General features: G+C 41.3%; 3 protein-coding genes across 7 annotated transcripts in view; 2 read left to right on the top strand and 1 right to left on the bottom strand.

Moving 5' to 3' along the window:
• Window positions 1–44,807: 44,807 nt before the first annotated feature.
• Window positions 44,808–110,567, bottom strand: LNX2 (ligand of numb-protein X 2). 5 transcript variants are annotated; one of them, XM_074330059.2, is made up of 12 exons: window positions 110,289–110,567; window positions 99,270–99,332; window positions 93,878–94,016; window positions 77,313–77,825; window positions 66,131–66,378; window positions 64,821–65,020; window positions 61,368–61,736; window positions 58,461–58,601; window positions 55,094–55,271; window positions 52,231–52,462; window positions 48,932–49,090; window positions 44,808–47,104 (listed from the first exon to the last, which is right to left on the bottom strand). In XM_074330059.2, the coding sequence occupies exons 4-12, from the start codon at window positions 77,717–77,719 to the stop codon at window positions 46,969–46,971; spliced, it is 2,070 nt and encodes a 689-aa protein (XP_074186160.2). In that variant the 5' UTR covers window positions 77,720–77,825; window positions 93,878–94,016; window positions 99,270–99,332; window positions 110,289–110,567; the 3' UTR covers window positions 44,808–46,968. The 5 variants fall into 5 exon arrangements, with proteins under 5 accessions (XP_074186160.2, XP_074186158.2, XP_019592032.3 ...); XM_074330057.2 differs by having other exon boundaries at window positions 110,355–110,567; XM_019736473.3 differs by lacking the exon at window positions 93,878–94,016.
• A 524-nt stretch (window positions 110,568–111,091) lies between these two features.
• On the top strand, window positions 111,092–113,465 carry LOC109449835 (RNA polymerase I and III subunit D). Its single transcript, XM_019736476.3, has 2 exons — window positions 111,092–111,941; window positions 112,891–113,465. The coding sequence occupies exons 1-2, from the start codon at window positions 111,916–111,918 to the stop codon at window positions 113,264–113,266; spliced, it is 402 nt and encodes a 133-aa protein (XP_019592035.2). The 5' UTR covers window positions 111,092–111,915; the 3' UTR covers window positions 113,267–113,465.
• Window positions 113,466–135,956: 22,491 nt separating this feature from the next.
• Window positions 135,957–144,179, top strand: part of LOC141571075 (protein POLR1D) — a 15,887-nt gene continuing 7,664 nt past the window's right edge. Inside the window, exon 1 of the mRNA XM_074330060.2 lies at window positions 135,957–136,028. Coding sequence (XP_074186161.2) covers window positions 136,012–136,028 — 17 coding nt within the window. The 5' untranslated portion in view covers window positions 135,957–136,011. The remainder of the gene's footprint in view (window positions 136,029–144,179) is intronic.

The following is a 144,179-nucleotide window of genomic DNA, read 5'->3' as shown; positions in this document are numbered from 1 at the left end:
GTGAGATAGACAGGTGGAAGCTATAAAGCGGAAGGAAAGCCAAGCCACGCTCAGCTTTCTGTTTCACACAGAGAAAGACGAGGAGGGCTCACCCAGCCAAGCCCAAGCTTAGGCTGGTCATGGGACAGTGGGGAGGTTGGGGTGAGGGGTTGAAGGGCCAGTGTGCCAGGGCCACTACCAGGGGCCTCTCACCAAGCACAGCAGACTTCTGATGTGGGTAGTGCACTCAGAGGCGGGGCCAGGTGGCTGTGGCTGACCCCACAAAAATGGATTTCAGCTCCAAAAACCCCCAAGGGTTCAGCCTCCCCAGAGCTCCTTCTGGGGGACCTGATGGGAGAAGGGGATACAGACCCCTCCCCTTCCAGTCAGTCCACAGTCCAGCAGGGCAAAGGCTGGACAGGGGAGCTGGTTGGCAAGTGCCGGCTTGTGTTGTCTGCTCGGGCTCTCACTGGGGGACTTCCCACTCCACCCCCCATCAGCCCCCTGCATCTACTGCCACACCATTTTCCTTGCCCAAGCCAGGGAGGCTCCTTTTCCTGAACCAGGATTTTCTTTTCTCCCAGTGAGCTATGGGGTGAACATTTCGGGGCTCCATAGACCAGTCTGAGGCTCTTTGTGATCTTGTTTTCACTGCCTCTTTATTTTCAGTCCAGAGCAATACTAAACACCAGCCAGCCATATCCATGGTGGCTCAGCCACCTGCTGGCTTCCTTTACCCGCAGATCCCAGGCGCCCCACCTGCCTTGTAAGGCTGGACCCAAAGGTTTGCTGGTATCAACGATTGCTTCAAAGTGCGTAGGTGTTTTTACCCTTTTCATAACCTGTCCTGGGGCATAAAAGATTGACAGTGGGGATGACCAGTCATAACTGCAGTGCCTGGTTAGGGCAGCTGTAGTGGACAGATCCCTTCCTGTTCTAAAGCAGGGACCGTGTGCAGCTGGCTGGTGACACTTCTGAGCAGGAACTTTATAGTCATCACATGTGCAGTCTGTTTGCAGACAGGCATGCGTAAACCCTGGCCTAATATAGTTGCTAGTTATTGTTTCTTTGTTTTATCTCCACCATGCAACAGAGGGAAAATTCACATTTCGATGATGGGTGGAGGGATATCAGGCTTATGAACAGGAACTTCCCAGGCATATTAAGAACCATACCAGGGAAAAGGGGCACCGTGCCATGGCTACACGATATGAGCTGTTGGGGGGAGGTGTCCACAGGGGAAATTGATACAGTTACTCAGGGAGCTCCTGACACTTGCATACTGTGGGATGGGATACATGCACGCTCACAAAATCAACAAACGCTCACCGGGGAGAATCAGCATTTTAAACAAAGAAAAGCACTCCAATCAAAACAAATGCCTGCCCCCACATAGAAAGATCTGGAAAACAGTGTTTTATGTCTTCAGGAGAGTTAGCATCTCTCCTGTCTTTTAACACCTGCATATAGAAAGCGTTCGATAAACAGAATCATGCTGTCTACTATTATCTACTAAATTATGTTATGTACGTGGGCTTTCTATTCTCTTTTATTCTTTTATCATATTACTTTGATGGAGTTAATCTTTTATCTTCTGAGAAAAATCAGTGTCAATGTTCAAAAATGACTTCGATATAAGTGCTGAGTGGTGGTGAGTAATTTAAATGAGGTTGCGTATAGCATGGTTCTTTCAGTGTATGTCAAGACAGAAAAAATTGGTTCACATAGAAACCACCCCCACTTCCTTCTGTGCTGCAAACACATACCAGTGATAGCCAAAACATCTTTTAAAAACGGCTGAAATACATAACCATCTCAAAAACAAGGTAAGCATGTCTTCCAACCAGAGCCGGGATACAACATGAAGGTATTATCATAAAGCCATGGGTCTCCGGCCTCTGGGTCCAGGAACAGGCAAGGCTGGCCCGCAGGACTGCCCTGGGGAATCCCAACTTCATGGCAGTCACATTGTTTTCTATGTAAATGGCTTCTCCTGGGGTACAGCTCCCACAGGGCCAGGAAGCCAGAGGTGCCCCAGAAAAGGTCAGGGTCTGGAGCCAGGTTTGTTAATAAACCAGCCTGTAGAAAAAGTGTGAAAAGGCTTAGAACACGCTCAGGACTGTGGTTGGCACTGAGCTGCAGGTCTGCTCGAGTAAACATTTCTCATCTGTGGCTGCTTAAGATTTTGACTACCTTCCTCACATGGTGACAATTCTCTCTGTGCAGTCTTTCCTTCCCAAAGTGGAAGCCAGAAAATCTGCATTCCTGGAATTCCTTGAAGCTGGGTTCTAGGCATGTCTTGGTGTCCTCATGTCTGCCAATTAGATGACTCCTTATGAGGGCTTGGACTTGCAATTTGGGAAATGTAATCAATAATGTTGTAAAGATTTTATAGGGTATCCGATGGACACCTGTCTCATTAGGGAGACCACCTCAGGGATGATGTAGACGCCTGATCACTGCACTGTACACCTGAAGCTGAAGCTGAACAATAATGAATGTCAACTACAATTTTATATATATATATATAAATCATTACAAGAAGCGGAGTACAGCATTAGGAATAGAGACAGTGGAAATGTAATGGCTGTGTGCGATGTCAGAGGGGTAGTGGATGGGTGGAGGGGGGTTGTCACTGTGTGAGGGATATAAATGATAAATGTCTAACTTACATTGTTTTGTGCACCTAAAACTAATATAAAAAATGTTAAAAAAAAAAAAAAAGGACTTGGGCTTGGTGGTGAGCAAGGTGTTATGAACTTGTGTCCCCCAAATTCCTAGCTTGGAGCCCTACCCCCAGTGTGACTTGTTTGGATACTGGGCCTTTAGGGAGGTAATTAAGGTTAAATGAGGTCCTACGGTGGGACTCTAATCCAATAGGACTGGTGTCCTCCCAAGAAAAGAAGAGACAAGAGGGAGGTCTGAGCACAGGGAACAGGCCACGTGAGGACCCAGGGAGAAGGTGCCATCTGCAAGAGAATGGGAGCGGTCTCGGGAGAAACCAATCCTGCCGACAGCTGGATCTTAGATGTACAGCCTCCAGAAGTGTTGTGGGGACAGAGCCAGGAGTGCAGTTTCCAGGCTCTCGCCCTCACGTGGAAAGGTGCTGGCTCAGGTAGTAAATGGCCATCAACTGTGATTGGATGGCCATCAGCTGTGGCTAGTTGACCGTCAGCTGTCACCAGTGAGCCATTGGCCACTAATATAAGTGCCATGGCTACGGTAGCAGCAAATGGGGGCTAGCAAGAAGATGGTGGCTGAGCTAGCAAGAGCAGATTGCAGTTAGCACAGCGGATTGCAGCTAGCAAGTGAGGTTGGTTGGCTGCGGCAGGTTGCGGATTGTGTGGCTCCTGCTTCCTGTGTCTCCAATGCAGCCGCCAGCGAGACTATAGTGGTATGAATCCCCCATCTATGGCTCTGTGGGTGTGTTTTTCGGCCTCACCGTGTCCTGCGTTCTTATGTGGGGAGCGGGAGCTGAGACCCTGCATGACACCATGTATGATAGTGAGAAATAAGTTTCTGTTGTTTAAGCCCCCAGTCTGTGGTGGTGATTTTTTCTGGCAGCCTGAGCTGACCAGTGTGCAAGGTGTGGCAGCTTCCCGCAGGCTGGCGGGGACATCTATTTGGGAGGCGGCAGTGGAGGAGGTTCTAGCACCTAGTTCTGAAATCATCAGGGAAGTGGAGGTGGTGGTAAAATAGTGCCTGTGATGTCATCGGGTATTGTCCTTCGTTGTGCAGTTCTAGCCCTGCCAGACACCCTTGAGTTACACAACATCCTTTAATAAATGCCTTTTCTGTTTAAACACCAGTGTTATTTACAACTAATAACCCCGATCAATATAGTGCTTTTTCTGGAGAGGTAGAATTGGAGAAAACCTGACTGTAGTGACTTAAACATGAAGAACATTTGTCATGGGCCAGGTCGGGTTGAGGTGAGCAGTCCGAGGTGTGTGGGGGCGTTTGAACAACTCACCCTGCTCTGCTGTCCTCTGTGTGCAGCCTTTGTTCTCATAGCCATAAGGTGCCTTCTGCGTCTTCTACACCCGGGGTCAGCAAGCCTTTTTGGAGGGGACAGGGTGGCATGCGGGCCATGTGAGAACCCAGGAGTGGCATGCAGGCCACGTGAGGACCCAGGAGTGGCGTGCAGTCCACGTGAGGACCCAAAGGCCACAAGTCTTTGTCACAGCTGCTCTGCTCTTCCGTCTTCACACAGAAGCAGACACAAACACACATAAGCAAGTGAGTAGAGTTGTGTTTCAATAAAACTTGATTTACAGCAACAGGCAGCAGGTGGGGTTTGGCCCACGGCCGCAGTTTGTACATCACGGGTTCTGCACCCACACTCCACGCAGGAGAAGGGAAGGCAGAAGTCAGCACTGGGCCGTGTGTGGGCCAGGCTGTGTCTTGGGACTGCCCCTCCCTGCAAAGGCAGTTGGATGACCGAGTATTTATTAGCATTGACCGCCTTCAGAGTAGGGCCTCCCGAACGTTTTCATGCCGTGTTACTTAGAGACAATGATACTACTTGTGTAGCATGTAGGGTACACAGTTGGTGCTCCTTACAGCCAGAGCCATGGGCCCAGGGGCAGTGGCCGCCACGAGACCCACCTGGCTGCCTCAGGGCTGGTGAGAGCGACTTGTTAGGCACACCTGCAGCCCGTTTGCAGTGGCTGGGAAACGGCTCTGGAGGAACACGTCATGGAGGAAGCCGGCAGGACTCAGCACGCCCCACGCTCAGAGGCTGCAGCTTCACTAAATTTGCAGAAATGAAACTCTGTGCCACAATAGGAAACCTGGTTTTAATCAAATATCAATTCCAAATTTTGATTGTAAAAGTCTTCACAAATAGGGCAGTCTTAAAATGTTTTTGTAACATGCTGTGACACTTATTCTGGTGCTTAGCAGGAAGTGGAATTGACACTTCGAATTGTAGTTTATGCAGCAGAAATAAGGACTCCCTTTTGCATCCTGCGAGCAGCTGTGACGTGGTGACAAGACACCCAGCACTGGTCCAAATCACTAAGCTCCACAGTTTGGGACCTTAGTGTGGATGTTTTTAAAATAATTCCAAGCCTAAAAAGCCTTTGCACTGTCCGGGCCCAGCTCCTGTTTTCTCTGGTCCTTCTTGGTCCTCTTAGCTCTTTTGTGCTCAAGTCCCCGGCTCTGTTTCTCCTTTGGGTTTCAGCTGAGACACAGGATGGCGAGAGGAAACAAATGCTCCCAGAGCTGCCTTTGCCGTGACTAGAGGGATGATTCCTGACACATCTTGGAGCTATCTAGGTTCCTCGCCTGTATTTGCCTTTGGCCACAGATAGTACAGTATTTGTTACATGGTCCTTAAACTAGAAAGAGGAGTATTGTTTATGCAATAAGAAGTCGAAAGGTGGGCAGTGTGGGAGGTTGGTTTGACACGTCAATGACATCATCAAGGACCACAGTCTTTTCTGCTGTCCTCGGTAGGTTGGGTGTGTTTTTCTTTGTGGACATAGCATCGGCCTCTCGTTATAACATCCAAAGCATGGAGGAAGCAGGGGTGTAGGGGGCAGCAGAGGTTTTCTCTTCCTCTCTCTTATTTAAAGAAGAAACTCCCCCTGTAGTTCCCCATACGTCTCACTGCCACATGCACAGCCTTAGATTAAACAGTGGCCAAGAGGAGAGAACACTGGTGAGAGTGGCGCTAGACTAGTGACAAGTCAATCCCCATGACTGAGCACACTGATGGGACAAATGGTGTTCCATGAGCAAGAAAAGGAGGAATGGCGACTGCGTAGATAAGCTATGTCACCTGCAATCACCCCTTCAGTGCTGTGAGTCCCCTTCCTTAATGCCTTTTCTTTACAGGTGGACCAGGATTCCTGAGGGCAGCAGACGGCCTGCCATCCGTGTCTCTATTGGCCCCTCTCGGAGTCCACAAGCGTGACGTGTCCAAAGGGAGACTAAGTAGATGTTTTTAAAAATATGTGTTTTTTATGGGATATTAGCCAGCAACAAAAAAGACACATTATGGATATATGGAACAACATGGATGAATGCCGCAAGTGATGTTGTGCTAAATGAAACAAGCAAGACACCAAAGAACACATACTGCATGATTCCACTTCTGTGAAGATCTGGCACAAGCAAAAAGATTTCAAGGTGTAAAACGAACAACGGTTGCCACTGAGGAATGGGGATTTCCTGGCAGGGGACACAGGAGGCTTTCTGGGAAAAGGGAAACGTTTGTTTTATGGTAAGGTGTGCGTTCGGAGGGCGTAGCATTGGTCAGAATGACACCGCGAAGCTGTGTTCACCCCAGAGGACGTACACCTGACCTCAGGGATGAGTAGGGGAGAGTGAGGGACAGATACCGACGAAACAATAAGAGCAGAACGAGTCTGATTGTTGGAGCTGGTTGGCAGGGACATGAGGTTCATTATTGTCTATTCTGTTTATTTTATATGTTGAGTTTCTCAAAGTTAAAAACAAATTCCATATTTTCTTTTATCTCTTTCATTCCAATCTTCTTTTTTGGGGTGAAGAGTAATTTTTATTCATTTATTTATTTAATAATTTTATTTTTCAATTACAGTTGACATTCAATATTATTTTATGCTAGTTTCAGGTGTACAGCATAATGGTTAGACATTTATATAATTTATGAAGTGAACCCCCTGACTAGTCTAGTACCCACCTGGCACTATACATAGTTATTTCCATATTATTGACTATATTCCCCATGCTGTACTTTAAATCCCTATGACTATTTTGTAACTGCCAATATGTACTTCTTAACCTCTTCCCTTTTTCCACGCTGTTCCCCAACTCCCCTCTCATCTGGCAACCATCAGTTTGTTGTCTGTATGTATGGGTCTGTTTCTGTTGTGTTTGTTTATTTTGTTTTTTAGATTCCACATATCGGTGAGATCACATGGCATTTGTCTTTCTCAGTCTGACTTATTTCACTTAGCGTAATATCCTCTAGGTCCATCCAAATAGTAAGATTTGTTGCAAATGGTTAAGATCTCATTTTTCATGGCCGAGTAATATTCCATTTCCAGCTGGATCTTTAGTCTGCATCTCTGCTCTCTGAGGCTCTTCTCCAGAAAAGGGCCTGGCCAGCAGCCTATTGGTGCCTCTGGCATCAAGGAAAGGAGCTGGTGTTCTGACTGGGAGCGTCTGTGTGACTGGCAGACGGCCAAGTGAGGCTCCACCTCCAACACACTTGGACTCTGCCTTTGCAAGTTGCAGTCTTTGGGCTCCTGGAAGCTGCGATGGTCCCTCCCCTGTGTGCCCAGCCCCTAGCACAAAGCCCTGCTGAGAGTGGTTGTTCACCAAATGTTCGCTGAATGAATAAATTAATAGAGAGGTAAGCCAGTAAATTATCATCATAACAGTCTGTAAACTTTCCAGAAAATAAGTGTATTGTATGCAGAACTCAATTTATGATAGATTCTACTCCAGGCGTTTATTTGTCAACTGGATTTCTTTTTTTATATTGAGGTGTAGTTAACATTATATTCGTTTCAGGTTTACAACCTAATGATTCAATATTTGTATACACTGCGAAATGACCACCATCATAAGTCCAGTTACCATCCGTCACCATACAAAGTTACAACATTTTAGGGGTTTCTTGATGAATTTCTCCTGAGTGGCGAAGTTTCCAGATCAGCGACAACAGATGGTGACCTACTTCTACTTACAGCATGTGACGTCGCATGAGAAAATGCTTCCTTGGTGCCCCTACTTCTCATCACTAAGGGTGGTTCCAGAATTTCTATCCAGAAAAGGGTTCGGAGGCTTTGCCTAAAGGTAGGATTTGTTTTTACTTAGATTGCAACCTATGTAGCTCACGTTGAGTGTTGAATGAACGCTTTGATGTCTGAGAGCAAGGCGACCGAGTGTGGTGTGCTTGGGGGGCCTGTGGGTGCTTCTAGACCCAGCAAAACACCCCCAGCCACTGGGCTGGGACTCACGCAGGGGCTGCTCCTGGGCGTATTTAAGGAAAGCTCTCTGGCAGGTGGATGCAGGACACATTGCCTGCCGATTGGGCACCAAGTGCTACGTGCTAGACGTTTGGTGTCCATTATTTCATGTTACTCTCACAAATCATATTAGTAAGAATGATACAGATATTTCCATTTACAGAAGGGGAAACAGAGGCTTGGAGTATGCTTGTGCTTGGAGGTAATAAAATGCACTAACTCACTTAAGACACCTAATATCCAGTGACTCAGGGCCAAAGCCCTCAGAATTGTTGAGATGACAAAATCCTTCCCTGTGCCCAAGCACTGTTACCTTTACATTGCAGTTACTGCTGTGGATGCCAAAAATCCTATCCCACAGCCCGCGGGAGGCCAGAAAGTCGAGCTCTGAGAGTGTCTTCCATGCACGCTGACAAGTCAGGGGTGTCTCTCTTACTGTCCACTCAGGGAGACCCAGTGGGTTCATGGCCTATGGCTGCTGTAACAACGAACACAAACCGAATGCATTAGGACCATACACATTTTCTCTGTTACAGTTCTAGAGGCCAGAATCCAAAAGTCAGTTTCCCTGGGCTAAAACCTAGCTGTGGGCAGGGCTGGTTCCTTCTGGAGGCTCTAGGGGAGAATCTGTTTCCTGGCCTTTCCAGCGTCTGGAGGCCCCTTCCTCCCATCACTCCAACCCCTGCTTCTGCTGTAGTGTCGCTCACTGCTGACCATGACCTTCTTGCCTCCTTCATAGGATACTTGTGATTATATTTAGCGTCCACATGAGTACTCTTTCCATCGCAAAATTTTCACCATAGGTCCATCTGCCACGTTCCTTTTGCCATGTAAGGCCACCTTTGCAGGATTCAGTGGACACCTTGTGGGGGGGGAGGGCATTATTCAGCAGACCCCACCCAGCATCCACTCAGGGATCCAGCATGAGTGGGCCGAGGATCAGGCTCACTGTGGAATAACTCACTTGGAATTGTAACTTCATAACATTATTTGTAAAAGTGTAGAAGAGACAAGCCACTCACTGCCACTGGAACACATCAACGCCTCTGATTCTTCCCGCTTTCCCTCCTGTCCTGGGCTCAGCGGAGACAGACTGTTATGTAATTGTAGCCAGAGGATAAATACAGTTTTCTGTTCTGCTTATTTCACTTAATATAACATATATTTTAAAGTATTCATCACTGTAACCAAGAACCTATTTTAAATTATTCTTTAATGTAACAAGGGTAAGAGACTGCTTTAAAACACCAGGTACCACTGAAATTAACAGGGCCCTGAAGGACTGCACACTCGTGTCCTGGGCAGGACCTCTGTCACCATTCCTCCCCCAAAGTCACCATTAGGGCCCCAGCACCCCAATGCCACGCCCCCAGGACAGTGTAAGTTGCTTTCTATTGAAAGCTTTAGAAATATATCTAATTTCTTCAAAGAAGACATACAGATGGCCAATAGACATATGAAAAATGCTCACTAACCATCAGAGAAAAGCAAATTAAAACCACAATGAGATACCACCTCACTCCTGTCAGAAAGGCCATCATCAATAAATCAACAAATAACAAGTGTTGGCGAGGATGTGGAGAAAAGGGAACCCTCGTGCACTGCTGGTGGGATTGCAAATCGGTGCAGCCACTATGGAAATCAGTATGGAGGTTCCTCAAAAAGTTGAAAATAGCGCTGCCATCAGACTCAGCAATTACACTCCTGGGTATTTATCCAAAGAAATTCAAACACTAACTCAAAAAGATATATGCACCCCTGTTCATTGCAGCATTATTTAAAACAGCCAAGATATGGAAGCAACCTAAGTGTCCATCAATAGACGGTTGGATAAAGAAGATGTGGTACATTTATACAATGGAATATTACTCAGCTATAAAAAAGAATGAAATCTTGCCATTTGTGACAACGTGGCTAGGCCTAGAGAGTATCTATCATCTTAAGTGAAATAAGTCAGAGGAAGACAAATGCCATATGATTTCACTCATATGTGGCATCTAAGAAACTCCTAGATACAGAGAACAAACTGATGGTTGCCAGATAGGAGGGGGGTTGGGGGAATGAGTGAAAAAGAGGAAAAGATTAAGAAGTACAAATTGCCAGTTATGAAAACAGTTGCGGAGATGTAAAATATAGCATTGGGATTATAGCAAAAAATATCATACTCACTATGGCTGGTGTCAGATGGGTACTAGGTTCATCAGGGGGACCACTTCGTAAATTACATAAATGTCTAACCGCTATGTTGTACCCCTGAAATTAATATAATATGGTATGTCAACTGTAATTGAAAAATGAAAAAATGGAAAAAAAATAGAAACAAACACTCGTACAAGTTATGTCTAACCCTTTGCTATCATTTGCAGTCCCTTCGCTTTCTGCTGGATGAAGAGGACATGTGGCTGCTGGGGCAGAGGAGAAAAGGAAACAAATGCACTAGAGGAGACACTGAGCAGACGCTGGCCTGTCTATCATTCTAAATTTATTTCCGACTCACCCCAGCCCAGCAGCTGAGCTATGAGAAAGAACACTACAGCGCTGGCTAGACGTTTGGGCCTCTCTTACACTGCAAGTATTTCTTGCTGAAAGAGCAGCTGCATATACCTCCCACAGAGAAGGAAAGGACAGCCAGCATGAATAACGGTCTGAAAGTTTATTCAGTTCCTGCACGCAAAGGTTATTCTGAATCTGCCATTTTCTCGTTTTAAATCCTATAAAGGTAAAGCGGGAGCAAATTTTACTGTAATAGGGGGGGAAAAACCCCAACCCTTCGGCCTGTGGTTTCAGTAATTAGCTCAATGTGCTAATGAGAGTCTTCAGGGAGAACAGCATTAATTAATGGGTGAATTTCACTTTAATAAATGTGTAGGCAATTTTCTAAATGCAGATGGCCGAGTCCGCCCCGATGGCTCTACCTAGAGCCACTCAATATGGTAAGTGTCTGAGGAAAGTGGTTAATTTGTAAAATGCTTCATGATCCTGATTAGAAGAGAAATAATGCTTATGTTTGCTTTCCAATATATTATTCATCTCACAGTCTGAGAACTCCATCCTCTCCCCTTTCCCGCAGTGCCCTAAGGCTTTTTGTTGCTCCTCTTGTCCTAAATGGGAAGACACCTCTGTCCTTCTGGGGGCCTGGGTTCCCCCATCTGTGGGCTTTCTCTCCCAATTTCTAATCTCAAGGCCAGCCTAGGGTCTCTTCTCTTGCTGGAAACCGTGCAGGGCCAGGAGGTGGTCCAGGTGAGGTCACTGGCACTGCTTTAGAGAAGGTGCTTCGGCAAAATGTGACACTCTGAAATCATTGTTTCTTTAAGCAAGAATTTGCCAGCAGTTGGTTATAGACATTTAACACCGGTGATGACAAGGAGCTAAGAGAAGTGAGCTCCCCTCTTCTTTTCACGAGCCCTCGGGGCCAGGTTTGTCTTCCTATGTCATAGTCAGACCCGCGCTCTGATGTGAAGTGGAGTTTCCAGGCTTTCGGGGCTGCGGTCTCCTCATGGCCATCAAGCACAACAAGCACTTTCTTGTGCATGCCTGTTGGAAAGTCACAACTACAGCACAATTAAACCGCCCTGGACCAATGAATGTGAAAATTATGGTAAGTCAACATCCATTCCAACCCTTATCTGGACAACAAAACCTGAGTTTAACAACTGCTCTGTGCTAGACTCACACCAACTAGAACCTCCAGTGAAATGGAAATGACTTGCTGTTTTAAGAGTCACGACGGGGCAGGGCTCCATGGTGATGGCTATTGCCTGGGGAGGAGAGATGAATGACAGGACTACCTGTTTACACCTGCAGCAAACTCTTACTTCCTTGGGCCTTTCCCACACTTGCTGGACACCCCAGTCACACGTGTACCCCGTGCATCTGCACCGCTGTTCAGGAGGTGACCGAGGGTCTGCAGAGCCTTGGGACAGAGGCCGCCCACTGGTCTCGATACATCCTGAAGGGGAGATAGGAATGCGTTCTAGGGACAGTTTTATGTACATGAGGTGGATTATTTTACCCTCAATCCACAATGAGTAGCAAACGAAGTTAATCAGACATTACATTCTGATAAACACATTTTGAATCCAGCACAAGGGTTCAGTACAATCACAGAATCTGTGTGGTCCTGGAATCACAGGGTTTTTCTAAGAACCAGAATGGAATCTGGGCTATGGAGTGTCATAGCCCAGGTAAGCAATGTGAGGCCTGGAGGGGTTGGGGTACTTGCTCAAAGCCCGTGGAGACCCAGCTCCCAACCTACAGACGAGAGCTCTGGTCTCCATGACCCAAGGGGAAGCTGAGATCTGCCCGCTGGCTTTTTTCTTGCCAACCCCCTAGTGTGCACATGTTCTGGGACCAGGCCATCATTGCTGTGGGCTTGGCTGGATTCTAGTCTTGGGAATAAATAGGCTGCTAAATTTAGACAAGTGTAGCAGATTTAGCAAAGTGAAGAAACCAGCATGGTTCCATCAGCATACACGGCAGCTCTACCAGATGTACTTATGTGTCTGCTGGAGACCACCTCCCGACTCACAGATCCTTGGAGGGCAGCGATCCATGTCTCATTTATAAGCGAGCTGAGAGGAGGAATGCAGGCCTGATTCCCTCCCACGATATTGATTATTGGGAATTAGATGATAAAAAAAACTAGTGCTTAGAAAATGCCTGCTGAGAGTTAGAAGAAAGAGTGTGTGAAGGGCCAGTTGCACATCAACCCCCCTGGACTCTGGTCCAACGGAAGCCAGGTGAGCCCATCTTCTCTGTTAAGAGGAAGCACGGAGGACAGACAGTCGGCCTCCATGGCTGGGGCTGTATCATGCGCTGTATCATAGTCTAGTCTGAAAAGCCCACTGGCCCACATGGCACTGAGATGGAGACCATTTATGGAGCCACTCCTGGGGCAGTGCTCAAAAGTAGCAGAGGAATTGGGTAAACCCTGTACACCCTCCATGGGTATGCCCAATCGGAGACGTTCATCTCTTAAGTGATTCAGTCATGTGTTCAATGTCTTTCGCTGACCACCTTCTTTCTGCCAGGCACTAATGCTGGAGAAAAGATAGCGAGCAGAGTGGATGCAGGTCCTATCCTCACAGAGCACGTCAAACGATAATCTCCACAGTAAATCGATTAAGTAGCTAAGGTCCCCTTTGCCTTGTCTAGTTAATACAGCCAGCACTTTGTTATGAGGGTACTTGTGTGCTAATGGGACCGGTCAGTCTAGCTGAGGCCAGGACCAGGTCTCCAGCTAGGCTGCAGGCTCTAGATAGCTGGGATATCAAGAGTGCAACTCGCAGAGCCAGACTGCCCAGATTTCTGTCTTGTCCCTGCCACTCACCAGCTGTGTGACCTTGAGCAAGTATATGAAGCATGCCTGAGCCTGCTGCAGAACTGGGTACAGTGTCTGCCTCACTGAGCTGCTGAGGGCTTGCAAGGGAATGACGCATGCAAGGTGCCCAGTGCCCATGCACAAAGCCTGGTACATAGAAAGTGTTAACTGTTGGCTGGCCAAGAGTTCGTAGCCACAAATTCAGTCTGTTGAGGGAAAATTTTACTTATTTGATTAACCAAACACCAATCTAAGCAGCAGAGATGGCCTGGGTAGCTGCTGGGCAGCTGTCACCAGAGTATGGTAGCCAAGTTCAAAAAGTAAGTCTGGTCTCAGGCACAAAGGCCACGCAGGTCAATGAGAGAGAGTCCTGTGTTGGAAGCTTGTATACGTTCTGACATCAGAAATCTTTCCTAACTTTTCCGTCTCGTGCACCTTTAAGCAGGAGAAGTTCCATCTAGGTCACAGTCACTCCTGTTTCTGAGCCTGGCTATTCAGAGGGAGACAAGACCAAATGTTTTTCTCTGTCTTCATTCTCACTGGAAGCATAAGAAGTGAGGACGCCTGTCCTGTGCATGTCTGTAGGATAGTTTAAGTTCATAGTTTAGGTTTTAAAAGTGCAATTTGAACCCATTAGAGAGACTGGGCTCCTGACATACGAGGAAATCAGTGCATTAGCCTATTTCCTTCCCGTAAAGACCTGTAAAAGCCAGTGTGATTTGTGCAGAATGAGGTTGGTGCAGGCATCCAGCGTCTCGGGCTGCCCCAGAGGCCCTGAAATAACCAGCCAGCATCAAAGAAAGACGGGGGGCGGGTGGTGGGCACGAGTGGGAGCAAAGCTCTGTGCCTGGTATGGAATGTGAACTACTTTATCAACAGTCACAGTCGTCAGATGGGGTCACCATGAACCCTGTTTTATGGATGGGGAAACTGAGGTTCAGGCCATTTGTCTGAAGTCAAAGGGGAAGGAGGTGGTGGAGCCCGGACTCTGCTGAACCCCACTAAGAATGGGGAAGCCTGGAGAGGAAAAGCCTCGGGGAGAGCACAGAGCCTCTCAAACAGACGTACCTGGGTCTGAATCCCATCTCTGCACCCACTAGCCACGCGGTCTTGGGCATGGTTCTTGGACATTGTTCTGACTTGTGTGACCTCAGTTTCCTCATGTGAGTAACCTTGTTTCGCAGGGCAGTGGTGAAGATTAAAACGGAAAATGCAGCAATGTGCTTCACCCAGCACCTATGCCTTGGCCTAATTAAGGGAGAAAGAACAAGTGCCCAGAGCCTTCTCCAGCTGCCCCTGACGACCTGGCCGTGGAGCTTCGGTCGGCTGAGCGCAGGTCCAGGCAGGCGGTGGACGTCTCATGGACCAACAGCTTCCAGCCCGTCCCCTGGCTCGCAGCCTTAGAATCACCCGCTTCCTCGGCTGGGAGCAGAGGTAATGAGGCGGCCTGCCCTTTGGGGGAGCTTTGAGAATCATTCCTAGAATTATTTGAACTCTCACGCTGAACTCTCAGGGTTAAGCTCAATCGTGATCATCAGCACTGGGACACCGGGTATAATGAAGTCACCGGATAGTTTGCTTAGGAACCATGTCTTTGAAAACCATTATTTGTAAAGTTACAAACGGAATGGCCCAGCCTGGTCCGCTGCCAGCCAGGAGACTTTTGAAGGAAGGCTGGGAGGGCCCTGAACTGGAGTCTCTGAGTATCCCACGGGCACAGTGGGGTCAAACCACCCCCTCGGGGTCCTTTGCTCCCGAGTCAGTAAATACCACAGTAATACAGACTCCAGAATTGAAATAGCTCTTCCTAAGCTGTCAAGAGTCAGATGGCACCACCTTCTCAGGAAGCCCACTTCTCTCCTCCTTCCGGGTCCATGGTCCACCTACATGTTCCTCTCCCCACGTGACTGCAGTCAGAAAGCCCTCAGGGATGATCTTCAAAAGAGCTTTTACCTATCAGAGGCTAGCTCTGCCCGAGGTGTTGTGCAAGACAGAAAGGAAACCAGGCGTTCTCTCTGCCGTTCAGAGTTGATTCCAGCTGTGGTTGCAGAGGTGGAAGAAGCAGGCCATCTGGTGTGGGAGCTGGGAAGGGAGGGGAGCTGTGGTGACCATGGTGTGGATTTGAGGGGGATTCTGAGGGCCACTTGCCTTCTTTCAGAGTCTCGGTGGCCCCCTGAGGCCGGAGCCATGGCTTTTCTTAAAGGATACCCAATTTTCTAGTCCCAACGCCCAGTAGGTCTACCCATGACTTCGGTTTGTGGTTGGTGGATGTAGACGGGCCGGAGATGCTCTTAGGGAGAAGCGTGGGGACCACACACACGCATGCACACACTGTGTGGGTACCTGCCCCGGTTTGGAGGGGCAAGGTGGTCCTGTGGGAAGGACACAGGTGAGGACCCAAGACACCAGCCATGGGCTGTCCCCTCTGCCACTTAGCCTCTGCTTCTCAGCTGACCATGAGAAGAGGTCACCACAGAGGTCCCTTCTGGCTGATCCCATACTTTACGTGCCTTGTAGATATCATGTTATGAAGCTGGTGCAAATCAAAGGTCTTGTGTGCTGTGGTTTGCGAGGTGCCTCCACATCACGGGGCAGGCTGCACCAGGTCCCCTTTGGGTCCTCTTTTTTTTGCCTCTTCTTAGTAGTTCTGTTGTTGCCTGAACTCCTTAGGGGCTCTGAGTCCCTGGAGATCTCACAGACATGCTGTGTGTCATCTACTAAGGCCCCTCAGGGGGCTCCCTGAGGCAGTGCTGAAACCAGCACTTACGGGAGATGGTGGAACTGGCCTCTGGGAAGCCTCTGAGTGGGATCCACAGAGCAGTCTGCTCACATGCCCTGTGCTGGAAGGGAACAGGGCCTCGGGAGCCCCGTGTGCTACCCTGAGAGGCCTCATGAGTCACCCCCCTCGTTATTAACTGAGCGGACACAGCTCCCAGCGAGGCTGCTGCCTGATGCAAAATTTTTAACTTACCTCATGTAATGAGGATCTCAAGAGAGCATAATGTGCCACTGTTTCTTCTCAATAAGCCACTCACTGCATTGTCAGAGACAAGGCCTCCACCCATGTCTGATTTAGGAAAAGTTGACTGTGCTACCGACAGTCTGACTAATTTTGTCCTGAAACAATGACCCAGAAGGTGTCAGTGGCACAGCCCTTAAGGAGACGCCTTCCCTGGGGTGGCTTTGAGCAACTCAGAAATCATGGATCCACGCGCATGAGAGAATAATTCCCCCCCCAGGTTCAGACCCACAGGGCACTCCGACACCTCTGGATGGCACTGCTCCAAGCCCAGAGATGCTGAGAGGACTTCCCCAGCATGGCATTCCCCCAGGAGGCACCGGGCACACTCCAGCACTGTCCAGTTGGTGATCGTCCAGCAAGTTCAGGGGTGTTCTCTGCAGAAGGTTTTCATTCGTGGGGTTTATTATCCTGTTTGGAGCTCCTTTAAATGTAGACAATCCATGCCAGCATGGTACTCATTGTTACCTCTGGTCTGTTTACCCCCAGCTCTCCTTAGGGAGGAAAAGGCTGGAAACTGCGTCCTAATGGCCCAATTAGTCCTAATGCTGCGTGGTGTTGACTGTTTAGTTACCACCATATTGTGTACAGAACTAATTGTGGTGAAAGCAAATGAATGGTCAGGAAACAAACAGACTACTAGAAAATAATTACCTGGAGTGTTTCTCTTTAGTACCTGTGCAGCGGATTTCATTATAGTCAACAGCCTCTAAGCTGCTCGAAATAGTGGTATTTGTCATTTTCATAGAAACTTGATAATGACATTAATTTATCTTAATGGCCTGTTCTATTGTTATAAATAGTAAAATTAGCTTAAATTGTCTTGCTTTTGCTGGTTTTGGATGGCTGCAGAGGGCCCTGCAGCAGCCCACGAGTAGATAATTTGGTGTGCTTGACAGATTTCCAATAATTTGTTATGTGGAGGATGAGTAATGCTAGTACCATTAATGTTCATTTTCCTCTAAATTCATTACTGCCCTTTTCCCTTTTATCTTTTTTAATGTCTGGGCCATTTTTCTGTATTTCAAGTGGAGCCACAGAGTCTATTCATATTCAGCCAGCTATTAACATTCTGCACATAGCGAGCCTCCCGGAGAAACGACTCCTTAGGAAATGATGAGCCCGGCCGCTGTGTAGGACAGGAAAACAGGCAAAATGGGGAGCTGGCTGGTATCAGGGCCTGGGTACAATTAAGTCAAATGTAATTTTAAAGAAATTTAAATGTTTTCATTTTATGGCAAAGGTAAAACATACTCAAGGGAGAGTCGAAGACGGTATAAACGCATTAATAGCCCTTTCTCCTCCCTTTGCGTGTCACTCCTGTTTCCATGTCACGTGGGGTTTCATCAAAGGTGAGTACGCACCGTTCCATGTCAATGCATTTCTAATGAGTTCCTAGTTGCTAATTAATTGACTAGTTTCATTTGTGTAAACAGGTATGTTGACATAATATTTGGAACAAATGTGAAGGCTGTTTGTTTATCACCAGAAAAACTCCTAGAACTGAGTTTATGCACTCTCAGTTCCAAATCTATGTCTGTATCAGTCTGGGAAAGACCACAGACGCAGTTGCGTTGGTCTTCTAGCATTTTCCCGGTACATCTCCTCGTCATTCATCTTGTGACATGAAGTTTACCGAATAACAAAGAGGCTGATGAGAGCTTTTATATCATTTTAATAATGTTCACATTTTGGCTACTGAACATGAAAAAAATGTGTGCAGCCATTATTCTGGACAATGGAAAGACATTGGAACACAAAGCTGGTTTCTTTGTACAACTTGGGCAGAATGGATGTTGAAAGGTCAGCGCTTACACATACGAATTCTTAGCCTGAGCCCCACAAGCTGCCCCGCTATCACCATTACCCCAGGTTAAAATACCCGCGAGGGGTCCAGTGAAAACATAAACATAATTGAGTCTTTTGAAAATGTAAACTTAACAAAAAAAATATTGACTTTCTTATGATGCTTTGTGTCAAGATGAGTGAGATTCTCCTTTCTGTAAGGGCAAATCTCATCCAGTCGTCCCATTGGGCGGTGTCGAGGAAGGAAGAGACACCAAAGTTTTCTAATGAGACTCTGGACCTTTCTGTCAACCCAAAAGTCCCCCAAATGACGACTTCCACACTGAAATAGCAAATCATCATTTAAAGAACTTTTTCTGTGCATGAGACAGAATGATTTCTGTTTTCCACTGATACAAACAGATTTTAAAAGCAGCCTGTTCAATAAGATCACCCAAATGTGCTCTCGAGTGTATGCCCAGGCCCTTAAAACCTTGGGGAGGGATGAAAGATAATGTACTAATAATGTGATGTATCAGAGGGGCAATTCATAAAATATTTATCCTAAAGCAGAAAATGTGGCTGTCTGCCTTGTTCATTTATAAAATAATAGTTTAGGGGAATTAGGTACCAACTAAATCCCTTAGTCAGTGTGCTTGGTTTCACCCAGAGTCCATTAGACTAGGTTATGTATCTGCGGAGGAAGACCAGCCTGTCAGTGGCGCATAATGGATCATGAAAGACAAATGGAATTAGGCAATTGAATAATTAGAGTACTGCCCACCAGTGTGGCTCTAAGTACAGGGTGCGGGGGCTTCCATTAGAAACCTCCATCTCAATGGTTAGAAATCCATCTGGGAAAATGTGGCTGGTGCTGGAAGTTAGTGCCCGGTGGGGCAGGAAGGGGGTGGAATCTCCCCAGGGGCATCCTTATACCCAAAGCCAGTGTGGGGTGACTTAGGAGCCATGCTAGAGGGACTAGAGCCCTGTCCCCTTCCCCCACCTAAGTAAGTCTCCCAGGCAGATTTGATGGAATTAAACATGTCCCTGGAGAGGGGGCAGTCTGATCTGTGCCTCTGTCCTCAGGCTTGGAGCACTCAGAGATGCCTTAGGGAAAGCCTGTCCTGAGAATGATGTACCCTGGGATTGTGCAGTATACAACCTATACAACTGTGCTCAGCCACCCTTAGAGGGCCACATGTCCAACACTGTGCTTGGCACACAAAGGCTGCTCAACACTATCTGATTAATGAACAAACCAATTATTATGACCTTACCAAATTCAATGAAAAATAGGAGAAGACAGATCGCAAATAAAGGTGGCACCACCTTTGACAAGGTTAGACCACACAACCTTGACAACCTTTGACAAGACAAGAAGACAGAAGAATAGGTGCAGCTTTCTACAGATCCATTATGAGAAGGGAATGACGTCTCTGGGTCATTGCTAAGAAACCCAGAATATGCACTTTTTTACTCAATAAGTATTTATCGAGCAGCTGTGTCAGGCTGTGCTAAGTGACAGGAATGCAAAGATGAAATGTAGGCTCCTGTTTCGAGGAACTCTGTGAGTACTGGGTGACATCATGCTGGCAGAGAGGGCTGTTGGCAGCACAGGGCTCTGTGGTGGCGCCCTCAGTGTGCCTGGAGGGTCTCTGGAATTTGTGCACCGTAAAGCCTGCATGAACATTCAAGTGTTTTAATTCAACAGCACCTAGATCTATTCTGAAAACCCCTGTTGGAAGGAGAGAAGGTTTTTATTAAAGATGTGACTATGTACAGAGGGAAAAGCAAAATCACCTGGTGTGGGGCTTGGCCTCTTGTTAGCTGGGTGACCTTGGGTGAGTCACTGAATGTCTTTAAGCCCCAGTTTTCTCAGTGTTCGTGCAGTTGATAACCACCACTGCATGGGGTTCTGGGGATTAAGTGAGAGACAGAACGTGTGAGTGCACTGTGGACTCTAAATACACACATTCTCATTATGGCCCTCACTAGTTCCTGGAAGTTCAAACAATTTCGTGTAGCTTGCATTCATTGAACACATATAAATCTGATCATATACCACACACATTTGAATGAGGTCACATTGGTCCTATTTTATTTAGAGAAGAGAGTGAGACTTTAGAAGGCTCAGGTATCTGCTCTAAATTGATGGCTGGTAACTACTGATATGGCAGAACTCAGGCTCAGGTCTGTCCCCACAGAGCCCCGGGGTGACAGGTTTTCTTGGCCTGCACAGAATGAGGTCCTGGCACAACAGGACGTGCTGATCATGTGTGTACAGTCTCCAGGAGGAAATCCCTGCCCCGGCAGACACACACCGGGGGACAAAGGCTCCCAAGGAGATGCCGCTGAGGGCTGGGCTGTGACAACCTGTGGCACCGGAGAGCAAGTCCTGCTCACAGCTTGCTGAGAGACCCAGGTGGCTTCATTGTTGTCCAAGCATTTGCTTTATTCATAACTTTGCCCAGAGTCTCCCCCAGATGAGTCAATAACTCTCAAGGTCCATTCAGTATAGAGACACGCCGACATCTCAAGTTACCTGCACCTTTTCTGCTTTTTTCCTGAGCCTTCCCTCACCTGGCACTGGGGCTCGGTCTCTCCTGCTGCCTCCAAACCTGTGTACTGTCACCATTTCTGACTTCTCTGTCTCCAGGCATATCTTCCCCAACTCCTTCATGTCACTTTCCAGATATGCTCAGTCTACCTAATCCTAAAACAAAATTCCTCAAAAAGCAGTTTTTAACCATTCTGTCAGTCCTTCAGGTACTGCTGTAACTTTCTTATCTCCCACCTCCTGTTGCCTTTTCTGAGAGAATCCAGTATTGTCCTGCTCCGACCCCCTCCCTTTCTGTCACCCTTCAACCCTCGGCTAGGCAGGGTCTGCTTTTTCTGGGGTCGCCGACTATTGCCTCCTCCAGGTCCACTGTCTTCAGCCCGTCTTCACAGCAGCAGATGCTGCTGCCCTTGTCCCCCTCTGTCTCCTCCTTCAGCCGCTCCACAGCGCTCCTTGCTTCCTCTCCGCGAGCCTGTGCACACCTACACTGCTTCCTCGTCCTCCCCCTCCAGCTCTTGAGAACATGGTTTCCCCCAGGACTTTGTCCTGTGGCCTCAACGCTACATGTCCATCCAGGGCCATCTCGTCCACTTCAACTGCCACCTGTCTGCTGATGACTTCCAGGTCTGTGAACAGATCCCATTTCTCTCACTCTCTCCCTTCCAGCATTTTCTTCCTTCCCTTCTTCCCCCTTCCAACATTTTCCCATGCCTGCCATGTGTCTGGTCCCATGCTTAGCCCTGGATGCAAAGAAGGGTCTTCTCTAGTTCCAGACCTGAGCGACGTGGCAGCTATTTGCTGCCACCTCCTCAGGATGTCCCTCCCACAAGTGCCTCAAAAGCAATGTGACGTCACCCAGGCACCCCAGCGTGAAACGTTAGAGATCATCTCACTTTCTACCTCTCTCTCACACTCCACATCTAATCCATCACCCAAGCCCATTCAACCTTATCTCATAAATATGCATTCTTCCCACTGCCACTGTCTTCTACCTTCCCACTGTCATTGCCATGGATGAATGGCTAAACAAAATGTGGCGTACACATATGGTGGAATTTTATTTAGCCTTAAAAAGGAAGGAAAGTCTGACACATGCTTCAACATGGATGAACCTTGAAGATATTACGCGGAGTGAAATAAGCCAGTCACAAAAGGACAAATACTGTATGATTTCACTTACATGAGGTACCTAAAGTAGTCAGATTCATAGAGACAGAAAGTGGAATCATGATTGTCAGGGGCTGGGGGAGGGAGATGGGGAGTTGTTGTTTAATGTGTTCAGAATTTCAGTGTTGCAAGATGAAAAGAGTTCTGAGATGGATGGTGGTGATGGTTACACAATAAGAAGGTACTTAATGCCACTGAAATGTGCACTGAAAAATGCTCAAGAGAGTAAATTTTATGTGTATTTTACTACAATTAAAAAATAATATGTGTTTTTAAATCATACATGCTAGAGCTGGCATTCTGGAAACACATCCTTAGCAGATGGGAGTTCATGCAGCAAAACATATGCTATGCATTTAAAAAAAACGGAGTGCTCAAAGCCACTAACAAATGTTTAATTATACACATTTTACACTTCCTGATATGTAATAAAGGGAACCATATTTTCTCCTTTCTTAAGTTAGCAAGTTGGAGGGAAAGTCAGTCCTTCCATGATCTACAGTGGGGTGGGCTGAGGGTGGGGGTGAATGAAAGAAGGGCGCAAAGCTGCATGTGTAGTGTAGTCTTGTTTACAACAGTAACAACAAAATTAACCGGTGGTATTTAGTGAGTCTTTGTGCTAACCACTCCATAATCATTATTTTTTAAATATCCATAGCACTCCATGAGGTAAAAATTATTCTAATTTTCCCAGCAAGAAAACTGAGGATTAGGGAGGAGAGAGAGAGGGAGGAAGAGAGGGGAAAATAAATTAGGATAGGTAGATGATAGATAGATAGATAGATAGATAGATAGATAGATAGATAGATAGATAGATAGATAGATAAAGAAGCAGCAGTACATTTTGCTGTTCCTGCAAATAGGCTCTTCATTCTGCAGGGAACATGGGGTGTTATTATTACTTGTTGAATTCTACAGTTTTCCAATTAAAGAGGAGAGAATGGGTTGTTCTCTCCCATATTCAGTTTTGACAGATCTCACTGAAGAAGACTGATGGGCCTGGCTTGGGTCACACCGTTTCCTGAAGCAACCAAGAGAGGTGGGCTAATAGAACTGGCCCAGGGAAAGATGGGGTCTTGAAATCAAACAAACACCCTTGTCTTGTTCCGGATTTTAGGGGAGATGCATCTGATCCATCACCATTAAAAAGCACAAATGACGAAAGGAAAAAAGTAGATAAATTGAACTTTTTCACAGTTAAAACTTTTGTGCTTCACTAACAAGAAAGTAAAAAGACAACCCATAGAAAAAGGGACAAATATTTGCAAATCATACATCTGACAAGGGACTTCTGTCCAGAATATATAAAGAACTCTTACAACTCAACAAGAAAAAGACAGATAACCCAAAGGATTTGAGAAAGTGTTTCTCTGAAAAAGATATACAAATGGCCAATAAGCACATGAAAAGACGCGCAACATCAGTAGTAACTAAAAACAATCCAAATCGAAACCATAATGAAATCCACATCAAACCCATCAGGATGGCTGTAATAAAAGACAGACAATAACAAAAGTTTACAAAAATGTGGAAAATTGGAACCCTCATAACTTGATGGTGGGAATGAAAAATAGTACAGCTGTTTTGGAAAACAGTTTGGCAGTTCCTCAAAAAAGTTTAACATGGAATTACATATGCCCCAGCAATTCCACTCCTAGGTGAATACCCAAGAGAATTGAAAACATATATCCATATAAGAAAGTGTACATGAATTTCATTGTAGCATTATTCGTAATAGCCAAAAAGTGGAAACAACCCAAATGGGCATCAACTGATGAATGGATATAAACAAAATGTGGGCTAGCCATACAATTGGAATATTATCGCATTTTGCCATGTATAATGCACACTTTTTCGTTCAAATCCGTAAAGGAAAAATAAGGGTAAACATTATACATGGGTAGTACTAATTCCGTATCTATATAAATGTTTTAAATTGTTTTATTTATGCTTATGAGTTAAAAGTGTAGCTCTAGAAATCAATAACGAGATCCGTGTGCAAAATAATACCCTGGAATACGATCATCGGTTTTGTTGAACTTAAGACAGACTTGCAATGCGGAGAGTTCTTGGCCTTCTATGATGCGTAAATATTGTAAATTTGTTACCAGTACATAAAATTTCTTGTACCTTGTATCTGTTCTTGTGTTTTGCAATTATTTGTTACATAAAATTTCTTGTACCATAATATGTTAAAAAATAAACGCTAAAATTCCTTTATAATACAAAAAAAGAGTACCAAAATGTAAACAAGTAAAAATTTGAATTAAAAAATTAAAACAAAAGATTTTTTTCCCTGAGAGTTTGGGCCAAAAATGTGGGTGCCATTTTACATGGCAAAATATGGTATTTGGTCATAAAAAGGAATGAAGTACTGATACATGCCACAACATACCGGTAGAGGAACCTTAACAGTATAATGCTAAGTACAAGAAGCCAGTCATAAGAGACCACACATTGTATGATTCTATTTATATGACGTGTCCAGAATAGGTGAACCCATAGAGATAGAGAGTAAATTAGTTATTGCAAGGGGAAGGAGGATAGGAGAGTGATGGCTACGGGCTTCTTTTTGGGGGGTGATGAAAAAGTTCTGTAATTAGATAGTGGTGATGGTTACACAACTTTGTGAATACACTAAACCGAACACCTTAAAAGGGCTACTTTATGATTTGTGAATTTTCTCAGTTTAAATAATTAAAAAGCAATTGAATTTCTATGCATCAGCAATAAACGTAGGAAATATAATTTAAAAACATATTGGTTATACTATCAGCAAAACAATAGCATATGTAGGAATAAATCTAACAAAAACAATTTTTTAGAGAAAAAATTAAAAGGCATTGCAAGTTTTTAGTTTTCCATTGTAGCAGCTTTTAATGAAAGTTGTATATAAGATTACTTTACTCCTGCATTTTCTCAATTGTTTCTTCCTTATATTTACCCTTTTCCTTTCCTCTTGACAATTTTGGCTTTGTGTTCAAGGTTTTTTTTTGTTTTTGTTTTTGTTTTTTCAGTCTTTGTCCAGTGTTAATCTAGTGATAACCACCTTCCTGGGGTGAATGCCAAAGGGACACTTATGTCATTAGCCTCCACCGGCTTGTTCGGTGTAAATGACACAGTTGTTCTTGTAAACTTGGAGTGCCGTGCCAGCCTGCCGACCTCTGCAGTGTCCTCATACAACCTGAACGTCATCATCCTTTCGGATGGGCAGGGATGGAACCTCGTCCTTACGTCTCAGGTCTTCGGAGAGAGGGGACACGATCTCCCTGTGAATGTGGCAAAGGGCACTGAAAGGCCGTTTACATACAAAGGGATTGAACTTCGTTTTGGCGGCTGACACATCAGCGATGACCACAAAAGGGGAGACTTGCAACAAAGACCAAAACAAAGATCAAAGCTTGCAAAAGACCAAAAGAAGTGTTGGAAAAATGAAGTTCAGGGATAGAAGACATTGATATTGTCAATGTGAGGTTGTAATGATGTCAGGGCTCTCTGAATGATTTCAATGCCATTCCAATCAAAATGCCAACAGGCTTTTTCAAGGAACTTAGCAAATGGAACCTAGTATTTATGTGAGAGTAAAGAACCAAGAGTAGACAAAGAATCCCTGAAGAAGAAAAAGGCAGAGGGACTCTAATACCAAACAGAAAGTCCCACTATACAGCAATTACCATCGGGAAAAAAGTAAAATTGGACTTGTGTGTGACACCAGGCACAAAGATCAATTCTGACAGAAGAAAGACTTAAATGTGAGAGGTAAAACCTAAATATAGGCGAGTGTCATAATGACATAGGCATAGGAAGAAATTCTTAAACCAGTTCCCCAAAGTAATAATTATGAATGAAAAGATTGGTAAATGCAACTACATTAAAACTGAGAACTTCATTTATCGAAAGACAATATAGAGGGAATTAAAAGACAATTCACGTGAAATGCACAGTGATATCCTGGGTTGAAACAGCAAAAGGATATTGCTGGAAAAGGTGGTGAAATCCAAATGAAGTCTATAGTTTAGTGATTAAGTTGGTACAAAAGTAATTGCAGTAAGGTTAAAAATAATTGCAAAACTGCAATTACTTTTGCACCAACTTAATAATACCATTTCCCCAAAAATAAGACCTAGCCAGACAATCAGCTCTAATGCGTCTTTTGGAGCAAAAATTAATATAAGGCCCAGTCTTATTTTACTATAAGACTGGATCTTATCTAACATAATATAAAGCCGGGTCTTGTATTAATTTTTGCTCCAAAAGACGTATTAGAGCTGATTGTCTGGCTAGGTCTTATTTTCGGGGAAACATGGTAGTAGCATATTTCAGTGTTGGTTTCTTCGTTGTGGCAAATACACCGTAGTAATTTAAGGGAAACTTGGGTGAGGAGCAGATGGCAATTCTCTGTACTATCTGTGCAACTCTTCTGTAAACCTAAAATTATTCAAAAATAAAAAGTTTATTCACAATCTGAGAATCGATTTTTATAAAATCCTTAATCGATAAACAAATACAAAATAATCAGTAAGAAAAAGTTAGGCCGTCCAACAATAAAATGGGCGAAAGTCACGTACAGATGTATTTCAGAAAAGAAAAAGAAAATGGCAAATAAATTCAAGGCAAGATGACAAATCTCATCTTAATAGGCAGACCACTGTAAATTAATGCAACTGTGCCATCCCATCTCAATCAATCCTCTTATAAACTGCAGATAGGATTGTAAAACGGTACAGCCACTCAGGAAACAATTGGGATGCCCGACAATTCCTTTTCTAGGAACATGTTCTAGAGTCACTCTTGCTATTGCATCTGGGTGCCAAGACGGGTCTGGAAAAATGTTCACAGCAGCATTGCCCATAATAGACAAATACTAGAAACGACTGAAAATCAGTCCACACAACGGAAAGTTATACTGTAGTGAAAAAGGATGAGTATTAGCAACACGCAAAAGTAAGGAGGAATTTTCGAAACAATGTCGAAATCAAAAAGAGTCTCAGAAGAGCCAATATATAGTATAATATTTCATGAAGTTCAAAATCAAGCACAGTTAAACTTCACATTATAAAACTGCAAATAAATAGCAAGGACTTGATAAACAGAACATTTAGGATAGTGAGTACCACAAGGTTAAGGATGAGGGAGGGGATAGTTTCAGGGAGGGACACTCAACTACGTTTGGTGACTTTGGTGACATTCTTGTTTTCAGGTCAGGTGGTGGGGTCATGGTATTCGTTTTATTATTATGCCTATCTTATACAGATTATTTTATATCTATTAAGTGTTGCAGAATTTTAAAAATTTAAAGATAGATTTAAAAAAACAAGCAACGGGAAGAGCAAGTATGTTTCCAAGTTTATGAGAGGGTTGTTGTTTTTTTTAAAAAAAACCTCTAGTGTTTCTAGAGGAAAATGGAATCTTTTAAAAGTCTGCAGGACACAATGAAAGCATCCACATGTCTTCTCGGCTGGAATTTATGCCAAGAATGTAGAAAAGACTGCAGATCTTAGCCAATTTATCGAGAGGACATGGTGGGTGTATTAATATGAAAGTGTTGTTCAGCCTCTTAACAAACCTTCACTAAGAATGGTGGGTGCTGTAGCCACTGGTGCTCTGGGAATGCCCAGATGTGGGGGACACAACTCCACCCGCAAGGGTCTCTCCCTGAACCTTTCAGCATGCTGACACGTCTGGAATTGTCAAGAAGTGTCTCCTTGCTCTGAACCCGATCTGCCTCCCTACAATTCCCGACTCAGCACCAGCTCAACCTTCTGTGGAGATGTCCACTCTCTTCCACACGACAGCTGCAAACTTATGGTGACAGCAGGTGTGTGACCTGGGTTATTCCAAGGTAAACATCCGCTGTTTCCTCAATCATACCTAACACATGACAAAGTTTCCAGAGTTCCCTTCTGGACACGATCCAGATTCCCATGTCCACCTGTAGGCCTGCCCACAAGAACTGGATGTGATATGCTCAGAACAAAGGACGATGGAGATCACTCCCTCCCTTCCTGTAGGCGCTATTCTCCAACTGTGTTAATACAACTGAAAACTGCACTAGCAGCCAGGTTACATATTAATTTATACTGAATTGGGGCTGTCTAGAATTTCTAACTTCCCTCCCATCTCGTAGTTATGCAATTAATTATTTGAACCTAAATGAGGCATTTTACCTTTTAAAAGCTCATCCTTTCAGTTTCAGTGTATTAAGATCTTTTTGAGTCTGGATATTTGGTCATCTAACCCTTTCACACTCCCACCTAGCTTTATGTCATTTTGTAGTAAAAGGGTACCTAGGCGAACCCCCAAGGACAGAACTCTGACCCGTGATACTACAGTCTCTTCTCAGTTGACTCTGAAACATTGAAAATTAGTTAATATCCTTTTCAACCTATCTTAATAGCTCTGAGTATAATAACATCCATTTCACATCTCAGAAACCTTTTTTTTTTTTTTAAATCACTTTCACCATGGAGACGGTGTTTTCAGGTCATTTCATCCCCAGTTCAGACAGGCCAGAGTGTTATTCATTATTACTTTTTTTGAGGTATAATTGACATATAACATTATATTAGTTTCAGGTGTACAATGTAATGATTTGGTATTTGTATGTACTGCAAAGTGATCACCATAATAAGTCTAGTTAACGTCTGTCCCCTACATAGTTACACATTTTTTTCTTGTGATGAGGGTGAAGACCTCATCCATTAGCAACTTTCCAATATGCAACAGAATACTATTATTAACTATAGTCACCATGCTGTACATTACATCCCCCAGGACTTATTTACTTATTATTTACTTATTTACTTTAAGTTTGTACATTTTCACCCCCATCACCCATTTCTCCCACCCCCACCCCCTGCTTTTGGCAACCACCAATCTGTTCTCTGTATCTATGGGCTTTCTTTTTTTTCTGATTCCATATGCATATGGTGTTTATATTTCTTTGTCTGACTTATTTCAGCTAGTATAATTAGCATAACACCATCAAGGTTCATCCATGTTGTCGCAAATGGCAAGATTTTATTCTTTCTTATGGCTGAGTAACATTCCATTGTATATATGTGCCACATTTTCTTTATCCCTTCATCCATCAAAGGACACTTAGGTTGTTTCCATGTCCTGGCTATTGTCAAATAATGCTGCAATGAACATGGGGGTGCAGATATCTTTTCAAGTTGGTGTTTTCAAGGAACCTCTATACTGTTTTCCATAGTGGCTGTACCAATTTACATTCCCAAGAAGAGTGCACAAGGGTTCCCTTTTCTCCCCATCCTCACCAACACTTGTTTTCTCTTGTCTTTTTGATAAGAGCCACTCTGACAGGTGTGTGGTGATATCTCACCGTGGTATTGATTTGCATTTCCTTAATAGAGATGTTGAGCATATTTTCACGTACCTGTTGGCCTTCCATAAGGAGTGTTAGTCTTACTAAAGTATGCACTGAGACAAACCTTTGAGAAATCCATAACAACTTCTCAGTAATTTCTCCTGAATCTCCTATGTCTGGGTATAATGTTTCTGTCACTCACCCTCTTCTTAGTGTTACACGGGTGGGCGAACACCTGTGAAAAGATGCAGCCTCAAATGTCACCAGGACGCAATTGAGCTTCTAAGTGAGAAACGGCTGGGGAGATTTCTCCTCTTATGCCATCATCTTCACATTACTTAAACTCTTTAATCTTCATCCTTCTTAGGTTTCTTTACACCATCAGCAAGTGTCTAACCCAATTTGAAATTTCTCCCTTATGCCTAGACCCTATAAAGATGAAATCCCCCCCAAAAGCAGACGATTTGCATTTGGTGGGGGAAGGAGTCAAAATGGGATGTCCTGAGCCAAAGCACTCCTAAAGTCCCCACCTCCACCCCCAGCCTGCCCCAGCTATGGGACCGGACAGTGGGACCTGGGAGCAGGGGTGAGTGGTGCCAGCTGATGGGACAAGGGTGGAGACCCCCACCCTGAGCCTGCCAGTAGGTTTCACTCCAGGTGTCTCTAACTGGGAGGGGCTGTTTGGCCACCGGCCACCGAGGAGCTACATGGTGCAAATTACTTTACTTAATTTCTACATGTATACAATGGGAATGACAATACTTGACAGGGTTTGCTTTGCTCTGGGTCAGTAGACTGGAATCCACTTGTATCTCTGTCTCTTCCCAGCTTAGTGTCTGTAGAAAATGCTCCACCTCGCTGAACTTGCGTTTCTTCATTGTCAGTAAGGAGGCCCACCTATATGGCCTCTAAGGTCTCTTGCAGGACTAAATACCAGGTGCAAGACCCTTTACCTGAGTTCAGGTTTCATCAGAGTAACATGAAGACTGAGGGATGGTTAATCATTTGTTAAACAGTTCAGTTTTTATTTTGGAGAAACACCTACTGCACAGAGTGTGTATGAGAAAGGTTTGCATTGCATGAATTATTTTCCCATTTGAAACCCAGAACCTTGCTCAAATGGCTTTCCAACCCGTATTGTACTGAAGTATCTTGTTTGTTCCATTAACTATTCACAGAGTCAACTGGGGAACCGTTGTTATTAATTTCAATGGAAAGCTAAAATGCAGTTCATTTTCTGTAATTGCAGGCCCACGGTCTAAAGAGCCAGCAAAAGCTTTTAATCTGAGGCATTTTTAGAGGAGTATGATCAGAATTACATTGAACATCTTTTGAAGGTCCATAATTATGAAAACCTCAATAACATTGACATTCAAAGAGCTCTCTATACCATAGATGCAAAACTCACATGCTGTGGACAAGCCAAATTGCGGTCTTAGTTAGTCAAGATGGAGAAATGCCCACGGAGAAAGTGGGCAATGTTTGCACACCTTGCTTTTCCATTTTATGCCGACGACGTGAGCTCTTCGTATACATGGAGGGAGTATCTCCCCTCCCCTCGTACATGTAAGATTTTTGTAGTCTCAGAGAACCCTCTCTTCCGGCTTGGGCCTCGCTCACACCTGCTTCCCGGGTCCAGGGCAAAGGGCAGCTAACACTGGGGAGCGCGTAAGGGTGGGTACGCCCTCCGGCCACCAGAGGGCGCAAGAACGCGTCCAGTTCCCACGTCTCTCCCGGAGCTAGCTCCTGGGGTTCTGATGCCCAGAACCCCAGGGAAAACCGAACAAGTTCCTCCGTCGCTACCTTCTTCCAGGCTACAGAAGAGCCTCAAGCGTTTGGTCAGGGCTGTTCTCCGAATTGGTCACAATTCCATGAGGATGGAGCCTCCAAAGGAGGAAGGGCAGGAATAGAGGAAAGGGGAGTGACCCTGAACAGCCACAGTGAGCCACCTGGGCCCCAGGTGTCAGCACCACGACTCTGACAGGTGGCCCGAAGATGGTGAGAAACGACGCACAGTTTCATTCAAAAGTGCAATCTATTTCACAAGCACAGCAGACAGACAACTACTCAGAAAGGGGACGCAGAGACAGTGGGGGCGTGGCCCCCACAGGACAGGTGTGTCAGCCCTGCCCCGATCTAGCATTGACACCTTTACGGAGGGACACGATTGCCATGCTATGGAAGCAGAGATGAGGGAACCATTCATTCTGACTTGAGCAGGTAGAGAAGGGGCAGGGAGGCAGTGAGCAGTGAACTAGCCTTGGCAGGTAAGAGGTCCAGGGTGGAGGGAGACAGAGGAACAGCGGGAGCAAATGTGTGAGGCACAGGGACAAGTCCCCGGAGGAGCTGGAGGTTGGGGTGAAGCATCTAAGGCAGGTTGGGCCCAGTGGGTGATGGACTCTCTGTAAATGTACAAGTAAGTCTTGTACATTTGGAAGGAATCCAGACTTTACTCAGCTAAGGAATCTAGACTTTACTCAGCGGCTGTGAGGAACCAGCAGTGGTTTAAGTGCTGGAGAGCCACACGGTCAGATGTGCAATTTACCAGGTCCACCTGGGCCTTTGCTTTCACCATAGCTGGATGGGTAGGAGGGGACAGTTTTACCACTGGTGGGGCTGGGAAAATAGTGAAGCAAACACATACCCACCTGCCCGACTTTCTCCCATATGGTCCCTCCCTATACCATCCTCAGCGGTGGAAAGAAAATATTAGCGTTCTATTTTCCTTTTTTTCCTAAAAACTAAAAAAAAAAATTTACACAGAGTTAAAATACAGACCAATGCTAACTCCCTCATTCACTCTGAATGTCAAAGTCACACGTTATACGGTAGGTGAGATAAGCTATTACAAAGAGAGGGTGGTGTCCAAGAGGGGTGTTAGAGGGAACCTTCACATCGCCATTCGTTTTCAACATGTGTGACTTATTGTAGTTTGTATGCATCCGATTAAGTGAATTTAAGGATTTTATTATTTTGTGACAACTAAATTGAACCTTGAAAAAATCCGTAGGGGGGCTTTAAAAAGGATCACCGAAAAGAAAAGGCAGATTGACAATATTAGTAAAAAGCACAAGTGAACACAGAGAAAATGACTGAGTTGATACCTCTGCTACTCTTGGATCTTAGAACCCTTCATCAACCACACTACGAGGAAGAACAGTGAGCATCTAATGAGACCTGACTTAGGTCACCAGCATTTATTTTACAAAAGCCAACAAGCCCAGCATTTCAAGAAAAGAGGCTTTAACAAATGAGAATGTATTCCCCCCCCCCCCCCCGAGGAAATGTATGCTATTGGGAGAGCATTTTGGAAATGGAATGTTTGGAAGTGTCTTATTTGTTATGCCATTTTTGTTGTCAAAAAGTTTATAGTTGCAACCTATAAAAACTCTCATATAAGCACACAAATTTGAAACAGAATTCTCTAATTATATGAAAGTCTGCCAAATCTCCTTACAATGTTTTGAAACCATTTATCCAAAATGTGATACTGCAAGAACTTTTGATGTGCATGCAAAAATGACTGACATCAGAGAAGCTGAAAATTTGCTAGCTCAGTTTTAACAACAAGTTGTGTAATTGGTGGATGGGCACAGAAGCAAGCGTGTAAGCCTCACCAATGGGGATCGGCCGGTTTCAGAGAGGTTTCTTATTGGTCTGTGACAGCCAAATATGAGTGTAAACTAAATTCTAGAACCAGTCCTTTCAGATACTTTATCACAAAATGCAAAATTAAGGTTTAAAAAAAATGTATATCCAATCAGATTGCTCTAACTAAAGGTTATTAATACTTCAGTGAGAGAAAATATTTTTATACTTTTACTAAACTAAAACCATTTAAAATATTGTTTATTTCATATTTTTCTTATTTTTACTTTCATATTTTGTTTTATAATAAGTATATATTAGTAGAGTCATATATAATTAATAATTAATATTCATATATCGAGGGGGTGAGTGCTCATAATTCTTTATTGAGGGGTTACACAATCTCAAAAGTCTGAAGAAACCTACTTGGATGAACAGCGCAGTTTGTGTCATTTCTGAGCTCCACTATGGGCAAACCTCCCTGACCCTCCCTGCTTTTTAGAATGAAGAGGGTTGTTCTGGGAACAGAGATGGGTTGGGAAGAGGCAGGAAGCCTAGTGGACACACATGACAATGAGGGATGAGACCTTTGTCACCATCCCCTCGACTCAGCACAAGACAGAAAGACAGGGGGCTGATGGGAGGGGAGGTGGGCAGGGCAGGGAGGCTGAGGCTGGCTGTGAGGACCAGGAGCAGAAGCCGTTTTCAGCTGGCACAGCTCCTGCAAAGGGTGGGCGTTGATTGGGTACTTTGTGGCAGCACTTTGGGGACTGAAAGAAAGAGCAAAGCCCTCGTGCTGGTCTGCAGGGAGCTTAGAGTACTTTCGCCAACGTACGGCTTCCCCACGAACAAGGGAGTACAAAAAAATAAAATGGAAACTGCACTTGGGAGAGGCCCACACACACCAGAGCCGTGTGGGCTGGGGCCTCTGAGGAGCCTGAGAGCTGGTGAGGGGCGTGGGGGGGGCTGTAAGAGGAGCATTTGGGGAAAGTGCGTGGTCCGCGGGGCTGGGGCCAAGGGATCATATATGAGAAGAAAGAGAAGCGAGAAGAACAGAAATGAAGGCTCAGCCCTCTAGAATCAGTGGCTCCTGTGTCCCTGGGGTGCGAGAATAGTCAGACACTTGAAATTCAGCCACAGACACCTTGAAACCCCAGCCAAAATGCAACAGAAAAGAGCTGTGGGAAAAAGATAAAAGATACAAAGAAGTGTGGTTAAAAGCAGTGTAGTTTTCAGGCCGGTGAAAACAAGAAACAGAGCAAAAGAAGGCAAGGAGGAAAGGGTAGGCCATGAGGGACAGGCACAGACAGAAAGGCGGAGAGGGTGACACGGTGGGGGAGCCCGGGGATGGGGGACTCGGGTGAGGGCTTTCTCACAACCTGGGTGTTTCATTTAGACTGAACTGTGTGGGTCACTCCCTCGGTCATACAAACCCATCCGTGCAAAGCCTTGTGGGTACAGCAGTGAGCAAGACAGATTCTGCCCCTGACCACGTGTTTATCTGAGTGAGCCGAGCAGAGGGTCCACCTGCGGCTGGTGGGATAACCCTAATCTTGCCCCAGAAAGCCAGTGTTCTTGAAGAGTAACCTGACCTGGGGTGGGGAGATGGCGTGGGGTGGGATGGGGGGGTGGGCCACAGGCTGTGCATTGTGAGAACGGGCATTTTGTCAACGAAATGTGGTGTTTCCAAGCCCTTTCTCATATTTGCTTCTTGAAAATAGGCAATCCCATCTATAAGACCACATGAAAACAATTGCACATTGAATATAGTTCTTATTCATGATGGAGCAGGAAATAAATCAGAACTGGAGCGGATCACAAATTCTGTCCAGGTGGCAGGAACCATCCAGGGAGCGGCTGATTCCGCTTCAGGGGCTGGCCCACTGGGGCACTGTTTCTATCTTCCCCTTGCTGCCCTGCCACATCAGATGGTGACAAGAGAATTGTGACAATAGGGAGGCAAATGTCAGACAGGCAGACAAAGGCAATGGCAGCTTAGAATGTAGATTTCTGGTCCCGGGTCAGTGTTCACACAGTCAAAGGGATGGAGCCGTTATCTGGTGTGGGATCCAGCTGGCCCTCGCGTGACCATGGGACAGAATGTAGCATAGTGGGTTCCGAGCCCCAGGAGCTAACCTGTGTGTGCCTCAGTTTCCTCTGCCTGTAGAATTGGGATAATTGCAGTTCACGAGTATAGTTGGGAGCTCATGAGGAGCAAATGGGTAAATGCACGTGAACACAGCTTGGCATATAATCAACTTTCAATAGGGGGTAGTAGCTGTAATTTCAATTAACCACGGGAACCAAGGACATTTTTTTCAGGTAGAGATGCTACATTTCTGGAGTTCTCCAAATCTTTTACTGAAGTGCAATGTCAAGTTCTCAATATATGCAACTCTGAATCTTGAAGTGCCCTTCAGAATTTCTGCTAAGGTACATAATGTGAGAGCCAAGAGCAGGAATTGAGAAGACCTCCAAGAAAGTTCCCTTGTTTAGAATTGGATAATTGGAAAATAGAAAGGATGGGCTGAAATAAGCTGGTCTGACACTATGAACCAAGAATGCCAATCTTGGGGCAGATGGATGGCTCAGTTGGTTAGAGCGTGAGCTCTGAACCACAGTGTTGCGGGTCGTTTCCCACATGGGCCAAAGAGCTGCACCCTCCACAACTAGATTGAAGACAACAAGCTGCCGCTGAGCTGCTGGAGGGGCGGCCAGAAGGCTCAGTTGGTTAGAGCGTGAGCTCTCAACAACAAGCTTGCAGGTTCAATTTGTATATGGGATGGTGGGCTGCACCCCCTGCAACTAAAGGTCGAAAACAGTGACTGGACAAGATTGAAAACAGCGACTGGCTTGGAGCTGAGCTGCGCCCTCCACAACTGGATTAAAGGACAACAACTTGGAGCTGATGGGCCCTGGAGGAACACACTGTTCCCCAATATTCCCCAATAAAAAAAATTGGGAAAAAAAAAGAGAATGCCAATCTTGTTCAAAGTCAAGGATCGGAGTAAATCAGAACATAGATTAAGCACAGTTTGCGACTTTGCAAAATTCCTACTCAGTAGAATTTTAACTCCTGGCCTCTCCAAAGGTCTGGCAGAGTGGATTACTTTCCATCTGACTTGGCTACTTACTGTTTGTAAATGTCCCAAACGGCAGGCTGTCCTACTCATTTTCATGTTTGTTGAATGTGGCAAAGCACTCGGCGAGCATTTCTTTCCCATATTTTCAGGATATGCGGTGTGACCAGGAAACTAGCAAAATGCAGTGAGGTGGAGTTTTGCAGTGGGCAGTGGGGAGGGGAGGGTGGGTGGGGGTTCTGGTTTCTGGTGTGTTTTTCCATTTGCCAGTTAAGCGCAAACAAGTCACTTAACCTCAGTTTTCTTCATTTATCAGATGGGAAGAATCTATGCCAAATATACATCATAAAGATCTGAGAATCAAATGAAAAATTTGTCATAAATGCAAAGTGTGAAAGTAAAACTGTTTAGTGTATTGAGTGACACATATGCAGGATCATTATGTCAAACATTTGTCACTTGTGCTTCTTGAACATGTAGAGAAGATAACAACTAGCAAATTTGCCTAGAAATGAAGCCAAAATAGGTCAGCAGAAATAAATAAATCAATCACTGGCTTGTGTTTCTTGTACAGGCTCATTGTACCAATTTCAAACTAGAGGGGTCTGGCTAATGACAGCCTTTTTTCTCACTTCCAAACTTTTTTGTTGGTCTGTTGCTATTGTGCTATTTCTATGATACAAAATTTCAAACATTCCCTTACTCCCTTCTAGTCCCTTATCTCATTTTTTTCTTCTTGGTTTGCTGGAGTGTTTGAAAGCAGATCCCAGATACCATGTCATTTCATCCACAAATACTTCCACCTTCTACCCATCTTCCTGCAAAGCAACCTGAAAACTCCTCAGCTGCCTCTGCCTCCATTTCTTAACCCTTTGCCATCAGTCTTCCCAGCTCCACCCCGCTGTGCAATCTATTCTTTTAATCATCAAGGATGTAATCAGAGGCCCTTTCTCAGTTCTCATCCTCAGCTTCTCTGCAGCTTCTGACACTGTTGAATCTAAAGCAGTGAGCGTTGCATAAATGCCACGTGCCAGGCACTGTTAGATGTGTGGTGGCTGCATACCAGACCTTGGAGGAATTCACGGCCATCTAGGGGGGCAGCGGTGAGGGCTGCAGTCAGAGCGCATGGGGATGGAACACAAGCACAGAGGAAGCAAAGGCTGTGTCTGGGGAGGGAAGACCTGAGATCAGCAGTGCTGGGAAACCTGCTGCAGCTGGCACTTGGGCTGGGCTTGGGAGGAGAGCAGGGCTTGACAGGCTGGGCTCAGGCATCCGGAAGGGGTGGAACAGTATGAGCAGAAACCTGGCCAACAGGGAGCTTAGGGCCATGTCTGGGGCAGGTGACTCACTTACGTGACGGAGGTGCGTGGGAGAACCTGCTAAGTGCATCGTGTTTAGGAGGGCGTGCACAATACTGAGAGTAAACAAAAGTGCAGAGATCAGAAGAAACTGTAAAAGCAGGTAATTACTTATAGCACGATTCTTGATAACATCCAGGGATGAGTAAGTGTAGTCAGTGTCTCTGTGTCTACACATAACTACAGCTATCACCTATTTAGCACCGTGTGTCAGCCACTTTATCTGCACAGTCTCTAAAACCTGCAACTACGGTACCTAGTGAGGCATTTTTCTCATTTTACAGAGGACACAGAAGATCAGATTGGTTAAAGAACTACCCCAGCTCTTTTAGGCTACTAAGTGGCAGGAGCGGATGTAGGCCCGTCTGTCCCTATCCACCGTGCCACACAGCTGGCCTCCCTCTAAAACAGTATCATGTCTACCAGCATCTAACAGTGGTTTTGCTACAGAGCAGAAGGAAAAAGAAGTAGGGGTTCAGCTAGCGTGCTGTTGCCCAGCAAGGGCTCAATGCCCGACATGCATAGAAGCCAATACTATGGCACCAGCTTTTGAGAAAGGCAAAAAGCTTTATTACGAAGTCAACGGTCAAGGAGACAAGCAAACAAGGCTTGTCTCTCCCATTCAGTGTTTCAGCACCGGATCTCCCTGGACAGCGAACCCTTCGCTTCTGAAAGGGTTCCGGTGTTCAGGTTCCGGTCATGTCCCAGTCTTTGGTTTCGTGTGAGGGTTGAAATTTTGGTTCTGGGTGTAATTTGCAACATTTTCTCCTCTGCACATGCTTTGGCTGCATGACTTGCAGTTTTGTTCTGTTGTCTCTGAAAAACAACTCCGTATCTTGTAAGAAACAGGATAGGACAGGTTTGAGCTGGTTCTGCAGTTACAGTGCCACGAGCCTAGGGCCTGCCACGTCGGCACAGCTGTCCTAGAGCGATCACCACCGAACGCGATGTAAAGCTTCCAATAGCCACCAAACAATCTTGCACCAACCAACATGCAACACTGACCCTAGCTACGATGCCTCCTCAGAGCGGCCTTCCCTGACCACCTCTCTCACATGCTTGATTTCCATCACATGTTCTTCCACTTGGCTTTGTTTTCTTCACAGCATTTGTCACCATCTAAAATTATATTACTTATTTTATTGTTATTCCCCTTTTTAGAATGTGAGCTCAGAGATAGCCGACAACTTAGTCTTGGTAACGGATGGACTCTGAGCACCTAGAATGGTGCCTGGCACGTAGTAGTAGATGCTAAATATTGTTGGGTGAAAGGAAAGATTAATCAGTAAGTGTTTGGTGTATTGTACTCGTCTAATATTCACTTAAATATTAAAAGTAATAGGTGAAGAGATATTTTTCCTCCCCCAGTTTCCATGCTCCAGGTGGGAAGAGGGACAGGGATGAACTATTACTAAAAAGGAAATTACTTATAATTAGACTTACCCAACTTGCAAAAGCCTAAAATGAAGTAGTGAGGTCCCTGTCATGGAAGCATTCAAGTAGGCACAAGATGAAATGTTATAGAAGTGATTCCTATACCAGAAATACGGATAAGGAAGGACCTTCAATTCTAAGAGTCAATGATTTCAGGACAATGGGGGAAAGACAATCCAGGGTATGGGGACTTGGATGGCACGAGGACATCATATCCGTTGGAATGACTTAGGAGAGAAGACCAGAACTCATTTTCCCTAGACACTTACTAATTACTCACAAGGTAAGTTTTGCTGCTGTGAGCGTCGGCCAATCTCCACAGGTGTCCACCTGCCTTTGTTCAGGCTGGGATCCCAGGAGCAGGAGTGTAGCTCCCGCTGTCAGGAGGCCGGCCAGGGGAGGGCCTGGTCCATCCCTGAAGGCCCGCAGCATGAGGGAAGGAAAAGACAGAGAGAGGAGCAAACCAACACAACAATTCTGGGGCACCACTTCCCTGGGAGTCTGCTGGTAGGCAAGGGTCACCGTCATGGGCATTTGACTCAACACATCCCAGAAACTAAGGCCTTCCTGGATTGGTTCTAGAGCTGCGGGTGAGAGAAGACTTTTAAATAAAATCTAGGCAAAGTAAAGAAAAACTATGTTTAACAGCTGCCTCCACCCTCAGAACCTTGACACTGGACACTTGCTGCTTCTCGTCCATCAGAACCTGAGCAGTAGATCTTTCTAACTTGACCTCTTGAACTAGAGGTCAGGTTGCAGGCAATCCAAGAAAGGGTTGTGGTTGGGTTCACCCTGAAACTGAAAACTACTGAGGAAATGAGGCAATTGCTGATGGAAGTTTGAGAAATAGCCCCGCTTCAAAGCATTATTTGCAGGTGAATGAATAGAGCTCAGATGGAAATCTTTAAGTGTCTGGCACGCTGCCACTGGGGCCATAGCTGCCTTCCTGTGAGAGTCATGAGCTCGGTGCTGTCAGGTCTTGAAGGGCTGGTCTCTTACTCCTGTGTGGGATTGCGTTGTAGCATCTCCTACCTCAAGCACTTTGCAGCCAATAGGCACTTTGCTTACATATACAATTTTACTCCTAAAGAGGTTTGGTGTTGCCATAGAAATTAATTGGTAGCATAAATGGAATAGATTTGCACTATCAAATGGCAAAAGAACTTCTTGATAAGGACCCTGAAGAGGTGAAGCCCTTCCTTCAGCAGACAGAAAAGAGAAAAGGCTCAATTATGAATTCCTGGCCAGTGACCAGGCAGCCCGTTACTAGGCTGGTGTAATCTACACAGCTTTGCTTATCAAATGTGACAAATGGAAGTCTGGATTATGAAAGATAAAGTTAGGTGTTATAAAGTGATTCAGAGCCCATCAATGTGTTACACACATAGTCAGGGCTGGCTAAATTCTATTTAAATGACTACGCATGAAAGAAACGTATCAATCAGACAGAGCACCTCAGCGTGCAGCTTAAATATCCCACCCTCCACTTGTCAGTATGTTCATTCAAGATACCGTTCTTTATATAAAGTGCCAAGTTAACTTCTACTCTGTCTAAGCATTCAAATTCCAAATTAGTTAAGTCTGAATTAATGGGGCTTTGCTCTACCGCAATAGTAGAGCTTTAGGCATGAAGAATTGGGTGTCATACCCTTAGAAGCTGAAATTCAGGGTGGTTAACTTCAAATGCAATGCTAACCATCCATTTATCTGACTAAAGCTTCAAGTATTGGGGAAACCATAAAGCAACAGCCCACTTTAATGGACAAAAGAATGGAAATCAAGTTCGGAAGTTGTAGCAATGGAATTCACAGACCCCACGGTCTTTTACTGAGAAGAGTGTAATAGCTATGATGGGGCACGAGACCCTGCTGGCTGAAAACTAGCTCGCATTGCACAGCACGTATCTTGAGAAAAGGAACCCTCTAAATCTGCCTTCCAACTTTTCCTGTAAAACATGTCTCTGGATTTACAACACAAGTTGTGTTTGCTCTAGAAAAGTTGGTAACAATAATCTTTGCTGGCCTGTCTTTTCTCCCGCTGCTGGAAAAGGAAAAATTGCTTTAGTGACTCTAAATAGCTTGCAAACTGGCAACATGATGGCGACGATGTTGCTGCATCCCAAGCTTTGATGAAATCTTCCGCTACATCTGGACTCCAGCTTCAAGCCATTAATCCCTCGCTGGCCTTCTGTTTCCCACGCGTTCTTTGTGGGATATTATTGTAATGTTAAGAACTACCACGAACTGTGTTTATGTTAGTTTTTCTGTATTTTACACAGTTCAGAAACTAAATCTAAACAAATCTTGCCTGTTTAAAACAACGGTAATAATAATAATGACTAATTGGAGAAAAGAACGGGGAGGAACTACAATACTAGCCAACATGTCAGACTGTAGTGTGACTGGAGTTTCAGGTCCCCAAATGCTGCAGAGGGAGGGCAAGAGTATTGACTGACCAACTTAAGACTTTATGTTAAATATGCACAAAGGAAAATTCAAGGGTAACCACTAAATGAATAGAAACAGATTTATAATTCTGTAGAACGTAAGGTACAGAGTGGCAGGGTAAGTTGAAAGCACAACATAAGATGGGAGGAAAAAATACAATAATCAAAACGACATAAGTGGACAATGCTTGGCAGAAGAAGAAATGTCAAAAGTAGATAAAAACAGAATTTGCTATTTATACATTTGTCTACCTTAAAATGATGAACTTCAATTTATCACATTATTACAAAGTTGAAAAGAGAAGGCACAAGTTAGGAGAAGATACTTGCATCACATAATCCACTTAGCATTAATACCCAGAATAAAAAAAAATTCTATAAATCCGTACGAAAAATGCAAACAGCCTATTAGAAAATGGTCAAATGGATTATTCACTAAAGAAGATACCGGAATGGCTAGTGAGCATGTGAGAAGACACCAGACTTCACCAGTAATCAGGTAAGCGCAAATCAAAACCACAATGAAATGCCATTTCACCCTCTTCATTTTGATGAAACCAAATGTTGGCAGGAATGTGGGACAACAAAACCCGCCCCCATCACTAGCAGAAATGGACAGTGGTACAACAGCAAGGGAGGTGAATCACTCTAAGATGTATCTACCCTAAGATCCGGCAACGCACTCTTAGACCAGTAGGTTTCAACTATGGCTGCACATTACTCACCTGTGGGGCAGCAAAACGAAACAAAACTGATGCCCACGTCCCACCCCAGACCAGTTGAATTAGCAATGGTATTTTTTAAAGGCTCTCCAAATGATCCTTCTGGGGAGCTAGTGTTGAATACCCCACTTCCTAGAGAAACTCGCCCAGGTGCACAAGGAGGCTTGTTTTTGAGCGGTCACAGCGGCACTGTGAATGATGGCAATAAATAAATAAATAAGAAAATAAATGTCCATCGACCAAAGAACAGGTATCAAATTATCATGGAATATATATATAGCAGTGAAAATGAACTTGAACTACATACAGCGAACATGAGCGAATCTTGTTGGAGCAAAAGCAGTTAGTTGTAGAACACGACATAAGCATGGCCGCACTTACCCAGGTTAAAAGCATGCACAACAAAACTATATTTTAAGGCTAAATATGTAGGGAAATTATGAAGAGACATATGGGAAGACTAGAAAGCGAGCAGGTCCAAGTGGAGAAGGAACTTCAACAGCAGTGGCCGGTGAGTACACAAGTGTTCGTTGTAAGTTTTACAATTGTTTGTGTTGGGAAAACTGTTATAAGTTCAAAAAGGTGAAAAAGCACGAAACGGAGACAACTAGCGGACTCAAGGGAGGGTTTTTAAAGAAAGAAATATGCGCCTGAGAGTCTTAGCAAGGATTCCGTTTCCTTCCTTCCACCGGCAGGCAAGGCCCTCCCTGTGCAGCCCCAGGAGCCCTCCTTTCCCCGACAGCTCACAGAAACGCAGGGAGAGTGGAACTCCCCACTCCTCACACGTGGGCTGTGCACGGTGGCGTCTGTCCAAGTACAGTGCCGGGGGATAGAAGAGTAACTTGACGGTGGAGAAACCTGACCAACACAATTTAAGACAGGTGACCAAGGTCAACATCAAGTCATAAATCATGCCCACAGTACCGACTCGATGTGACATGAGGAAAAGGGCGCGTAACCTCGGCGATCTTCCTTCCCAAATCCCATAACCCGTCTCATCCTGAGAAAGACCAGCAGACAAACTCCAGTGGGGCAGTGCGTACAACATCCCCGATATGCTTCAATGGCATGCAGAGCCTCAGCAACAGGGCAGCTCTGAGGAAGGGCACAGCCAAGCATCCTGGATGGACTCCTGGAGCGGGAAATGAACACTACGCCCAGATTTTTCCTCGGCAATACCTTGGGCTCTCTGAAGGTACAGATTCTGGTATTTAATGTCCAGCTTTAAAAACTGCTGCAGTGGTCATCAAGCATCTATCTGACGAGTTCCTGTTTTCCTCCCTTAAGGGCACACCCATGACCATAAAAATATAATTGAATAAAACCTTTCAAGAGAAAACAGAATGCTTGCTCTGAGAGGTTGGTAACGATTTCCTGTGACAGGTGATGTCACTTAAGCCAAGTCAGCCCCTGTAGACACGGGAGGGCAGGGTGGGGCTTTAGGTCTGAGGCAGGAAAGGGTGGGAGGTCCGGTCAGAGAACAGTCAGGGGCCATGTCACAAAGAGCCTTTATGCTGTGCCAAGCCATCCTGACAGCAGAGAACTACTGAAGAATTTTAAACCGGGGGAGGATACGGTGACAGCGATGATCAAAGCTAGGGTTTTGAAAAGTTACTCTGATACGAGTTCGGATTGGAAGATAGACTGGAAATAGGCCAATGCTTGGGGACACACAGGTTCACTCTGGGGCACTGAGATTAGGTACCGCAAAGCAATAGGATATCCAGTCTACAGGCTGTGGGAGCTACAGACTTAGGGTATCAGCGGTACTCAAAATCGCAGGGTGGCTATCAAAGGCCATCAACTGTGACAGCAATTAGGTAGGCAGTGGTGAGAGCCACAATCAATCAAACATAAAGGCTGGCTGAGGTGCATACAAGAAGGGTAATTCTCTTGAAAGTGGGGAGTGGAGGCAGAAGGGAGCAAATGGGGCTGTGTTAAAGCTACACCTCCAAATAGGGGGCCATGTGACATGCAGAGAAGGGAGAGCATTAAAGGGAAGTGACACTGGGAGCATGTGTGGGGCAGTACCTAGGGATGAGGGAGCCCCCTGGAATATCGAGGGTAAACGGGACTGCAGAGGTATCTGGAAAACCAGACTGGGGGGTCAGACACAGAGGCCTTCGTTTGAACTTGATTTACTAGGAAATCAAGAGACAACTTTCTTCTAATTAAAAACAATTTTAAAAAAATTAATTTTAATAATCTATTTTATATAATCCAATATATCCTAGGTATTATCGTTTTGACACGTAGCACTAGTCACATTTTAGGTACTCAGTAGCCACGTGTCTAGAGGTACCGCACAGACAAAACCCCGAGAGTCAATAGGGATCATACAATAGGGTTAGACAACTAAATTCGCAAACTCATCCTAGAAAAAGTGCTACATACCTCATTGCTGAATATTACTATGGTCACCTTCCAAGTACTCCCCTTGGGAAGCTATGCACTGATGCCAGCACCTAGTCCACCCTTCAAAGCAATTTTGGAACTCTTTTTCTGGAATGACCATCAGAGCTGTCATTGTATTATCTTTGATGTCCTGAATGTCATCCAAATGTCTTCCTTTCAATATTTCCTTTATCTTTGAGTAAAGAAAGAAGTCATTGGGGGCCAGATCAGGTGAGTAGGGAGCGTGTTCCAATACAGTTATTTGTTTACTGGCTAAAAACTCCCTCACAGACAGTGCCGTGTGAGCTGGTGCATTGTCGTGATGCAAGAGCCATAAATTGTTGGTGAAATTTCAGGTCGTCTAACTTTTTCATGCAGGCTTTTCAGCACTACCAAATAGTAAACCTGGTGAACTATTTTTCCAGTTGGTACAAATTCATAATAATCCCTCTGATGTCAAAAAAGTGAGCAACATCGTTGCAACAAGTCCCCAAACTTAACTGTCAGACCTCACATGTATTCTGCCTACAGGACTGAAAACTAGAAGGGGGACTTGTGACCCTGAGGTGTCAATGGGATACTGTGATGACAACAGTGGTGCCACAAACAAAAGTAAGCATCACACACTGAGTCAGTATCTGCCGCTCCAGAAAAGAAACGACATCGCTGTTATTGAAAGGATGACTTTTATTTCCATCCAGAATGATTATCACACCATTGTTGAAACATATCTGAAAAATCCTGAAATAATTTAAACTGAAGGCACAGAACAAATGGAAATATTTCACTTTTTGAGTTTCAAATGACAAAATTCAAATATTTCAACAGTAACAATAAATTATGAACAATTTTCCATCACCAAATATCATTCTGACCAAAAGCTATAGTCCTTTGTAATAAAACTGAATTAGCTTACGGTGATTTCAAGATTTCCATGATAACAATAATATTGAAAAAAATTTCTTTCAAAATACTCATTATACCACTGAAGTCAATGAAAGTATTTTATATATAACAAAGTAGCAGTTAGGATATTTGTTGATGGATGGCCACTCCCCTCAAAATGACGCATTCTTACAAAATGTTTTAAAAAATAGCAAAGTAGGTTACAAAATTCTATTTGGGGAGCAGGATAAAAACTTGTTCCATGTCAATTAGCATATCAAAGCATTTCAATATCAAATTGCTTCCAATACCAATCATGACATAACAGTAATATACTGTATGGGGCATTGCCCCCCCTGTGGTTATCTGTTGACCATACAGTGCGGATAAGGGGTTGAACAAGTTAGTAACAATTATTGTTGCCATTTCTTATTTATTCGAAAGAGATATGTTTTTTAAAAATCATTATAAAACTAACTGGAATAATCAGTGACATGCTGCAGATACAATAAACCCCAGCAATGCAATTGCTAAGTTTGAAAACAAAGTGGTCATGCTTCGTCATATACTGTAGTATTTTGAAATACATTCTCTGATCATCCATACCATTTATTACGGAGGTCATATGTAAATTAGCTCAGATTCTGAACTAGGTTTCTAATGAAACTTTTTTCAAGTATGCATACCATTAATAAGGTAAGGATATTTTTATCTTACTCATTTCTTTGTATGTTCTTCCAAAGGACAACCATGTTGAATAAAGGACAAACAAAATGAGCTGATTATAGTTTTCAAAACATTTCAAAAAACATGAAATAGTCTAGTGACCAAACACTAACTGAAGGACATTGACATCTAAAACCTACTGTTTCAGATTAAAAAACAAAAAGACACACACACATAACTTTTCAGACTTTTTCTTGAAATAATTAAGTTCATAATTAAAGAAATAATGGGAAAACTAAGGGTTTCTAAAACACTCAAGAGTCTTATTAGAATAAAATAAAAAAGGTCTACCTTCTCCTACTTAGCTGTAATATGAGTATTTAATAGCAATATGGTTTTTTCTTTACCATCTAGTTTAATTGCATAAATCACAAAAACCTTTCCAGCCAAGTTTGCTGACAGAAGGATATTACAAACTCTAGAAAATGATTTATAGCAAAAAATGATTCAAAATTTTCCTACATAACAAAACACTCCTTTGGAAAAGAATCTTTAATGCTTTTGAACTCGTTCAAGTAAATGCAGCTTCTACCATCTCCAGCACTGAACTATAATTATCGCCCAAATTCCTGTGTCATTGGAGAACATTATCATTTATTCTCTACTATTCTAATAATGGTACATTATTTTTTATTCATCTCTTTAGTAGTGTCAAACTTATGTCTTCATCATCTATAAGTACTGAGAGATTAAACTAGAAATAAAATAAGCCAGAAAAATTAACTTATAAAACAGCATGAAGTTTTGAAATGTTGGCACCGATGAAAAAAACCGGGAAAGGATTACCACCCAAATTTAAAATGTATCCACTCATAGCGCTGGTGGCAACAGTGACAGCAAATGCTATGGCAACCGTCGCCACTGGTACCAGTCCTGGGGCATGTGTAACTCATTTTATGACTCAGTCCGTGAAAACAAAGAGCCACCAGAAGCCCTCGAACCCAGCTGGCTGGGTCACAGTTTGGGCAACTTCATTCATGATTATACGTCACATTCTGAAAACATGAACTGACAGGGTTAGTGGAAGACAGTTTCCCAGCTGAAAGAAATGTGGCTCACTTTAGGAAAACTACTTAAATAATAACAAAAGGACAATCTTAGTGGTTTTGGGCCCTGCATAGACCAGCTCCTAACAACCAGAAACACTACACAACTAAAGGGTCGTCTTCCTAGAACCTGAAAAAGGAAGATGTTGGACGCAAAACCAGTTTCCAAATCTACACCAGGCTGCCAGGCCAGCAAATAACCGTCAGGGTGACTTTGTTCCTCTGCTCCTTCAGCATGGGCACTAAGGCGGAGTGGCTCATGCCCACAGTCGACAGGCCGTTCACCGCCACGATCATGTCTCCACATCTGGACAAAGACAGACAGAAACAGACAGACCGTCAGTATTTCTATGGAATCAAACGTGTTATCCCTAGATTTGTTCAGCATGAAATTACAGTGTCACTTAACTACCAACTGTCAATGATGGGGGTGTATTATCTACTTTGGGGAACATCTGGGGCGATTTTTTTAAGGCTGTATCGGCCAATCAAGGACACCCCTGTGCCAACCTCCCCTGTTATTGGTGGGTGATTTCAAGGGCCAGTGGAGTAATTTTCAAATAAATATGCATAAGCAAAATACGATTTAGCGAAGAAATCTGCCACCTCTTTTGAAAACACCAATAATGCATTTGGAGGGGGTTGCTTACTATTTTGACTATAGTTCTCTTTTCACTCAGAGCTCACACAGTCGAGGAGTCAATTAAGTTAAGAAGAAGACCCACACCTCCTCTTCTGTTAGCTATTGACGCTCACTGTCCTCCAGGCAGGATGATCACAAATGGGAAATGGACCTGAACACCCGTCTATCTTTTATGACTTTTGGTTTTTAGTTTGTCATACGAATATATTATTTTATTGCTAGATACCTCAATTTCTTTTTGGAAATAGGTGGAACACAAATTATAAACTACTTAACTGAGACCCAAACTGACTGAGTAATTTAGCCAAGAGAACGATGAATTCGTTCCCCTACTCTTTCCTTATAAAACAATGCCTTCCAGCTTATAAAATAATCTCATAACAGACTGATCTGGAGCATGTGTAACTAACCCTGATCAACTTTTCATAGGATGATTTCGATGTCACTTCCTGTTTGCAGTGTCAACTCACCATTTGTGCAGCAGTCTGTCTGGGATCTCAACATTAACTTTTAAGAACTGGTTCTTTCATCCAAAACCAGGCACTAAGCACTTACAATCACCTATCTCCTCTCTGTTTGTAGAAACTCTTGATATAATCACCTGTTTCCTTCTCCTGGTGCCTGAGCTTTGAGAAAGAAGCGAGACTTGCACGGAGGCTGAGCAAGTCCCCTCTGCCCCGTGGTGACAACTGGCAGAGGCACAGTGGGGAAGGCTGTGGAGCCAGGCAGCTCTGGCTTTGAAAGGCAGCCAGCCACTCTCAGCTACCTGATCACGGGCAAGTTTCTTAACCTTTCTCAGCCTTAGTTATCTCGTTTATAAGCCAGGAATAATACCACCAAATACACCTCATAGGGTTGTTGAGAAGATTCAATAATACAACCACAGGCACGTCACACTGTACTTGGCACACTGTAAATATCACTCATCCATCGTGAAACATTTAGTGAGACCTCACTATACACGCAAGGCACTGTTCTGGCTGCCAGGGACAGAACAACAAATGCAACAAAAGCCTCCCACGTGGGGCTTGCACAAGTACAATGTTAGGTAGACATTAAGTGCTACGGACAAAAATAAAACAGGGTCATCTAATGACAGGACTGGACCTGAGTGGGCAGCATGGAAAACTGCTCCGAAACTCACATCAGTGTGTCCGATCTGATGACTCAGGGTCAGTGCTGTCATTAGATCAGCAAACTACAGCTATGAGTGGCATGGTGGTAAAGGCTATGCGTCAGTTTAGATCAGGGTTGGCAAAGATTTTTCTGTAAAGGGCCAGATGGTGAATATTTCAGTCTTAGTGCATCATGTGGTCTCGGTCACAAAAGGCTGCCACTATAGCTCAGAAGTAGCTCGGACAACATGTCAACGGGGGACTGTGGCCGTGTTCCGACAAAACTTTATTTCCAGGAGCAGACAACAGGCTGAATTTGGAGCTGACCCCGGTCTGGAGCGTGCCCACCACAAGCGTGAATCACCGCAAGACTCACTTTAGTCTTCCATCATAATAGGCAGGAGTTCCCAGGACGATGGTTTTAATGAAGAAAGGCTGATTGGTGTGGTTCTCTTCATATCCACCAACAATACTAAAGCCCCAACTTCCCAAGCAGTTTCTTCGTAAAACTATATCATGGCAGCTATGCAGGGAACTATAAACAAACACAAAAATCAAGAAACAATGAATGTGGAGGCTTTTACAGCTTGTTCATCTTTGTTATAACTCTGTCCCATGTCATACTCAGCGCTGCTGGGAAAAGAAGAGGGGCCACTTTACTGCCTTCTGAATGTATTACTTTGATGACCCATTTTCTAGCACAGATGCAGTCCCAGGTAGACTCCAAGTTCTTTAACTGTTTTCAGTCTTCTCTTCCCAAGTGCACGCGTGTGCACACACACATGGCTTAAATAAACGAGGTGATAAGTCCCACCTGAGAAATTTGTATGAAATGGTTCTGGGTCTGTATTTGTTCACTGCAGCATCAACAAGGCTCTCCTTTCTGACATACGCTGGTACCTTCAAAATGTGTACCTTCAAAATTTGCATCTACAAAACTATGTGTAGTGCCAGGGGCTACTAGGCTTATCGGGGTCACTTTATAAACTATACAAATGTCTAACCACTATGCTATACACCTGAAACTAATATAAAATATTGAATGTTATCTATAATTTAAAAAATAGTCACAGGGATATACAGCATAGGGAATATAGTCAATAATGTTTAACTACATACAGTGTCAGATGGGTAATACATTTATGGGGGTGATCACTTTGTGAGGTGTATAAATGTCTAATCACTGTGCTGTTTTGTACACCTGACACTAATTTAAAAAATGTGCATCTACAAAAAAATGGTATGAAGGAGCCTAGCCCTGCCGGTCTCAGCACTCAGATGAAAGAAGAAAACGAGCAGTAGGGCAGCTTCCAAAGAAAGTAAGATCACTCTCTCTACACGAGGAGTTACAATTCCTTCTTTCCTCTTTCACTTCAAATGCTTCCATTTAAAGGGAGACTCCAATTGACAAAATAGGGAACTCAATGTGGAAAACACTAACAAAAAAACCTATCTCCCCACTTTTAATATAATGGACATTGAGATGCTACAGTTAAAATGCTACTGCCAGTTTGGAGGATGCTATCCAGGGAGGGGGAACAATTCTATTTACACTTCCGTAGCTCCATGGATTTGGGAACAAGCCATGAGTAAAAACATAAAAGTACGAGTAAAAATAGAAGAAAAAAACCCCCGAATGATGCAGAAAAATATATTTATTTACAAGAAATATCTTTCATTTTTAGGTGAAATTGGCTAAAGAGGCATCTAAGGCAAGGTTTCCTGTTTTTCATCTATTAAAAAGATTTAATAAAACCAGTTCTATAAACTGATATACAGTATGCTAGAACTTCCAATGTGGTCTGGTTTCTTAGCTTGCTGATGAGAAAAACCTTTAAAAGGGCTTCTGGGATGGAACAGAGTGCCATGCATTGGCCTGGTTTTTCAGGGAAAGTGTAGGTTATTTTCATTATTAGAATCTTCTGCGAAAGACAAACAAAGCAAACCCAAACAGACAGCTGTCTGGTACAACCCCAGCAAACTCCAGTGGAAGAAACTCCCTTTCCAGGAAAAGCAGAGCTGGTACCCTGTATGGTGTGAAACTGGCTAAAAGTGCCACCTGTACCCACAGAACAGCTGTCCTTCTGACACCTGCTTGTTGAACATAAATTTGCACACAATACAGATCTTCGAATTGACAGGTATTCTTTCCATACAGGGGCTCAAAAACAGATTTTACTAAACTGTATTTCTCACCGACAACCATTGTTTTCCTTCCTGGCACACCGGAGAATGCTCTGAACACAAGGGGTAAGGATGCCGACCCCCAAACTAGACTGGAATAACAGATAAGGAAAACTAATGGCAGCCCCAGTGTGAGAGCGTCTCTCCAGGACATCACCGGGCTGTCTGTCCATCAGCAGTGGTGGGACTTGCTCAGCTCAGCACAGCAGGAGCAGACGACCTCTCACCCCTAGTGTCTGGAGGGGCCTTTCGGACATTCTAGGTTTAAAGCCACAGGTCATAGCATCAGGCTAAGTATTTAACAAGATCAACGAGGTTCCTTCTGATGGCTACAACTTTACAAATTAGATAGCATGTCTGCAGGAGTATAACAGCAGCCACCTAAGTCTATGCTGACTTTTCAATGAGAAAAAAATCAATCAGTTTTCGTGCATGGAATAGACACATATGAAGTAGTTAAATCATCTTTGCCGTAAGAAAATTTCTCCACAAGATCCATATACAAGGACCTTACGGGTCCCTGAGACATGAATTCTATTATTTCAGGCCTTTTTTTTTCTTTTTTTTTAACCAAGAGGAAAAGTAAGCAAGTTAGATTACCAACAAATAATCCAATTGGATAATCCAATAATATCCAAAAATCTAATAATATCCTTGCTTCTTCTGTTATTCTTTGTGAAAGTACTTTATAAACCATCCATCACTATACAAATTCTAGTTATTATTACAAATTTAGTCCAAATGAAGCTAGATAGCTCTTTTCATTTTAAAGAATTAAGAGTCAGAATGTTTCATCATAGTTCCGTTTTAGGATTCTTCTATATATTAACAACCTAAACTGATTTGGAAGCAAAGATAGTACTACACATTCTCCTTACTGCAAAATCGGATAATGCAGCAACCATGTGGAGGTCCAAAAGCTTTTCTGACAGGACAGTGACCAGCTCAGGACGCCTGGCTGGTTGGTCAGTCATGAAGCAGCGAACTTCAGAAACGCGGTTAGGAGCAGCTACTCCTGAACACCAATGATTTGGCTTAAAGGGTATGTCCACCCTGCCTTCTTAGGAGAGTTGAAAGGATTAAGGAAAAAGGTCTTTGAGAAAGGCTTCTGGGATAGGATAAGGCCCCACGCTGTGATCTGAAGCACATGTACCAGAATGGACGCTGCAGGTGGCAGCTTCCCTGAGAAGAGGCTGAACATGCAATCTCAGGCTCGTCCACTTACGAGCCATACCAGAAATGGACAGATGGCTTTATTCATTTTTATAAACAGATGTGTCTTTTTAGCTTGGTTCTCATTATTAAATTTACCTTTTAACATATAATAACCCAAGAAAAATTACCATTTTTCTTTTGTTACTTGATTTGATGTTGCTACTTGTATATAACAAAAGCCCCTTTTCCCCCCTCAGTGAGTGAATTTACTGGGTTACGCACTAACAAAGGACGGCATTACAATTATGTCATGAAACCACAAAAAGCTGTCAGTACCTTGGAAGCCCAAGCCACATGACCCACGATGGGGACCAACTGGCATCATACTCGTTCTCACTGAACGTGCTCGGCAGCCCGTCGGTGACCTGGGTGGCTTCCTCAGCTACCTGGACCTCAAGTGCTCGGAGGTCAACGGTGGGGGATGCAGCACTGGCTTTCAGGATGGCCACAGCCTCGCTGTGACTCAAATTGGTCAAATTAATGCCATTGATATTCAACAACACATCACCTGTTCAAATGACGAGACAAGAAAAATGAGCTGAGCGATCAAGTGATTATTTCCCTGTAAATTCAGTTACTTGTAAGCTAATCAACAAAAGTTAGTTCCAATGACTCACACAAGGCAAAGGACATTTTTCACTTCTTTGTAGTTTTTATAATACTGAGAAAAAAATCCAACTCATGAAAACATTCCACAAATTTAAAATAACTTCACAGTATACAGGAAAAAGTGTGGCTTGAGGCCCAGTGATTCAACTGGAATTTCATGAGCTCTAGTTGAGCTGGGTCAGGCCCTGGCAAGTTCATTTCTCTTTCTTTGAGCTTTAATGATTGCTACTGTTCTAACCAATTCAAAAAGTATTTGATCCTTTGCTCCTGGAAATGAATTCTTAATATACTGTTTCATATTTACACAGTTTTATACATAAAGACAGCCCTACATACTTTACTCAATGCAAACATACCAGAATATGTAAAGAGAAGATTTCCTGGGACCTACACAAAGAAATGAAACTTGTGATTTGAACATCTTCTCTTGTTTGAGGAAGAAAAAGTATTTGTTCCTCTGTCAGGTAATATAATAAAAAAGGGCAATGAGGATTAAATAAAAGGTTAGGAAGGAAAGGATTACTTTTATAGGAAACACACATTTGTAGCAAGAAAGCCTATAGAAAATCCTCCTCTCCCAATTTATCATTTTTCAGATTATTGAAGCATTCTCATTGCAGAAAATTTAGAAAACAAAATAAATAAGAAGGAAATAAAATTATCCCCAATTCTACACTTGGACAAATAACTTAAAAAAAATAGCAGCCTTCTTAAGATATAATTCATGTAACATTCAATTCACTCATTTAATAAGTTACAATTTTATGATTTTTAGTATAGTCAGAGTGTGCAACCATTATACCTCATTTTTAGATCACCCCCAAACAACTCCGTACCCATCAGCAGTTACTTCCTTCCCCCAGTCCCAAGCACTCACTGATCTACTTTCTATCTCTATAAATAGGCCTAGCCTGGGTATTTCATATAAATGGAACCATACGTGGTCTTTTGTGACTGGCTTCTTTCCGCAGGCATAATGTTTTCAAGGTCCAGCTATAATGTAGCTTATGTTAGTACTTCATTCCTTTTTATGGGCAAATAATATCCCATGGCCTGATTTATTCATTAGCTGATGAACTTTTGGGTTGTTTCTGCTTTCTGGCTGTTATGAAAAATATTGCTATGGACCTTCATGTATAAGTTTGTATGGCCACATGTTGTCATTTCTCCAGGAATAGAAATTGCTAAATAATATGGTAACTCTACACTTAACTTTTGAGGAATTGCTACCGTGTTTCCCCGATAATAAGACCTAGCCGGGCCATCAACTCTAATTGGTATTATATTAATTATATATGATATACGATATGATATATTATAAGACCCTGTCTTAAAATAAGACCGGATCTTATGTTAACGTTTGCTTCAAAAGACGCATTACAGCTGATGGTCCGGCTAGGTCTTATTTTTGGGGAAACATGGTATACTGTTTTCCAAAACACTTGTACCATTTTACATTCCCACTGGCAATGTATGAGAGTTTCAATTTCTTTACATTCATCCTTGTGGGTGTGAAGTGGTTTTGATTTGCATCCCTCTACTAATTAATGACACTGAGCATTTTTCCTGTGATTATTGGCCATTTACATATCTTCTTTGGAGAAAAGTCTATTTGGAGTCTTTGCCCATTTTTAAATTGGGTTATTTGTCTTTTTTATTATTGAGTTATAAGAGTTCTTTATGTACTCTTGATACAAACCCTTCATCAGATATATGATTTACAAATATTTTCTCCCATTCAGTTGGTTCTCTCTTTACTTTTTTGGTGGTGTCCTTCATTAAATTTGTAATTTCGATGAAGTCCAGTTTATTTTGTTGTTGTTAATTGTGTTTTTGGTGTCACATCTAAGAAAACCATTGCCTAATTCAAGGTCATGAGTATTTACACTTGTGTTTATTTTCTGTAAGTTTTAGATCTTACATGTAGGTCCTGGATCCATATTAAGTTAATTTTTGTATGTGGTGTGAGGTAGGGATCCAATTTCATTCTTGGAAAAACAGCTTTTAAGATACGCTTTTCCATATGAACAAACCAAGTGTAAGGAGGATGCTGTTTTTATCACTGTAGTCCCATGCACACAAATTATATAGTACGGATGTGGGATGTGAAATGGTAAATGAGTTAGTTCCTAAACCCACTACCTTTTTATGTTTGTCTTCTGCATTCCCTCTGTGAGCTCCCTCTCACATTGACACTTTATTATAAGCAAGAACCGTTATTTAGAGATGATTGTTCAGAGAATCTAGTCTGCCATAATGTGGAAAGCATAATTTTCTTAGCGTCTTTTCCAATATAAAATAATTCAAGTCTAAATAACTGTCAGAAAATACCAAGCTTCAGCAATTTTCCTTTACATTAGACATTTTTCTAACCTTATGAAGAGGCTTTATGCTTATATATGCAAGGGACATTTTAAAGGATTAAAAAAAGTCAGGTTCCACAGAAAACTTTGTACATATTCTTTATTTTTAAAAACGTGAGCTGAATTCAGGAGAAGATGTGATGAAATTGTTCAGGAGCCTGGCTTACCTCTCTTGATTCTGCCATCGCGTGCGAGGCAGCCATGGGGTGGCACACTGGTCACAAAGATGGGCAATTCACCACTCTTACTTCCTCTGCCCCCGGCTACTGTCATTCCAAGGGACTCGTGTGGTTCCTTCTGTACAATAATGTGTTTTTCTTGGCATGAAACACATTGGGTAAGATCCTAAATCATGAGAGGAAAAATCTATTGGATGTATTCACTAGAATGAATAATACTCAGTGAAGACAGTTTAAATTAAAGTGAAAGCTTATGTGGCAATTATATCATTTTTTTGAATCACTTACTATAGAACTGAAAGTAACACACAGTTCCTCACAGGTGCAAACACGACACTGAACACTGTGGGTCACAATGTCAAACTTTGGATGACCGCATTTTCATATGACTATTTATGGAACTGAAACAACTCAAGGCAGTTGACATGTGGAGGTCAAAGAAAAATAAACACATCAGGTGTATAATTACCTTGAGCTCTAAGAACAATCGATTCTATAAAAGTGAATAATGCATTTGAGTTTTAAGATTCTGAAGATGCGCCAACTGATTTTTCTTCCATCTTTCTCCCCCTATTCTTTGAAAGAAAAGTTGACAGAGTAGCACAAAAGTAAAAATGTGGATTTTGTTAACCACTAGAAAAAAGCTACAGACCTATCTTCTGCTCCTTATGTACAAGGATTATCAGAATACTCAATTATGAGGAAGGTGCAAATCTACCCTCAAAACCTTCATGAAAGACTAGAATGATATGAAGTAACTAAACTTTTGAAGAAGTTAATGACAGGGAAATAAATTCCCAACAAACTATTCTCAGTGAAAAGAGATTTTACTGACATTTATTATTGCTCCTTATTACTGAGAGACTACTGGAAGTAAGAATTTAAAACATTCCGTTTCTTCTGAATTAGGACTCAATAAAAAACAATGTATATTTGCAATAATATTAAAATAACAGTAACTAACGTTCATTGAGGGCTTACTATGTGCAAAGCTAATGGCTTTACATGCATTATTTTTCATCGTCATGATGTTCCTGAAAATAAATACTATTATTGGCCCCGTTTACGCACGAGGAAACAATTTTAGAGAGGTCGTGTAACTTGCCCCAAATCATATACCTATAAGTGAGATTTGAACTCATGCAAGTTAAAAACACACACACACACACGTTTTGTATATGTACATAGAGCATAATGTACTATGTATACCTATTGTTTATATGTACCCACACCACACAGGTACTATCCCATTAAGTTTAACAGTAGCGGTTAATGTCTCAAAAGGTTTCTATCCAATGTTCATTGCAGCTTTATTTATGGTGGCCAAGACATGGAAACAACCAAAACGGCCTTCGATAGATGAATGGATAAAGAAGTTGTGGTATATATACACAATGGAATACTATTCGGCAGTAAGAAAAGATGAAATAGGACCATTTGTGACAATATGGATGGATCTTGAGACTATAATGCTAAGCAAAAAAAATCAGACAGAAAAAGCAGAGAACCATATGATTTCACTGATATGTGGTATATGAACCAAAAGCAATAAGAGAACAAGACAAACAAATGAGAAACAAAAATTAATAGACACAGACAATAGTTCAGTGGTTACCAGAGGGTGAGGGGAGTGGTAGATGAGGGTAAAGGGGATCAAATATATGGTGATGGAAGGAGAACTGATTCTGGGTGGCGAATACACAATGGGATTTATATATGATGTAATACAGAACTGTACACCTAAAATCTAGGTAACTTTACTAACAATTGTCACCCCAATAAACTTTAATTTAAAAAAAAGGTTTCTAACACTTATAAACTATAAAAGAATATCAATAATAGAAATATATGAAATACATTAATAATTCATTAAGAATTGTAATTCAATAACAATTGAATTAATACTTACTGATAATAATTGGTGTTAATAATTAATAATTGGATATTAATAATTCAATAAGAATTAGCAGTTAAAAGAGAAAAATATATGTGCCCAAAACAAAAAATGAAATAAGCAGAGTTCTCTATATGAATGTTGAAATGACTAAGTAGTTTATAAAACCTGTCTTAAAATTATAATGTTGTCATAGACAACCATATCTCAAATTTCTGTATAATTCAATTACATAAAAGATTCAATATCAACTTTTGCCTTATAATTCTTTAGGAATGTATACATATATCTTGTAAAGAAAGCAAGGACAAGCTACATGAAAAAACTCCTATTCAAAACACTAACCCCTTTTTTATAGTCATCATTATAAAGGCAAAATTATAGGTTTCCTTCATACATTTTGGTTTTTGTTCAGAAATGAGAACAGTCTGTGGTTACAATTTCTTGTAAGTATCAACTAAACCAAAGACCAGTGACAAGTCTGTACTTAAGCTCAGAAAACCAGATAAACCTGATGGGCCAAAAATGCTTGTGTCTTTAAGCAATGCTTTCTTGGGGTACCTGTGACATTCCAAAGGTAATTACTTTCTCAAATACTGTACTTACATTAAGAAGCCATTTTAACACATAGTTTATAAGGAGACCAAGTTTTTGTTTGGTAAAGCAATTTAATTTTACTTAAGGAGAATGACTTTGGAAGCTCACATTTAGCTTGTATTTTCACTGGGTAAACATCATTGTTTAGAAATGCCTGGCCTACCAGAAAGTGAGTTCAAGTGAAGGAGCAAATGAAGTAAATAATAAAGAATGCAGTAAAATACTGCCCTTTTTAAGTTCCTGCAACTAAAGTTGACCGTAGCAAAATTCTCAGCACAAATGACCTAGGAATATCTTATAAAGCCAGTGAAATATTGAAGAAGCTGTAAAAAAGCACAACATACGGGAATTTTAAATGACTTAGGGTTGTATTCCCATAAGCTATAATATAAAAAGAAATATGCTATACAAGTACCTGTCAAAATCTATGATTTATATGTTTAATAATCACGCATCTAATTCTGCTCTTGTAGGCAGCGTGCCCAGGTGCTGAGCACAAACTTGTCGAGCACTGCCTTCCTTATGCCTTTTCAATCACATAACCAACTGCTGCATTTCAACGAGCATCCCAAGACAAATCCCACTTTCAAGCAGGACTAAACAAATAGAAAATTCTTCTGGAAGATCAAACACTTCTCATGAATCACCTGGCAGAGGGACGTCCCCACTAAGGAACCATCCCCATTGGCTGAGGAACTGAGGCAATACACTCACTCTCCAAGGCAGCAAAACATACACATTTCACATCCCAAACTCCCATGTTGGCATTCTCCAACAGAAGAACAGCCCTCATTTAAATTTTACCAGCTTGTAATCATGATCCTTTGAGGGAGGGTGAATTAAAACACCAACAAAACGTCTCACCTTGTGTGAGCTGGGTCTGCTGTAACACAGCGGCTGTGCAGGCTGCTGGCTGCTGCTCTGAGTTCCTGCCTCTCGGATAGCGTTTCCCGGCTGGGGTTTCCCAGGTCTAGCAATTGTTAAGTTCACCCTTTCTCCGCTAGCCTGGAGAAAACACACATACGTTACGCTGGTCACAAATGGTACTTCTCGGTGTGGAAATCGCAGCAGTGTAATTTCCAATGCACTTAACATTGTACCAGAGCCTCACACGGGCAGTGCCTGGGAGTGGCTGGCGGTGGGAGGAACGGCGCTCGTTTCATGATAGTACTGTAAAACTCCTGCAGCTGAAACACACACACACACACACAGAGCTCTGGGACATGCCCTCCCCAACCCCACCTCCATGTAACCAAGACAAAGCAGTCAAGCTGCCCGTGCTCTCAGCTCCCGTGACTTCTTGAAGGGTGACTTCCTTTAATACTTTTTCGCCCCTTCAAGATGGCCTTGGTATTGCGGGGGAGAGCACAAAGGAAAGGAGACAGAAAGGAAGAGCAGATTCAAAACTTGATTAAAATCCATTGTGACTTTTAAAATAAATTTCACGGTGGCTACTTGGAAGTAATAATCAGTGAAACGACACACAGCTTTGTTTTTGCTTTCTGTAGGTTTGAGTCAAATTAGGGCGTCAGCTTCAACAGTCCTGAAATGATTATAGAGATTCTATGTAACAAAATTAATATTAATACATATACATACTGTGTGTGTGTCACACACACGTCCTTAAGCGTTACGGTAAATTATTTTAGAGGTTTATGACCACCACTTTAAATTCGGAGGTCCATTTTCTATATATCTATATTTTAAACATTGATTCACACCCAGTGTATTTTAAAAATACTTTACCTTATTTAATATTTATTTTAAGTTACTTTATCTTTGCTTTTAATGTACAGGCCTGATTTATTTGATGCTGACTCTTGGTATGACCACTATTCTGAATTTTATTATTATTCCTACGGGAAAACCTGATAGCCTGCTTTCAAGGAATTGTGGTAGAAAGAGGGGACTTCCTTCATAACTGTAATCAGTGTTAAGAAATCATTCTGTTTTTAGTTCTTAAATTGGAAATAAGTGATAACCAATTTTACGCCCCTATTGACAATCATTTGATTATTCAAACATTTTATTAAACTAAATAGTTTCAGACAAGTTCTTTAAAATAACTGAAAGAACAGTTAATATAAGACCAGGCTTGCAAAGCAGTGTGTGGGGACTTGATCTAAAGGGTAAATACCAAAGTACAATATACAAAATGCGATATTTACAACTGTGACACTCCCGATGATTAGATCACACGGTGTGAAGTGGCAAGTCGCTCCCTTGTCTTCATGATTCTCAGTTTTAGACATGGAGTATGTGTTATTTTTATAATCCCAAAACAGTAAGACCTTTAGTTTTTTTCACAAAGAACCTTAAATTGAGCAACTTGTTTTTCATAATTTGGGGGAAATTACAGCACAAACTATGATGCAACTATTTAACTATTTGGATTATAAAAATTCAAATGTACAATATATTATCATGAAAAATTTTGAATGTATTTTCTATTTGTGAATCTACATTTTGGTTAGCAATTTAGTGAGGACCATCTATTTAGGAAACAGGATTTTAACATTGCCTAAAGTATATATAGTCAATCTATTTCTATCTCACTGACCTCATTTCTCACTTCATAAAGTCATCTCAACTCTCCTGTTTCCTTTAACAAATCCTGTAACCAGGTTAACCATCTTTTTCCCCCCTGCCCCTCCCACAAATCCTGACTTTTACAAGAGGAACTTGTTTTTACTGGTGCAGCAGCTGGCTGGTGTCCACAGATAAAGATCCGAATGCTGCCTCTGGTTTCAAGGAATTTTGAGGCATCCAATTTCTATAAACCTCAACTCCATGAACTGAGACCAATAACTGAAGGTCCTCTCAATGCAATATGGCCGTGTGTGTGTGTGTGTGTGTGTGTGTGTCAGTATTTTCTTAAGGCTACATTGAACCAAACACTTAAAAAAAAAAAAAAAAAGTAGAAGACTGAGACTTAGGTTTTCTTATAGTCTTAAATTTTCATTGTTATTTGATTCTGTGTAGTATACACATTTTTTAGTGACTAGCAACCTACTTGCATTCCTGATGCTCAATTCTATTAATGCCTAGCTTCCTTGATAGTACTTTGTTGTGTTTACTTACAGAAAAGCACAACTTGTTTTATTCACCCTGATCACTGTGGGAGATACCTGCATTGGGTTACCTGCCACGGCATGTTGAAGAACCTGACCATCTTCTCTGGATGGTTTTCTAATTTCTCTGTTTGAATGCTCTTCTGTAAACATTGTTTTTCTCTAATAACTATCCTTACTTATTTCACAGGGACACTGGCAGGACAAATGTTATGATATGTTTGAAATACTTTGAATTCCTTAAAAGAAAAAAAAGGGCACTGTAGAGATAAGAGTTCCTCTTAATTAAAAAATGACTTTCCCTCTGTTTTTATGGATCCTGAAGTGAAGAAGGAAAGTTAAAAGACCCCGTGTGTTACCACGGCTCCTTCGAGCCTTGCTTTTCTCACTTGTTAAATGTGGACTCCAGCACCTGTAATGTCTGGTAAGAGACGGAGCCTAAGGAGCAAAGGAGAACTGTGTGGGAAGCTGTACAGCCTTTACCCCATGAACACCCTGCCTCCAAGGTCACGTATCCCGTGAACTTTGAAGAGATTCCATCTATAATGAGGTTATGCCACTGTGGACTTTGAAGAATTTAGATGGCCATACTTGATTTCCCAGCAAATGCCAAGTAGGCTTGGGATTCTGACGCTATCGGCCAATGGAAAGAAACACCCATACACGGTCAGGAAGGCTGAGCACCTGGAGTGCACGTCACCTGAATGATCTGTGCGGCCAGCTCGGGAGTCCCGTGCTTCAGGTCGTGCCCATTGATGGCGAGCACGCGGTCACTGCTGCAGAGCCTCCCATCCTGCGCGGCCAGCCCCCCTTCCAACAGGTCAAGAATGAAAACGCCCGGCTCATCTGTCCTTCGCACGAGCTTAATGCCGAGCTGTTCGCCGGAGTCGCGTTTATGAAGAGTCACGTGGAAGACGTCTTCCCGCGGGGAGGTCGCGTCAGAGTGGTTATGCGCGCGGTTCCCAAAGCGTCTCTCGCGAAGCACGGTGAGAAAGAGGGCGCTGCAGGGCTGCGAGAGCACGGCGCGGGCGTAGTTGTGGGACACGTTGCTGATATCGTAGTTGTTGACCTGGAATAAAGGAAGTACGACCAAAGTGTGACACTCTTATTTCCCCAGTTTGTAGAAATGTTTACGTAGCATTCCCGAGGAAATTAACATCGATGTTAACATATATCATGAAAATGACATACAATGCGAAAACGATAAAGACATTTTAAAATACAGGGTTCCTCAAATGAACTGACAATGACTGGCATTACGTAGTGAACAGCTGTTAGGAGCACAGGCTTTAATGATAGTCTCGAACGAGCATCTTTGGTTCAGCCACATGCTCGCTGAATGGCCTCCGGCAAGTGACGGAAGCTATTAAGCATGTTTCCTCATGTGTCAAGTGTGTTCCTACCTACTTCATGGGGTCAGGAGGAGATGGACGGACAGCATCAGCCTGTGGATGTGCTAATGAAATACCAGTTTTCGTGAACAGAAACCGCAGTTCCCCCGGATTACAGATAGGCTTTCCCAACTGAAATACTTAAACTAGAGGAAATAAGCTCAGTTTTCCCTTGGAGCAAGTGGCATATTTCAGGTAGACCAGCTTATTTTAGATCAGTGAGTTCTACTTTAAACAAAAGCAGATTCTCATAATTTCACTCTAATTCTTTAGCACATAAGTGTAATATGTACCTAATATAATAAATGTAATTCAATAGTCACAGAACATTTATTTACTAAACTTTATAACCTTGAAATAAGTATGGTGAGGGATCCTTGGACATGTAACATCACTAAGAAAACATACCCAGCTTCAATTATTCACCTAGTTAGCGGAAGAGATTAGCACAATTCTCAGTATTTATCACAATTAGAATTCTTCTTTTAATTTGAGTGAGATTAAAAGAGACAGAGCAGCATTCTCTGCACATCAGTTATGTGACAGGTTCTGGGTTAAATGTCTGTCATCACCTAAAATCCTTACATTTTTTTTCACACAAATCTTTGTTAAACAAGGCCTCTCCCTTCCTGTTTATCTAGGGTTGATAGTTTTGAACACTACTAACATGAATTTTATTGATTTTGGCCTGTTGACGTCTTTTAAAATTCAATCATCAATTCATAGACGTCACATACAAACTTGCTCTTCTGTGCACTTGGTAGCCATCCAAGTCCTTTATAAAATGTTGGAATAATACAGAATCAAGAATGGAAGTTCAAGGCAGCTTCTAAAAAAACAGGCCTGATGTAAATTCACTAGTTAAAAATAATAATTTATAGCTATTTATTATAGCTAAAGGGCTACCTATCTCTAGGTTCACATTTTTCCATCTTATATTAAAAAATATCACAAATGGGGGTGGCTGGTCAGCTCAGTTGGTTAGAGCGTGGTGCTAATAACACCAAGATTGCTGGTTTGATCCCCACATGGGCCAGTGAGAGCTGCGCCCTCCTTAAAAAAAATAAAATAAAATAAAATCACAAATGACTGCAAAACGTCTGGCTGAAATCCAAATCCAGCAGCCATGTGCAAATACGTGGCCTCATGGCATCTGAGTGAAGTAGGTTGTGGAATATTCCTGTTAGAAAAAGATTTTTCCTTCATGAATGCACAGTTGCCAGTGAAATTCAGAGAAAGCAGAGACCAAATAAAATACTGTTTCTAGATTCTGTAAAAATAACACCAGCTAACTCTATCACATTTTTGGCTAAATATGGTTTGTACCAATGAGATCAACATATGACTGTAATTATTTTCTTTCAAAACCAAAATGCCTAAATGACTCATGACTCATACCAAACTTAAAATACTCTTTCTTAATAATGTTCCAAAAGTTCTATTATGTTATTTCTAATAATGATATTGATGTAATTTACAGCAACAGTATATTTTTTTCTTTCAACTGCTCAAAAGGGTGCAAAGCAAAAGGCCCTGGGTATATGGTTCTCCTTTTCAAAGAGACTACTTAATAGAATATACATACATATATGCATATGTGAGTGTGCATACACACACACACATTTATATAGATATATACATATATATGACCCCCCCCAACACACACACATATATATGATGATGTGGGAAAGGCCAAGCCACACACTATTACTGCCTATGGTTTGGTAAAATAAAAGCATAGGTTAGCTAGCTCTTTGGTCTGTAAATAAACCATCTTAAGGACTCTTAGGTATTTTCAAATTGGCTCACTGTATCATGGATGTAGCTTATGCAAAGTTGAAGATAACTGGGTAGTAAAAAATACCGAGCAGACTTCTTTCCAAGTGTTGACTTTTTAATGACCAAAAATACTTCTCCACATTTGAGTTCCTAGAAGACATTTTTTAAAATTCACAAATATTTCTTCTCTCTTCTTCTAGAAGTGATCTACTCTTTTAACTTCAACTATCGTCTACCCTTGTATGATTCAAATATCTAGGCCAGTATTCATATAAACTCCAGTCCTACACAGTAGAGTTCTTACCATCCTCATACCCTGTCTCAACGTGCCCTCTAATAAAGTAGCATCTAGTCCCAAGCTAGCTCTTTTTTGGGAATAGCTATTTCTTCTGAGAGATCATCTTCTGAAAGAGAAGAAAGTGAGGGTAGTACCAAGGGTTAATGACGAGTTAGACTGTTTTGTGAAGAAAGTGCATTAGGGAGCCAACAAGAGATGGGTATGATTTCTGAACTCTACCTTAAATTCTACGGTATAAATTGTAAGTAACTGGTGCTGCACAGTCTGCCTTTTCTACATTTTAGTAATCAGTGTTGAGAAGGCTAAATCAGACAATGAAGGTAACAGATAGATGGTAAAACTGGACTAGGGATAGAGCCAATGGGGTAAGAGAATTTCAGCATGGCCCTAAAAATGGCCAACCATGGAGTCCAGGACAAAAAGAGCCTAGCTGGTCCAATGAGCCCAAACACATGCTAAGTCACATGTGGGATCGAAATTAAGCTAGGGAGAAAAAATATACATTCCATGTCTCTGGGGAAATTGGAGAAATTAAACATAAATTCTGATCTGCTTTGCATATAAAAACAACAAAACTTACTTTAATGTAACTTGGGTTCCAAAGTACCACAATTCTCTAAGTGTTAAATTTATGAATAAGAACAAGAGGGTTCAAATTAACAGAATAACTAAAACTGATAGATACCTGAAGAATCTGGTCTCCAGCAAGGAGTCTTCCATCTCTGGAGATTATCCCATCCCGATAGACTTCCTGGATAACGATGTTAATCAGAGGCGTTTCATTGCCACCCACAATGCTAATTCCTAACTGAATGTAAGGATTAGAACGGTGAATTTCAATCGTGGTAATTTCACCTTCTGGTAAACTTGGTGGCTGCTGTGTGGCTGCAGAGAGAAAAATGAGAGAAAAATAGATGGAAAGAAAATCAATGTTTTATATTTTGATGTGTAATTAAGCAATATCACTGGATAAGAAAAAATGAACGTCGAAAAACATCTGTATGTTAAGATTATCTAAATATTTCCTCTTCCAAGGTGATCAGCAGATGACCAACAAATAGCCACTATGTATCAGATCACTGGGGACAACACAATGATCTGATAAAGAAATATTAAGAGAATGGCATCTTGTCCTAACTGAGAAGAGAAAGTCTGAACCACGGAACAACTGTAAACAATGCAAGGCCGTATAAAGAAAAGACTAACTCTGCGGTGTGTAATCACTATAGGTGTTGAACAATGAATCACATCAAGCTCTAAGAACAGGTGGGTCTTGAGCCTTAGGAGATGAAAAAACCTACAGCTGTGGCAGGGAAAATTTGAAATTTGTAGTAAAATTAGGAATTTTAAGAGAAATCATATTTAAAGATAATACCTAGGGCCAACTATAAAGTCCAAGATCTAGGATGACAGGCTTTCTGCTTGTTCCTGTGGGTTGCACAGTCAGACTAGTGGCTGCCACCAGACGAGCGTGACAGTCAGAAGTGTGGCTCTGGAGACAGATATATAGCCAGCCATTTTGTTTGTGAGCGTGACCAATTAATCTCTCAAGACTCAGTTTTATCACCATTTAAAAGAAAAAAAAACTCGTAATATTGTTACAAGCATTTAATCAGTTAATGTATGTAAAGTGCTTGGCACAACACCTGACACAGAGTAAGTACTTAATCTGAGGTATTATTTTTGTTGTTCTTGATACTGATTTCATAGTCAAGAAGTAACAGCTTCTGAACACACGAGCAACCAAGAAGCACGCTAATGACTAAGAATTCACGGGCTACAACAGAAGAGGGGTGGGGAAGAATCACCTCCCTCTGGGCAAAGACTCAGGTTCTGTTTCTAAACTGCTAGGACTGGTCACTTGAAAGAGTGAATTATGTGGTGTGGATTATATCACAATAAAATCATGTCTTTAAAGAGCAAAAAAACGCCTGCTGGGAAACTAGTCCAGAGCACCAGAGACGACAAACAAAAGAAAGACGTGACAGCACATACCGTCGGCCACGGCGCTCTCCTCGAAGGCAGGGTTGTCCAGGCCAGGCTCCTCAGTCCACACGGGGACAGATGCTGAGGTCAAGTTCTGTTCGGGGGGCGCTGTGCCTGTTCCCGAACAGTCCGTTTCCGGTGACAAAGCACTGGGAAGATCTATTATGGTGGTTCCATTTTCACTCTCAAGCTCTGTCTGAGTTTTACTAGTTTTCCTCCTCTCAAGCACAACTCTCTGCTGAGAAGCTCCGGGACATCTAGAAAGTGAGCATCCGGTGGTTTCCAGATGATTTGAAAGGAAAAAAAAGTGACTCATAGCTTGTACCACAACAAAAGAATGGCAATGGCTTCTCTGCAAAAAGCACCTAGAGGTACCCACGAGCAGTACATAATTCTGATCTTACTCTCACTCGAACTAAGTTCTTCCCACTCCACACAGCAAATTTAAAACAAGGCATCGGCACAAACAATGGTTGGGTACATATCTCAAAGAATACTTCAATAAGAATTATATTCAGGTATGTACTAGTACCAGAAACATGCACCAGTAAGTACACCAGTAGAGTGTGTCTGTCCTGCAAGAATTATTCTGAAATCCTGACCACATAACCCCTTTTTACTAGTTGCATGGCTTAAGCACAGGAGTGGAACTCAGCGGTCTTCTTCCTGGACAAGCCCTGTGTCCGGACTTAGACCTTCAGTGCCACTCTGCTCCTACACTCTCACGGCCAGGGTTACACATTTGTTCCTTGTTCAATACACTTGAAGCTTTACTTCTTGCAGGAAAGCACATTATGATAGACATGGAAGGAGATTACAAAAAAAAAATCTCCTAGTTTGTAAAATTAGAATTGCAATAGTGAATTACAGGTATGCTATATAGATTGAAGAATACATTCCAAGTACTTGGGAAACTTACAGAAGCACCAAGAAATAAGAACCGTTAACTTGCTTGTTTTTACTTATTGAAGCAAACAGAAAGAACAGAAAGGTGCTTGCTCAAACAGTTAAAGTTTTTACACACACATTAGAAATGATATCAAGGGGCCAGCTCTTTTCCATCTGATACCTTGACTAGACAACATGACTAAGGGCCGGTTTGCAGAGCGGGAGGAGGAGAAGGGGGTTAAGGAAGGAGGGGCAGACACACATTCCTAGAGCCCAACACCACGCACTTTCACGATGGGGTAAGAAGGGACAGAAAGGCTGGGTGGGTGGGCGACGGTCTTACGTCTAGGGTTGCAGATGTTCATTCAACGATGCTATTTTTTTTAATGTAAAATTTCAATAAAAACTACATTTAGGATTAAATTCAACTAAAACAGAAAGCTCTCCCTTAATTATAAGTGTAATAAATTTTCCCTCATGAACTAAAGATTCAAGTGCCGGATTTCAACTTCTTGAAAAGGATCATTATGAAGTTCCTTTAGTCAACGTTCTCTTATTCCTTGTTTTCTTTCCCTCTTGTGAAGAAGGGGACACCTGACTTTCCTTTCTGGACTGTTGTGCAGCACTCCAGGGGATGTTCCTACAAGGGCCTGACAAATAATTTTGAAAATTATGTCACTGAAAAAATTACTTTTGTCAGGCAAGCAGATTTAATTAGAAGTACGTTTTAAAAACATTTTATTCAACAAAAAATGAGACAAAAACTGGATCATAAAAAGTATCTGTGACTAAACACATAAGTAAAGATTGAATTCCCCAAATATATATCATACACACACGTTTACATGGGCAACCGCTAGTCTTCAGTAGAAAACATGGACTAGAAACAGAACATGAAGAGGAAATACAGACAGACTGAACACTGGGAATTAGCCTAGCTACCAACCGAAAAATCCTAGAAACCAAATAAGTACAAAGCCTGTCCTGTAATTGTTAAACGTGCAACAATAAATTTTAAAAAGAAAATCTAAAGCTGTTAGAGAGGTAAAGAAACAGGTACACTTAAATTCCCAATGGGACAGCAAGTTGCTAACAGGAACAAAATAAAGATATTTTATTATAAAATGTTATCATGTGAAAATATGAAAGAATGCTCTTAGGCAGCATTAGAGGAAGGTTACAGAGAGAACCTTTGGGAACACCCATATTTAAATAAGATGGACCAGCTGAGTACATTGAGATAGAACAATCAGACAAGTGGACACGATAAGAGAAAGACATCAAAGAAACCAAGGGAGACAAGAGTGCCACCAAAAAAAAGTGGCCAATAATGCAAATGCCACACAGGGGGCAAATAAGATAAGGACCAAAAAGCATTACTCTGATTAGACAATGAAAAGGTCATGGTGATCTTAGGACACTTTTGGTGATGATGGCAAAAGCCTGACTATTAACCAGCATTTCTATTAACGCAACACAAGCACCAACAAAAACTGCAGACTAAAAATCACAGGGCTTAAGGGAAAAAGAGGATTGGGAACGACCACTCAAAACCTGTGCATCTGGTTATGGGAAATGTCTGCCAATGGGGATGGGGTTTCCTCGGGGGTGTTGAAAATGTTCTAAAAATTGGATTATAATAATGGTTGCACATTTCTGTGAATATACTAAAAATCAGAAAATGGTACACTTTAAAAATAGGTGAATTTTACGGCAGGTGAAATATATCTCAAAAAACCTATTAAAAAAAAAAAAAAAAGACTACAGGAAAGATGTAGATGATAGCAGGCTTGGGCAGAGAAAAACTCATGACCTGACAGTTCAAACCCATCATTCCTCAAGTTTGTAAACACTTGGAACTGAAAGAAAAAGGGAAGAAACCAACATTTGTTGAGTGTCTACTTTGTGCCAGTCACTGTGTAAAAACCTTTATACACAGTATTTCACTGAATCCTCACAACCACTCTATTATTCCCATTTTACAAATGGGAAACTTGAAACTTAACTGAGGTGACATCACATAGCTGCTACACTGCAGAGCCAAAGTCCAAACAAACTCAGATCGATTTCAAAGACGTCTGTTCTTTCCACTGTGTCATACTAAATTCATTCTTATGGAGTTCTTTTTCTAGGCCTTAGGAAAACATAAATTGAATTTATTCCAGAAACTTGTACCTAGAAAAACAATCATGGAATGTTAGAATGAGAAAAACAACAAAAACATATGTATCTTATTAAATGGGGTATTTAACAATCACACAAACCACAGTTGGCATCAGGGGCTATAACTTGGATTATTCAAGCAGTTAACTCCCTGTAGCAGGAGGCCGGTGCTGAGGACATTAAAAATGAATAATAGAAAAGAAGTGCATGCAATGTTTAACTAGATCAGGGTAGGCAAGCGAGAGGGAGTATTTTGAAGGGGATTAATGGCAATGTGTCTTTTACTGTAATAATATTTTTATATACACATTCACCGTATTGTTTGATCACACCTCACACAGTGTTTAAGGAACACATTATATTACTATTAGTGATGGTGGTGGGGAGGCAGTAGTAGTAGAAGCAAAATAAAACAATGCATGGTAAGTGCCAACACAATGCCAGGTACTTAATGAAATTTAAAGAATATGTGCATCCTAGAAGCAAGAAAAATGATAAAAATAATATGGATTAAAATATGCAAAAACCAAATCAAGTGACATCAATGAAAATGATAGATTAAGGGTATATGAAAAGCCTCTCCTCTATAAAGCAGTGTGAACACACTGGCAGAAGTTGTCAGACTCAACTCTTTCTGAGCTCTGGAAATTAGCCAAAGTTCTGCAGCAACTTCCGAAATGCATTTCTTCAAGGAAAATGAGTGAATCTCAGTGAAAACAGTGAGCTCTGCAGCATTTGAATTTGCCCTATTTCCATCCCCACCTCCCTAGCACCCTGGAAAACCAATGGCCCACAGTTACAGTAGAAACAAGTCTGGCAACCACTGGAGGGGAAGGCTGCAGTGCCTTCAAAGCCGTATTCCTAGAGAATTGTCATTAATTGACCCATTGGTTCCCTGGAAGACCCCACTCGCAAGACTCTTTATCTAACCTGAGTTGGAGCTCACCTAGTGCAAACAGCCTTTTCACTGGGGGCATTTGTTGGGGAAAAAACAAAACAAAAAAACAGAGGTAATTATTCAAGATCGTGGCTGCCTGAGGTGGGCAAATCAAAAAGTTTAAAAGGGAAAGAAATGTCCACAGGGCTTCTGATATGTCCAGGCTGTGCGCATGCACAGGGAACAACTGAGGAGGCACTGAGCTCTCCCTTCTGGCCAACACTGACTCTCTGTGAAAGCAGGAAATGAAGGCTAAGGAGGAACTGTCAACTACCCGAGTGCTGAAGATGTACCCCGCCACGCACACAGAGCCCCCTGGGAAGACTGGGAAAGTTGCTGGTTACAGGCACTCAAGGAATCCTCTGTCCCATCATTAGCTGACCAGTAAGCAGAGCAGAGATTTTGCAGAATTAGTTTAGAAATGAATGTCACTGAACAAACAAACAACAACAAATAGCAATAACAAATCCTGGAGGTACAAGAATCTGATTTCCAGAGTTGCCTCGTGATATTATTTAAAATGTCTAGTGCTCAATATGAAATTTAAAACCATGCAAAGAAACAAGTGAGTATGTCCAATACACAGGAAAACCAGCAGTCAACAGAAACTGTCCTTGAGGAAGCCCAGACATGGCCTTACCACTAGACAATGACTTAAATCAGGTGTCATAAATGTGTTCGAAGAACAGGAAACCAAGCCTAAAGAACGAAAGGAAAATTCGAGAATGTGTCTTACCAAACAAAAATATCAATGAAGAAATAAAAAACCAGATAGAAATTCTGGATGTAAAAATGAAGAATTCACTGCAGATTTGAAGAGGAAGAAGAAAAAAATCAGTGAACTTGAAGATTGGTCAATTGAGATTGTGAGTCTGACGAACAGAAACAAAAAGAATAATTTTAAAAAATGGATAGAGCCTCAAAGACCTGTGGGACATTATCAAGAATATTACATAAGCAGAATGGGAGTCCCACAAGGAGTCAGAGAGCAGGGGGCAGAAAAAAATATCTGAAGACAAAATGACCAATATCTTCCCGAGTTTGGTGACTCTTGAAAGCACAAGAGAGAAGCATCTCATCCCATGGAAGTGGTCCTCAGTAAGTTGACAGCTGACTTTTCTTCAGAAACCATGGAAGCCAGAGGCCGAGGATGACATATTTAAACTGCTAGAAAAAAAAGACTCAACCAAAAAATCCATATCTAGCAAAACTATCCTTCAGAAACAGAACTGAAGACATTCCCAGATCAACAAAAACAAAGAGTTTGTTTTTAGCCGACTTGCCCAACAAGAAATACTAAAAGAAGTCTCTCTGGCTGATATGAAAGGACCTTAGACAGTAACTCCAATGAAGAAATAAAGAGCACTGGCAAAGGTAACTACGTAGGTAAATATAAAACAGTATAGAAGTATTTTTAGGTTTATAACTCCATTTTTGTCCCATCTGATTTAAAAGACAACCACACAAAATAATAATTATAATTCTGTTTTGATGGGCATATAATGCATAAAGATGTAATCTGTATAATTATGACAGCACAGATGAGGGGGAAGGAATGGAACTATATATGAGCTAAGTGTTTGTATATCAGTGAAATGAAATTGATATTAATCTGAACTAGACTGATATAAATTATGCTCATTGTAATCCCCAGCACAACCACAAAGAAAATAATTCAAAAAATATATATGAACAGAAATGACAAAGGAATTAAAATGGCATACTAGAAAATATCTACTTCACACAAAAGAAGGAAGAAATGGAGGAGCAGAGAAACAAAAAAGAAACGACATATAGAAACAAACAGCAAACTGTCAGACATAAATCCTACTTTATCAGTAATTACATCAAGTATAAATGAATGAAACACTCCAAAAGTCAGTGACTTGCATAATAGATTAAAAAGAAAACATGATCCAAACTACATGCTGGCTACAAGAGACACACTTCAGGTTCAAAGATACAAAAAGTCGAAAGTAAAAGGAGAGAAATTACACCATACAAATAGTGACTTCAAGAGAGCTAAGTGGGTGTACTGACTTCAGACACAATAGACTTTAAGATAACAACTGTTTCTAGTGACAAAGAAGAACATTTTACAATGATGAAAGGTTCGAGCTATCAAGGAGCTATCACAATTATAAGTACAACTAACAACAGACCCTTGAAGTACACAAAGCAAATATTACAGAATTAAAGGGAAAAACAGACAACGCAACAATAGTAGTAATAAGACTTCAATAATGGACAGAACTAGACATAAGAACAAGAAAAGAGACTTGAACAACACTGTAAATGAACTAGACCTAGCGGACACCTATACAGCACTCACTCCGCCCATCTCCAGCAGAAGACACACTGCTCTCGAGTACACATGAAGCGTTTTCCAGGACAGACCAGGAGGGAGGCCATAAGAAAAAAAGCCTCAATAAAATTGAAAGGACTGAGTCATACATAGCATGTTCTCCAATCACAAGGAATTAAAAATGGATCAAAGACCCAAATGTAAGAGCTTGAACGGTAAAAGTCTTAGAAGAAAACATAGGTGTAAATGTTTGTGACGTTGACTTAGGCAATGGTTTCTTAGATAGGACACCAAAAGCACAAGCAAACAAAGAAAAAAATAGATAAACTGGACTTCATAAAAATTAAACTTGTTTGTCCTTCAAAGGACATAGGCAGGTGAAAAGATAATCTATAAGATGAGAGAAAATATTTGCAAATTATATATTTAATAAGGGTCTAGTATGCAGAATGTATATAGAATGTTCACCACTTACAAAAAGACAAACAATCCAGTATAAAAATGGACTAGTGATGTTGAGCATCTGTTCACGTGTTTATTGGCCATTTCAGTATCTTCTTTGGAGAAATTATCTATTCCAATCCTCCGCACACTTAAAATTGGATTACTTGACTTTTTATTGAGTTATAAGAATTCTGTATATATTCTGGATACTAGACTGTTATCAGATACATGGTTTGCAAAGATAATTTATTTTTACATTACATATGAGAAAAGAATACTGGTAGGAATGTGCCAAACCCAAAATTCCCTCCAAGCTAGAATGCACATTTCAAAGAGCAATCTTGCCTCAGCCTACCCTGAGCCCTGAAGCTTCAAAACCACGTGATGAACTAGAAAAGCTCTCAGCATGGAAAAAGACTTCTCTAAAGGTTTTCTCTATATTGCACAAGCTTTTTACAATATTGTTAAACTGTAAGGTTTGTAGGGGGAAGAGAAAAATTATTTTGAACCTTGCCATCAATAAGCTAGGACACAAACGCTCACTTTAACAACAGCAAAACCACTGACAATCCCTAAGCTTTAAATGTGAAATTGTTGAGGGTGAGGCAGGGATGAGGGCGACAGCGGGGATGCTTTATAGTTGATGGTGCTTGGCAGAATTTCACAAAGTAATTACTAAAATGAAAATGTCATATGCTTAGTACAATATATAGAATATTTCTTAAAAGCTTTATGTCTCCTTTCGAAGATGGGTACTTTCCCATGTCTTTTAAAATTCTTCAGTTTTACTAATATATAATCAGTTAACAATTAGTAGTTTTATTTAAAAACACATTCATCTTTCATAAATGTTCTGCTTTTAGCTGGAAAAGAAAATGTCAACTGTTCTCAAACTGAAGCAGATTTCTTAAGAGTAGAATTTCAGTCAAATAGGGAAGGTAACTTTAAACTCAAAATTACCAGGTTTATGCAAACTACTCCTAATGCTGCATTTCTACTAATAATTAATAGGATTTCCAAACCCTAAAAATTCAAGAACCAAGGCATGACAGTTGTATTATTTTTATACATAGAATCACTGCTGCTGCTGCTGAAAGCCTGTGAATTTCAATGAAACTTACCAATTTCTAAGATGAGTGAGACTGTGCAGAAATGCCACAGTTGTAATAACCCTATTTTATGCCTCATGACATCACTTTTGTTGCTAGTTTGTGTTGGTTTTAAAACATGGCTGCAAATATTTTCACCTCCTTCCATCACAAGGTGAAGCCTCTGCCCGTCCCCTGACTCTGGGTGGACTGCTTCAGAGTAACAGCATAAGGCATGTTGCATGACGTCAAGGCTAGATCATACAAGACCATGCAGCTTCTGCCTTAGTTACAGGGACACTGAGCAACATGGAAGAACTTTAAATACCCTGAGGCCGTCATGCCAGAGAGACCACCTTTAGGCTCTCCTGCCGTCCAGTCCCAGCTGAGCCTACACCTCTGGTTTTTTCCATCAGGGTGCCAGACATGCGAATACAGACATCATCTTGGAAGTAGCTTCTCCAGTTCCAACTGCTACAGTCCCTGGGTTTTGGTTCTTCCGCGCTGTGGCCCAGATGTCACCACACAAAGGCAAACCACCCCCGCTGTGCCCTGTCTGAATCCCTGACTCACAGAATCCATGAACAGAGTCAAATGCTTGTTTTATGTCACTATATTTGGGGTGGTTAGTTTCTTAGCAATGGATAACCAGGACACAGGTTAAATTTAACTGAACAAACATTAGCTGAGTGTCCACTTGGCACAACAGAACTCAAAGTCGGTAAATACGTGGTTCAGGCCCTAAAGGAATTTACAAGCCAGCAGCAGATTCTAACACGCTATCAGCTTGCAGAGTACTTGACAACAAGAACGGTTTCTGGCACATAGTAGATAATAACATTTGCTGAATGAACAAATGAACTACATATTATTTAGGGCTGAGTGTTGGATAATAAATATTTCCACCTGAATTTCAACATTTTTAATTGAGACTAGAGAAAGATCAGGCTGTTCATCATACATCTGTTCAAATGGGATATAAAAATTCTGTTTCATAATTTACCTTCTCATTTTTATGAACCAATAGTTACTCTTAGCTGTTTCTATCAATCAAGTCACCCACCTTTTCAAATCATTCACTTTTTTTTTTTTAATTTTATTGGGGGAAAGTATGTTTCTCCAGGACCCATCAGCTCCTAGTCAAGTAGTTGCTGTCAATCTAGTTGTGGAGGGTGCAGTTCACTGGCCCATGTGGGAATCAAACCGACGACCCGGGTGTTAGGCTCTAACCAACTGAGCCAACCGGACACCCCTCATTCACATTTTTTAATGTATCTTTCACAATAAAGACCTAAGACACTTTGGAAATGATTAAATTAGTAGCTAAAATATTAATAAGCACATTTGGAAAATGGAACTTTCAACTAGACATAACTGCTTAGCCTTTATCAACCTCCAAATGAAAGGACATTTGCAATTCCCAAGTTTTTACATTATCAACATAAATATCTTGATAGAAAATACTGATACTTCAATTAGACACAGGCAGAACTCAGAGATATTGTGGGTTTCGGTCCAGACCACTGCAATAACGTGAGTCTCACAATAAAGCAAGTTGTAATCTTTTTGCTGATGGAGTCTTGCCTTCAATTTATAAACAAAACAAAACGAAAGACTCAACACCTGTGAAGCAAACTAAAGCAAAGCCAACAAAACGAGGTGTGCCTTATTGAATTCTTGTATGCGTTTTAGTTAAGTGGATGTGCCTAAAAATTTGTGAAAATTTGATCTCACTGCTATCAAAATAATTAGTAACTGAATTGAGACTTTGTTCAGTTCCTCTAGCATCCTGTAACTGATGTTTATAAAACAGTCACGAAAAAAACCTATCCCCTAAAAAGAATAGTTCTAGTGAGAGAAATAAGAAAAGCCTAAAATATTCCGCAACCTCAGCTGTGCCTAGGCCTGACCCACACTAGCATATTTAAAAGTCTGCTGTCAATTTCCAGGTCTTTGCTGCCAAGTTCGGATTCTACACCTGCTGGTGACCGAAGATACACAAAAATCTATGTATCTATCAAAAGTCTGTATCTCTATCCTGTGCTCTTTCTTAGCTCTTATTTTTAGACAAAAGAGCTCCGAGTTAAGCAACTTCTCTGTAAATCTTCATGTTTCTGATACTTTAATAGCATCTTGTTCTTTCTCACATATCTTAATTATTTCTAACGAGTACACTCATTTTGTAACACTAATACTTAATATTAAAACATGTATACCCATGTATACCACACAGTAGTGGAGAATATGACTCAACCTGTGGTAAAGTCGCCATGGTATACTAGAATGTAAATAAGAGTACTGAGGTTTAAGTCTGACTATACCATTAACTAGCTCTAAATCTTTGTGACTCAGTTTCCTGGTTTGTAAAGTGTGGGGATTAGATGACTCTCCTCTAATTCTCTGATCTTACATGTGAGTATAATGATAAGCTGTTCTACACCTTGTCACGAATATATGTAAGTATAATAAACTTAGCACTATTTCTAAATCCAACATATTATACTATGCATTGTTTCACAGCAATCAAAATGACCACAGCTTTTTAAAGAGAATTTTTTATAAGAGTTTATTTGAGCCAGCCTGACAATATATGCAGAATTACTGCAACTCCACACTGCATGACTGGCTTACCTTTGAAATTTATACATCAATATATTTTTTCTGTCATTTTATGTGATTCTACCTACTTATGACATGAGATGTATTTTAACCCTTCCGCAGGGTTAAAATTTTAAAGATCAAGAATTTGACCGAAGTCAAATTATACAACTCACTGAACAATCAGTGAACTAAATTAGTTAAGCTTTTAAAAAGCTTTTCAGAACAAAAATAACCAGTACATGTTTTAAAGTTTCCAACCCTTAGTTCTTGTTCAGTCTAGTCCCTGAACTCAGAATCTTTCTAAGATCTTAGCAAATAAAATTATTTACACTTACTTTTCCATGTTACAACAAAATCATTATTTTTATTGGTTGCAAAATATCCCACTGAGTGGATACAATACCGTATTTTTAACTCTTGCCCTACTTACTGTTAATTAGATTGACTCCAATTTATCGACCTGTGTATGTAGCGTTGCCATGAACATCTTTATATACAATTTTTCCTTTTTGGATTATTTTCTTAGGATAATAAGCTAGATAAAAGGATATTTGCATTTATAGTTTTTAAAACAAACTGCCAAACTGCCTTGCAAAACGAGTCTGTCATTATGTCCTGCTACTCATGTTTCTGTATTCATGTTTTTTGATTGACAATGTTAAATACTATTCCCTGCAGCTTAGTTATTTATTGTATATCGAATATTTGTTTGAATCCTTGTCATAAACCCCAGTTAATTCTCTCTCTTGCAAAGTGCTTGCTTACCTGTTTTTAAGATGTGCCTCCAGGTCACAGCGTTGCATTACATCTTGGCACACGGAAGAAAACGGACACAACACTAATAATTTGTCCAGAAGTTTATGAACTAGAATACTAGACTTCTTACACAACTTAAAGTGAAGTCTTTTGCGGTCCAATGGACAGAAATCTTTCTCCTGTAAGAAGTTTCTGAGGCACTTGCAGCAGAACGTGTGTCCACAGGGGGTATCCAGAGGCTGCAGCAGGGGCTGAAGGCAAATATGGCAGACCAGGTCGTCGTCCACTTCGGCCTGGTAATTGTACAAGTGGTTTTCTCTGGTCCAGTGCTGCTGGCCACATTCAAAACACAGAGGATTGTAGGCCGAGGAGGAGGTGTGTTCCACAGACACCATCTCATCACTAGTTGTTCCCATTTTGAATCAACCACAGCAGTTTCTGTATTTTCATGTGTTAGACTTCCACTTCAATTTGCTTTCCTTTAATAGACAGTGACTCATTTGAAAAAAAACCAAGGCTTTTCTAGATAAACAAAACAAACCAAACAAAAAAAAAGTAATTAGTGTCCTCAAGATAGGCTACAAGTATCAACATAACATGACTAATTAACTTCCTTTTTAGTAAAAAATTAAAATTTAGATCAGGTAATAAATTAGTCATAAAAATATAAAAATGAAATTAATTTGCTAGTTGGCTAAGAATAATGTACACTACCAAGTTCACGGTAAAAAAAGAAATTGTGATTAAAAAGAAAGATGCCATATATTGTACGGCGTGACGTAAGAAACAATCAATTTGTTTTACTGACTGAAATCCCCAAATAGTTCACTGCTCAATGGTTGTTTTAAAGTCAATTAATCTACATGATATGCTAATAATGCAATTTGAGGTATAGTATCTCATACATTTGTATCAGCAATCCCAGCCATGGTTCTTTGCTTCTGACTGAATTTACACATTGATAGGACTAAACCAAAGACTTTGTCTTTGAAATGTAGTCCCAAGGATAATTTGGTGTCTGTTTAAGAAATGACCTTTGCTCTGCACTACGTTTGGGGAGAAATGGATTTCCAAGTATGCATGATTTAAATATTCTTTCTATATAACAGATTATAGAAAGATAAATCTGTATAACATATATAAATAACACCTGTGCAAATTCATAAAATACAATACTATTTCAGGCCATTAAAAGAAAAAAACTGCTGTACTTCAATTAAACAGATAAGACATGCTATAAATTTCAATTCCACGTCATACTACTTCACACTCCCTTTTGTTCTGGCTTACTCAGAGCAGCCGTGTGTGTGTGTGTGTGTGTGTGTGTGTGTGTGTGTGTGTGTGTCCCCTCTCCAACACAAGACTCTCACCACAGCCCACCCCAGTGTAGTGCAGACCTACCAAGGAATGCTCCCCTCAGATAAGGGTTTCCATATTCCTGCGGCTGCAGCCCCAGGGGGTTAAAAAGTCAAGTAAAGGCAGCAGCTGTCTGTATTCATTCTCCCGTAAATATTTACAGTGTCTAGTATGTGCCAAGCACTGCACAAGGATAGAGGAGAGGGAGGGAGAGGACGGTTAAGAAACCCATTATTAAAATGCAATGTAATAAGTACTCCGAGGAAGCGATGCTAGGATGCCATGTGAACACAGAGAAAGATGAGAACTGGCATCTAGCTCAGTCTGGCTTTGTGGCCGGAAATACTTTCAAAAGGGAAAAATACGGACGGCGACTGCTGAGCTGTGGCAGGAAGCACTGGCCAGAGAGAAAAATAGAGAAGGACATCTTGACGCTAAGTCACAGGGACCCGAGCATACACACACATTCAGGGACCAAGACGTCAAGGATGAGGAGAAGAAACTGTATTCGAGGCTGGGGGGTGGTACGACTCAGGTGCGCCTGCCCCAAGGACAGAGAGAGACAACATGTTAATGCTACCAGCATTTGCTTCAATAATAACATTTTCCTCCAATCACACCTATGTATTTGCTATATTATTTGGTGTCTTTATTAGAAAAACGACATTAACATTGCAACAGATTTAACAAGAACGGCCATAAATTAAGAGGGAGTGGGACAGGATTCAGATGGGATGGCTGATCTCAGATCAACTGTGCGTTTTTTAAAAACTTCTTAATAAAAGGACAGGAAGAGCAGCCTGTGATCTGGACCCCTATCGGTACCACCAGAAAGAGCAAACATTCCTGGTATTTTGTAACTCCTGGGGCTTGTTCTTTTCCCTCTGAGCATCGTAACCTTTTAGAGGTCAGTGCAAGGCATGTGAGATTAAGGAGACAAACACCGTCTATCGCAGGCAGGCGCTGCTTCAGCCCATGTGTTTGAACACAGAATGTTTACAGAGGCTTGTTTTCCACTCACTAGCAAGAAAATGTACACGTCTTTGGCTCTTCTTTGTGACAGCGGTTATCCTAACTTTTCCATTCCTCAAGAAAATAAACTGCAATTCTAGCCTCCCACATAATGACTAAGAAAACATTTCTCTTAAGATTATTATGTTTTAGCTGTTTTCTAAAGCTCTAAATAACTTTTAGTGCTTTGATTATTTTCATTTTTGTCACAAAATCTTTTCAAGAGGAAAAATAACATGTTCCCATTTAAAAGACCAAATAACAACTGCATTATCTCTAGCCCCGAAATACCTGTTACCCGAAACGTGAGATGAAAACAGATCACCGACATGTGCATATGAACAGATTAAAGTGGGGGCCGCACCCCGGAGCCGTCTGTGAGGGTTCAGGTCCTTGCTCTGTCACTTACCCGCTTTGTGATCTTACTGAACGTGTTCCCTTCTCATATGCGAAATGGGAGTAAACACATCAAGATGTTATTTAAAATGTGTTGTAATATTCCCAGCCAATTTAACAGTTTCCATCTCTTTACTATTCCTGGAATATTAGCTAAACAGATAATGTAGTTTGTAAAGATATACACTATGCTACATTTTATATTTTGGAAAATATTGAGGACTACTCAACTATCTCAAAGGGTTGATATAAAGAATGGATGTTTGTGTGTGTGTGTGTGTGTGTGTGTGTGTGTGTGTGTGTGTACATACAGCTTAGCTTAGAACAGTGCCTGACCCATAAAAGGTGCTGTATATAAGTGTTAGCTATTATGACTATTATCAAAGATAAAGAAACAAAAGTTTGGACAGATGTGGATTTGCCCAAAGCCATACAATTTATTATTACTGAGTAAAAGGAAAATAAATCAGTTCTTTCTTGCTTCAAAATAACCCAACAGTAAATGAAGTAATTATAGGACGTAGGTAAGCTATTTCATCAGAACCTTGGTTGCGCGTTTCGTCAGGACAAAGGTGGCCTGACCCTGTTTTCCAATCCCCAACCCCACCCCTCTATTCCCAATCCAGGCAGATGACTTTCTTTCCCCTTTTATGCAACACCTTACACCACTTCTTCTGCAGCACCTTATACCACTTCTCACACTCTGTCCCTCACTGAACCATGAGCTCTGTAAAGGCTCAATAAATGCTGAATGACCAAATGGTGACAATGTGCTTGATCACTCTGGTTTGGGTGACTAGAAATACACCTGTGTAAATGGGACGCTATGCCCATGTTTATATAATCTTGATTTCAGATATTTTGAGCACACTTTGAAATATTAAAATACAAGTTAAATATATAGTAGTCCTCAATATTTTCCAAAATATAAAATGTAGCATGTTGTGTATGTTTACAAACTACATTATCTGTTTAGCTAATATTCCAGGAATAGTACAGAGATGGAAACTATTACATTGGCTGGGAATATTACAACACATTTTAAATAATATCTTGAAAAAGAGCCAGTGCGATGGAAAGGGAGCTATAAGACGGTTTCACTACGTAACTCCAGTTAGGGGTAACATGCTTGTTCTTCCTGGTTATGATGCGAGAATATCCTGGTACATCAGAGACTCTCAGAAAGAATTACAGTTGTCACACTTTGCCCACTCCAAAACTATATATTATTTGGGTAATTTCTCTTGATGGTATTTTAGATTCAGATTGAAAGAGCCCTCACTGGCCCTAACCTAGGAGACCCAGCGCAGGGAAAAAAGATGGTGAGCTAAGTATTACCACCAAGTATGGTCAGGTGGGAAACAGCCTTTGACGTCTCAATGCCGAGTCTAGAAATGCCCTCTCCTCATGTCCTCCTGGCAAACTCCTACTCGCTCTTTGAGTCTCAGCTCAAACTCTCCCTCCTCCGTCAAATCCTTCCGCCTCTTCCTACTTTCAGGCACACCTCGCGTCCCTTAGGCTCCTGCTGCCCTCTGCACACACCTGCGTTTCAGCAACTACACGTGCATATGCTTCCTTACCCTCTTCTCACCTCTTTAGGGGTAAAGACAACAGCGTATCTCTTGTTGTCCCGGTTCTTGGCACATAATATGCACTAAAAATAAAAAAACTCTTCTCAGGCTCATACTTGAGCCTGAAATGTAGAGAATGCTGAACTGTATAATATAACTACACAAATACGCAAGAGAAAACCAAGCACATTTATTTGTGGCACTGCAAAGCAATCAACATATTGGACCCTGCCCTGTGATTACAAAGAATAACATATCACTCCCTTTAATCTTCAAAAGTCTAAAAACAAAGTTTCTTTTTTTCTACTTGATGGTATCAACACAAGAACATTTTTATTATACGTTACAAATCAGCTTTGATAGCTGCCTTTGCATAAAGCAGTGGTGGTTAAACTTTTACAACTAAGGATCCCTTTATCCACTCCGGACAAGCTCAGCAGTTTCTTAAACAATAACTTGCAACTACCATGCAACCCGCAACCAAACTCCTAAGCATGTATCCCAGAGAAATGTAACCGGTGTTCACACGAAAACCTGTGCAGCTTTCTTTGTAATGCCCCAAACCAGAAACAACCCAGGTGTCCTTCAACAGGTAAATGGATTGAAAAAGCTACGGGACATCCATACCATGGATTACTACTCAGCAACAAAAAGAAATGAACGATGATGGATACATATAACAATCTGCATGAATCTCTAGAGATTTATGCTGAGTGAAAAAAAGCCAATTATAAAAGGATGCATACTATAATATTCCGTTTATATAACATTCTTGAAATGAAAATGAAATTAATTAATTAAAATGTTTAAAATATTCATTTGTTAATAACACTATAAATCCATATTCACATTTTTATGATAAATAAACAATATAGCGAGAAGAAAAGCATTGTTTTACATGTTAGCAAATCTGGAGCCTCAAATCTGTTTCTATTTTCAATCTGTTGTGTGATCGCATGTCAAAGATCCTCTAAAAAGCTCTACTTGGACACTCATGAGAGAATGAGAGTGAAAAGAAAGATAACATCTTAGTAAAACAGTTTTGAGCTTGTGGACCCAATGGAAGAGAACCGGGGTCCTGGGGCACACTCGAGAACAGCTAGGGCAGAGCACGGAAGTATCCTAAAACCCTTCATCCTTCACTGGTAAGAAGTACCAGTTAACACCGAACACTACTTTTACAAAAGAGAAAAACGAAAAAGGCAAAATGCTGAGATGAGCCCATACTGGAGGCGTCTGTCTTTCCTGGAATAAAGTTCTTTCTCCAGAGCTTTTTCCTACTGGAAGAAGCATGTCTGGATATTTAGATGTATTATATGAGAACTTTACAGAAATTCAACTCTTACTCACAACCACTTTCTATTGCATGTCTCTAGGACGACTATCAAGTATCAGTTTCCAACAATTCCACATTTATAATTTATAAGTCTCATTATCTACATAAAATTATAATTCAGCACACTCAGCTATTTGTCTCCTATCCCATGTAACAAATAGAAATATTTGAAAAACCATTTTTAAACTCTCAGATGGTATTTGTAGTGAGATGTACTCTATTTAATAACCTAGGAAATTAGTTAATTAAGCAAAAACTGCCAGAAGCTATGCAACTGAGGCTCTGAGCTCTATGCCAGCCGGGTAACTAGGTCACTCACTACACAACACATTTCTTTCATTCACCACATGTTTATTCAATGTCTACTATGGGCGAGTATATTATATATTAATATATCCTGGAGCCTTGGCTTCCTGTCTATGAACTATCAGCGTTGCTCGTAGTAACTGAGTGAGAAACACGCACACTCTCTCTCTCTCTCTCTCTCTCACACACACACACCCCTTAAATTTAGCTCTAAAATTCTCATAATTTTACATATTTTTATATACAACAAAACACTTAACTGATAAGTCATATTTACCTTTTAGTCCCAACATCTGTTAGCTGTTGTTTTTGATAATGTTTAATAATCACGTAAATATTCTATAAAAAGGAGATTAAATTGTAGCTAGCAGAGAATTTAGAAATTTCGAATGTCATTCTACCTTTAGTTCTAATTTTGAACCACTCAGCTATGATGAAGAGCTTTTTTAAATGCAAAAAGATCAAGACAAAAACTAAACTGGATTTCCTGTCCCATTCCTGCAGGCTCAGGTACTAAAGCTACAGTATCTGAGTAATACAGTAACTCAATTATATAGCTACTGAGTAACATAGTAACTAAAGCAGATAGTAAAGTTACAGCTTTAAAAATTATACTAAATTATGTTACTTCAGAATAATTTAAAAAACAGAATTGATATAAAACTACTTCAAAAAGAAAATACAGCACATGGAATGCTAACCATTTCTGTATAGCTCAATATGCAGACATGCCTCTGCCAATCAGAACAGCCCTCTGTGGAAAGAACTTTATTCCAGGAAAGACACTCCAGCAGCACGAGGGGTCTTGTCAGCAGCAGCCCTCACCAGCCCGGAGTTGGGGTGATTTCTAATGTCTTAGAGAACGTGACACATTCACACGTGTTGCACAACACATACAGATGTGGTGTGGGTGGCGAAGGGACCTACACTTTCCATTGGTTTGGTTTTATGCATGTGATGTTTAGCTGCCGGATATATTTTAAAACGTCTTTCATTTACAGTCAGTCAAGGGTTCTGATTTTAATAAATGAATCTATTTGATTCTAAAGGATGAAATCTTTCAAATGTTTAACTTCTTCAACAGTACATTTAGAAAACATCTATTTTCCAGTGATTGATCAAGTCTTATTTTCAAGTACTTTTCAATCTCTGATTTCTATCGTTGTGAGTCCCCACTACTGCACTAACTCTCCAGGGAGTTAAGGGCCTGTGGAGGAGAGACCTGGGTTCAGAATTTGGCTCTGCCACTCCCTCACTAGCAATGTGACATCATAATGTGGCATGGCACTTAAACATCTATAAATCTCAACTTTCTCGTGTGTGTAAAAGAGAAATGGTAGGATTACTGTGAAGGTAAAAATGTCACACTGCCAGAAAACCCTTTCATAAGCCACAAAGCCTCGTGAGACAAATTTATGACTAGATTAATGATTGTAAAGGTCGATGTACAGAAGAACGGACTAGCTGGATTGCTGGGTGGCCCAAGCCCCTCCCACGAGCCTGGTCACCGGGAGGCCTGGATGAAATTCTGAGCTGTGCGACTAAAAACCAGGCCACATGGCTCAGCACTGCACCTCCCTAATCTTCCACTGTCTTAGCCTATATACTAGTGGGCCAAACGAGATAAACTCTGAAGTTCCTTACAGATCCCAAATCCATGAGTCTACCAGTGTGCTTTGCGCACACTTTTCCCCCCACCAAAACAAAACAAAACAAACATTTTTTTCTTTACTACTGTCCAGCACTGTGATTACTATAGAAATGATCTAAATCCAAAGAGTATCAGGAGGGTTTTGTGTGAGTGTTTATTTTTGGTTTTGTATGATTTTCACAGTACTGGACACTCTAAATATCCCAACCTGAAATGTTTCTATTTTTGCAGACAAGTGTATGTGCAACAGAGCAGTGCTAGATATATAATTGGACATCTCTGTATTTTCATGACAGCAGCATGACATAAGATACTACAATGTCATCAGACAAAACAACTTTCTTTACTGGTTCCCAGATAAGGTGCCATTTATGAGATGCTGCTGCACCGATCGGAAAGACTAATATGGTTAGTTAGTTTGCTTTTTTCTATTTTTAAGGCAAGCACAGATAATTATTAGTAGTATAAATGGGTGGTTTTAGATGGCAGATTTTGCTCCAGTCAATCTTATATTTCTCTATTTAAAAAAAACCAAAAACATCTAAAGCTACAGAAAAAGAACAGACTCTTCAGTCTTATTTCCCTCAATAAATGCAAAGATTGCTATAAAGCAGAACATTGCTATTCTGTGATCAAATCTACACAATAACATAAATGAAGTGGAACAAACCCACAATCAGGATAGGTTTTATGGTGGCGGTTCTACTAATAGTTAAGACTCCCAGATTCGTTATCTTAACTATGGGCAAGATATAAGAAATTCAAATGCTGCAGCTTTCCAAACTAATCCATGACACCAATAATTAAAAGAACAGGTATTAGTTAAGATGCTCAATTTGTTTCAGTTCTCTCTCTCTCTCTCTCATTATATATATACACACACGTGTGTGTGTGTGTATGTGTATGTATATATGTATGTATGTGTGTGTGTGTGTGTGTATATATATATATATATATATATATATATGATCACATCAAGAATGGGCCAGACCTCAAAAGACCATCACTGAGTCGCCAGATCTCTGTGTTTTCTCCACATTAGTCTAAACGGTCAGTGGCATCAGGGAAAGGAACTGAAGCCTTGTCAGCTGTGGTATTTATCCAGAATAATTCTCATGGGTTGCCAGAGGTCTTTCTAATTTATTAAAAATGAGTCATTTGAGTTACATATAGTTCTAATACGGAGAATAATTAAAAGAAAATCCTCACTATACTGTAACTCATTACCCAGATTCAAACATAGCATAAATAAAATAGCCCTTCAAAACATAAATACCTAGTGTTACATGACTGGAAATAAAATATTTGTACTGTAAAGTCAGAAATATGTTAAATCATTAGGATGGTCAACAGTGCGCTCCAAAGTATTATTAGTTTCAGAAACGGATTCAAACCAAATCCCAGGTTTTGCATGTTATGTCGTTACTACGTACCTGCCTTTTTCGACATCTCCATTAGGGAACTTTTACAAACAAAATATATTTAAAAGCAAACTAATTCTTCTTCTTCCTAACCTTCAAACCTGACCTCCTTCCTATTCACCCTCTATCCTCCCTCCTTCCCACCCACCCATCTGTCCGCCTGCCGGTCCATCTGTCTCTCCATCCATCCATCCCCTCCCTCGGCTCCACCTTCCCATCCACCCGTCCAGGTGCTACTGGGAACCCCTATGTGCCAGGCACTGTTGTCGGGCTAGGAGCTCAGCAGTGAACAGAGACACCCCTGCCCTCGTAAAGCTGACACTCTGTGGGCGTGGAAGAGAGGACAGATGATACACAAGAAAATGAATTTCAGGTGTTGTTAAGTACTACACAGAAAAAGAGAGCAAGGTAGGGAAGACACTTGGGAGAAGGACGGCTTTTTAAATAAGGGTGATCCGGGCACACTCACTGTGAAAGTGGTACTTGCATTAAAACCAAAAGAAAGTAACCAGAAAGGCACGCAGGTCTCTGGTGTAAAAATGTTTGTTACAGACAAATGCAACGATACGTATAAAAGCCCTGCAGTGAGAATATGGCTGCTGCGTTCAATGAACAGTAAGGAAACCAGTCCGGCTGAAGTGAACAAAGCAGAGACGGGTGAGAACGGTAACTGGGGCTACGTCTTGCAGGGCCTCAGAGAACTCTGGCTTTTACGCTCAAGTCAGAATCTTAGCAGGATCGTTCTGGCTGCTGTGTTGACAATCATCTGAAGGGGCCAAAGCAGAAAGAGGAGCCGACTAAAGTATTCCAAGCTGTAGGTGCTGGTAGATTAAACTGGGGGGGCATCACTGAGACAGGAGAAGACACTCCATTCTAGAGCTATTTTGAAGGCGGACCAACACGATCTGCTGATGAATGAAACACGTGGATGGGCTGCTGATGGGGGAGAAGCCAGGATGACTCCAAGGTTCTGGGTCTGGCGTGGAAAGGCAGAACTAATAGAACTGAGATGCAAAAGTCTGCAAGGGAGGAGGTTGAATGGGTATGCTCAAGTTTGAACGTGATAAACTTGAAATGCCTATTAACCTCCAAGTCGAGACACTGAGTAGGCAGTTAAGTGTGCAAGTGCAGGTCAAGGGAGAGGACTGGCTGATGACACCAGCGTAGGAAGCATCAGTGTGTAGACGGTATGGAAAGCCATTAGGTCACCAAAGGAGAGTGGGTGAGTATAAGCATAAAAGAGAAGGGGCCTGGGGGATGATCTGTGCCAAAGCCACACACACAGAGCGCACCACCCTAAGGCAGCGAGCACCTGAGTCCGCCAGGACCTACTCTTCCAAGGCCCCCCAGGACCAATAACTGCGCAGGTCCAGAACCAGGCCAAGGACCTAACATCAGTGCAGAAAGACTCCACTCAGGCGTATCTACTTCCACTGCATGACAGGGACTCCCCAGCCTGTGAATTCCACCGTGAAGAAGTGCCTAAGGCTGACGGGTGCTATTTTTGACGCTCTCCATCCCAGTAAAGAACCTGACAGTCAAGAGAATTTCTTTGATCAAAATGGTTGAAAAGAGCATGTTCTGAGAAGAGCTGAAGCACAGCCTACGGGGCTATGCACGGGATGGACGGACAGAGAGAGGGCCCGAGGGACGGACTGTGTGCTGACAGGCTGGCGGGTTGGCTAAGTCACAAGAGAGTCTGTCAAGAAGTGATGCGAGTAGGACTGGCAGAGATCACGCTGGCAGGACGTGTGGCACAGGTAAGGGGAGGTGCGGCAATAAGGAAGGCAAGCAAAACAGGCAGTCGTTGCAATGGTCAAGATGAAGGAAATGAGAACTTGATGAAGGTAAAGACTAGGAACAGTCAGAGGAGGGGTGGATTTGAGTAACATTCTAGGATGTAGAAATGTTTTAAAGAGAGAGAAGCAAGAGGGTAAGAGAAGGGGTCAGCATACGAAAACAGGCACAGACATAGAAAAGAAGAGCTGTAAGTGAACTTTCCTCCTATTTCCCATGAAATGCACCTACATTCTCTATAATTCAAGATTAGTTTCTCGGTTATAAACACAAGAATTTCCTGATATCTCCCCAAAGACAAATCTGAATAGTCCATTTAACACTTTACTCTGTGAACTGTGCTCTGCCGAGAAATAAAATGTCTTTCAAGATTTACAAGAAATTCCACCATCAGGAGAAGCTGTGGTCTCTGGTCCTAACCTTCCACTTGAAACAACGAGGGTACTGGGCTGTCTGGGCTCCACAATCCCTAAAGCTTCTTCTGGCTCCAACATTCCGGGGGGGGGGGGGCAGGGGACGGAGGAGGGGAGTCTTACTACCGTTTAAAATAAAAAGACGATGGCCAATAACCTAAATACACAGTGTAGCCAGAAAAAGATTGAGAGGTAAGTAACTAGAATGACCACGAGTGAAAAGAACAAGCACGTGGGATGATGACAGAATATGAGGATTTCTGGTCTAAATTGAACACGGATTTACTCATGAGGGCAATTTTGACATCTATAAGGAGTGGTGAGAGGAGATAATTATAATAGCTAATATTTATTGAGTGCTTACTACGTGTCAGGAAAAGTATTAACTGAGATGGGGAGGTAACAGACTTACTCCTCATGATAACCCTGAGTTTGACACCAGCATCATCATCAGCATTCCCATTTTTTAGATGAGGAAACTGAAAGTAAGAAACATGATCCCAAAGCTGGTAACTGATACAACGGTGATTCAAATCAGGCAGTCTGATTCCACAGCTATAATTCTTAAGTATACTGTACTTAAGTACAAAAAGTAAATACTGTAGAGCTTGCACAAGTCAAAATATGTACGTACCCACCTACATACATGTGTACATATACAGGTATATACACATACAACATACATGTGTATGCACACGTACATATGGTCACCTAAATAAATGGATACACACACAGGGAAATTCTTTATCTTCTGTTGTTAGCATCAGGGAGGCTAATTTCCAGAAGGAAACACACATTCCTATTCATATACTAGACAGAATAGGAATGTTAGACCTTATTTCTTAGTCTCACAGGAATTTCACACAATTTGTGTTTTCATTTTTACTGTGATAAAATGGAGCCTTCAAAATCGACATAAATTAAGCACCAGAAAATTCAGGACCATTTGAAAATGTTTGGTCGATCATACCCTGCATGCCAGGCCCTGTGTGGGGACAGGGTGACTGTGGGAGCTGGACAGACAGTTCCCGCCGGCACAGCATTCAGTCTGTGTGGAGACATTAGCCAGTGGTGCAAATATACATAAAACAGTAAGAATACATGACACATCATTACAAAAGCATAACAAGGAGGTTGAAAGTAAGCTTTCCTGAGAATGTGATGTTTTCACCGAGATATGAGGAGGGTCAAGGAAATGGAAAGAAAGTTCATCAGAGAGCATAAGGAAAAGCTGGGAATTCTACAGGGATAAGATTAATTCACAAAGTGCCATGGGCGATGCTAAGGATTGGGGTCTTTATCCTGTAAACAAAGAGAAGCTTTTGAAGGATTTTAAGAAGAAGAATGACAGGATGAGATCTGTATTTCTAAAACTTATTCTGGATATATTATGAAACAAGAATTAAAGTGAGGTTTGAATGAAGGGGAGGAGTCCAGTCAAAAAGCCAATTAGAGTAGTCCAAGAGGAAACAATAACTGAACTAGGACAGTGGCAACGTGCAGGCAGAGATCTGAGAGATTTATAAGAGAAGATGAATTAGATATGGGGGTTGGGGGGTGGAGAGAGAGAAAGACTTGTCCAGAGTAAGTCGCAGGCTCTCCGCTTATAAAATAGATAGTGGGCAGTGCTCTCCACTAGGGTTTGATGGAGGAGGTGTAAAGAGTTGGGGTTTGAACGCGACGTACCTGTCAGAGACTTGTATCCGAATAGGGGTACCCCCATCTAGGGATGAGAGAACAGGTTGGACTAGGGATACCTATCTGGGAGCTATTAGTATACGAGGAAACTGAGGATATGAGAAGTAGGTATGAGGTCAGCTAGGGAGATAGCACAGAGTAAGAAAAGGGATAGGGACTAATAAATGTCAATATTTTCTGATTTCAGAGTCTGGATTGTATTGGATTTTTAAATATAGCAAGAGTAACCGATAAGAATACACTCGCACTGACTGCCTCTCTAGGTTTATCTTTATCTTAAACTTGCCCATCTGAATCTTTTGCTAAAGAAACAGGAGCAGAACAATTATTAGGCAGATAAGGACCAGAGATTCCTAAATCACATTATACTTACAAAATTGAGATAATAGAAAAGAGCCACAAATGTGAAACTATTTGGGGGACCGAAGGGTTTTCCTTCATTGCCTGGTAAGACAAAACACATATCTGGTTGTTTCAAAGATACCATAACGTGTCCAAAATCAAACCCAAGATGATTTCTACCAAAACTTGGTCCTTCTCTGGTGAATGGGGTCACTAGCACCCACAATCTAGGGAAGGAAGCCAGAAACTGAGCAGTAACCTTTCATAATGTGCTCTTCCTCACCTCGCGTATCTAATCTATGATGAAGTCCTACCAATTTTTCTGCATAATTTTGTTCTGACCCAGCGCTTCAAGTTTCATTTCTTACCCACAGTCCTCATGCTTTCACTTCTCCACTCCACAGATTTTCTATTGCTTCCTTGAAAGTGTCATGCCCTGTTTCGACTCAAGACCTTTGCAAATATTCCGTCTGCCTGGAATACTCTTTTCCACTGGCCTCTCGTAGGTAACTTTTTCTCATTTTTCAAATTATGATTTCTTCAGCAAAACAAAAGACCTTCCCTAAGAGCACCAGAACTAGGGCAGGTCTCCTGTTATATGGACGTAGAACAGCCTATGTGTTTCCCCCTTAGCACTTATCACAGCAGTTACTTACGCCATTACGTAATCTGTCTCCGCCCCGAGACGGGAAGCTCGGTGAGTGCTGGGCCTGGGCTCTGCTCGGCATCACAGCCCCAGCACCATGCTCACTGCCTGTCACCTAGGGGATGATCCATCGTATCTTTACATAAATCCTTACTTCTAAATTACTGATAAAGGACTCAGCATCTATAAAGGAGAGCAAGAATTTAGGCTGGTCTCTGACTCCGAGCCTGAGCTCGCACTGACTGCCTCTCTAGGTCGAGGCAGGAGGGGCCTGGTTGACAAGGAGGAAACAGGAGGGAGCAAGGGTGTAGATCAGCACTGACCGACAGAAATATAATGTGCAGCGTATATAATCTAGAACTTCTAGAAGCCACATTGAGAAAAGAACAAAGAAATGGGTAATATAATTTAAATATTTTATTAAATTCAATATATAGAAAATTATCACCAAGTAATCAGCATTTTACAAATTATTAAAGCGATATCTCACATTCTTTATTTCATTCTAAGTCTTGGAAATCAGTGTGTATTTCATACTTACAGAATATCTCAGGTAGGACTAGCCACATTTCAAATGCTCACAAATCACAGAGAGCCCGTGGCTACTGCCCTGGACAGCACAGGTATTGATACCTATAGCTATAGGAGGAGGAAAAGTATATTTAACAGGAATAAGATAGTCTCTCCCTGCAAAGAACTTACAGCCTGACCAGCAGATACAACGACCATTACACAAGCAAAATATATGTGACACAGCGGCATAACCTAACTGTAGAATCACTAAGTAATGAGACCCTTAACCAGTGGTACTGCTACATATCTTTGCGTAGGATTCTACCAGCTGCACGCGATAGAAAGCCCGACTGAAACTTGCTTAAGTGAAAAACAAGAAAGGGGAGACTGGACTCAGGGTTCTCTCTCCCAGCTCTGCTTCCTCTGAGTTGGGTTCATGCTCAGGCTATTATGTGGCAGCCGGTCCCCAGCAGTCTTGGGGTCGTATAGTCATAGCCCTTGTTCAGCACTCCCAGTAATGCCAACAAGAGTCCCAGAACTACATCTTCCTACCTCTGATGGCTTGACTTAGGTCACGTAGCCATCCTGAACCAATCACCAGCCAGGGCCATGTCCTGGGTTACTTGAGTCAATGTCCCCAAAAGCACACAGACAAAAGTAGAGAAAAAGCGGATTCCCCAAAAAAAGAAATTAGGGGCTGGAAGGGAGGTGAACGGTCGCTGGGCACCAACAACAAAATGTCTACTACTTTCATTTCTTCTCATTCCCAAGCACCACTCTGAGTGTTAAACACCATCATGTCGGTCCTTTTGTAGCAGCCTCCCCACCGATCCTCCGTCTGCTGGGAGGAATCCATCGGTGCCCTGGTCCTGAGCGTCCAGTCAATCACACATGGGGATTATTCTCACCTAAGCATATTACTTTACTACTTCACTTCCTCCTCAAACAGACTGAACAGTCCTAAAGTTCATTTCCAATATGTAACTATCCTCTCCCAATTCTACCTACCCACTGTTACTAAATGCGAGACACTACACTAATTGCTTTACAAGCATGATTTCATTTCATCTTTCCAACAAACCCTATAAAGTCATTGCCATCGCCATTTCATAGATAAGGAAAATAAGGTGCAGAGGGGTTAAAACAGCAGGCTGTACGTCACGAAGATGGGAGTCAAAATCTGCTCCAGCTCGTTTCAAAGTCCATCTTCAGGGTACCTGAAATTGGGAAATTTCCACCATTCCCTCCCTCTTCTCCATCATTAAAGTAAAAAACAAAAAAGGCATTATTACAAGCAACATGCAAAACAATCCCAGAGAAACGACACGATTTTTAACAATCTGTCTGAAGACATGGCCATTCACTCCTATTCTTAGCAAAAAAAAAGTGAAAACGGTGATGACAGCCCAAAGAAAGACAAGTGTACTAATGAGCTAGAATGATACTTCTCTGCACTCTGACTTCTCACATAAGGCTGTGATTTAGTATAATGAACAGGAAAGATAAATTCTCAGAAATTCTCAGACAGCCACAAGTTCACATGGGAAATCAGGATAAAGATCATTGAAGCAAAGAGAAACAAAGTTTAGAAGATAATAACTCATGCATGAACAGGTAGGCCATAAAAAGTTCCATTCTCAGTGAACAGTTTTCAATAACTTATTACGAAAATTTTCAAAGTTTTGCATTTTTACAGTGAATGCTTGTATCTTACACGTCTACCATTAACATCTGATATACTTGCTTTATCACATATCCACCTATCCTTCCCTCCATTTGTCTTTTCAGGCACTTCAACGTATCCTGCATAATCAGCACACTTCTCTTTAACTAGTACAGCATGCAAATCATCACGTGAAGTTCAATATTTGTTTACATTTTTCTTTTGAGGCAAAATTCAAATACAAAAAACCGCACAAATCTTAGGTATATATTCTTTGAGTTTTTGATAAATGCATACACTTATGCAACACAAATTTCTATTAAGATATAGAACATAATCATCACCCCAGAAAGTTCCCTCACGTCCCCTCGAACCACTGTTCTGACTTTTTTCCATCACAGATCAGTTTTGCCTATTCTAGAATGTCACACACAGGGAAACAAAGGGTATGTACTCATTTGCGTAAGGCTTCTTTTACTCAGCCTGATTTGAGGTCCATCCATGCTTTGTGTGTTAGCAGTCTGTTTCTGTCTCCTGCTCAGCAGGGTCCCATGTTCCTCATTGATGGACAACGGGGCTGTTTCCAGCTCTTGCTGATTATGAATAAAAGATTATATGAACATTGTTGTACATGCCTTTCTATGAACATATGTGTTCACTTCTCTTAAGTAAATACCTAAGAGTGGAAAGGTGGGGGCGCAGGATAGCTATACGCTTCATTAGTTTTATAAAAAACCATCAGGCCCTTCCCAAAGTGGTTGTACCATTTTATGTTCCCACCAAGAATATATGAGTCCCGGATGTTCTACATCCTCCTAACATTTGATGTTGTCAGTCTTTTTAGCCATTGTGTTATAAGTGATCAATTAACATTTTAATTACTTTTGAGATGCAATATTTATAAGAAGATTATTCTGGCAGAACAACTGAGAGGTACACGAAATATAGGGCAACATTAAGAAAAATTACAGTATTATAAATAAATTATATATGTAACTTTTATATAAGCTTTTTTTCTACTTTCTAGAAGTCACATGATTGAACCTATACTTTCATAGAGTGTCTTACGAAACAATTATGCTGGCAAATAGCACTGTTACTTAAGAAACTGGTGTCAAAATACTAACTTTTCTTACTCTTGATAACATCTTTTACTACTTGATAACATCAACAATTTATGGCTCACTTAACAATCCATAACTTGGAATCAGTAGAATGAACTGAACATTTGTTTAACAGAATGCTGTCAAAGTCTCCCTTTAAAACATAATTCCTGTTTTCTATACCAAAAGAATTTCTTCCCCTTCCCCAACATAATTCTGCTTTAGAATTGTAGTTAATGTCTTTCAGTTAAGTTCTAGGGGAACAAGACTAGCAACTGACACCATCCCTTAAAATAAAAACAAAAAACACACCTTGGGACAACTGCAATATCTGAATTAGCTTGTAAACATAGCAGGACCGTCCTAGAGACCAGAGCAAACCACTGGAGGGGCCGTGACCACTTCCAGTAGGGTATGCCCATGGCATCAATGCCATTACAGAACAGGGGCAGGTGACTACCCAAATTAGTAAACTGCCATTTATCTGCTGATGACAAGGAAATATACTAAAGCGGCAGGTCCCACACCCAGCGGCAGTGCTGGCACAGGTGGCGCCGGGGCACCTGCCTGCCCTCTCTCCTCATGCCTGTCCCTGACTTGCTCATATACACGGAAGACAGCAGCTCCCTACACAGCTATTTTAAGTTGTCTTTCTACACGAATGCCAGCAACGGGACACAAAGTTCTAAGAAATGCTTCCTGCTTAGCCTAATGGCACTACACTTTACAGTGACAGATAAACTTTAATCCGGTGAAAGAAAACGACTGCAACTAGTGGTACCCCCCGCCAGAGCGGATGCCCGACTGCGACTTTAACACACACTTATCAGTGCCACTCCTCAAAGCATCACTTGTTTTTCTTGTTTTCTGAAATGATTTTACTAAAAAATCACGTATTTACATAAAACAATCACAGGGAACTCCTGTCCTCCGCGTGCTACGCGCTGGTACCCCCGACGAGGGCAGCGCGTGAAGCCCGCCGAGCGGCAGAGGGCGGGCTGAGCACCACCAGGGCACACGCTCGCCACGGCCACCCGAAGCGGAAGTGTTCGGCCAAACGAACTGTTTTCTTGACTTTGGTCTCTCTTTCTGCCCTTTATTCCCTGTTTGGGTAACAATCTGACCCGTATGACTGCAGAAGCTGTGCACGTAATAGTGCTGAAAACGAAGAAGTAGCCCCCAAACTTTAAATGCAAGCTTTACTGCGTAGGCTGCCGTACCCCAAGGGAAACGGTAAAGAATAAACAAGAGAGTGAAGGGGGGTTCCAGGAAGCCCTCTGACACTAGGAAAGGCATCACCGATTTCACTGCAGACTCGGATGTCAGCCGACAGTCCTGAATGGGAGCAGGAACTATGGGGGGAACACGGGGTGGATGTGGTAGGAGCCATTACACACTTTGGTCTTACGCCCGCTTGTCTATTTTCCAGGTTTTCTGTGAATATCTGTTATCAAGTGTTCTACCGTGTCACTACTGCCATAATATAAAAAGTGAAATTTCTGTTATTCCACAAAGAAACATTTTAAGGCAGAAAAAGAAAACCTACGGCTCAAAGGGTTGATAAGAACACTTCAGCTAAGAAGATGTTAGTCTTTTTTATAGCAACCCATTTTCTTATGCTTGCTCCTAAATTGCCACTTTTTAATCAAAATTTAATGGGGAGGGGAACTACCTTTTCTGAAAACACCATAAAAATAAATACACAGAACCATGCAGGTAAACAGCTCACTAGGTAAGTATCATTACAAGAAGGTTTTGATATAACAAAATCAGAATCCTTGCTGATAGCCCGTGAGAAAAGTCAAGGTACATACACTTTTTCAGGTGCCATCTCTACAAACAAAGAGGAATTACTCTTAAACCCCTTTACCCTTTCAAACATTCCACCACTTAAGCTCTAAGACCACTAACCGAAATTAAACACACGAGAAATTGAAGCAGTGTATAAAGAATACAGCCACTCCTTTCTCCAGGTGTAACAGGCAGATCATGGAGGGTGGATGGTAGGTAGGCAGGCAGAGACACTGCCTTATATACTAGAAACCTACCTCTTTGTTGGTCAACTATGTGGTTTAAACTAAAATGATCTTTAAAGTCCCTTTTACTAAGAAGAAAGAAAATACTCATGATTCTATCAGAACTTCATCTTTTCATAGAAACAACTCAGTAAAGAGTAATGACTTTTAGATCAAATAGGTCTGATTTCCAATCATAGGTAATTACTGTACCTTGCCCAAATTGTATATTACCTCTGAAACTTTTTGAACTTGTTTCCTTAAATGCAAAATACTGACCTCACAGGATTACTGTAACAATTAACTGCTGAATGAAACTTGCAGCTCCTAGCAGAGTGACAACCAAGCAGTAGTCACTCAAATGGTAGTTATTACAGTGCTTCATGTCGGCAGTTCTACAATTCTGCCCATTTACATTTCACAACCAAAGGAAGGCAGTGTAACAGTGAAAATATTAAATCCTTCTAGGGTAATACTCATAAATTATTGTGAGTAAATAAATTTACTTTCCCCCCCTCCACATCTAACATCTTCTAATTGAATTCAAGGAAAAGACTGGCTTTCCCCCTCCCTGTTTTAGAATAAAATGGATGCACTCAACACTTTTCAAAATGAAAGACATTCTAAGAGTGCGCGCCACAAACATTAATATTGTAAAGGTACAATCCACAGAACTGATGAACGCTGTAAAATACACCAAGACATTTCCACTTAGCAAGCAGACTTGTTAAACAAGCAATTTTTAATTCAGCACAATTTGTACTATAATATTCCCTAATAACCAAGCTTTTTAGCAAAATCTAAAGTGTACCAAACAGATATTCTTCCATGGTACTATATTTGCTAGATTAAAGGAACCTCATAAATGTTCCATTTTCTCTTAAGTTATCATAATGATGACTAAATTAATTTTTATTATGTTTAGCATTCTGTTTAAAAAGGAAACAGCAACAGGGCCATGATTTATAATTTTTTTAAAAAGTGCAAATAATCATTTTGTCCAGTCATATCCAGAAGAGAAAAACCTCTGCATGGTAATAGTCACATGTTTTTCAAGAGATAAACACTTTTTTTTAAGGTAACGTAATTCAGGTGAGATCAGCAAACAAGTTAAAACGTGACTAACTTAAATATGAAAAAGACTAGCAAATTAAACAAATTTTGAGCTAAGTCAGATCAAGGTACAAAATACAACGTGTTTAAAAATACCTCTTTCTATAGGTATACACATGAGTTTACATGCACAAATTATGCCTAGAAGGATATATACAAAAAACTCCTAACAGCAGTCAACTCTAGAGAAACTGGGTGGCTGGGGTAACGGGGTGGGAGTGAGACTTGTTTTTCATTATCTATTGTACAGACTGTCTCTGTGTATGAGAGTGCATCACTGTGGCAGAGGACAAAACGAAATAAAGTAGGAAGTAGAAGCAACTAAGTTTGGTTCCTATACACGTGATTAAAATTAGAAATCAAAGCAAACAAGACGTCCACATCAAAAATAGAAACAATTTAGGGAGCACTAAAAATGAAGTCGTATGCCTAAGAAAATGCTTTTTCTTCACTGCTTCACCTCTGTGTTTCAAAACTACATAAGTCAAACACAAGCCTAAATATTGTATTTATCGGCAAAGTGACTTCATACCATAAAAAAGGGAGAAATGCAGTTACTGCTGCACAATAAGGATCTTTTTGCAACACACACACGTAGTTTATACCTACTCTGTTCAAACTCGTTGCAATGCTCAGTGTTCGAAGACATTTCTAAGAATCAGTTTAACATACAGCTGTAGTGACACCAACACAGCTATGGACAACTGTGCTTTCTTGAAAGCATGGACTTGCGCTACCGCTGCATAAGGGAAATCTGCTATTGCATTCTTTGTTTCTAAAAATGCACCATAGCGTCAAATGATGAGTCACGGGTCACACTCCAAATTCTTATGTACTAAAGAAAGCAGGGCATAAGTCTTACACATCAATTGTAAAGACTATCAAATCAGCTAAGTTGTAAGTCAAGAGGTCTTTATTAGGTGGCATGATGACAGTTTTTCAAAGACACGTGAGAAACTTCAAAATAAAACTGCAAATTCCACAAGGATTGATAAAATTATTTTCCTTTATTCCCTCCCCTAATAAATGGCAGAGTTTTATTTTTCTTAATTCAGAACATATGAATAGTAAATACTTTTGAGATACTGACAGGCGCAAACTCAAGTTGGTACAAACTCAACAAACTCCCAGCTTCAAGAAAAGCCGAAAGGATTTTCTATGTGCCTTGCTTCCCTTAATTCCTTCCTACTTTTGCTATTTAGCCATTTCTCTTGGAGAAATCTCCAAGAGAAAGTACAAAAGGGCAAGAAACAGAGATGACACTGTTTGTTTCTTTTTGGCAGCATTGGTTAAAAGTTTTCCTGGGGAAGACAAACTAATAGCTGAAAGGAAACCTGGGGACCAGCTGTGGATTTAATCATCAGTATAACAGACTTGAGATCTGACCACACCATCTTATTTGCTTCCTAGCGCTGCTCATTAGACTTTTCATTAATTTGCTTACCTGTTTATTATCTCTCCTCCTGCACCGCAGCTTGTAAACACCCTAAGAACAGGGGTCCGTCTCGTCTAGTTCATTGCTGCTATATTCTCACTATCTAGAACAGTGCCCAGCACGGTGTAGGGAATCAATAAACATCCAGTGGGGAAAAAAGATACATAATCACGTACTTACCTATCTCAGGTCCTGCACAATCACAAATATGCTGAAATTTGTTCACCTGAGACTATGCTTCACCTGTAATTTATAATAATAATTATTAAATTTTGCCTTGCCACAAGACTCTCTATGCTTAAATTCTACCATTTAAATATCATATTTGTAGCTAACTATAGTAATTGTAATGAAACTGGAAACTGACTAGATTCAACTTCTGAGAACAAGAACTTTTGTAACTCAGTTCAATATCCCAAATATCTAGACTGATACACAGTACAGAGTAGTCAAATATTTGTTGAGTAAATGAACGATGTTAAAAGAATTACAACTGATGGGATTATTAGTAATTTTTATTTATTTTTGCATAGTTTAGGCCTTCGTAAATCTTCTATATTTAGCATGTATTACTTCTATAATTTAAAAAAAAACAATGTTATATATAAAAAAGAAACTACATGTACCCTTATGTTCTCAAGTACTGGGTAATATATACAATAAAGTAAATCAAATAGATGTGTTACTTGCTTCTCAGGAGTTATCAAATAGAGAAATATTATCTAAAATACAGATATTAAGTACTTTAAAATTGAATTAAATATGTTATTTTTAAGAACATTAAGCTTTATCTTCCAGAAAGATAGCCTTCCATAAATCCTAGTATATACTTACAGAATAATTTGTTTTATTATTAACAGAACAATTTTCTTTTCAAAAGTTTCAAGAAACCAAAAGAGCAATTCTTTATGAAGACATAAAGAATACTGTATCATGAATAAACATTTAAAGAACTACTTAATGGTCCATTTTGCTTTCTTCCAGCACCAAGTTTGATTTACTGCCTCTGGCAAACCCAAACTATAAAGGAAATTCAGTCGTACTTAGAAAGTCTAAAATCAGACTGACCAATTTCATAACATGCAAACCTTTTATAAGAAAAAAAGTTAATAAATATACATTAGTTGAAAGTTGACTTATTTCAATTAAATTGATGTTTACAGGTACTCAGACTTTATCATCTTTCTAGATCCAGCAAAATGGATTCATTAAAAAAATATCAGACCTTTCTGCAAATAGCTGTACCATTAAAAAAAATCCAGACTAAAGGAACAAAATCCTGAAAAATTTTTCAATGTTATTTATTACATACTGTCTAAGGTAGAAAAATCATTCAAATGTACTGATAAAGGTACTCTATATACCTGGAAAAAGAATAGATCAGAGAGCCAGAAAAATTATATCTATTTTTAACAAACTCTGAAATTAGTCTATTGAAGTAGCAATTAATGTATCCCATCTAAAATGAAAGCCCAAAGCCTAAAATAAGAGAAATTAATGAGGTTAATAAATATTTCATATGAGATCTAATTGCTATGGATACTTCTGAAATCTCACTAAATGGCCCTGGCCATGTCTTAATAGGCATGCTCGGCAACTCTGACCGCGCGGTTTATACTTAGTATAGACGCACAGGATGAATCATACGCACTCTGATACCTGGCTTCTTCCCCAATCGCTTTGCTTTTTAGCTTCCGCTACCCCTAGACTATTGATTGTTTCCATAGTGGTGTCTCTCAACTATAAGAAACAAAAAGGACAGAAAAACTCACATGATGATATACTATTAAGCACCATTTGAGAACTGTGTCCTAGACGAATAACTATCATCAATCCCTCCAAATTAGAATGATTCCACATACTTCAGACTTTTCCCTCTTCTTTCCTTAAGGTCTCAAAAAAATGTTCAAACTATTTTGTTTGTACCCTTATCTTACACCATATTCAAAAACTGACCCAAAATGGATTAAAGATCTAAAACATAGGACTTGAAATTACAAAACTCTTAGAAGAAAATATAGGGGAGAAGCTTCACGACAGTGGATTTGGGAAAGACTTCTTGGATATGACACCAAAAGCATAGGCAACAAAAGTAAAAATAGACAAATAGGACTATATCAAACTTAAAAACTTCTGCACATCAAAAGGACACAATCAACAAAGTGCAAAGGCAACCTACAGAACGGGAGAAACATTAGCAAAAATATATCTGATAAGGAGTTCATATACAGAATACATAAAGAACTCCTACAAATCAACAACAAAAATCAAATAACCCAATTTCAAAACAGGTCAATGACTTAAAAAGACATTCTCCAAAGATGATACACAAATGGCCAACAAGCACAAGAAGATGCTCAACATCACCAATCATCAGAGAAATGCAAATCAAAACCACAATGTGATATCACCTCACACCTGTTAGGATGGCCACTGTAAAAAGAAAAAAAAAACCAAAAAACAAAAAAACCAAAACCAAAACAAAACAGAAAGTAACAAGCATTAGTGAGGATGTGGAGAAACTGGAACCCTTGTGTAACATTGGTGAGATTATGAAATAATGTAGCTGCTGTGGAAAACACTGCAGGGGTTCTCAAGAAATTAAAAATAGGACACCATTATGATACAGCAATCCCCCTTCTGACTTTCGATTATAGTCAAAAGAATTTATAGCAGGGTCCCAAAGAGATTTGCACACCCATGTTCACTGCAGCACTATTTGCAAGAGCCAAGAGGTAGAAACAACCCAAACATCCATCAAGGGATGAATGGATAAACAAAATGTGGTATAGACATACAACGAAATATTATTCAGCCTTAAAAAGGATGTCACATGCTACAACATGGATGAACCTTGAGGCCATTACACAAAGTGAAATAAGGCAGTCATAAAAGACAAACACTGTATGATTTCACTTGCATGAGGCATCCAAAGTAATCAAATCCATAAAAACAGAAAGTAGAATGGTGGTTGCCAGGGGCTGCGGGAAGAGGGAAACGAAGAGCTGTTGATTAGCAGGTGTAGAGTTTCAGGTTTGCAGGAAGAAAACGTTGTGGAGATCGGTTGCACAACAATGTGAATGTACTTAACAGCACTGAACTGTACACTTGAGAATGGTTAAGATGGTACATTTTATGTTTTTATCACAATAAAAAAACGGAAGCAAGGTAAAATATTTTTGTTAATTATTATTTTGGTAACATTCCTTTTATTTTAACAACTGAAAATTTAGCATCTGCAATTGACATACACTGTAAAATGTAACCAGATTTCAAATATAAAAAATGTCAAATATCTTATTAATAATTTTATATCGATTGGATGTTCATACATTTTTAATATATTGCTCTAACTAAAATATAACATTAAGTTACAAAAATATTTTGATATGCTTCAAGAACAATAACTTGAGGGGAATGTAGGGTCCATGGAGCTTTGTTGTATAAGGTTTAAGACTGGTGCGTCTTTATAGGCTGATGTGAAAAGCCAGTAGGGAGAAGGGGGTTGAATACAGAAGGAAGTTAGTTAACTGAAGCTTCTCCTGAAAGAGACTCCGCAGGGTGAGATGAAGGGCAGCTGTGGAAAAGGTAGCCTTCGGCAGATCTGAGCCGGATGTAGGGAAGTTGAGGAGGGAGGCACAGAAATCGGAGAACTCCAAGCAGACCATGAGGAAGTGCCCTAATCCTCAGTAGATGCAGACGTGAGGGTCGGATACAAGGGTCTGTACGTGATGAAGGTTTGGAAGAATCCATGAGCGAGGAACAAAACCCATGTGAGGACCAATGAGACCTATGTGACCTGGCCCCGTCTGCCTCCCTGACCTCTCCCACCATCTTCTCACCTCCCTCAGAGTGCCATCCACCTCTGCCAGCTTCCTCTGAGGGCTCACCTGTGTGGCACCTACTCAGCCAGGTATCTGTTCAAAGACGACTCCCTCTGGGAAGGCTTCAGTGCCACCCCGCTCCACAGAGACTAGGTTCGTTCCCCTCCTCGTACCCCCAGACAACACCCTATGCCAGCGCTGTCCAACAGAAACAGCATGTGAGCCACGCATGTCATTTTAAATGTCCTAGGAGCCAAATGCAAAAAAATAAAAGGAAACTAGTGAATGATTTTTCATATTTTATTTAACCCAATATATCCGGAATGTTTTCATTTCAACATTATAATCAACATAAAATTATTAATGAGATATTTTACCTTTTGGGGGTCCTAAGTCTTCAAACTCTGGCGTGTACTTTACACGCTAGGGCATCTGGGTGAGGACTAGCCACACTGCCGTGGCCAGCCACATGCGCGAGTGCCTGTACCGGACACAGCCCCACACTTTCTTCAAAGCACTACCGTATTTTCTAACTATAATGGGTGCTATTATTTGATGAATGTCCATCTCCGCTAGATTGTAAGCGCTAGGAGGAAACTCCAGTATTCTTAGCTTAGGGCCAGAGCACTCAGTAGATGCCAAATAAACATTTACTAGTTGATTGAGAGAAGGTGGGGGGAGGGTTGTTGGAGAGAATTACCTGCATTAAGGGCCAGCCTTTTTTTTTTTTTTTTTTTTTTTTTTTTTTTGGGGGGAGGGGAATAGGACTTTATTGGGGAACAGTGTGTACTTCCAGGACTTTTTTTCCAAGTCAAGTGGTTGTCCTTTCAGTCTTAGTTGTGGAGGGCACAGCTCAGCTCCAGGTCCAGTTGCCGTTATTAGTTGCAGGGGGCGCAGCCCACAGTCCTTTGCGGGACTCGAGGAGTTGAACCGGCAACCTTGTGTTTGAGAGCCCACTGGCCCATGTGGGAATCGAACCAGCAGCCTTCGGCATTAGAAGCACGGAGCTCCAACCACCTGAGCCACCAGGCCTAGGGCTGGCCTTTTAATGGTATTACTAAAGCAACTTAGGGAGAGAAGCAGAGCTCATGAAGATGTTTTCTGGCAGGCACAGCACAAAAACAAGTTCAGGAGAGGCAAAGGTGCCAGCGAAAGTGCTTAGCAATGGACCCCAAACTGGCCAGGGAAGACCTAAAGGCCAATAAATGTTAATCCGACAGGGAACGGGAGGTAGGATGGAATAAAAGGATTGGTAAAATGTCTTTGTTAAGAGGAAGGACATTGAAATATACAGTGTAGGTTTGAGGAAGCTGGAAGGACAGGAGGCTGTGGTCAGAGAACAGATATACTCGCATAAATTTAAGATTTCTATTGTGGAAAAAGCAGGGGCATGTTAAATTATAGTGAAAGTGAAGGTCACTGGAGTGGAGGAGCTAAATACTACAGTGTTTGCCTGAAAATAAGACCTAGCTGGACAATCAGCTCTAAAGTGTCTTTTGGAGCAAAAGTTAATATAATAAATTATATTATATTAATTATATTACATTACATTATATTATATTATACCCAGTCTTATACAATAGTAAAATAAGACTGGGTCTTATATTAATTTTTGCTCCAAAAGACGCATCCGAGCTGATTGTCTGGCGAGGTCTTATTTTTCAGGGAAACACGATAGAAGTCAAGGGTACTAGTCACCCTGTTGCAAATGATTAACTCCTTGACTGAATGTCTTTTTAAGATTTTAAGTTCCACAAAGACAATCTTTTGTGTTCCACATAGCCCAATGTGGATCACATCACAAATGCTTAGGACTCGGTGAATGTAAGAAAGTTGAAAATCAAAGTTCAAACATTAAAATCATGTAAAAAAGTGGAAATGGTCACAGCAAAATAATGAAGCAAGATGTAAGTGAAGGACTCCAATTGATTTGTTCAATGATTATTCATGCAGTTTCACTAACAGTATTAAGAATGCTGATAAAGGGTTAATCTTTAAGATTGGTAGCCAAAATCCCAGTGGGGGGATAGTGGAGGTAAGGAAGGAGTGGAAATATTTTCCAGACTTTACTTTTATCCATGAAACAAAGTAATGGCCAACAGAGCGTTTGGAAGCTTTATTACAGCCAAATTTCCCTTATTTTACATAAGATATAGGTTCTCATAACTTGGTTATAAACATTTTTACAATGGCCTCTATTACATACTTTGGGACAATTTTTTATTTAAAAGAACTCGAAGATTACCCTTTTAATTAAGAAAAAAATGAAAACCTCATGTTTTACATATGAAAGTGGTATGCTTTTAAGTGGACACATGGTTGTTTAGAATATATATATATAAGCACATATACCAGGTGTGCCAAAAAAGTGTACACAAGTGGACACTTTGGTCAGCGTTGCTCAAGCAGTGGTTCGCCGTAATCAGAAATGTCTGGACACTGATGGTAACCACTTTGAGCACCTCTTGTAATTGCTGAAGTCAAATGTGACTTGTATTCATCTTGTGTTATTGGTATATATTGAGTATTACAATTTTAATACAGTTTTCCTTTCTTAAAATGTGTATACATTTTTTGGCACCCTCTGTATATACTATATATACTATAGTATACTTGCATATATATTGTATATAGTTATACTTTTACTTATCCGTAGCCTATTTTCTGCATTTGTTTCTATTTCTAATTTCTCATACCCAATCCAATTTTGAGAAAAAAGTCTCTCCCCCCCCATAATTTCTCCACTGAGGGATTCTGATTGTCAGAAACAATAGCCCTAATCTCGAGCCTGAGAAGATAAAGATGTAAAGTAAGCTTAAACCTTCTCTGCCCAGAACACTACTCTGCTTCTATCTTTCAGCTTTTCTTATCAAGACTTCAGAGACTGCGCTGGAGTGGGCTAATAACCAAGAGGGGACAAAGTTACAACACGGCTGTTGTCAGTTAACTGCACAAAGCACTATCCTACCCAAGTCTGTCCCACCCTACCACACCCCACAGCTATCACAGTAAAATGTGAAAAAGGAAGGAATCATGCAAGTAATTACAGCAGCTGGCACTGAAATCACTGACTCATAATAGCCATACATTCTGCCCCAGCTCCCGTAGCTTCCTATAAGTTAAGTCCATTAATCACGTTCTGCTTCCTTGCTGGCTCAATTCGGTCCTGTCTTCTTTGTTCCAAAGATCTGGAGAAGTCTGTGGGCCAACACAGATCAAAGCCAATGGATCCAATGAATTCAAGCACACATCTATTAATATTTATAGTTCTAAGTACTTGGAGGTTCTTCAGTGAGCAAAACAGATATGACCCCTGCTCTTACGAAGCATACATTCTAAAGTACAGAACCTATAATACGTTGAAAAGTCTCTTTAAAAGCATACTAACTAGATGACAATTATCATAATGAGCACTTGCTTTTTAAAAAATTCCTCTTAATAACTTCTCATTATACTAACACACAAAATAGCCATTTCCCTAATTCCAACCAACCAAAAACTTACATAACGACAGATTTTTTCTACTGTTTTGTACTTTCTGAGGGAAAGAGATATATGCGAGGAAAGCTAAAAGGGATTTATTTATTTGGTAAAAATCCCAGATCCCACAGCAACGTCATTTTAGGCCTGGCCAAGTCTTCTACAACGACCTGTAATTCTACATGCAAGATGTACATGTGTGTCTTTTAACACATGCGTATATACACATACATATCTTACACACAGAACTATACACATATATCCATGTGTATATATACATATATTTTATATTTTTAACCAACCAACACTGCTTCCTAAGTAGAGTGGGATCTATGAAATGAGACCTTTGTTTCTTCTAGAAACCTTGTTGGATTCTGATATAGGAAGGTGGACCTGGAGCGAACTTTAGCCCCTTAAGCAGGGAAAAGTTAAATGGCTCTGCATAATAAAATTTAAAAAGATTTGGGTTCAGGGCAGGGGGAGTGGGGTCAATCAGAAAGGAGAGGAAGAAGAGACGGAGACGGGCACAGAACCAGCCAGGTTATATGAGCCTGGACTTCCCCTGTGACGGTGGCCAAAATGCATTTTAAAGATAGAGATGCCCAATATTCAGCATCAACATTCCTGGCACTGCTGCCGCATAAACCTCTCCTCTGCCTCCCGTTCTCCAAATGTTCCGTGAAGTTTACCACACACACAAAAGCGCTAGGTGAACTGTTCTCTTTTCTAGTCCTTCCCTAGCTCCTGTTGGACACATCTGGCCAACAACTTCATCAAAGACATCTCAACCACCCATTACGACCTCACTGGGTTGGTCCAACACTAATTCTCTTCCCTTCCCCACTCCTACCAGCAATTGTTTTTAACTGCTCCTTCTCGTATCTTCTAACATTCCATGAGCTCATTAATGTCGTCATCACTAAAGGGAACAACTAATATTTATTGAGCACTTGTAACGTGCTCTGTACTCTGCCAAGGGTATTATGTGCCTGCTTTCGTTTGATCCTCAAACCCTACTAGACAGATACTGTGATCATTTTCTAAACATTAGGAAGCCAAAGCTCCAGTCAGGGTAGCAATTCTAAGGGTAAGTGATGGAATTCGACCCCTGATCTGACTCCACAGCAAGCTTAACTAGCACACACCGATGCCTCCAGTCAAAAACCTGGAATCATTTGTCTCTCATTAATCATATCTAGTCACTTACCTAGTCCGACCAATTATACTCCTAAATGCCACATCATTTCTACTTCCACTGCCTTCACACAGAATAACAACTCGCATCTACCAAGTCCTTACTATGTGCCAGACACTATTCTAAGCAAAAACATGTTTTTCTAAGTTTTATTCCCCAAGCCCTATGTAATGAAGAACCTAAGGAAAAAAGAGGTTACATAGTGAGTGACAGAACCAGATTCAAACTCAGATAAGGTGAACTGAGAAGCCTGAACACTTAACCCTTACAGTATAACAGCTCCTACTTTGTCTCCCTACCTCCCACCTGGACCCCCACCATCCTCCAGCCTGCTGCAGGTATCTTTCTGGAACACAAATGTTATCGTGCCATTCTCCTGATTAAAACAAGCTCAGTATCACTGGCTGAATAAAGTCCAATTTTCTTAATTTGGCATTACAAAATCCTTCATGCTTCTGGTTAAGTCAGTTCAATAAATATTTGAGTGTCTACTGTAAGCAAGGCAAAGTGCTAGGTAAGTGCTCTGAAATGAATAACACAGCCCTTGCCTATGATTCCAACGCCAGACACTGTACTTCAGCCAGAGTAACTATAATCTCATAATGCAACACCCTCCATGCCAGTCCCCCACATTCTGCCAGAATGCACCACCTGGCAAAATCCCACACCAATTTGAGGCGTCGGTGCTTGTGTGAGGCCTTTTCTAACACACTCCAAGCAGACATGCTCCCTCTCTTAAGTTGCCACCCCACTTTGTTCAAATTACTTTCAAGTAGCCGTAGCCAGAGGAACAGAGGTATGGATGGATCAGCTTCCAGTGGGACTGTGACAACTCAGGGGAAGAGCTGACTGCTGCCAGAAATGCCTGGCACGCAGTCGGCTCTCTACCATTTGCTGAATGAATTAAGAATGAAAAATGTCTAACCTGATGAGAAAAGGAGAGGAACAAGATACAGAATTAGGAATGTTAACACACAGGGGGCCAAATTAAAAGTAGTGTTATTCTACCTTGGTTCCAATTTGCCCTACATTTTACCCTTATGGGAAAACTCACATGTGTAACTTGGACAAACTAAAAAGGCAAAACTTTGTTATTCGTGGCTCAACAAAGCTTTGACAAGCCAAAAAAGATATCAGATCAAACAAAGTCCATTTTCCAAAGAGGTGTGGAGATGGGAATCAAATCTATCAAAGTAAATAAAACTGATCTACTGAGATCCAACTTCATCAGTGCTGTGTCACAATAGACTGTAAGAAAGGAAAAAAAACCTGTCCTGGGATGAAGGCTAATTTACAAATATGAAGTATGATCAAAAGATACAGTGAATATTTAAATTAAGAAAATTTATTACAGTAAAAGACACATTGCCATTAATTCCCCTCAAAATACTACCCCTCACTTCAAACACACTTATCCCATCATTCTTGGCCACTTTCTGGAAGTCCTCTTCCATGAGTATCTTTATTTCATCCTCCATCATGACAACGCTCTGTCACACTTTGCTTCTGGTACACGGCAATTTCTACCAAATAAACACATTACAGTGTGTCCCCATCCACCTTATTCCCCGGATCTGGCACTGTGCGACTCCTGGCTCTTCCCCAAAGTCAAAATGACCCTGAAAGGTAAACGTTTTGAATCAATTCAGGACAATGAGGCAGCCACAACAGCGCAACTAAAGACACTTACGAAAGAGGACTTCCAGAACTGCTTCAGAAAGTAGAAAAACGATGGGATGAGTGTGTTCAAAGCGACAGGGATTGACGGCAATGTGTCTTTTACTAATTTTTTTTTAATTTAAACATTCGCCATATATTTTGATCACACCTGGTAGGTACTACGGCTGAAAGAATGGAAAGTTCTTACAGTGAAGACAGTTCCCATAAACTGGAGCTCACAACTGTCTCTTGCACTGCCACTGCTTTTCACTCAACTTTGTTTCTGGTTCCTGTGATTTAAAAATATCTATACAGAAACATCTATACAGTTAAGCCCGTGTGTGAGTATACTGTAGCTCCTGGCAGGTACAGACGTCTTGATTCATAGCCTTAGATGTAAAACTGAAATCAGAGAAAAACACTACATATAGCCACAAGTCCTTCGCCTAAAACATGACATAAAGCTCCGCAAAGCGAGTGATGTATTTCCTGAATGGTGCTTTGTGTGCAACTGCTTCCAAATCAAGCTCCGTATTTTAAATCCCCATCCCCAAAAAAGTCAAATCTGTCTCCCACCCTCTCTAGCCTAAAGAGAAAGGTGAGATTTACAGGCAACAGTTGGCTGGGATGGAGGGTATGATCTCTTCCCATCCCTTTCTAGGCGAACAAGATGCAATGTAAAGCAGCTACTGATAGTCTCACAACATACACACAGGAAATAAAAACAACTCATCCACATCTCTCCCTTCCTTAAAAAAAAAAGTCAAACGATGCAAAGATCAGCAACACTGCCGCCAGAACCACCAAATGGTAACAGTCGGGGGCCGCCCGCCTCTCCCAGGCGCCTGCCGGGCGGCGAGCACTGGGCGCAGGGCAGCCGGTCCCTTCCTCTCCGGACAAGCGCGGCCAGCCCACCACACCCCGGGTGCACATTCCCCGCAGCCCCAACAAGCGGGGAGGAGAGGCGCAGAGGAAGGCTGCGGCGCCGCTCCCACCGCCTCCCGGGCTCGACGCTGCCCCACACCCCACCGACTCCCGCACCTGAGGCGGCTGCCCGGGACCTGGCGGGAAGGAGCGGAGCGAGGCGGGCCAGGCAAAGTTACTCACTGGGAAAGAGAAGCTGCCCCAGGCGCGCAGCGGCTCCCGGCGCCGCAGCCCAGCGCCACCTCCGCTCTCCGCGGCCCGCTGAGGGAGCCCGGAGCGAGGCGGCCTCGGCTCCGCCGGGAATCGCCGCCGCCGCCGTGGATTTCCTGGCAAGAAGCAAACTCTGGCCAAGACTTCACTTCTCAACCGCCCCTGCTGCCTTCCCGGGGGCGAGCGCCAGGGCCCAGCCGCCCAACCCGACACGCACCTGGACCAATCGGCGGCGGCACAGGGCGGGGAGGGGGCGTGCCAGAGAGCGACTCCGCCTATCCGCGGGCTCAGGGGGCGGGCCTGGCCTGGACCGTCACTCCCGGGTTAGAGTGAACCCACTCCGCCCCGCGCCACCTGCCCTCCCCCACCGGCTCTCTGCTGGGCTAGCCCCCTAACCCCGCGGAAGACAGGCTCCAGAAGTGTCTCTGGGCTCTCCGCTGACAGACGCCAAGAGCGTAGAACAGCCGGGAGAGGCAGTGAACATCTAGGGGAATTGGGGGAGAACAGGTGGCAGGAAAGTAGAAATGTAGGTGTGCTGGGCGAGAGGACAGCTGGGGTAGGGTGGGAGGGACGGGGGTTGACCAGGGTGAGGGGAACTGGGAAGCAAGAAAGGGAGAAAGGGTTATTAGCGAAGAATACCCGTGGGGACGGAGAGGAGAGGTCGAAGGAAGAAGGGGGCGGAGAGCGAGTCTGGGTGGAAAGGTTGCGGAGGCGGGGGCAGGGACAACAAAGGTGAGAGGGAAGTTTCGCAGGTGAGTAGGTGGAAGAAGCCAAAAGGGCAAAGGGAAAAGGAAGTCCAAATCGAGGGAGGACGAACTCTGGGGGTAGAAAAGATCCTAGGAAAGGATGGGAGGGAAAAGTTTCCTTCCAAACTCTCACTCCTCCGGCAAAAGATAGACAAACGTTTGTCGTTTGACCCAGCTGAGATGTGCAAAGATCCCCGATGAGACAAATACCGTCTTAAACCCATCCTATTATGTTGTGAAATTCAAGGTGTATTGATCAACTACAGTTTAAGCTTGTCGTCCCATAAAAGCCCCCGAGGGTTGGGGTCCCCCTTGGGCCTAGCAGCAAGCCAAGAGGTCTAGTTATGGCCCTAAGAAGGGTGATTCGGAGAGGAAGGTAGGCCCCGCCCCCTTCGCCACCACCAGGGTGAGGTAAAATGCCAAGAGCTGAGCTCAGGCGCCCACGGGCCTGTCTGGGCCTCGGGGTGGGGCGGGAGCCCGACCCCACATCTGCCCGCTAGCTCTGCGGGCGGACTTGCTCCAGGAGGGCCAGGTGAGCCGCTCGGGCCTCGCCACAGCCGTCCTCGCACAGGGGGCGGGGTTTGTGGGCGGAGGCTCCGAGCGGAGCCTCCACGCCCCGCCCAGTGGACGGGCCTTGCGGCGCCGCTGTGGCTCCTCCCTCCTCCTTCCGTCCTCGGCTCCTTCCGTCCGTAGTCCCTTCCTTCCTGCTTCACTCGCACGTTTCGCGGTATGGGGCAGAGCCTCTCGTTCGCCAGCACCACCTGAGGATCCCGGAAGCTGCCCCAGCGATGGAAGAGGACCAGGAACTGGAGAGGTAACGGCCGAGGAGGCGGGCGGGCTTGCGGGAGGAGCGGGCCGCGCCCTGCACCGGAGCCGGTAGCCGAGAGGCCCGCGGTAGGCCGGGGCCTCAGCCTCCGCGATCGGGCCTGGCATCGAGGGCCTGACTGGGAGGGCAAGGAACGATAGAAAAGTGGGCGCCTGGGCGGAAGAGTGGGCCCCGATTGGAAAAAGAGGGGAGAAGAGAAGGATGTGTTTGAATTGAGACGCTCAGGACACTAGATACCGAGGAGGGAAGATTAGTGGTGAGACCAGAGTTAAGTCTCCAAACTGCCCATCCCTGGATTAGAACAGCAAGAGTAAATCAAGCGCGTGTAAAATCACGCGTCAGGCCACTGTCCCCGAGTGATGGTATTGGTGTGTTTAGTCAGGCCCAAGTCCCTGTAACTGGCCCAAGTCCCTCCTCTGTGCAGACTGCTAACTAATGAAGCTACTCTGTGCACTGAGTTCTCTTCCTGCTTCCTGCTTGATTGACTCTTCTCAGTCCGTTCTAGTTCCCTTAGCTCCTGCAAAAACGGAAGCTGTAGTTGGGCCTGCACGTGATCAGCTGTAGTCTCTATTTTTATAATCTGTGTTTTTCTACGCCTTTCAACTCCTTTTTCATCCTCTAGCAGTGCCATCCTATTCTAATTCTCTCCTTTCTTTGAATTCTACCAAAAGAACATGTTAGCAAACATTTAAGTTTGTGTTATAAGGAGATTACCCTGTAACCATGTGGACGGTCAAATGGAATAGGAAGAAACTGGAGGCAATAAATTAAATATTTATTGATAGACTATGTGGAGGCAGGAAAATAAGGGGCTAATGCTAATAGTTCTATGTAATTGGAAGTGCATTAGAAGTGTTGCAGTTGTGAAATAGTAAATGAAGCTAGTTACGAAACCATACTCAGTATGATCTCATTTTTATAAAAAATATGTGTGTAGAAAAATATCTGGATTGAAGACCTCAATGGCTGAAGGCGAGAGGAAGACAGCCCTGGAAATGGTCCAGGCAGCTGGAACAGATAGACACTGTGTGACATTTGTATTACACGAGGAGGACCATACCCTAGGAAATTCTCTTCGTTACATGATCATGAAGAACCCGGAAGTGGAATTTTGTGGTTACACTACAACCCATCCTTCAGAGAGTAAAATTAATTTACGCATTCAGACTCGAGGTGCTCTTCCAGCTGTTGAACCATTTCAGAGAGGCCTGAATGAGCTCATGAATGTCTGCCAACATGTGCTTGACAAGTTTGAGGCAAGCATAAAGGAATATAAGGACCAGAAAGCATGCAGAAATGAATCCACATTCTAGTCCCTTGTTCACACTATGCAGGGAATAACGTCTTCTATGATATTCTCTTCGTGAGCTTGTAAAACCCAGAAGTAGAAGTTTGTGATTACAACGTGGTCTGTCCTTCAGAAAGTTTGATTCTAGCTATTAACCCATTTCAGCTGTTGGAATCCCCACAAGAATCTTTGTATTCTTCTAATAAATTCCCTCTTTAAACTGATTTGAGTGGTTTCTGTTCCTTGGTCCTCATGGTTGATTGTTTTAGGGATTTTTATTTTTATTTTTTTAATTTTTAATTGAGTCAGCATTGAAAGTGAGAAAATTGAGAAAGTCAGGGACCTAGACAAGCACTTTTATCAAGGGAAGTAAAAGGTATATTCATTCATGGCTATGGTTGGGGAAAAGGAGAGATGCAATAGAGTATGACTCCAGATAGACTATGGTTTAAAAATAAAGAAGGAAAGAAATGGGGGGAGGCTGGATTTGGTGGATGCCTTTTAGTAATTAATGAGAGAATTCATCCTTTGCTATGATTGGTAGGTGGGATAAGGGTGGGAATACTTTAAACGAATTGTGAGAATTCTGGTTTCACTTGAGAATTTTAGGTAGTATCAGGCTCCATCTTTGTGATATTATTTATAGGCTAGATGCCAGTTTACTGCTCTAATTTCAAGACTAATAAAATACTTAGTTAGAAATGAGCTAAGTAGGTCAAGAAAGTTATATTATAGTGGTAGATAACTAGGATGACTAGATAACATTTTCAGTCCTTAGGTAGCTATCTAAATACAGCCCAGGGTTCATAGGAAGCAGTATTTGAGAGAAACTAAGGACGAGAAGGAAAATTCCACTTGGGGAAAATGATTTTTTTGGGGAAAACTTAAAATACTGAATCTTCACATCTAAGTGAAATTAAGTGAATCACATCTAAGAGCTGTTCTATTTACCTCTTCAACCTTTGTCTCATACTTATCCTGCCCCAAATTGACTCTTAATTCACCCTAAATATCTGTCAAACTTTGAACCTGAGTACCGCATCCCCCAGTGCTCCTATTTGGGCGGGCCTTTGTTTATGCTAGTTCCTCTTTTTGGAGCACTTATTTTCACCAAAGTCTAAGAACTTACATGTTAGACTCGCCCCCCTAGTTTGGGTACTTGTATGTGCTTTCATTAAACTCTGTTTCCTGGTCTTGGACTTACTATGAGATAGTTGGTGTGCTTATGCTGCTGGTCCACTATCCTGACTTGGCAGCACAATGCCTGATAGGTAGCGAGTGGATCATTAGTAAATACCAGATTAACCATGTAGGTAATTATGGCGTGTAGCCTCTTACTCACTCACATCAGACCTCTCCTGCTGGCCTGCCACAAGCCTGCATGTCGTATACTCAGTCAACTTCTTTAGATAAATATATCCTGTATTGACTACCTGGTATATACCAGGCCCTGGGATAGGTATGCTAGTAGATGAGACACAGGTCTTTTTCTCATGAAGCATACATTATAATAAGAGTGAAAAAATTTAAAGTTGTATTTCTGTGGGGGGGGGAAGAAGTAGTCAAGATAGAAAACATGAAAGGGGAATCTGCTTTAGGTATGGAAGTCAGGGATGATCTTCCAGAGATTACAGGAAGAGAAAGAGCTAGTTGTGCAAAAAAGGGGAAAAAAACATTCTGGGGGAATAGTATGTGCAAAGATCCTGAAGCAGAAAACTGGTGGTTTGAGGAATTAAATGAATCCAATGTATTGAGGAATTAAATGGATAGATTTACATATCTGTGGCATGGTAAGCCTATCCTATGGATTCAGTGAGAAGAGCTGGGATGGTAAGAAGGTGGATTTTAAGTACAATGGGAATGACACCTGAATACTTTGCTTACAGTGTTGGAAAATGAATTGCAGTGAGGTCGGAGTAGAAGCAGAGAAATGCACGAGTTGAAGTGGCCCGGAGGGACCGTAAGCTAGTGATAGAGAAAAGATGTGGATTTAAGATATATTTTTGAACTGAATTTGTATACAATTGGTAGACCTCAGGAATTGGAAGTGGAAGGTGGAGCACTTCTAAAGGCAGATGGGTGAAAGGAAAACTGAGGCTAAGGCAGGCAGTATAACCAGGAATCATGTACACGTGGAAGGAATCTTTGCATAAAGTCTGCAGGAATTTGAGGGAATGCTGAATTGGTCTATTAAAGGGTGAGGGAGAAAGATGAATAGTATTTATTCATATAAACAAAATAACTTGATCATTATCTCTGATAGCACTTCAGTCTTCAAGGTCAGAAATTCTGTTTAGCTGTAAAGTACTATGCCTCTTAAGAGCCAGTTATTAAATAAAATGATTACATACCAAAGACATTTAATAATACTTTGAGTGCTTACCTAGCACTTTGCATTTTCAAAGCACTTTACAAATGAATTATAAATTGCATATAGCTGTAACATCTAATGTTCTAATTAGTTGGTATAACACACAGGTGCCTGCAAAATCTCTGTTAGGATGAAAAGGTATCTATGTAAAAAGTCTATTCAGTATCATTTTGACTCAAAGAGTGTCTTGCATCTCAGGAAGTATGAAAGCATGCCAAATTCTATTGCCCACTGATCCCATCCTTGTTGTTGTTTCCCTTAAACATGTTAAGATTATAGATAATCTCCAGATCACTAGATAAAAGTCATCATTTTTGGTTAGCATCATTTTAGAGTCAGAGACCGACTTTGTAATCTCCCTCCAACTGAGCTCCTAGGAAATGTACCTGAATCCACCCACCAGTCTGCTTTCAAGTACTTAATACAGATCCCAAATCCATCCTTTTAGAGCTCAAAATCTAAATGTTGGTTTTTCTTTCACTATTTGAAACTTTATAAACTATCCCAATACAGTTCCTGAGGCTGTGTTTTCTTTCCATAATGAAATTCCTTCCAAACCTAGATTATTGGATCTCTGTACAGGAAGTATGTACCTAATAGTGGCACAGTACTGAGAGATGGTGGAGATAAGAGAATATAATATGGGTCTGTCCTAAAAAGCCTCCCATGGTTTCTGAGAGGAGAGACAGTTGTACCCATGGAAAAGAACACAAATTGTACTTAACGATGAAGTTCCCTGGTGTTCAGCGTAGACTATTATGTGCTGTACACAGAATGCAATCAGTGAGAGGCAGTGCTGAAGCCGTGATTGTGTCATGAGGACCCGCTCTGCCAGACTCTGTTCTAAGCACTGGACATAGCAAACGGGACAGGCATCGTCTGCCTTCCAGTAACTTGTGGAGCACTCACCATAGCAGATTGTAAAATAAATCTAGTGTTCCAGGATAAGTGGTTTGCTCTTTGCCAGTGTAAAGCAGCCATTAAAGGTTCTTGAGCTAGGGAATGCCATCAAGGTTTTGTTTTTTCATCCTATGCCTGTGCAGAATGGATGAGTGGAAGTAAACATGGAAGACAGCAGTGAATTAGGGGCATTTCTAACAGTCCAGGTGTAACGTAAGGAGGCCGAGTGATAGGAATGGAGGGAATAGGATGAATACCAGAAAACTAAAAAAGAATTATAATAACTTGGAGACAGATTCTGTATAGGGGTAAAGGTAGCAGAAGGGTTGAAAATGGCCCCATACCCATGTCTTTTACCCCTTTGTTTTCCTACCACTCCCTCACGACCAAAACTAGTATGGCAGGAATTGCCATGTCCTCCAACCTGTCCTTGCTAATAGGAGCCAGTGGATGCACCCAGCCTTACCTCCTTCCTCCACCCTTGTCAGAAGAATTCGCATCTTAAACAAGGATGTGAATCCAGGGTTACAAATGTGAAAATTGGGGGTGGGGCGAGAAAGTGGGCTCTCCTGAAAGGGAACATTCATTCATTCATTCATTCATCCATCCATCCCGTAAATATTATTGAGCCCATAGTTCTTTTTCAGGCACATTTAGGGATACAGCAAAGAACAAGATGCCCACGTGCAGTTTATTTTCTAATGGCAGAGATGGAAAATAAACACATAAGTATATGATGTAATTTAAGGTAGCGGTATAAATGGGAAGTGAAAGAATGATGGGGCTGAGAGGGTACTGAGTGATTGAGTAGTTAAGGAAGGCCTTCCTGAAGAGGTGGCATTGTGCAGAAAAATAAAGGAGACCAAGGATAAATGAGAATATGCCCAAAATTTTCTAAAAGATGAACTCAGATTATTCAGCAGTGAAAAAGCAAAATTATGAACCTGTTTAAAGGAATAAACTTTCAATATTGTATATGTGTGGTTTTTATTAGTACCTCAACTTACATCACTTATCTTTATAATCTGTATATGTATTTACCAGTTAATTATGGTAAAGAATATTGAATAACTGTGTGGGACAGTAGGATATTGTAGGAGTTTTGGGTTGGCTAATACATGTATGTGTATTAGGGGAGTTGAGTTGCTTTTAATGGGGCTTTTTTTTAAAAAAAAAAAAGGATCTTAGAAGCAGAAGTTGATGTGCTAGGAATTCTGCACATTCTTTCAAGCTAAATAACTGAGGCAATGTGGCGTAGGAGCTAAGAGTTTGCACTGTTGAAATCGCACTGCCTGAGTCTTAGCTCTAGACTGTCTAGCTATGTGACCTTGGACAAACTGTTTGACCTCTTTGTACCTCAGTTTCTTCATCGGTAAGATTGGGATAACAATGCCTACCATATAAAGATGTTATAACTTAATTTAGATAATATATTCAAAGTGCTTGGAGTATTATCTGGCCCACACAGTGTGCTGTCAATCAGTGTTAACTATTCATGTTGTTATGATATCGATCATTGTGTTGAACAAGCTGGGTTTTGTTCATTTTCTTCTATGTAAAAACTTAAAAACATAAAACCTTGGTAACCTGTTATTTTGTCTCCTCTAGCCCAAGCACCACTAATATAAATTTGTGAACTTCAGTATGGACTGTTATCTGTATTCCAAGGCCATTGCTTTTAAGAAAGGTAGTTTAAAATAGCATTCCCATTAGTAGAATATAGGTAAAATTCAAAGATAAATGGATTGTGTGGTTTTTTTGTGTGGTTTTTTTTTGAAAGCTTATAAGAGTTTATTTGAGCCAAACTAAGGACAATTGCAGAGAAGCAAAATCTCAACGGATTGAGAAAATACTCCGCGAAATGGCTGTTTGCAGCTTATTTTATATATAAAATCAAAGGAGGAGGGTTACATGTAATCCATTGGTAATAGAGTAAGGGGGTGGGAGAAAGCAAAGTGGGGAAATCCCTGGGATTGGATAAAAAGTACATTAGAGTGACAGGTACTTGTTTTACATAGGTGGGTATAGGATAGTTAACACTTCGCTGTTTACAGCACATAGAGATGGTAATTAGGAGACAAGCATAATAGGAATTTTTTCCAGCTCTGGTCCAGAAAAAGGATTACTGAGGATTGTGGGTTTTTTCCACAAAGAAATTACAATTCTGATGGAATATTCATAATCTTCCCCAAACTTCAAGACAAAAGTTAAGCAGGAAGGAAAAGCAAGTTGTATAGCAGATGGATACCTGGTTTGGTGCCAGATACCTGAGTATTGATAGGAAGGCGGGGTTCGAACTCGGTCAGTGAAGCATAAAATTGCATAAGATAGAATACATTGATATTTTATCTAATCATACTAATCCTCAGTAAATTCCATATTTGTTATACAAGGCACCTAATATATGTCAAAAAGAAAAGCTGCTTGTTTGCTTTTCTAAATTTATGCTGACTTGGGTCAAACCTCAAAAAAAAAAAAAAAGGTATGTAGTGCCTCAACCAATTATATTAAAAGGGCTCCGAGAGAAATCAAACTGCCAGGAGCATCTAATCAGACAGAGACTGGACCAGCTGGCTTACACAACAGTTTCAGGGTTGGATTTTTGTTTTTTCTTTTTCAACGGTAGAAAGAAGCTTTCTTCTTAAGGGTCTCGCTTTCAAGTCAGTATTGTGTAAAGATGAAGGGTTAAGACTGTAAGAGGGCGTGGTTTAAATCTCAGCTCCACCACTTCCTAACCTGTGAGTGTAGGAGAGTGACTTAAACTTTCTGAGCCCCGGTTTCCTTATCTGTAAAATTGGGCTAATAATAACATCTGCTTTATAGGGTTTTTGTGAAGAATGAATGAAATAAAGCACTTAGTACAATTCCTAATACTGTACATTTAAATACGCAAATTAGTTATTACTGTTATTCTTGTTATATTGGTTATTGTTTAAGCCAGTTAGCGGTGGTTGGAAGAGTGGCCTTCATAGAACTGGTTACGCCTCATTATCCGTGGCAGTCCTCAAGGCTGGCTTGCTCCAACTGGTCCGTGTCTGTCTGTCCACGTCATCACGTGTGACTACCACGCTGGCCTTCTCACTTCTTTCATATATGCCTGGCTTCTTCCCATTTCAGAGTCTTGGCTTCTGCCCTAGACTTCCCTATATCTTCACTTGGTTTGTCTCTTTCCAAGGTCATTTACTCAGACCATCCATGACCACTGGATTAGTTATCCATTGCTGCATAACAAATTGTCTTAAAACTTAGTGGCTGGTAAAAATAAAACAAAACCAAAAAAAAAAAATCCATTTCTCACAGTTTCTGGGAGTCAAAAATCTGGTTGAAGCTTTGCTCGATGATTGTGACTCAGGTCTCTCGCAAGGTTGCAATCAGGGTGTCATCTGGGCTGCTGTCAGCTCAAGGCTTGACTAGGGGATAACTCACCTCCAGGCTGACTCACGTGTGACTGCCTCATGCCGTGGCTCGTGGCTTCTCCCAGATCAAGGGATCCAGGAAAGAAAGCTCAAGATGGAAGCCACAGTCTTTTTATGCCTGATCTCAGAAGGACATCCCATCACTTCTGCCCTATTCTGTTTGTTAGAAGTGAGTCAGTAAGTCCAGCTTTTACAAGGGTGCAAATACCAGGAGGAGGGGATCCTTAGGACCATTTGGAAGCTGCCTGCCGTAACTGCCTTCTCCAAACAGCATGTGCACCTACGTACAAACCCATCATTTTCTACCCCTGACCTTCATTCCTTTGGACTACTTATTAACCAACATGATATTATGTATTTATCTGTTTGTTGTCTGACTCCATTTAAGTTTAAGTATAGGCTCCCTGAGGGCAAGGGCTTTGTCCTTGCTTGCCTGTGTGTGCCCAGCACTTAAAACTGCCAGGCGTAAAGTAGGGTTTCATTAGTATTCAGTGACTGAATGTCGGTGTCTGGGTGTGACTGCCACACCAGGGAGGACAAACTGCAGAGGAGGACTGATGATTTGGAACGATATTTTTTTGTACACTCATCAGCTGATACTTGCATACTTGGCCATCACAGTCACAACCCTCAAGAAGAGAAGAGATTTCTTGTGTGAGGTGAGGAAGCCTGCCTCCCCTGTGGCTTCAGTAGAGGAAGCGCTGAGGTGATAAGCATCATAGAGAACCCCAATAAAGGCAGGTAGACCCTGTAATCTAGTTCATTATGTCTTCTCTCGATCCCCTCAAGAGCCTGTGAGACTGCCATCTCTTAGCACTTTTATCCTAAGTGCTAATTTATTACTTGTGCTCCTATTGGTCTAAAATAAAAGGCAGCATGTCTCCCCCTTGAAGCTGAGAAAAGGACGTTGTTGTTTTGCAGCAGCAGCAATATGAAATGGTGATGCTGAGTATCCTTGGGGTCTTGTCCCCACGGACTTCCAGTGGCGCAAAAGGTGGGGGGTTATTGTTTTGGGTACTATGAAGTCGGATTCAAAGATTTGATTCTAAGCTTGCTGTTTTATCAGTGCCAATTAATACATTCATTTCCTGCCAGCTGTCTGATAAATTGATGCCACTTATTCCAAGTAGCATTGCTTTGGAAAAATACAGAATGTGTACCTTTTTTTTTCCCAGCAGCTATTTTGTAACCCTGCTATTTTCCAGGTACTAGGCACGCAAAGATGAATCTCACTTGGTTCCTTCACAGAGTTTGCAATCAGGTCGGACCAAAGAGCTGTGTATTATTGAACTCCTGAAGGGAAAGGTGTCATTTCTTCTAACTCTTGCACCTTGTTTAAAATTGTAGCCCCTCCCCCGACACATTTACCTGGTAGTAGCTACAGCCCCTGAAGGAGTAGCGCCTGGCTCATAGTAGACACTCATCAAATATTTATCAATGAATGAATAGAAGGTGGACTCTGTATTTTTTTCATTGAATATCCTAAGAGCTGGATTTGAATTTGAGAGGCTGAAATAACTATTCTATAAGCTTCGGAGTTAAAAACCACAAATTTGCAGTTGTGTATCTTTAGCGCCATAGTCTGTGCCACATAGATGACAACAGGCTGGGACTGTCAGGGAGGAGACAGACTTAGGAATTCATTTAGACAAAAGGTGGCAATGACCAGAGGAGGCAAAGGTAAGTGCCAACCGAGTAGCCTGCACAGTGGGAACCGAGCGGAGCTTCCACATGGACCTGCTAGGTGGTAGGTGAGTCCAGAGATGTTACCTGAGCTAAGGACAGTTGGGCATGTTGCTTATACACGTCTAAGAGGTCAGGACTTTGGATCTGCAAAGCCAGATTTGACTACAAGTGAGTACATTTCACATTAGAGAGAACTGGCCGCCAAGGCAGCCACTGTTGGTTTAGTGAGCACCTGCTCTACTTTACACACCTACTGCTCCGTTTCAGATTTGGGGAGTTCACAGACCAGTAATACTGCAAAAAATAAAATCTGATAGGATGAACTGATGTGCGGTGGCTTAGGTTTTAGTTTGCCTTTGAAAATGGCCTTTCCCTTGCTCTGATGGAAAATTGTCAGAAGTTCCAGTCTTTGTATGGCTTGATAGCACGCGAAGACCCCCAGTGTGTGTGTTCACCACCAAGCAGTGACTTTCTCTGGCATGGAGATAATGTGACAAAACACAGGTTATAGGCTCTGTCCCACAAGGCCGTGCCCCTCCCCACCCCCCCTTCAGATGCCAATTTCAAGTCCAGGTTGTTACCTGTGCTTCTGACCAACCGGCTATAAATTGCAGGTTCCCATGACCCCCTCTTCAGGTTCAGCTGATTTGCTAGAGCTGCTCACAGAACTTGAGAAACATTTACTTGGGTTTATCAGTTTATTATAAGGGATACTGATGAACAGCCAGATGAAGAGGTACATAGTGCAGGGTCTGTGGGGCGGGGCGTGGAGTTTTCATGCCCTCTTTCCCGGAGTCTCCAAGCATTCTCCATCCTGGAAGCTCTCCACATCCTGTCCTATGGGGCTTTTTATGGCGGCTTCATTACATAGGCATGCCTGATTAGATCGTTGGCTGGAAGTGATCGAATTCGATCTCCAGCTGCTCGCCCCTCCCTGCAGGTCAGAGGGTAGGACTGAAAGTTTCAGCTCTCCAATCAACTGGTTGGTTCCCCCTGGCAACCAGTCCCCACACAGGTTACCTAGGGGCTTTCCAAAAGTTGCCACTAATGGAGCAAATGACACCTTTGTCGCTCTAATCAATTACTTCCAGTTTTACTTGGATCCTTGTGAGCATTTGGCCCACAGCTCTTAATTTCTCACTGCCATATGTGGTAAGTCATATGGGATCTCAGAATAACTTTTAATTGGGACTCAGATTTCAAATTAGGATCAGACATCACTGAGATTCCTCACCTACAGTTACTTCAGACCCTGGTTTGCTGCCTTGCTCTGTCCTGCATACTGAAACATAAATCCTAGTACTTGGAACACTTCACAGGGTTTTTATTCAAAAGTGATTAATATAAAATGGGGGGTGTAAGCGTCAATTGCCGTTTCATCCCCTGAAGATGAAGAATAAAGCGTACAACCATCATGTCCTTTGACAAAGTTAATGTGTTGGATTAGGTTCTGCATCAGACCTTGTAATTGAAGCCTTCCAGACTTGGTTCTACAGGTTATTTCCTGTGTTTTTCTTTGTTTGTTTATTTGCTTACATGGCAAAGATTGCATTTTGTCTTTAAATGGATTGGGAAAATGGGGGATTCTAGGGCCTTATGATTAGAAACGTATTCTGCCAAAAATGTCCGTCTTTAGAAGTGTCAGCCTGCAGGTGTGTCACTACCTGCTGCCCAGACTTGTAGCAAGCAAGCCAAGAGTTCCCTTTCTATTTTCTTGTTCTGATGAGTTGGTCCCCATCTGAGAGCACTGCTTCCGAACAAGCCAGGACACGAGGAAGCCAACTGGGCTTATTCTTAGCCGAGAGCAGATGGCCTACCAGACACGTAGCTGTGGCTGTAAAATAAGAAGACTGATTCGCTTAGCCAAGTGGGAAAACCAGTTTAATCCTCCTTCAAGGTAGATCGAGTTTTTCCAATTTATAGGAAAGGAAACTGAGGTCTGCAGAAGTTAGGTAACCAGCTTAAGCTTATACAGCTTGTAAGTAGACACAAACCCAAGAATGCCTTACTCCATAGGCTCAGCTGTTAATATCCATCGTGTTGCCTGTTTTCTGCTTCTGGTGCATGTGAAGATACCAAAGCTTTGCCAGAACATACGCTCCAAAGAGTTCAGTTTGAGAGACCAAACAGTTGACCAGTAATCCTTGTTTATATCTAAGTTCAGGCTGAAAATGGGACTGCTTTTTGTACCTTTTAACCATGAAAAGAATCAATGAGTTGGAGAACATCTGGTTAAGAACCCTGATATGGGTTTATTAATACTTGGTTCATACAGATAGCAGTTTTCGTGTTATTAAACGTCATTGGCATTATCTTTACATAAGTTTCAACTTTCTATATTGCACCAAAGCAGCACTTTATCATTCTCAAAATGTTAGAAAATACTTCATAGAGAGAATAAAATAAGGGCGTGTGTCAGTGGAAGGACTCTGGATATGGAGTCAGGTGTACCATTTACTGGTTGACCTTGGATGAGTTCAACCTCCCTAATCCTTAGGTGCTTAACAAATAAAAGGGAACAATAACTTCAAGGGTTTTTCTGAGGGTCAGTGAGATAATTATATCATGCTGTGAATCACTGTTCATTTTGGCTTCTTTCCTTGCATATTATAGTAAAAAGAGTCTTGTAAATACTTGGATTTAGGGCCTCTGGGGAAACAGTGTGGAGGAATTAATACAGAAGTTTGTATATGGCCCAGTTTCTATCAAGCAAATGTTAAGGGAGAACTCTGAATGTAGGGGCTTGATATTTCAAATGAGTTGGAAGCATGGCCCCAAACATTTGTATTAACGCAGTACCCAACAGACCGCGGGAGCAAGCCCACTTACGCTGGCGGGATGATCAGTCTGATCTGTCTCTCCCAGGGTTTCCCCCTGCGGTCTCAGTTGGGTTCCTGTGCTGTTTCTAACACAGTTCTAAACTCTTACTAGCATCGCTCCAGCTGCCGTTCCATCCCTGAGGATGGGTTGTGTTTCAGCAGTAAACGACACATTTCTAACATGTGCAGCGACTTAAAGAATAGCAATAATACAGGGACAGGAGAAGACTTTAAGTTTTTTGATACGTCATAAAACGAATCGTGAAACATTTGCTCCAGAACATGCTTTTATATTTCCCCTCTTGGTCATATCACATGTAAGTAATTTATAAGTCGCTGAATAATGAAGTGCTGCTTCAGAGTTTGCTGGATCTTGACTGTTTTGTATCTGGTTTCTGATGCCCAAATCACTAATTACTCTGTGTGGTTTCTTTCTTTTGGCGGTTGTTAGAGTGTTTGTATGCTGTGGTACACACTTAAAGGTTGCATTAATCGGTAATGGACTTTCCCACGCGTTGGGCTCTTCTCCTGTAGCGGTGAAGTCCCATGTGCTGGTTCCTTCCTTTTTGGTATCCACGCAGCCTCTCTAGTGGTCCCGCCTGCGCCCATGAATTCTGCATCTGTGAGAATGTATTTGCATTGCACCAAGCTCTGTGACTTCTGCCAGCTGCAAGGGAGGCATCTCTGGAGTCTTTACAAGTAAATGTGAAATGTTATTTGCACAGTTGTGCAGTTTTCGCTGACTTGTTCAATGAGTTCTAAGTTCAATCCTTTAAACTTTTGTAAATGTTTTCCCCAAAGGACCGCTACTCCCAAAGTAAGTTGTGTGTGTGCATTTAACTGCTTAATTCCATGAACTACTACATTGTAGAAATGAAGAATTTTTTTCCAAGACACTTGTATGTCTATGAACTAAGATTTTTTTTCAGTACACAGGGTTGAAAAAATAGGGTTGAAAATTGCCTTATGCTACTTAAATTCATTGTTATACAAATTACCACCTGAAAAACAACTTGAAACTTGACACTGCAGGGTCCATAAAAGAGCCAAGCTTTTACCGATTGAGTTCAATAAATTATTTTTTATAGTATATTATTCTTGTACTTATTACTGATGTTACCGATGGAGAAAGTATTGTCTATATGTCGATGTACTATTTTTTTCAGAGACTCCCCCGGCTAGTTTTGTAGAGGAAACTGCCATATCTCTCAGAGTACTCTTTGAAAATTAGAGTGTGAAAGACAGAAAACACGTGGCAGTCAAGGTAGTTCCGGAGCTGGCAGTCCACAGGGCAGGTGCACACTGCTGGGCGGGGGCCATTCCCTCTATTTCACCAGCTCTTCAGCATCTCTTGTCTCCTGAGGCCCCAGGTTGGTCACTGAAGCCGCGCCAGTGGCCTTGCAATGCAGGCGCTCTCTTCCTCCCCTCTCCTTGTGTATTGCTGGACTTCTAAAAATTAGAAGTATCAGTATATTTTCTTCATGAGTTAAAAATTGCTTAATTCAGGTGATGGCAGGTAAATTATTTATTTTGAAATAGCACCTTCAAGAGACTATAGTTTCTATGTGTGTTTTAAAATGAAAACACTTTTTAAAGAGCATGAATCGATTAGGAAGTCCTACACATTCTGGAACATTCTATCTTCATTTTTTCCATTCCTTGACTCTTAGTTCTAAGTATATTTTACAATCATTTGATGAATCAGGCATGGAAATCTACAAGGGGTGGGCAGCTTGTCTTCTAGCAGTTTACTGCAGCTTTGACACAACTGAAGGCAATAGCTTCAGCGGCTGACGGGACTTTCTGCTGAATAGGCCATTCTCGGGGCTGAGATCCAAGAACTCTGAAGCATTGTTTAGGACAGTCTGCAGAGAACTGCAGATCATTTGTATGAAATAAAACTTAGGAATAAGAGAGTGGTTTACAGACCACGCTTTTGGTGCGGTGGTTTTTCTGGTATGTGGTGTGTTTATCAAAGGACAGGATGCCAAACTTCAACCCTCATTAAAGAAAGCTGTAGAGGCAAACTTAGAAGCTTCATATTGAATATTTTTCTTTCCTTTTTGTGTTTTGAGTGGATGTTTGGTGAGAGTTTGAATTCATTTTATATTTCTGCTCTTTTAACCTATTGTATTTTCTTGTCTTTTACTAAATTCGAGCAGCCGCCATATTAGCTTTTCTCTGCTCTGATATTGGCCTCCTTCCATACCCGTCTTTCTAGACTTCAGACCCTTTTTTTGCAGTTTTCTTTTTATCATTTTTGTTCTTCAAAGCATCTGTTGTTTTAAGGAGATAACAAAATGCTTTCATTGAGTAAAAGAGCTCAGTAATTATTTTGACTGTATATTCTTTGGGTTTATTTCTTCCAACTAATATTTCAGTAGGAGATTATATATATCTTTACATTTGACCTATCAAACAGGTAATTCTGTTCCTGGTATGGTATAATTCACGGGCTTATCTATTCAGAGTTTACTATTTCTGAGTTAATTCTCTACCCTCCCCACCCAACCTCCATGAAGTTATTTTAGTTAGAGATGCTTTTCTTCATAATTTGTATAAAATTTACCATGGCACATTTAATGAGATCTTACAATATGAACTGAAAATATGAGCTGTATTTTCTGTGTGTGGCTTCTTAATTAGGATTTAAGAATAAATATAAAAACACTTACTAATATGAACATGAGGTCATTTCATTATGCAGTCATCCCTACAGTGAGGTGTCTTATGAACTGAGAAATAAAGCTTCCTTCTAAGGAGCAAAGTAGAAAGAATCAGCCCACATACTACTTATTAACTGAAGAAGTCATCTCCCCGTAAGAAAAAGCCACCCTTAGAGGTCACCTAGAAAGTGTAACCGTGGATATTTGAGACTGTCAATGTCTAGGTGAAGGGACTAGAGCGTTGTCTTCACCACAGTTCTTGTCTTGAATACAAATAAGCACAGTAACACGTTGCTGCCATCCCTTCACTTGCCTCTCTCACTAGACTGAGCTTCTTGAAGGTTTTAATACAGCTGTAGTTAGTGTAAGGGTTAGAGTGGACTCCGGGATTCACATCCCAGCCCCATCACTTCCTGGCTATTGTGGCCTTCGTACATTTCTTGACTTTTCCTTATTTTCTCCTTATCTCTTTATCTATGAAATAGTAGTTATGTAGAGGAGTTGTGAGAATTAAGTGTAAGATACATGGAACATAGGCACTGTTGCATTATTATTTTTCACCATCATGCTAGCGGTGCGTGTTAAGTCCTTATTATATCAATATTCAAAGGAGAATTGCCTTGAACCTGGGTGAGGAGGGCAGCCCCAGGTATACAAACACAAGTAGACATAGATTACAAACATGAATAGGTCCCTCTGTCACTAGGGATCTGGCTCTCAGTGCAATTCATAACCCAGGAAACACCCTCCTCGTGTTTTGACGTGCATCCTTGAATGGAAGGAAACTTGAATACGTGGAGATTGGTGGGTTGTACCACTGTTGACTTTGGAGCGGATACTACTTTAGAGTACAGGAAGGATTTGAGCCGCAGACGTATTTAGAAGCAAAAAGACACATTAACTTGCCAAAACCTTCTTGGCATGAATGCAATAGATGGTCCCATAAGAAAATTTCATTTCCCGGTAGTGCTAAGCTTCCATTTTCTTGTTTGTCTTAGGAGTGTAGTTCATGATTTTGGAGGTTCTCATGCCTTAGTACAATATTAGGAATAGTTATATTTGGAGACCGAATAATATTTGCAATGTTAAATCATATTATTCATATATTTCTCCATGTGTAGGTCTATATAGAATGGATAAGGAATTTGATACTAATTCATTAATCATTTTATTATTTTGCAGGGATATTTTAAAACAATTTAGATTTTCAATTTTTTATATTTAAGGTAATATACATTTTGACAAATATATTAAAATTTTATCCACATTGAATAGTTAACGTTTGTTTTTTTAATGCTTTAGTTTATATAGTCCATAGAACACAATCTATGTGAAAATCTTGATTATAACAATATAATTGGTGATTTTGCTGAAATCAAGGTAGGAGAATAAGTTTTATGGAATAAATAATATATGAATTATATGTGTCTTTATTCCTGTATTTATCCAAATATTACCAACTCATTAGCAGAATGATCAAGGTGTACAGTAAGTTAATTCTATCATCTTTGATGTTTTATTGACTTTCATTTTAAAAATCATAGATTTACATGTTTTTTATTTTTGTTGTAATGAAGGTATATTTGTTATGGTAGGAAGAAGGAATATATTTTATTTAATATTTTGAAGCTTATCTAATGACTTTTAAATACTTAGAACTATGGCTTGTGGGACTTTATTTGCTCCTTGGGAGCCTGAAAGAAAGGAGCAGTTACATCTGTTGATGTGGCGCAAATAGGGAGATCAGCAAGGCTTGTAGAGCAGGTGACATCTGATCTCTGTCCAGTGAGAAGGAGGTGGCTGCAGTGGACAGCTATTTGGATGGAGAGTAGCCTACGCAAAGTTCCACCGTGCCTATAATGGCAGCTTTGAGGCTGCAGTGGGGCAGCGTATCCTGGCCAGATGGCTTCTAAGGCCCGTGAATGTGGTAATCCACAGGGCATGTATCATCTGCTGAAGCCTTGCAGAGACAGGCCAGTGGCCTCTATGACATCGCAAGGTCTTTGTATGAGCATCCTTGACTCCAACCCTGAAGCACTTTCATTTCAAAGCACAATTAGCATCTTCACTAAGAGATGGAATTTAAAGAATGTGAACATATGGGAATGAAGTGGGCTTTTTCCCATTTGCGTAATGAAGCAAAAGAATGATGTTTCAAAGCTAAACAAAGGCCATTCATCTCTGATTGGTAGCACACTAAGGAAGAAGTCTTTTCTAGTTATGAAATCTTGCTGCAGTTTTCAAGCAGCCCTAGAAGGTTAAAGACCTCAATCCTGACAGGAAATATTCCAGCTCTGCTTCATTCCGATAGCTGTTCCAGTGTCTTTAGTCAGTGTCTGCCACATCCCGCTATGACCTAATATTTGATGTTTCTGAGGCCACGTGGGATCATCGTGCTCCTGTTCCAATCTGGCTGCTGCAGGAGAGCGAGCAAGGAGCCTGTGGCCGCCAATTCCTTTATGACGTTTCTTTGCCCAGGGACACATGATCTTACTTTTCCTCCTTTGTCTTCACCTCCTTGTCTCGCCTCTTCTGTCTCCCCCATCATCTCCTCTTTTGGCTACAGATGTTTTTATTTTTGAATCCTTGCATTTTTGTCATGTCGCACTCACACCCAGAACCCGTTCATTCCTAGATCTTCAGTTAGTCCCTGCCATGTATCAGGCAGAGGGAACACTAAGAGGAAAGAGACAACTTCCCGACCTCTAGCAGTTTAGTCAAGTGAAAAATTCCTGTCGCATTTCTAGTGCTTCTTATAAAATACAGAACGCTTGAATCCAAACTAATATTTTATCCTCATAACCCTGTGAAGTTAGTATCATCATAGTAAAAAGCAAGCCACATCTTGGATTTTTCCAGCCTTGCTTAAAATAGTACTTCTTCTCTCTGGTCCATGTTGGCATGAAATAAAAAAGTCTCTTTAATCATTCACTCAAATTCATGCTCCTCCATTGTCCTCCAGCGTCTTATTGACATAAGTTGTTTTTAAATAAAAATTAAGCACCTTTTCTCCTAACTCTCCCTGTTTGTTATAGAGAAATATTGGACTTGCTCCCACTTTCCCTCTGTTGTACAATATTTGTTTCTAGATCACATATACAGGTCTTTATTTGCCATAATACAATCACTAATGGTAATCCTCTCCAGGGAAGGGCCTGCTCCCTTTATCCATCATCGGACTTACAGAGCAGTGCTTGGTAGAGGTTGGCTACATTTAACATAATCTACAGGATTAATTTCTTGTACCTCCATCTTTTATCTGTTACTGATTCTTTTCATTTCCCAAATGACCTCAATGTTCCTATGTGTCTTACCTGTCTTCAAAAACCTTTACCACAATTTGAATGTTCTTACCTTTCTTTATAGGTAGTAGGTGCCCCAGACAATTTGATACTTTCTGGAATTAAATAACGATGGCCTGAATGTCTTCATCAGCATCTATACTTGAATGACTAGGTAATCCAGCACCCTGACTTGTCCTGTGGTTTCTGCCCTCATGACCACAACCACTAATGCTGCGGGCTGGCCGTGAGCCTCTAGACAGCTGTTTGCAGAGACCAGCAATAGTCCAAGTCATCTGCCTATATTTTTTCATCAGAATGTTCTGTGGTCTGACATCAAATCCTTACTGAAGACCAAGTCAATTCTGTTTCTCTCTCCAAGGCTTATCCCTCCATTCTGGGAAGAAATTTAGATTGCCATAGTAAAGTTTCTCTTCAGTTCTACCCAGTGCCTTCTACCCAGCATGTGGGCAACGTGGGTGTAAACTGGTGGCTTCAGCATTGGTGATGTGCTGGGCCAGTGAGCCACCTTCCCAGTCCCCAGGAGCCAGTGGTGCTGCACTGTTTCTGCTGGGTTCTCAGTGTGTGTGTGCTTGGCACTGACTCCTGCTTGTCCGAGCACATCAAGACCTTCAGACTAGTCTCATACGACGAGTGCTTATTTGAACCTCTTTTTCCTTCCATCATGTGACACATACTAGACTTTACAGTTAGTTGATCAAAGGTGACTTTTTAAAGACTGAGGGAGGCGAAAAAGCGTCTAATGTTCAGTCTTATGTTCCTAGCTCTCTGTCTTAGACCATCCAGGCTGCTAGAGCAGATACTATAGGCTGGGTGGTTTAAACAAACATTTATTTCTGACAGTTCGGGACACTAGAAGTCTGAGACCAAGGTGTCAGCAGATTCGGTGTGTGGTGATGGCTTGTTTCCTGGTTCACGGACAGCCGCCTTCTCACTGTGCCGTCACATGACCAAAAGAGCCAGGGAGTTCTCTGGGATCTCTTAGAAGGACACTAATGCCATTCACGAGGGCTCCATCCTCATGACCTAATCACCTCCCAAAGGTCTCTACCTAATACCATCATATTGGAGTTAGGATTTCAGAAGATAAATTTGGGGGGGACACAAACCTTCAGTCCATAACACTTTTCCTTCATCATTTCTCAAGAAAGGATATAGATACATGTAACTCTCTGACTCTGTCTTTTTTTCAGCAATTACTTGATATTTAGCTTCTCTGATTTTCAATTCTTTAAAAATCTCATCTTCTTAAGCTCATTATTTTATTTGCCTTTCAATTGCTGTTGTTTCACTTCAGTTGCCGTAAATTTCCTGCTACCCTTTCTATATACCAATATAGTTAACTCGAAGTTGATTTATGTGAATTTAAAAAACACAGAGCCAGATAACTCGAAACTAATTTGTTTGACTTTGGATTTCAAGATGATTTTGCATCAGATTTGCCTTCCCACTGGGTTTTATTTAAGTTGCTATTATGGTCAGTTTACATTCCTTAAGCATGTACCAGCTGGCTAATGGAATGAATGGGCAGGCCTGAGGAAGCTGGGCTAGGATGGAAAATTGGCTGTAGATGACACATATCCATTGAAAATTGATTGTAGTTTGTTCCTGTGCCCAGAATACTGTATGCTTAATGACCTGGCTTTCTTGAACTTCTTGTTTGCATTGAAGTTTATATTCCAGTATAATGAATTTGTTTTACAAAGAAACCTTTAAGATGTTTAAAGGATCTAACTATAAAAACTATTGTACCTAAAATAAATTTATGTCTAATAATATTTAATTGTTCAAATTCTCTGTGTATTTAGTTCTTACTATATTCTCCTGTTGACTTTTCCTATATTTTCACTTTAGTTTGCACTTCTGTCTCATCATCCCATTAAAAACCATCTTGTTTCATGATGCTGATTTTCGTAATCTTGACTAACCTAAGTATTTAGCCTCTGTCATGATATGCAGTAAAAACTGGATTTGCTGTCTCTTTACCCAAGAATTCATCAGCGAGAGTTCCAGGCTGCAGTAGTGAGGAAAACTACCTGACTTGCTATTTTTTCCCCCTTAATTTTGAAGTTGATGTTGTTGTTTTGAGGAGAGAATACATGATTGCTGGGAATTGTTTTCCTGTTTGGAAGTAAAGCTGGGCAGGAGCCTCTGCAGGAGAACTTGGAGTGGGAGGCAGCAAGCGCTCCACATTCTTAGGACCCAACAGCCAGCAGTCCTCATTCCTTCCACCCCTCAGGGTCAGCGTGTCACCCAGCTCTCTCTGAATGCGTGGCAGCTCTGTTAGGTCTCTCTCTGTTGTTTTTTATATATATTTATTTTATCTTTGCCTTTTGATGATAGAGAGAAAAGGTCTTTTTCAGGACATGCTATGCAGGTGCTTGTGGGGAAGATAGGAAGTATAATAGAAAGATCAGAAGATGTGTAGCCATAAACATGGGTCCTTTTGTTTTTGTTCCTCCTCTGACAATTAGCAAGAATACCTTGGGCAAGTCAGTCAGACCAATTACAAATCTGCAGCTTGTGCCCAACCAACCCCAGCCATCGGTGTGGGGTCCCAGGTGTGCTGTGTACTTAACCGTGAAGACCGGCTGACTGACTGCCTTCCCCACACACTCTGAGCCTCACCCTGGACCACCTTTCAATGCTGGTGAATTGCGTTTCACCCCAGGCAGTCTTTCTCATACAGACACCTTCTTTTCTCTTCCGTTGCAGTTGTAAAGCAGAAGGTCTCCTTAATCTTGGCTGTTGAAAGTAATGACTGTGCTAGAGATAGTTTGAAGTGAAATCAAAACTGCAAAAGAAGCAGTGTCAACCTTCATAGCTCTTGATGGTACCTAGAATATGTGGTCAGGTTTCCTGCAGATGTACAGCATTTCAGCTGTATGATGACACAAACTGGCTTTTGTAGGCTGGTCTAGAAAGTAGGCAAACATTTTAACACAGTTTTGATGGGGGAATGCATTCTAGTTTATTTGTAACTGACACATAGTTTGTTCATATTGGGGAACTGCCCAAACAAGGTTTTCCCGGATGATTTTTAACTGTTCCTGTTGTCAGGAGGAGAGAGAGCACAGGGGTAGATCCAAGTACGATTGATTATCTGTATTTATTTGGAAACCACCACAGTATTGATGGTATGGGGGTACATAGGCAGGGGGTACATTTGGAATATTTTAACCCTTTGGGTTTTTTTGCACTTGCAAAGTACAAAAGGGTGCAAAAGGATCTCTGTTTTGGAGCTGGATGCCGTAAATTTTTCATGAAATAATGTATGAGACAAAGCCCTCAGGTCACATCAATAGGATGTATTACTATTTTAAAGAAGTGGAAGGAGGATGCTTGGTAATCAGTTGTACTTATCTATGAGGCTGTGCTGGGGAACACAATCCATTTGAGCAAGTGGGGAGGGGGGAATGCGCAGGTTACTTAGTGTTTCCGTTCTTCATTGACCCTGTCAGCCGGCCATCCCAGGATGGATCAGAAAGGATCAGGCTGCTGAGTTAGCTGAAAAGGCATTTTTTTAAAGATCTCCCTATTAATAGGAGTTTATTTAGAAATGTGTAAGTTATAGAAAAATAGCCAGATATGTTTGTTGAAGATTAAGATGGTAATGAAATACTGGATTTTGCCGTGTATAATGCCCTCCCATGTATAATGCACACCCACGTTTTTGGCCCAAACTTTCAGGGGGAAAAAATCTTTCGTTTTAATTTTTTAATTTAAATTTTTATTTGTTTAGGTACTTATTTTTTGTATTAAAAAGGAATTTTAGCATTTATTTTTTAACGTATTATGGTACATAATTTTATGTAACAAATAATTACAAAACACAAGAACAGATATAAGGTACAAGGAATTTTGTGTACCGGTAATAAATTTACGATATTTACGCATCACAGAAGGCCGAGAACTCTTCGTAGTTGCAAGTTCATCGTTAATTGATTATCGTATTCTAGGGTATTTTGCATATGATATCGTTATTTATTTCTAGAGTTACACCTTTAACTCATAAGCATAAATAAAGGAATTAAAAACATATAGATACAGAATTAGGACTACCATGTATAATGTGCATCTTTATTTTTCCCTCACAAATTTGGGCAAAAAAGTGCACATTATACATGGCAAAATATGGTAGTTTGAATGCATACTTTTAGAAATATGGAAGTAATTCCAGGAGAAACAGATAAACAGTTGAAAATTGGTATTTTTGGTTGGTAGGGAAGGGTGATGCTTTTATTATAGGGAAGACTGCTGTATTTTATTATCAACATTGAAGTAATATTTGTCTTTTTAAGCTATGTGCATGCTTTGTTAAAATAAAAATCAGTATAAAATAAAACTTTCTTATAAACTAACAAAATGTTAACATCTTTTGAGACTTATGTAAGTAGAATCTATAGTAGTACTATAACAGTATAATTAAATGTTCTTAGAATCAATATATAATTATTCAGTTTCAAAACATTCTGATTAGATTTATAGTTCTGTCTTTGGGCTGGCTATATTTGTTTGCACCTTTAGACCTCTTTTTTCTTAGCCTTATTATTATATTCACATGTCAGGAGTAATATTAAAGTCAGAGATGACCATCTTCCTTTTAAACTACACACAGCACCTTGCACAGTATCTCAGATATAGTAAAGCCTCAGAATATGGTTGATAAATACGTTTTCTGGTTTTTTTAAATCTCTTTCTAAGATTACACGAATGATACAGATTCACTTTGGAAAAAATAGACAATTCAGAGAAGCAAACTAAAAAGTAAAAATCACCCAAAAGCTCATCTTAACATTTTGATAACACCCCTCCAAATGTTTTCCTCTACAATATATACATGTATAAAATTTACAGTAAAATTTTCCTACACACACTGCTTTGTACCCAGCTTTATGTACTAAATATGTTGTAAATGTCTTTCTGTGCCACGTATTCGTGTTCATTTTTAGTGACTGCCTAATCTGCTATGTGGATGTACCATGATTTATTTAACCAATCCTTTTTTAGTAAACATTTAAGTTTTCTATTCTTGTTAACAAGTTTAATGAGTATCCTTGTACATACAGTTTTGCATACTTATTTGAACATTTTCTTAGGATAAAATGGAATTTTTAGGTGAACAGGTATGCATTATTTTTAAGGCTCTTTGTCATGTGAAAATATCAATTTCAGTCCTCATTAGTAGAGAAAAGAATATCCATTCTCTACTCCCTCACCAACTGATGAGCAAAAATAGGTTCATCTTTGTTGGGTTAGTGAATCAGTATTTCTTAGAATAATAGTGCATTTGAACATTTTTAATATGGATATATTTTGTCTTTCGTTTTGTTTTCAGTGTTTTTCCCCTTTGTATAAAAACGTCCTTTTTAATTTTTAATGTGTTTAAAACTATCAACCATTTAAAAAAAATTTTTTTAAATGTCTCCCCCAATTTTGAAATTTTATGTTTCAAAAGCTGTTCCTTTCCCAAGATCACATATGTGGGATGAATTGATTTTCAGTATTTAGTGAGGTGACTACTTCTCAAATTTCTTCTTTTTTCCCATCAGGAAAGCAATAGATGAACTGCTTAAAGAGGCAAAACGTGGGAAAACGAGAGCAGAAACAATGGGAGCTATGGGTTGGTAAGTATTCGAGTAACCTTCCTTAAAATTTGAAAGTAATATGTTAAAGAGAAAAGTCTTCAGCATCTAGGGGATGTAAAACCACGGATGTAGAAGAAATCACCCAAGACAAGTGGTAGAGAATAGTACTGCTGAGGGCTGAAGGCTGAAGAGCTCTAATAACATGAAGAAATGGGCAGCGGGTATATATGGATAATATCTGATACGGTTTTATCATCCCTTTGGTTCACAAATGCCCCAGAGATACTTAGGTACTACTGTGCCTAACGGCACCTGTGTGAGAGTAATGTTATATCAGTGTTCACTGTTTAAGAATTCTGTTTTAATTACAGTCATTAGTAAATTAAGTTTTACTTTAGGAAATTCTAATTGTATTTTGATTATGTGACAATTCAGCTGTGTAGAACTAAAGTTGACCTTTACAGTTTCTGTATAAAGTAGATCTGGTTAAAACTTAGTAATATAAACAAAGGAAGATTTAACCTTAAGAATCAAGCCTGCTCTTTTAAGCATTATTTAACAATAGCATTCACATTCAAAAAATATTCTGATTTTTTATTTCTTATCTACAACTTAAATTTTACTACAGTGAAGTACTGTGGGCCATAAAAAAAGTAAAATATAAAAATAAGACAAGAGTAGAAGCTAGACTTCTGAATATACCTCATTCTGTAGATCTGACTCTTAGAACCATGCACATGGTTTATATAAAACAAAGTTCAATCAAATTAAATATATAGAGGGAAAAGCAATCCCTAAATATCAAGCAAAATAAAACAAGCCATTTAGTGAATGAATGGTGTAGCCACACAGAGAGGAACTATTTCAGGTGAACTGAAATTTGACTTTATTTCCAAAAGACAAAAAAGAACTACAAAAAATCTTAAATTGTTTTTAGTCATCATATTGTTAGTAATAATATTAATATTGTTATTCTGAAAATACTACATAGTAGGATAAAGCAAATATGTAAATATTTGTAAATAGATACCAAGATTTTCAAGTTAGAGGTCACAGTCTCCCGGACTGTCCTTCTTATAGCAACTGCAAGTTCAAGGGGTTCCCAAAGCTACCCTCAACTCCAGTAATGTGTGAGGAGAACTCATACAATTCACAGAAAACTGTTATACTTAACAGTTACAGTTTATTACAGGGAAAGGATACAGATTAAAATCAACCAAAATAAGAGATATAAAGGGCATAGTCTGGGAAGGTTCCAAATGGGAAGCTTCCATTGTCCTCTCCCTGGAAGCTTCCACTGTCCTCTCGCTGTGGAATCAGGATACATTACCTTTCCCCATTGGTGTGTGACAGTTCGCTTGGCATATGGTCAACCAGGGAAGCTCCCACAAACCTCAGTGTTCAGAGTTTTTGTTGGGGTCATTACCTAGACATGATTGATTGATTGATTGATTGATTGATTGATTACTCACATGGTTGAGTTCCGTCTCCATGTTGACCACATGACCCAAAACTCCTACCCTGAATTATGTTGGTCTTTCTGGCATGGCCCTCCCTCTGAAACTATCAAGTGTGGCCAGCCCCACTCTAAGATCCTATTATTATGCCAGAAAGAAAATTGTCAAAGACTCTTGTAATTGTGTTGGAAAGACTCAGGAACCACTTGAAAGAGCTCCCACTAGTCAAAGATGGGCTAATTTGATCATGAAAAAGAATAAAGCTATAATTATTGAGATATGTAAAATGTGAAAATCCATAAGGTCATAATGATAATCACAACTAGGAACTTAGTGGTCCCTTCTTGGGTGATGCTAAGGAACCAAGTCATTAATAAAACTGGTAAATATTGAAGAAGAATCAAGCATTTATCCTGTTCCCTGTACAAATTATACTGCAAGTTTACAAAATAATTGATAAAAAGAAAAATTCCTTATAGAATTACAACTGTTAAATATTGAGGGATTATAGAATTGAGATTTATCATAATTTAATTCTTAACAACTCAGTAAGAAGACAATCTGATTTAAATGGACAAAACATTTGGATAAACGCTTCATGGGATTGGCCAGTTACCATATGAAGAGATGCTGAAATCATTGGTTATTAGGAAAATGTAAATTAAAACCATAGTTAACACTATGCATGCACTAGAATGTCTAAAATAAAAAACAAAAAACTGACAGTACCAAATAAAGATGAGGGTGTGCAACAACTAGTTGGTGGAAATGTGAAATCAGTACAACCACTTTGAAAAACAGCTGACAGTTTCTTACATACATACAGAATTATTCTAACCAATTACCAGAGAATTGAAAACTTAAGCTCACACAAAAACCTGTACAGTAATGTTCATAGCAGTTTTATTCAAGATAGCTCAAAACTGGTAACAGCCCAAATGTCCATCGATTGATGAGTGGATACACAAATTGTGTTATATCCACACATTCAAAACTACTCAATAAAAAGAAAAAGAACTACTGGTACTCATTGCATGGATAAATCTCTAAAGCATTGTGCTAAGTGAAAGAAGCCAGACACAAAACATTGCACAGTGTAAGATTCCATTTATAGGACATTTTTAAAAAGCCCAAACCGTAAGGACAGAAAACAGATCACTGGGTTGCAGGAGGTGGGGAGGAAGGAAGGGATTTACTGCAGAACTTTTTTGGGTCGTGGAAATGTTCTATATCTTGATTTCTGTGACAATTACATGACTTCATACATTTGTCAAGACTCATAACACTACTTAAAAGGATAAATTTTATTCTGTATAAAATATCTCTGTAAACCTGATTTAAAAAAAAGAGTGTCACCATTTTACCATCCCTAATGACAGACTGAATCTAAGTAAAGAGCATCAGTGGCTGCCACGTCTATCAGATGAAAAGGTGCTGGCTGGTGACGGGGTCAGGCTGACAGCACCTGCTCTCTTGGTCAATCTGGGCACCACAAAAAGAGGCGAGAGGAGAAGCAAACCGCCACTTGTAACGCATCCTGGTCAAAAAATTGAACTCAAATCTGATCAAGTCTTCAGTTAGAACTTCTAGTTTGCAGGAAATACAGAGGGCAGAGGAACATGTTAAAGGACACTACAGGGATAAAACTCACAAAAACCCAAAACTTGGGGAATTCTACAGGACAAACAACCCAGTTTCTTTAACAAATGAATTGTAAGGAGGAAGGAAGGAAAAGGAGTATCCTATGAATTAATAGGTTTGAGACACAGCAACCGCAGCATACCGTGTTACGATCCTTATCCATACTAACAGTTGCGGGTTTGACAATATTAAGGAATTAATGTTGATTATTTTTTTACATGTGATAATGGTATTGCTGTTATTTTATTTTTAAAAAGTTCTTACATTTTAGAAATTCATTTTGATGTATTTGTGAATTAAGTGATATAATAAAATGAAGTACTCCAGTGTGAGTCAGTCTGTATGTAACATACATGTAATCATCGTAGATTCAAAAAATACCTACCTCCTGAAAGGATGGTTGTAAAACTTTGGTGAGATAATATGTATAAAAACACTCAGCACGGTTCCTGGCATGGAGCAGTCCATTAGTGATTGTTAGTTAAATCTGCCCTTTATCTTCTTTCCAGCCCTCCTCTGTCCTTCACAAAAAATCAGTGGCCTCCACAAATAGGCATCACGTTAGCACAGACTTTGTTAGGGGTGGGCTGCTTTGGTTATCAGTGTGAGGCAGGATCTTGATCAGGTTAACAATAGTCATTGGTCTAATCTAAAGAATCAGCATAGAACTAAATCATAAACTCCGAAGACTTGACACGGGACTAAGAAAATAATCAGTAAGGGTTCCTCTTATGTGACGAGTGTCCAAGATCAGTTGTCTCTAGGCAGCTCTCCAGATGGAAGTCATTCGTTCTGACCACCTTCGTGCCACTTATTGTCCTTGTAGAACTTTGTGATAGTAGAAGTTTATTAGTGTCAGCTCTGTGTCCCCCAGGGAACGTTTCCATATGCGCAAGCCATCTTGAGATTTATGGGAGTGTTGATGTACTCTTTGGGCATCATATCAGTTAGGTTCGCAGAAAGTTAGCTAGGATTCCTTCCAGTTCCAGGTTCCTTCCAGTTTTCCAAATCTCCCACCATAGGGTGTGATTCTTTTTCCACATGGTCTAATATAGTAGCAGCCATTAAATCGACATTTCAGTTAGCAGACAGGAAGAAGAGGAGAAGGTGGGCCTGCCCCCTCTCTTTAAGGATACTTCCTAGAAGTAGTATACACTATCTCTACATAGATTCCATTGGCCACAACTTAGTTTCATGTCTACACCTAGCTACAAGGCCAGGAATTTAGTCTAGTTTTTCCCAGGCAGTCATGTGCCAGGTAAATATCTGGGGTTCTTTTACTATAAAAGAAAGAACGGATATTGGGGGACAACTGGCAGGTTCTACTCAGAAAGGATGGAGAAGCATGTTGAAAAGGTAGTGAAGGATGGCAGGCAAAGAAAAGCATTCCAGAGTTATAAGAGGCAGGTCGTGGGAGAACAGGATGTGAAACTTACATTTTCCCATGTGTCTACAAGACAAGAATTCCTGTTGACATTGCTATTTTTTTTTCAATTGTCTTATAACAATGATCCTCAAACTTTTTGGTCTTAGGATCCTTTACAGTCTTAAAAGTTATTGGAGGACCCCAAAGAACTTTTGTTTCTATGGGTTGATATTTACTGTATTATAAATTAAAATTGAGCAATTTTTTTACAGTATTTATTAACTCATTTTAAAATAATAATAAACCAATTACATATTAATGTAAGTGATTTTTTTATAAAAATAACTAAATTTGCTAAAATATATAGCATAGACTGGCATTGCTTAATATTTTTTCAAGCCTCTTTAATGTCTAACTTATAAAAAATACCTGGAATTTCATATCTGCTTCTATAGTCAATGTGTTGTAATATGTTATTTTGGTTGAAGCAAATGAAGAAACTCTGACCTTACACAAATATGTCCTTGGAAAAGGAAGAAATATTTAAATAGCCTTTTCAGAAAATCATGGTTCCTTTAATACTACATCGAAACTTTGCAAGGAAACTCGAGTGGTCGTTTCTTTTTAACAATGTGAACTTTTCATCATAAATTAAGATAAAATCCCTTGGCCGGCCTTGCGCTTTAACTGGAACTTGTACTCATGCAACTGGAAAATGGTGGTTTACTGGGTTATGAAGATCTCCCAAATGTTGACATCTTTCATTACATAATATTAAAAAAACACATTTGTAAGTATCAGTGCTAATCTCATCAGAAACCTGTTTTCAGTGTTGGAAACCTGTCAAGTTCACAGTTTTCCAGGCATTGAATTTTCTTTACTAGAAAACTCCAGTTTTACCATTGGCAATGAATACTGGGAGTTATTTTTCTTGAAGTGACTGACTCACTCGCATGAATAACCAGCTAGTTCACCTGGCAATTCAAACCAGGGCACAAGTACTTTTCCTCGAGGCAGCTTTCGGACCAGCACACCCTAGAGGATGTGCGCTGTGAAAGGCGTGGCCCAAGGACAGCCAGGACTTGCTTCTCCTCCCTGGTGCCGGGACACCTGCCCCGTCGTGCTCAGCCTGGGAGAACACCTGGTTTTCTCTCTGTTTAAATAAATGCTCTAACATGCATGTGCGTGTGTGTGCATGTGTGTGTGTGTGTGTGTGTGTGTGTGTGTGTGTGTGTGTGAATAAAAACCTTTAACCACTGATCCATTGGTTCCCAAACTTATCTGCTCATTGGAAATTATCTGGGGAGCTTTCACAGATTCGTGCCTGTGTTCCCACCCTCGAAGATGATTAGTTTGGGGTATGGCCTGAGTTTGGGAGTTTTTAAACAATACCAGGTGATTCTAAAGTGCACACAAATTTGAAAACCACTGTACTAATCCCTGTTGATTAAAATGAAAGCAACCTGCTCTGCAGAGTGCAGAGTGTTGCCACACCTCTCCCGAGACAGGCAGCTTGACTGCACTCAGATAGCCCACTGTCCAGCCCTGGGTGTCCCCACATCCATTTCTGTCACGTGGAGTGGACCTCCTTGGACAGACCCATAAAAACTAGATAACTTGTTGCTTTCTGGAGGCCCATGATCTGTTTTTCTAAGCATCTAGAGGACCTTTATATTTGCTTTAAATTTTAAAATAGAACTAAAGTGAGTGACATTACTCTTTCCTCTTGGATATTCCATAAAATGATCTTATTGACATAGTTGAGTCGTTGCCAGAAAGATTGCTGAACTAAAGAAAATGCAAGTGGGATGCTGTGTTTTGTAACGAAAGAGACCATTTGGTGCTATATAATTCTTGAATGTATTTCAGCAAAAGAATCTCTTTAGAAGTATACTTGACCGAGGCTTTGGAGTAGCTGAAATATTGGCCCATATGCTTTCTTTTTAGTTGACTTAAGGAAACTTATAAGCACAAACTTCAGAAATGTGTCCAGCTTCATTGTCTACAAAGCTGTTTTTATTCTGGCCACATTCATTTCAGCTTACCTAGGGCCCAATATAATTTTGAGTCTAGTATCTTCCGGACGTCAGCCTTATACTTGGAAAGGCTTGTCTTTAGTGGTACAAAAAGTTCCATAGATTGAATCTGACAGAAAACGATTCTTCAGTTTCCTTAACCCAATTGTTTTAAGGGGAATGACGTTTTGGGGTGCTTTTCTGTTTTGGCGTGGGGTCAGTCTGGTAATAAAGAGGACTGTCTATCACCTACATTGTTCTCCTATTTTTATGTCATCAGCTTTTGATTATTGGAAAGCAGATAATTTCTCCAGTCTTTAACAAGGCATGTGGTTTTTTACTATCCGAATATTTGCTGAGCACCAGTAGGTAGTAAGAGGCCAGGCCCAGGCGGCAGTAAGGAAGGCACTGTCCTGGTGGTGAAAGCTGTTCACCCACTGGTGGAAAGGGACAGGTGAGCAGGTGAGCACAGTGCATTGGCTGGAAGCAGCGGGAAGGGAAGGAAGGGCTCAGATTTCAGAGTGACGCAATCTGAGGCTCTTGGCAGTACTTCAGGGCACAGAGATCCAAAGCCTTTCCTTTATAGTTTACGAACCTGGGGCCTGCAGAGGTTCCCGAAGGCTGGCTAGCCAACGCCACTTCCTATCTCTAGCTTAATCCTCACACTGTGTACTACCTCTTCTGTGGATTGTCGTCTGTCAGCATGCAGAGCATCCCCGGTGCTTCCTGCCCCTGCTTCCCACATTCCTTTCCTATCCGGTTCAGAAAGTGCCTCTGAGAGCCTGGAATGTGTTACTGTTGGATCATAAAGCTGTGTGAATGCCTTGTGCTGCTCAGGGAGCAGGAGGCCAAGGATACAGCGTCGCCTACCCCAGCACTGCACTGCGCGCCTATCTGCTTCTGACCTTCGTCTCCCCACATCTCTGTTCCTCCTCAACAGCATCGTATAGAGGCAGAGAGCCTGGTGCTTATCTTGCTTCCTGAACTAGCATAATACCTCGCATAGGAAGGAGGCACAGTTGTGTAAAAATAAATAAATATTACAGCTATCTGTGCCGACCGTTTTTCATGACGTTTAGGTGGAGCGTTACAGACAGAGTGCATTCAAAACCTGCCGTGGGCCTCAGGACTGTGTGCAGAGTAACTAAGGATCAACTGGTTAGCAGTAGGGTTCATATGCTATGAAAATTTCTCAGGTGGCCACACGCTGGGGCGTTTGGCTGCCCAGTGATACACTGTAGCAGCGTGGGTGGGCTGGCAGTTGAGGCGGCATTAAACCCCTAAGTGCGCTGTGGTCAACCATGGCCTCAGGACTTAACGTAGCAGCCTGTTTCACGGAGCGCTGGGAGTGTAGTTGTACTTCTTTGCCTGGGTGTTTTACACGTACATCCATGTGAGTGCACAGGTGTGCACAGAATGAAAGGTAAAATGCTGTCCTCTGGGGTGGGGATGGGTTTGGCTGTAGAATAAAGGAATGGTTTCGACTGCAATTGACGGAACCTAGCTTCCATGATCCCAAGGCCTCACTGACCATGAAAATAAGAACCGTAGTTTCCCACTGCCTCTTGTACTCCCCAGATCTCAAAGTTAAGTCAAGTGTGTCTGGGGCGTTCTCTCCTCCTGTTTCTGTGTCCTTGGGCTTGTGCGTAGCCAGCTGCTCTTAGCCGACTTGACACTGCGCGCAGATCTGCCTCCTGATGCCCGGCCTGGC

This window comes from Rhinolophus sinicus, chromosome 16 (genome assembly GCF_057876585.1).
Source record: "Rhinolophus sinicus isolate RSI-liver-muscle chromosome 16, RSI-T2T, whole genome shotgun sequence".
NCBI classification, from domain to species: domain Eukaryota; kingdom Metazoa; phylum Chordata; class Mammalia; order Chiroptera; family Rhinolophidae; genus Rhinolophus; species Rhinolophus sinicus.
This window is presented reverse-complemented; position numbering and strand designations above follow the sequence as displayed.

Coding starts and splice junctions, on each gene's coding strand:
- LNX2 (XM_074330059.2), bottom strand. CDS start 77,719: ATGGGAACAACTAGTGATGAGATGGTGTCTGTGGAACACACCTCCTCC. Junction 65,021..66,130: donor GGAGAGCGCCGTGGCCGACG/GTATGTGCTGTC, acceptor TTCTCTCTGCAG/CCACACAGCAGCCACCAAGT. Junction 61,737..64,820: donor CTGGAGACCAGATTCTTCAG/GTATCTATCAGT, acceptor CCTTTATTCCAG/GTCAACAACTACGATATCAG.
- LOC109449835 (XM_019736476.3), top strand. CDS start 111,916: ATGGAAGAGGACCAGGAACTGGAGAG. Junction 111,942..112,890: donor GAGGACCAGGAACTGGAGAG/GTAACGGCCGAG, acceptor ATATGTGTGTAG/AAAAATATCTGGATTGAAGA.